We start from the raw sequence: 142,201 nt of genomic DNA on the forward strand, positions 1-142,201 counted from the left end.
CTTAATTTCTACCAACTGTACTTCTCAAGTAACATTGCAAAATGTTCAAAGACTTTGCTGAAAGAGCAACATTCTTTAGAAATCGCCAGGGTTTCTTACACATTTAATTTCTTTTTTTGCATAAGGTTCTGACTAGGTCACATGTTTAACCCCCTGACCCTACTGTGTTATACTGAGGGAAATTTCATTGGCATCTCAAAATTTACTCAGGAGCACTAGGCTATTGAGAAAAAGGTATAGAATTAATAGATATTTTTGTATTACAGGTTTTTCTTTTAATATGTAAGAAAGGAAAGGCCTAAGAAGAAGGTGAGTGAAGTTCAGCAGACAAGGCCAAGTGCTGTAGTCAGTTTGCCTCACCTACCTCAGTAGCAGCATGACAACCCTTTAATGGTTGGTACCAGTGAGTTCAGTAGGGACTGTTTTATGTAGGGTGGAACATTTGATCTTTTTTCCATTTCTAATAACAATTTACTGCTTTATTTAGATCCTGAAGCTTCATGCCATTAGCAGAAGAACAGGCAATAAAACAATTATTAAAATTCAGAGCACAGATGGAAGATGAGAGTTTAAGCTCTCCAAGTTGTCAGTAGGAAAGCTGTAGGAACACTTCTGTGTGAGTGCAGAGGAGGAACTCACTACAGGTAACTCCATTACAGGTAACCTGAGTTTTGCTTTGCCTTCTGTGTACTTCTGTTTTTTAGCAGAATGGGCTTTCTGAACAGTGCTTCATGTGTTAGGTTACAAAGCTATTTTCACTAGTTTCAAGTACTCCTTTCATCTTGGTTGTATGCAGGCTGGCTAGGATGGACCCTACCAAAAGGCATAATGGGAAGTAAGAAAAAAAACACAGCAGGAAAGATTCAACCCAGGATCCAGTTCTGATTAATTTGATTTTGACCTTCCCTTCACTCTTAAGGGTCCTGGCACACATCTGAGATTGAGTGTCTGGCTCTGCAGTAACCAGCAGGCTCTGTGGAGTATCTTTTTTGCAGAACAACAGCCTTAAGTATAGATTTCCTTGCTTTATGGGGAGTTTCAAATCTGGTTTTCTTCAAACAAGAAAATGGTTTATTGTGGAACAGGTAGAATGGCTATGAAAAGTGGAAAGGAAGAAATAATAAAGTGAGTCCAATAAAACTATGTAAAAGCAGTAAAATCAGCCAACTAAAGAAAGGAAACTTCCTGAATTAGGCTATGTGTACTTTAAACACAGCCCACTGTGCCTTGCTATTTCAGGACATATTGTGTATGGTATCCAGCTATTTTAGAGATAAGATCAAATTTGTAATTTAGATCAGAATGTCCCGCCCAAATGTGAACTTGTTCAGCCTTACTGAGTCACAGTGGAAAACTGTGGTGTGAGGATATAACAAACCAACTCAAAATGCTCTCAAATGTGGAAATTCAGTTTTCTAAATGAAACAGGTTCTGTTTGGAGACCCTGCTGGGCCAGCTGCCCACAACACAGCAGCCCCATAAAGGTGCAGGTAAGTGTGTCAGGACTGCCAGGCTGTGCTGCTATGCTTTCTAACACAATGCCTGGCTGATGGTCTCTCTTACCCTTCCCTGTTGTGGTTCTCCATCAGTGACAAGTGCAGCCTCTGCTGGAAGACCCAATGTGTGGCTTAGATGCATCAGGCCAGAGAGGATGTGAAGAGACCTGACCACCAGGTGTCTGGGAAACTGAGTTAACCTTACCTTATTCACAGCAGTGACAGGGTTCCAGGTACTGGCAGAAAGGTGTGGCTGTTTGATGGGTGGCTGTTGGGACACTCTGCGTTTTTTGGCAAGTTTAGAGTTTTGGAATATTTTGGTCAGAGGATAGAAAAGGAAAAAACAACTCAAAAAACACCCCTGTCCTGGATGTACTCTCCAGGTGCCTGCTGGTTCTTCTCTTCCTTGTGGGTGAAATCTGTATGCCTGGGATTTTGACTTCACTCTTTGCTGACCATGTCCACAAGCACAGTGAGAGGCAGGCAGTATCTGTAGTCTGCTGTGGTGACATTGCCAGGGTGGTAGCACAGGAAATGTCAGGATGCACTGTGGCCATGACATTAAACACCTGTCCTTCAGCTTTATTTGAGCAAAATAAGGAGCTTTCTTTACTTGTGCAGTAGCTGCTTACCTTGCCTCTTGGTGAATGTTTGTATTCACCTGGTGGCTTTTACTGTAAAGCCTCACAATGCTTTTCCAGGGAATGCAGGTGCTTATGGCTCAAAACTGGATCACCCAAGCCTCAGGAGGCTGTGACTAAACTGCAGCACCCATCCATGTCAATGTGCCGTTCAGTGACATTGGCAGCTGCAGCTGAAGGCCAGTGCAGGTGGAGGGAGGAAACTGGATACCAGGAAGCTCAGTTGGTTCTGCAGTCAGCTCTGTTCTGTTCTGTGGGGTGTCAGCACCAGTGCACAGGGTAATTCCTGCATTGAATAGGTCTCCACTCTGAGTGATTAAATAGTCCTGCACTTCCTATGCCTGCAGAGTCTAGAGCACTAGATATCACGTAATTGAGCTTTTATTCCACAAACTTGTAAAGTCTAGTCATTTTAGCTTTTCTTTTCAAGAATATAAAAATACCAACCAGGCACAGAGGAACTGTGCCTCTTACCACAGTTGTGAGTGTGCCCAGCTGCCAGCTGTGAGCCCTGGGAGGATGCTCTGAGGATGAGCTGAGTGGAGATAGAGTCAGATACAAGCAACACGTTTTAACTTTGACTGGCACTTTATCTTGTCAGTGCAATTTTTCTCACCACTTTTGCCATTTTTATGAATTAGAAGTAATGTAGAGGAAAAATGGGATATTAACACCCAGTTAACTTTGCTGCTCCTCTGAAACGATTCTGTGCTTAGCAGAGCTTGGAATTTCTGGCTCTTGAGAAAAAAAAAATACTGTTTTTCGACGTAAGACGTTTGGAAATCTTAAACTGGAAACTGCAGTGGAGTCTGGGCTGAACTGCAGCAGGGCGGGGAGAAGGCGCGGGGAGCGCGGCCCGCAGGGGGCAGCAGAGCGGGGCGGCTGCGGCCCCTCGGCCCTGAGCGTATTTCTCCTCCGCGGAAATCAATCCTCTATTGAAATCCCAGACAGAACTGCCAGGTTTCCTTTTGGGAAGTAGTCTGTTCAGAAAGTGACATGCTGCTCGACAAAAATCCTTTTCAGTGTAGAACCATAGTCAAAGTAGCATTCAAGGTGTTAAGGTAAATGAAGTGACTGATGTGAGAAGGAGGATGGTGCTTTCCTATAAAAATGTTGGTGCTGTAAGTACTCAGATACTATTGCATAACTCTGTAAGAAGACAGAAAATTGAATGATTCTGAGTATGAAGAAATTTACCATTAATTTATGAAGCACAGAAAAAGCTCAGAGTATCTCATCTTGACTGTTCAGTGACACTGTAACAAGGTGACAACCTCCAGAATAGAGCAAGGATAACAAAAATTGGTACTTTAAAAAAAAATATACAGCATGATTAGACACACCGGTCTTGATGGTGATAATTTATCAAAACACAGAAGTTCACAGCTGGTAAGAACACCCATTATTCATGAAAATGTGATGGCTGGAGTTATGCCAGACAAAGATCAATCTAACCATACCATCTGTACATGTGCTTGTGTGCCTTTCCTACACTGCAGACATCCAGCCTAGAGATGAGGAAGTTTATGTCACGTTCCCATCAGGGTCAAAACTTCAGCCAAATATGTTTTTCTAGATGCTTCCTTTGTTGTCAGAAAATCACCTTTAAACTGAAATTATTCCAAATGATGATGAAATCCTGCTATGGTTACAACATATTTATGCAGAAAAGGCATCCTATTAAACAGGAAGATTTGCTTGTATGGGTAGGATGCATAAAATGTTCTAGTCATACTCATCTTCCTTTGCAATTTACGCCCACATTGGGCACTGTCTTTGCATAACTCAAGGAGAGGAAAACAATAATCTATTGAGAAATCTACAGAAATGTTCAGCAGGAATACAATTATGTATTCCAATGTCAAATTCTATATGATCTTTTTGTCTGTGCTCTCTTCTCTTGTTACTCCATCAAAATACTATATGTGTGTTTTAACAAAGGAAAACCCCAAAATTCATAGAGATTCTGTAACTCCAGTTATATGAGAAGTGGGAAATGTACCAAAATGTCTTAATAAGACCTTGCTAACCTGTCTGCTGTCAGAATATTTTGATGTACTTTTCATTCCAATCCTTTAGCAAAATACACTGTCATAGGACAGTGGATTAAGGTTTTGAAAGTGTTTGTTTCTCCTCCATATGGTTTACTAAAAACAAGGTAGAAAATGAACAATCATCAGATGTTTTCAATGTGCCCAGTGCATGCTATTAATATATTATAACCTCTGTTCTACAGAAGTAGAAATTGCTGGGAATTTGGCTATGGACTGTACAGGGAGGAGGATTGGATCTTGTGTTACTATATTAATCATTGGGTAAATGTTTCTCTAAAAGGTAGGATTATAGAAATTTCCAGAGGCAGACTGATGGTCTAACATCCTGTTTTCAACAGCTCTAATTCCCAGGGCCCCATAGGAAGGCAGATCCCCTCCTTTCCTTCCCCCCATGTCAGCTGTGTCAGAGACTGCTGTCAGTCTCTCTCAGGTAAATCTGGCTGATAACTCAGGCTGATTTCATGGCAACCAGCTCACCATTCTGCCTGACCTAAAGCTGAGCCTGTAAACCCACCCACAACCATGTGTGTATCAACCTCTTCCTTCAGGGCTTCTTTACTCTGTGACCTGTGGCAGCATTGGATCTCCAGCTTAATTATAACAGGCAATAGGATATTTCCTTTGTACTACTTTAATTCTATTAACCCACATTAATATCCAGAGCATCTCCATTTACTTTTCAGTTGTTATCAGGTAGATGCTAGTAAAAAATGAGAGCACAAGTAGGGCAATTTTCTTGTCATGATTTTTGGCGTCTTTCTGTTCTTGTTCTGTACCAGGGAGAATTGGTGTTTCAGACACATCTGTTCTGAGCACTCATTGCTCTCCATACCCCTCTTGTATCTGTTTTCTCTGCTTACATCCAAACTGTCATGATTGTGACTGTGTATGTGTGAATTTTAAAAAGCTTTGTGAGTTCTTCTTAGAGAAAGCTAATGGGAAAGAATGCCCCTTGCAGAAGCTGCATTTTGAAATAAATACAGCAGCCCTATGATATTTGCTTTCCATGCAAAGCTGCAACAGAGAATTTAAGCACACCTCTTGATATGCCATTTCTGTTTACTCCTGCAAGGTGATTCAATTCTGTCCCAGCAAGAAATATAGGAAAACGTGCCCTATTAGGCCAACTCAAGGAGGCTTAATAGAATTCCATTAGTTAGTCAGTCCAGCCACTCAGGTAGATTTTAAGTCTTTCGGTAAGTCCTCTCAAAGATTTCCTGAGGTGGGAATGGTGCTCTATTATCCTGTAATAAACTCCTCAAAGAAGTAACTTGGTTAGGCCAGAACTGCAGCAAAATGCCTAAGCAAAGGGAGGTTATCACAAAAAGAAGAGCAGCTGATTGTTCAGTGAAATGCAAGTTTCAAGTTAATGCTAACGACAGAAGTTTTATCTCTTTCTGGGCTGCAGCATCCTGAAGGATGACACATGGGAAATCTGGGGAGTGGCCATCCAGATTCACAGATACAGTGTGTGACCAAATATATAAGTGGTGAGGTGTGTAAATCCATTTCCTTTCTAGGACCAATTTAGAGGGAAGTCCCCTAGGTAATATTTAGTCATGCTGGCTCAGCTATTATTAAGTACCTTAACTATTTAGTCCTTCCTACGTTCCCTCCTAATAACTTTAGTCCAGTTAGACCCAACATTATCTTCTGTATTGATTATGACTTTACTTTTTTCTATTATTATGACTTATGCACAGAGGAAATGAGACAGTTCTTGGTAAGAGGATTAGAAAATTTCATCATACTGTAGATACAGAGATGTCTGCTAGAATACTTTTAGAGCTGGAGTGACCCAAGTTTCCTTTTGAAGGTCCCCTGATTTCACGAGTCATATGACCTGCTATTTTATGGTTTAATACCTCCCCTTCCTCCTCTTTTTATATGACTTCTAATAAACTTATTTTTAGTATGTAGAAAGGAAATAAATAATAGAACAAACAGAGGATCTTTCACTTACACTAAACAACTTTTATGGACAGCTTCCTGTCCAGCTGTGTGTGTGAACAGGCAATGGGCTGTGAGAGTCCATTAAGGACTGCTAAATTCCCATGTACATCATTCTGATATGAGAGAACATGGCATCTGTACAGATGTTCTAGACAAATGCCTGGTTTCCATCATCCTCTGCCCTGAAGCAGGGCTGAAGTCAACCACTTGCTATTCTGGTCTTCTATCATAAGATAGAGCTGAAGCAGAATATAGGTTTTGCCCTCTTACTCTTCTGTGTTTCCTTTCCTGTGGAGAAACAAAATGAAATATTTCATCTTCCCCTTTTAAACTAAAAGAAGTCAGTTGTGACTTCTTTTACGCATATAGTGATTTCCTGTCTTAATGCTCCCACTCCCTGAAATATGTCCATTCCTCACACCTGTGGAAGAACTTGCACTCCACAATTTATTTCTGCCTCTAAAATTTCCTTATTTCCTGCCACAATGACAATGCTGGAATCAGAAGAGATCTATCATTTGCTATTATCTCTAGGGAGTGGAACATGATTTTAAATGCAGCTGTCTGGCAATTTAACAGTGGGTGTGCCTGTTTTCTACTCTCCTACCTACCTTAACAGGTTCCATTGCATGACCTGGTCAAGCCACACCCCTGTGTGAACAATGCTGCTGCTCCTGTGCTGCATTATTTTTATATGACATCTCTGCTGAACTGTCCTGCTTGCATGACTGACTAAACCAAACCTGCTGCTGGAGAATGAGTGACAGGCTTCCAGCATTTCATGTGCATCTCGAGCCACATTGCCGTGGGCTGTGACCCACTTGTGAACTGAATGGGAGACCTACATGGAAATGGTGAATTCAGGGGGTGGTACTTTTTCTGCTGAATCAGAACTGCATTGATGCCCTATACACTTCAGCAACATCTGAAGTGATGCTATCTAGATCCCTTAGAATTTGTGACTGAAAAATTAGAGTGCTATCTTTTCATTCAGATACTGACACACATGATAAATTAAACTGTCCTATATTTTTCTCAATCCATTTCATAGTTCTAATTTGATTTTAAATTCCAGGTTTTTTTAAATTTAATAAATCAGAAGTCATGACTATGGAAGTGTACAATTATGCAACTATGATTTATACAAATGCTTAATGAAAAGCCCTCCCAAATAAAGGTAAAAAATACCTTTTAATTGAAAAACCTGCCCTTCTAGGGCTTTCCAGCCTTCTTTAAAATCTTAGTAGTGGTATTTTTTGTTTCTCTATAAAAAACTGCTTTTAACAGTCTGGCTCTACAAATCACATCAACCAGGTGTAATTTTCATTTTTCCCACTGCTCAGGGTACAAACTGTGTGAAATGCACTGACATGGATGCATAAAGGTACACAGCAGAATCCTGGTACTGTTGTCATTACCTGATTGATCGGCTTCAGTGGACTTGCTCTGTGGTCATGCCCAGACACAGCTTTTCTGATTAACCCATTCCCTTTTGTCCCTTCTGTCTGTTCCAGCAGAAATTACTGTCCATGTGGCATTGTATTACTTATTGACCTATCTAGTATTTTTTGCTTTGTTGGTACATAGTTAAAAAGTATTTTGAGAACTCAACAGGAAGATGGACTTTGAGTAGAAAGTAGGACAATTAAAAGTAAAAGACATTAAAAGAAACATTTTCTACAATTGCAGTCTGTTACTCTACATTATCAGTAAAGATGGAAGCAAGGTATTATTGCAGGTAAGTCCAGGAATTTAATTTTTACTCAATTCAACCATAACTGAAATTATTACATAAAATACATACTGAGGGCTTTGCACAAATAAAATGTGTATTCTGCATTTGAAACTCCTTATGAGGGAATTCCTAATTATAGATTTATGTGTGTGAGATCAGCAGGAAGTCTCTGAGTTTTTATATTATAATCTTACATGGCTAATCTTATATTAGCCATATACCAAGCATGAGAGCAAACAGTTATATCAATAGGTCTGAGAAATGATTTGATGCTTGTAGTTAAACCAAGCTGAACATTCAGGTAGCTGTATGTGTTACATCAAAAGGGTAACAGTAGCTGCAAATGCAGCAAAGATGTATTTGCCAGTGAAAGACAAAATACTACTCAAGAGAAAAACTGCACAGTATTATATATTGGTTTGTATATTGCATATAAGAGCACCTGTGGCAACTGACTTTGGGAGCTCAGTTTCTGATATGTGTCAGGCTGTTTTAGCAGGCTAAAATTTTCACATGAACTATAATATCCAAAAAAGAGAGCCTGATAATTACATGGGGCTGAGCTAAATATGTGTTTGAGAATACAATAGTGAGAGCTGGCAGAAAAAAAGAAATCACTTTCAGGAAACATCATTGGTCAAGCCTCCAGTTCTTACTAAGTCTGATTCTGAAATGTTTTACATGCATCTGTCCATTTGATAATCTCTGCTATGATAGGTTTCATGCCTTAGGGATGATGAAGGCAGAATAGATCTTAATCCCCCTGGAAAGTGAAGGCTATTAGAAGTTAATTATAACCTCATTTTTGTAGCAATGCCAACGGGACTTTATAACCTTAATGACCACAGGTGTGAGTTCTTGTACAATTTGTGACTGCAATTATTCCCAAATCTCATAGGATTAATATTCCACTTGATAATGTGTTACAGGAACTTTTCTTTTTCCTCTGGACTATGTCAGCAGTTAGCCTGAAGATGGACAGGATTTTTTTTTTTTTGATTTTAAAAAAAAATCAGCCTTTTAGCATGTCTACATTTAGGCAATTTGTTTTGGTAGGACCAGGCTACCCACTCCTGCTGTTCTAGGAGGGCAGACCTTCCTCCTCCATGTACTGCATGCTCTACGTCCATCTTGTGATCAAGGGCTTTGCATAGAAAAGCCTGTTGATCCTGTGCCATCCCACTTCATTTTTCCTACAGCATAATGATCTTTGGGCCTCCTGGGAAAAAAATATTTCAGTAATGCTGGTGATAGGAAACAGGGTAGTTACAAAAAACCAAAGGTGTCTACACTTTAAATTTCTTGCTGTTTCCATGTAATTATATTAGCTTTTTCACAATAACTATTGCTTCAGATATTCATACTGTAGTGTAATTGTGTAATTAACCTACTGTGCCTTTGGACCATTGTAGTCAGAAAGCACCAGCAGGTTTCAAACTGAAAGCTCAGCATCCTGGTTGGATTATGTTCTGCCACCATATTGTATATTGTCTATGAGCAGTCTGTATGATAATGTATATGTTTTGGGCAGTCTGTCCAGCTGTAAAAATCAGCAGAATGGAGTTATTTCAGTGAAACTAATTCCTAAGGAGTTATTTACTTTTTATTCCTCCATCTTGTTTCTGTAAACTACTGCCATCTCCCAAGCAGAGTATGAAGGGCTCCCAGCAGTGTACAATGACTCTTGCAGGAAAAAAGAGCTGTAAACTGTGGCAAATCTACTTCAGATTATCAGAACCAAGGAGGTAAGGTCATGGGACCTGTTTCAGGAACAAGCTGAAACCAAGCAGAGACTTCTCCCTGAGGTGTCAGGGAGCGAAAGAGGGAGACTGTGGAGAAAGAGGGAGTGACTGTGTTAAACTTCCAAAGGGGGTGAGAGAGACTGGAAAACGTGGAGTAATGAGCTGCAGCCATGAATATGTGCAGAGTGTGCCCAAGGCAAGCAAAGCTGGGCATGGGAGCACCTTTGCAGAGCAGAGGAGACCTGTTGCTTGCTAGAAGCTGTCACCTCTAGTACTGTTGGTGGGGAGTCAATCCTGCCCAAAGGACAAAGGAGTGTCAGAGGTCCTTTGACTGGGGAGCTACCAACAATGCAAACCCACATTCTGGGGACCTTCTGAGTTGTAAGCCTGTCTTCATGTTTCATAGCCCTAATAGCTTGTTATCCATGAACTTACCCAGCTACTTTTTGGGAACATTTAAACTCTTCATGATCAGTGATTCTTCTGACATAATTTTCACACAGAAATGTGGTGCCCAGTTTTCTTCAAATCCACTGTTCTCAAAGGCAGGAAATAATGAATAGCTATTCCCTGTTAACTTCTGCATACAAGTCATGATCTTCTATGCCTCTGTCACCCATTCCCTGCCACTGTCTTTTGTCCAAGCCGAAGATCACAAATTTGCTTCTCCTTTCTTAATCCAAAAATAATTCTAGAGTTCTTTTTTTCAGCTTTGCTGTGTATGTCCCATATTGCTTCAACAGCTTCTCTTGAACTTTCTTTTTGCCACCTGGGGAGTCCCAGATGTTCACTGCATACCAGTGGTTGGCTACATAATTCCTTTAGTGTAGGCAGAGCTTTGGGGATGAAAAAAAGTTGTTCCAAATGTTGCTTTCATGCAGAAGGGTCACACAGGCTACACAAGGCTGCAAATGGTTGCATGGTCAAGTAGCAAGGCAGCAAACAAATTACTCTCATTGCTACACTTGTGATCTTGTTGGCAGGGGAAGGGAAGGTGTTTCTGAGAGTGTCCAAAATAGGGAGACTACTCACCATGCATGTAGGTTATTTTTTCTTGGAGGATACTAATTTGAGGATTAAAATGAAGATGCTCCTTTTCAAACTAATATTGGTAAATCAAATAAACATACATTTCTGCTATTTTCCAAGAAATGGAGAGAGCTGAACTAAAATAGATGCAACTGAGAAAATAATATTTTTATTGTCTGTCTATTATTCATGGACAAGTCTTTTCCTCATCTGCACTTATAAGATTTCCATCAAAATTATCAATATTCTCAAAGTTGATGCAGACCTTGAAAATTTTCCCAGAGATCTGATTATTGTGCCTTACTCTCTTATGTCAGTGATTATTGTGCCATACTTTTATCATATAGGAAGGGAGGTCCTCTTCCCTCGTGTACTGCAAGTTTAGTCTCTGACTGTTCTTAGAAAAGCAGTTGTGTTTGTGCCTTGCAGCAACTGGGCAGCCCCACATACACACCTTGTTCCAGAGGGAAATACAGTCCAGAAGATACAACTTGTAACTAACCAGAGCCATCTCCCAGGTCTGTGAAATCCTTCTCAGCTGCAACCACAGAGGTCACCAGGTGTCTGCATACCAGAATTTAAATAGATTCACCAGAATGACCAGGAACACGTGGTAAGGGATAACCCCACGGGTAGACAACATACTTGTGAAGGAACATGTTCCTGTTAAAGATGACACACCTATTATCCACCTGCAAACCCACAAAAGCAGCATTACAAGCAGGACTTAAGACAGGGGGTGATTCATAGGGAAATGCAATTGTTTGTAGGAACAAGATACTTTGCCACAAAAAGAAATGTGTAACACTCAATCTTGCCTTGAGAGAAATCCAAATACAAGTGGATGTTCTAATTCATCTGCCTTGGGCTATATTACCTTCCCCAGGAGGAGAAGAGAATAGTAATTGGGAAAACAGCAAAAAAGATGCTGAGTACTAAATGCAGACCCTTCATTCATTCCTCTGTGCTGGGCAATGATTTCTTCCTCTCTTGCTCAGATCCTTGTCATGTTGATAGCTCAATATCCTGCCCTGGGGACAGAGAGCTGAGAGGAGGAAGGGAGCAGAGGCATTGTACACAGAGAGGGTGAGACACCCATAGTTCAGTGCAGTTTCTATTTTTCCAATGCAGATTTCTTCTCTTCAGCTCTCTGGTCATTACCATCTTAACAGGTAAGGACATTGCGTAGCCAGAACTCTCTTTTCTGGTGGTCTTAATTTAATTACATGAAGACAGGAGATAAATTATTTTTAAAATGTTGTTTAAGTTATTTGTTCTGTCATTTCTTTCAAACAAAAGCATCTTCTTTGCTTATAACTCCCTTGATTACTGAGGAATGTAGTGCTCCTGACAGATGCCCCAAGGCTGCAGATGAAGACTGTGTGCCTAGGCCATGTAGGGCGGTATAGGTTATGGCGTTCCCTCAGCCCAGATGCGGAAGAACTGAGCATCTGAAATGCTGAAGTCCACACCTGCACTCTGGCTCGGGGCCAGCCGGCTCGGGCAGACCACGCTCACCTTGTCGGACCTTTGGCACTGAGGCGGATGCTGCCATCCACGCACTGAGCTGCACCGGCTTGGTGCCTGTCAACCCCGAGGCTGGCTGGGATCTGCGTGTTTTCTGATGAGCCTGGTACCCATTCCTGGAGCACGGACAACAACTGTCAGCCTGGGTGGCTCACGAATTGCCGTGGGAAGAAGAGGAGGACAGTGTTCAGCTTTCACATAACACTCTTACAGCGCTCAGAGGTGGGTGCCGGAGATCGGGACTGAGTGGCCGCCAATGGCTCCTGCGAGCCCTAACCCCTGTTTTGCGGTGCCAGAGGTGGCTGTGTGACAGATGGACCTTTCTGGGTCTGCCCTCGAAGCTCCTCTCCCCAGGCTGCGCCCCGACACCCAATATTCCCGTGTGCAGAGGGAACGCCACCCTGCCCTGGCGCCTCAGCGTCCCACAGCGACTTTGCCCAGTGTCACGGCACGGGAGGAAATCGGGCACTTGGGCGGCCCGAGAGCCGGCGCGGGGCCGCGAGTTCCGCGGGGCGGAGGGGGAAGCGGAGCCCGCGCAGCCCCGGCCCGCCCCCGCCCGGCCCCTGCGGCCGCCCGCGGCCAAGTGCGCGGGGGCGGAGCGGCGGCGCCGGCCCGAGGAGCCGCAGAGAGCGCTGGCCCGACGGCCCGCGGGGATGCTGCGCTACAGCTCGGGACTCACGGTGACCGCCACCACCCCCCGGAGGCCGCCCGGCGACGGCGGCCGGTCCCGGCGGAAGGTGCGCGGGGCAGCGCGGGGGGGCGGCGGGGAGGTCCCGCGGGCGGGGTCGCGGGGCGAAGCGGAGGTTCGACATCCCCCCTCGTGGAGTTACCTGCGGAGCGCCTTCCTCTTTTTAACACCCCCCCCCCCCCCCTTTTCCTTATTTTCAGTACTTTCGGGTGAAGCTTGGGGTGTGCGAGAGCATCTTTTTGTGCGGTGTTTGTAGGTGTGGGGAAAGGAAGAGTTTTTGGGGAGTCCTGCAAGGCTTTTGTAGTTCTAGATCCTGGCCTGTTCTGTAAATCTGCGAGGAAGGTGTACTTGTGTTGAAGACTTACCCCGCATCATTGCAATGTGCCTGGATATTTACAATGCGAACTCGCCTATCCTATCCTGAGAAAGCTCACTGTAATGATTTAGATGGCAATAGTAATTTAACTGTTTAATCAGTTCCTCAAATGCAGATATGTAATTTGCTGATTTTAAAAAATTTTTCATAAATGCACTAAATAACAATCATCTCTTAATCTGTTGGGCTTCTAAAAAGTTGTTAAAACTCAGGCAGATATGATAGGAATGTGTCTACAGCCACTCAGCTTTAAATAGCCCTTTTCTTGCTTCTGTAACTACACTGCTATCATTGTGAATGTTGATTCCACATGAGAAGAAAGAAATCAAAAAAAGTGATAATCTTATTGTTGCCAAACATCCATATGACCATGATGTTTCTTGAATTATATAGTTATTGTTTTGATGCTTCAAAAATATGAGTTCATAATCTAAAAAATGAGGAATGGTTTTACATGATAGCAAGAAAGTCAGAGTGGTCTTCCTGACAAAAAGATCCCTGGTCTTCATAAAAAAATGAAATTGCTCATACATAAGAAAAATTACAGTGACTTGAAAATCATAGGTATGTTCCCTATATGTCTTCTGTGTTCCAATTGAGTTTCCCTGTTCTAGTATTTCTTAAAAAAGTTACAGTAAGGGAACTTCTGTTCAGGTGATAAGCTTCTTATTTTAATCCCCTTGATAGATTTCTTGGGAATGATGAACTGCATTTGATACATTCTTTTAAGAAAACTGGTGAATTTAATTTGTGACTGCAACCCACTGGGAAGCTGTTGTTCCTTTTTTTAGTGAAGTGTGGCTCCCTTACCATGAGTTGTCAGAAGAGGGGAAAGAGACAATTAGAATAACTGCTGAATAAAAGGAAGATGTGTGTCACATCCCTGTGTGCCTGTGGTCAGGAAAGTGCCCTTTAATTGTGTGTGGAATCTCAGGGTAGAGATTTCATAAATGGAGCAGACTAATTAACAGATAAATGACCAGAGAAAGTACTTTCTTCTTTGCTTTTTAGAACTGAAATTAAACAAGCACTGTTTGTCTGCTTTCACCTTCAAAGGTCTAAAGCCAACAGTCAAAGGGAAGGATTTTTAGCCACTGAGCTGATAAGGTAGTAGGTAGTTATTCTACAAACATGTTATCCCCATTTCTTTTGTCAGTATCAATAGTATTAAATTCTGGTGATATAGAACTCCAGGGCTGGTTTGAAGCTTGCTCAATATTGAACCACATCTTTTTTTTCTGTGGGGATCCTGTAAAATGCTTAGAGACTGGCTGCTAGTAGAATAGCCTGTTTTTTTCTGTTGCTGTACTAGTAATTTTTGTTATTCTAGAACAGCATTGCTCATTAATTTAACAATTAATTTTAATGAAAAAATCTATAATTATTTCAGCCTATAGTTAATTCTGATTAATGCCTTTCTGGATGCTTTGTTTTTTGGAAAGGGGGAAGAAGAGGCTGAAGAACATTACTTAAACTGAATCTGTCATCTGTATTTGTTTTAAGTTGCACCCTAGTGATTTGAGTAGGGTGGTAAACATACATGTGGATTGTGGATCTGGGCCATGGATTCTCAACATTTTAAACTAAACTAGATTGGGTTTTTTTCTTAACTGCCATATTGCAGTAGCTCTCCTCTGTGCTGCCCCACTAGCCTCTTAGAAATTTGGTAAAAAACCATATTTTCACCTATCACTTTTCATTGCATTTAAGGAAGCTTCCAAGGTCTGGTGTTGTGTTGGGGTGAACCTCTCCGGTCCTTGCTTTCCTGTCTGTGTCTTTGTTTCACAAATGATGTCAGATGAGCTTTGGAAATGCCACTCATGGGTTGTTGGTGTCAAAAAGCCAGGAGGGAGCATAAAATGTTGGCATAATTAGGATTATTAATAATGTTGATTTGCCAAAGCTGCAGATGCTGCAAATTAAACAAAAGTCAGACAGTCTTGTAGGACTGTTAGAAAGATACCTTGTTCTTCTTCTACCCAGTATTTATTTTTAAAATTTATGCTCACAAAGTTACAATGTTAATGACATTAAGGTAAGGTGGAAGTCATGTCTGTCCCTGTTTTCTCTCACTTGTTCTTACTGTCAGTAAGCAGATGAAGGAAATTGAATTGCAGCTCTGTCCCTGTTGGAGTAGTTCTCGTTCTCCTCCCCATTTTCTTTCTGCATTGCCCAGTTTGTTTCTGGAAATTACTTTTTCATCCTCAGTTGCACGTTATCCTGCCACTGTTTGGCACTGAGTCGAGGCTCTTCCTGTCAGGATTTCATTTCCATTTTAAGGCATCACTACAGCAGTGTTTGCTGTGGGAGGAGGGCTTGCTGTGATTTCCATGTGAGCCTGCTCATTGATTTGGTAAGGAAACTCACCGACAAATGGCACAGTGTGTTGTTCCTTCAGGAAGCCCTGCAGAGCAAGAACAGTGCATGTGCAGTGTTCAGAACTGCTTCTGGGGGCTGGAGGAAAAAGCAGTGCCTGTTGGGTTTCCTTTCCAGTCTCTGTAGTGTTTCTGAATTTTAGCAGATGGGTCTGTAGTCCTGTCCTTAGGTAGAATGCATCTGATGCCTAGAGGAGCAGGACTGCATGGCTACTTTATACATTTGTGCTGTTTCCCCAGGGATGCTGAGGAAGTCCCATTGTTGTAAACAATGGCAGAGTACAGCCAGTGTAAGTTTGTTCTAGCAAGGAACTGGGTGGTTCTGTGCCACAAGCCTTGCTGGGCACAACTTCAAGGCTGGAATCCTTATGATTGCCAGTTGGGGTGGGGTGGGGTAAGTCATTTGGGGGTAATAGATAAGGCAAGGTGAAAAGGGCAAGAAAAAATAGCTTAAATGATGACAACCTTGTGTTGTACAGTGGTTTTAGTCTCAACAAATGACTGTTGTTAATTTATATTTCCAGTGTAGTTGTGATGACATGACTACTGTCTGTATTGGACTTCTGTGATTTCCTTCATAGCAGTCCTGTGACACCTGTGATGTGAAGGGCAGTCGTATTCACTCACTCTGTACAGGTACAGAGATAATTACTTATTTACAATCACTGTAGTGTGCATCTCTGTTAGCTATAATTAGCCTCATACTGATTAATAGGCAAGTTATTTGCTTCAGAGATTCATACACAGCCTCATTCTCCTAACTTGAGTTGCCAGTCATTATCTACTTCTAGTTATTTCAGGCACTTTTAATGTTTCATCCTAGCAATATGTTAATTCCATTTTGTCCAGTTTTCCTTTGTTCAAAATCACTGTAAGAAAAAGGTGGCCTCATCTATCACCTCCTGCACAGCACAAATTCACTTCTATTTCCTATTTATGGCTCTGGCCTTTGTTTGCCTTCATGGAGGAATGCCAGTCTGTGTTTCCCTTCTTGTTGTAAACAGGAATGTTTTAAGAGGAAAGAGCCTTAATAAGCTAATAGGAGGAAAGGGCATGAAGAAATAGATGAGGAAAGGTGAAGTTAGTTACCTTATGAATCAATGAGTTCTAAAGATGAGGAATTTATTATTATTATTATCTGGATAACTAATCTGTAAGTAGGAAGTACCACCAGCTTCTGTAGTATATGGAGACAGTCTGGTGTTCTTAGAACAAACCTAGCAGCCAATCAGTATCAAAAGCCAATGTACCAAGTTTCATAATTTTAGAATGCATTTCATTGTTTCAGTGTTCTTTAGCAAATATGAAAGCATAAACTGCTTTTAGGTTTTGGGGGCTTTATGTCACTTTGTGGCTTCTTGTCCTAGATTTTCCATCATATAGATAAATGATAAATTAATAGGGAGGAGGCCACTGCACAAAATATTGATTTTACAGATATGTCTACAGAAAAGGTTATATTTCACCTTAATCTTCTTATATACTTTCCCCCCTTTTTATTCTTTATAATACAGACACATCTCACATATTTTGTAAGAACTTTATCTATCTTAGGACACTGTTTCTTACTGCCCTTGCAGACCTGAAAGACCAAACTGAGAGGAAGATGGAAGGCAGTACCTAATATTTCTAAAATACAGCTGAGAACATACCAGTAGTCTAAATGCTATTGATTTGTCCTCTCAACAGATTCAAAGGAATGCCAGAAAAAAATAGTGAAGTTGCAGATAGTTCTTCCAATTGTTTTTTCTTGGGAAGAAGAAAAAATTAAAGCCTGTTTGAAAAGTTGAAAAAGGTCTTTTGTCTGGCAATGGAAAATAGGGATGTGATGTTGTGATGCTGAATAGTGGTCTCTGAGAAAGTTGTATTGTAAAGAGGTTTGAAAATGCAGTCAAGGCAGCTTAAATGATTTGAAAGGTAGTTGGAAGCAATGAATTGTGAAATGGTAACATTTGGGGTGCATGGGAAGGGCTTTGCTGCAGTGCTCTGAATGCAGTGAGCAGAATTTATTGCCATTTTCAAGGCAAAAGGAGGTGCTGTAATGACCAAGATGTAAGCTGTTAGCTGGGACAAGTGCAGTGGGAAGGTGGGTGTGAAAGAGAGACACATTCAGCATGACTTCAGGAGAAACTGGAGAGATCCAGATCAGTGAGATGCTGGGCTGTAGAACAGTGATGTTGGCCCACAGTAATCATGAAAGAGATACTTAAGAGGTTTAGAGGAAGAGCTTTAAGAGCTCTCTTTGTTGCCAGCAGACAGCTGGGATTTTACAGGAAAGTATTGTACAGCTTTGAATTTGGACAGCCAAATTTCTCATTTCATCATTTGCTATGCTCTGCTTAGGACTTAGAGCTTTTCCCACAAAAATGTCTCATGAATAGGACTAAGACTGAAAGTTTTAACAGAGCTTTTTCCACAAAAATGTCTCATGAATAGGACTAAGACTGAAAGTTTTAACCAAGTTTTTTGTATGAAATGTATTGCTTGAAAAACACCATTAAAGCAAAGATGTCTCAGCCCAAAGCAAGGCAAACTGCAGCTGGGTACAGAACAGTACCATGCCTGCTGGCAAGAGAATGGCTGTTCTAAAATCAGATGGGAAACAACACCTCTTAACTTTTTTTCTGAAGTGTTTTGAAGCTTTACAAACAATTTGTATGTACCAGATTTCAAGAATGCTCCTATTTAGTGCAGTTGCAGTAGTGAGGTATCCTTGAATTAAATACTTGGCTATATGCTGAGCAGAAAAGAATTTACTGTAAAATACACTCTGTGTTTCTAAATAATCCCTTTTGATGAATAAAAGTATGCCAAATCAGCAAGCAAAATTCAGAAAGTAGAAAATTATGTTCGTTGTTCTGTTATCTCAGCTCTCAGTGTCATTTATGAGTACCTAAGAACAATTTGTTGATTGAAATGGATTTTTGCTATTTCAGTTATGTAATTATGGGAATGCCCTTGAATTATTTTTTGCCAGCTAAAAACCCCTTTAATGTTTAGTAATAATAATAATGATAATAATAATAAGCTGTGTGGTAGAAAACAGAAAATAGAAAGTTCAAAGCTGAATCTCAGTACCGTTCGTTCTGTAAAGCAAATTGTTAAAATCATTTTTGTAACACATAAATCTTGTTCTTCTTTCAGATGAATGTGTGTAGGCTACGTTTAACAGTGCCACCTGATGAAGTGCCACAGCCTGAACAGGGACCAAAGGAAACCGAGAGAAAGAAAAGTGTAAGTTTTAAAAATCACAGTTAAATTCTCTATAAATAAGAAGTAAACATTGCCCTCCATAGATGTTGATATTTGTTGTTTTAGCAGCCCAAAGCCCAGTCATCTTAGAAGATTTAAGAACATGTGGAAGGCCATCAGGTTGGGTGTAAGCTTTGAGTCTAAACTGTGGAATTAGGGATGGCAAAACTGCATGCAAAATATAACAATGGTAGAGGAACAACAGAGATTGTAGATTATTTGTGACTGAGATACCTTTAAAACTTGATTATTTCATATTTATGTATCAAAGAGCAGGAAACTGCTACTAGGAACATGGTCCTGTTCTTGATCAGGATCCTCTTGATCCTAAAAGAGCACTTTATATTTCATGTGCAAGATTTGAGCATTAATGTAGTTGGTGTGCTGGGGACGGTTGATGTTTGTGTGTGCCAGCTAATTTCAGTAAAGGGTGATGTACAAATAAGAAATTAAAGAATTCAGGATTGTTCTGAAGGAAAGCGATTTTGAAGGTCATGTGCTTAAAAGAGTTCAGAAGGCCATTTGTTTTGCAGAAGTGCACACAGAAAAAAAAATTTACAATCTCCTTTGGTGCAGAACTTGTTCTTTAAGAACTGTTCACTGCAAGAGATGATGTTTAATTAGTCTTAAGGATGAAGACTAAAAAGGGAAGCTGGAGGGCTCCACAACTTCATCACATTTATACTCTGATAAACCAAAATTAAACAATTTGATGAAGTTTGCTAGACTCAATGTCTGACAATAGGAAGTATGACAACAGAAAGACAATAATGGGGTTTAGTAGAAATAATTTCTTACGAGATAATTAAAGGCAAAAATTACTGTGAAAGGCATTCTAAGCAATAAAAATAATTGCAAAGTAAAATTCTCAAGATAAGGATAACTTATCAGTTGTTTTTTGTCCTGGAATCTTTTGCACACTCAGGTTTTCATACACTGGTCTAGCAGAGTAATTGGTTCTTCAGGATCTAGAAATGTTACTTACAGAATAGTTTAAATAGACCTTAATGCAAACTATATTTGGGCTACCATTAAATAGTAATAATTCATTTTGTACAGAGGTGTTTAGGTGTAGCACTTAGAGTAACTTCTCTGTCAGTCTCTTGTCAGCTTTTATGAGATTGCAGCAACCCTCAGACTGGCCTAAGTTTATGGGCCCATTGCCCTAAGAGGAATCTGAGTTTGCTTTTGAGGAGGATAGGTATTTACTCATGCCTTACTCACTTTATGGTTCTGAGTAATGTGATAATGAGAAAGAATTGTTAAGGGTTAGGACTGGACAACTTCTTATGTAGTGACTTTCTTATGTAACCAATGTTTTTCTCTGTGGTACCATGTATTTAATGAGCTGCTATTTTCCCTAAAATACAAGTAAAGGCAAGTGGGTTTTATATCAGAGAATGTTAAGGAGAGGCTATGAAGATAAAAAATACATTATTTGATTCTATGTGCAAAACAGTGATGTTTAAGTGATGGGTTCTTAAAGCTGAGATCAGAAAAAACCATATGCAATGTAAGTATTGTATGTTCTGAGTAGTTTCTAAAGTTTAGTACTTTGACACAATTGAAAGACTTAAAAGTCAGGCTTCAGAGCTAGGTGGGATCTACTCAGCCAATTTCATAGCAATTAAAAAACACAGAGGAATTGTACCAACTACTTGTGTTTTATAATTTCTGTGTGATAAAGAAAAATAGCCATGGTGTATGAAAGCAGCTAGAAAAAATCACTGCTCATGAACTGGTTTTTCCTCATGTCTCTAAAGTCAGACAGCAATGTATTACCTGTAGATTTTTATTGTCTGTGTAATCAATTGCTTTGTGTATTTGAATTAGTTATACAGAAACTTACAGTGCACGAACGCCTCATGATTAGTCATGCTGTGATGCTTTTACTGCACAGTTTAATTAAAAAAACCCTTCTAAAAACAGTAATAATGTATCTGCTGATCACTTGTTTTCAGCTGATGTTTAAGCTATTTTATGTTAATAAAATAGCTTAAAGTACTTTGAGAACAAGTTTTACAAATATTAGATAATCCTTACACAGTCCTGTGAGAACTGTGCCCCTTTTTGGAAATAGAGATAATAGTAATTAGGGAACTGCTCTGTTTTCTACCTTGCACTTTACAATTTAAGGTCAAAAAATCCAGCTTCAGCAAGAATCAAATTTAATATCAGATCCCTTGTTGGAATCTAGTGTTCTGTGCTGACTTTAACTGCTGACTCCTAAGAAAATGGGAACATGAAAAATGCTTTTGGTATTTACAATACATTAATGTGACTTACAGAAATGAACTGCAGGGGTAATCTGTGGGATTGCAGAGTTTTTGCTGGAGTTCTCAGCCAAGTCAGGCGGTCAGAGCCTGGCTGCAGGTGCTCTCCTGTTTGGGCAGGACAAGTCTCTGCCTCTGCTGCTGAGGGAGGAGAGAAAAGACCTTGCAGTGTCGGAGGGAATGCCAGAAAACTATAAATACACCATGGCGTGACATTTGGTTGTAATCTCCTCTTTGAAATCTTTCATTAGAAGGAGGTGATTTTGAGCTGCCCTAATGTGACATGGTGCTGGCTCACTGTGTTTGTTACTTCTCTGCATCTCTCAGGCTCAGTACCATTAAGAGGTGTTTCAGTTCAGAATCAGGAACTGCACAGCAGCCCTTGCTAGTGCTGATCCTCCCAATAACTTGTTTTGCTGCTTGATGTCAGATCAGAAGGAATTCTTTATCAATTCTGTTGGTAGCTCTTGCCTTAGCCTTTTTCATTGGAGTCCAAACTTGGCAGGAAATTTATGCTGTATTTCATTCAATCTGTATCAGTGCAGTAAGTTTCTAGATTAACTTTTTTACTGCTATGCATCCATTGAATAAAAATGAACGTGTAAGAGATTAAAAATGAAATTATGGATCTGGGTGGTTTTGTTGCAAGAAAATTGCTGCAGGCAATACTGTACTAGGGTGGCCTCTCCCTGCCTTTTGTGACAGGCTGGCAGATGGTACAGAGCTAGAAACTGATCTCAGAAACTGAAGGGGGAGAGAGTTTGTGTCAGGTTGAATTTTTTATACTCATATTTAGGATATGAGACCCTGAAAGAAGCATATGAGAACTTAACCCACAGGTAGAGGCTGTTGGTTAGGTTGTTTGAATTTTTAGTACTTTAGGTAGAGAATCACAAACTATTCTGATTCTGTTCCTTTATTCCTGTCCATGACAGACAATGGGTGACAGTAGTGTGAGGCTGTTTACTTCACCATGAAGTACAAAGGAATGTTGTGCTTGGCAGATTGTATGCAAAATCTGCATATCCTGAAGCCTCTCTTGTCTTGCATAATAAAGGGCTACCAGACAATTGTATTGTCCCTCTTTGGGATTGGGCTTGTTTTATCCATCAGTCTCTTTCTTCACTGTCGTGGTTAAATTTGGAAGTGTCGTTGGAAGCTGCAGCTAAGCTTTTGAGGGCAGAGTGTGAAGATTTGTATAGACAGACATTTCTTTTTCATTTGGATACATGGACAAGAGAATGAAAATGAGATAACACTCTGGAAATTTGTGTCACTTTACTATCTGTGGCTTTCAGCCAAGTTTGAGCAGTGTTTAGTCTTAAACTCAGGTTGGTACTTTGGCTGCATATATCCTCAAACACTTTAATTTTCTTGGTTTTTTAAACATCCCAACTAAGAACTGGAACTCTTTTTACTTCCTAAACAAGAATACAGAAGCATGGCAAATTTTCCTTTTCCCGGCCAAAAAACAAAGTAGGCTGTAAAGAAGCCAGAAGGGGAATTTGCTCCTGTACATCATGGTGAGAATCAAGCAGAAACTTTTGTCAGGCCTGGTTCAAGAATATGAGTGCAGGGAGTGTGGGGCTGTGGTGCACATGGAATCTAGGACAGCTATTTTCTCTGCTGCTGCCAGCCCACTCCTGTCAGCAGAGCAGAACTTGTACCTGAAAAAATGTGGTTCATCTGCTACAGGTGATGTTACTGTTTCTCAGCCTCTCCAGCACTGGTCCCTTGATTTTTGACTCGGACTAATTAAGCAACACCTTTGTTAAAAAGAGCACTACATTAAAAATACAGAAAGAATTCTGCTGACTTCTGAGGTTACTGCTGTATTTGTTGTATCTTAGCTTTCCAATGTGTAAACACTGGCATTCTGTGTACAGATTTCAGGGGTTAGATATCACTTTGTATAATGTCTGGCACTTCTCTTTTGAGATGGACACCTAAATTCAGCACCCAAGGAGCTTCAAAGTTGGAAAGTGTTCAGTGATGCTTCTTGCATTCTTCATGAATTTAAGAACACTCATGTCTGTTGTGGCATGTTTTCCCTGTTGTAACACTAGTTTAATGTAGAACATTCCTAAGTGTAACATGATTTTTATGGGCTGTAGAGGAATATGAAAGGACATAAAAACAGAGCTACCTTTTTTCAGAGCACAGTAACTTTTCTTGGTGAGCTCAATGTTATAAATGTGTCATTTTACTGAATAGAAAATATGTAACCTCAGTAACAACATGAATAGTGTTGTTCCTTGTGTAACTAGTGAACAGGTAAAAGATAACTGGATGTTTTAGAAATGCCTGGAATGTGGCTGTTAAGGGAAAGATAAAGCCTTGCTTGACTGATATAATTCTTGTTTACAGTTTTTTTATGGTGTAGGTAAACAGAACATCATGAGTCAGGAAAATTTTAAGGCCACAGGGATACTTAAGACAGACTTGAGTTAAGCAATACATTAGATGTCATTTTTTCTCAAAAAAGATGTGTCTTCTGTGCTTTTGCTTTCAATTTTGGGCCAGGGAGTACAATATATAAGCCTATCTGACTTTCATTTATAAAACTGGTAGATTAGGAAGCAGATCATCCCTCAGTGTTATTTATGTAATGCAAATTAAACCATGGGCCATTGAAAAAACAGCTAAAAACTTAAATTCAGGGTTTAGGTTTGTAATGTCTTCACCTCTTTCATGCTACTTGTGCTGCCTCCTTGGACAGAGACATAAACAGGATGCATGGTAATTATCAAGACTTTTGCAACCTTGGGGTGTAGGCTTCTGTTTTAAATATTTATTAGTTAGGTGCAGACAGTCTGTGTTTCTTTGGTGCATTCTGTGTGAGCACACCAAGTGCAGCTGTCTGTTGCAGACAGGACACATTCCTGCAGGCTGATCATCCTCAGCACATGTCCTTGCTGTCACCTTGGGCTCTCCTAGAACTGACTGTAGGTGCAAAGAAATATTCACAAACTGGTTAAGCTAACTCTGCCTTTTCAGATCATTAGCTCACATTAGAAGGGATTTGGCTGATATTTTGACCTTAAACAGCAATGGTTGATTAATCTAATGAATCCTTCCATCTTAAAGCACTATTCTGGTTAGCTTTACAGTATTTACTTGCTCCTAAATTCTTGCATGTATTTACTTACACTGTTATCTTCACTGAGATGCCTCACTGCAGGTAAGAGTGGAGACCATTGAGGACCTCCTTGGAAAAATATCTGAGTTCTGGGAGTGGGTATGTATGGGACACAGAGGAAAATAATGGGAAGTATGTGACTTTAATACTGTTATGTAGTTCTTGAGCATGTGGAAAATCCAGGATTTGTGAAAGAGGAAGCATGGCAGAGAGGATGTATCAGAGAAAGAAAAGAGAACAAGGCAAAAATGGAAAAACAGTGAAGGGAGAATAATAGACAAAGGTGGATAAAGTAGCTTGAGAGGAGGCAGACTGGCAGAAGTATACCCAGTGCATGCTTACTGCTGCAGCTCTGTGGAGATATTTGAAAACTGAGCTACTTAGCAAGGCCTCGTTTCGAGGCAAAGCTGTGTTGAAAAAGTAGTCAATAAACAAAGCAACCATCTCAGCCCTGACTGTAACCTTTCTCCTAAGAGGAGACTGCATCAGGTGAGCCCTTTTTTGGGCTATTTATACAGAACCCTGAAACTAGCGGTCACTGAGAAGAAATTCAGAGTTACTAAACAGAAAAGGGAGAGTAGAAGATAAGCATGGCTAGAATGGAACAGCAATGAAAAAGGTTAAGGAAACATGAGACCGGTTACTTGTGTAGCTGTTGGCTCACAAATCTTTAAAACAAGCAAGAGCTGAAATTTTAACAGGCACTTGTCTGGGGATTGTGATACAAAGGAAGAATAAGGAGAGGGTAAAAACAATATCCTGTATTTTAAGTAGCTCATAGAACTGGAACAGTCAACATATGATGGAGAGTCCTTTAATCTTCTGAAAGAGAAGTAACAAAGGCATCTTAGGAGGCTTGCGCACATACAGATAACAGGCAAGTTTAGCATTGTTGCAAGAGACATGTAACCAGTCTGTCTTTGTGTGAACCTAATCCTGCATGTACTGTCCATTATAATGGAAATTTAAGTGTCTGTTCATCTCTGAAATACATATGTAAGTGCCATGGGTGATTCTCCAGCTGCAAACCCATTGGTCTGAATTTGTACGTCTTTCCTGGGGAGTGGGGAGGCTGGGAGAGGGGGCATCCTTCAAAGCATTCCTTAGGAATGTGTTCATTATCTAAAAATAAGGAACTTGGTCAGAATTTTTATGCCAGAGCTCTGCAAACAGCACTTTAGACAATTCTGCTAATGTTTCAGAGGCACAAAGAACCTTGGTATTGCTGGCATTCAGCTGTTCACCTCATTAAAAATGGGTGATCATGGGCAAAGGGTATGGATTTATGAATTCTGCTTCTGGTGCCTTGGTAACCTCTAAACAATCAAAGTGATTATTCATTCTGTTATCAGGAAGATGGAAACTTGTGTGTAATCCCTTTTTCCAGATGCAGGGGAGGAGCTGCAATGAACTATGAAAGAAGCTGTACAACCCTGGAAGCAAACAAACACAAAATAATTTTGAGTCATGTCCCCATCTGGTTTCTGTATTTCTCTATTTCTAAGTATGAGATGTAGAACTTTTGTTTGTGCACATCCAAACAGCAAAACAAAACCTCCAATAATACATAATTATGAAACATCTCATTTTGAGGATATGAAGCTTTTCATATAATGTTTTCAAAGTGCAAAATTACATCATGTATAGGTAGGGCTGGTTGCCCAATGTTTTCTTCATTAAGTGGTTTTAAAGCTTTCTTTTCAAATGAAGGCTTACAGCTTTGTTGGTCTATGCCTGAAATGTTCTTTATTGGGTGTCTGCTCTGTGATTGTTCCCCTCCCAGCCCTGCACACACACACACAGAGCTTCAGCAACATGCTTAAACTATTAATGATGTGGTAAAGAAGAGCGTGTAGGATTTACAGTGTTGAGGAAAATCAGTCACTGGCATGTGGGAAGGACACAATAGAAAAATGTCTGTCAATTTTTTAATACAAGTAAGTTTTTCTGTTAATTTCCCCCCTACCTAAAGAAGTATTTATTCTTATATTGCCAGCATAGTTGTGTTGGTTTTGCTCCTAAAAACTGAGAGTGCTGCTGCTTTAGGCTGCAGATGGTGTCCTCTCTTCACTGTCATGGTAAGGACTGGAGGTCTCTAGGAGGCAGCTGCAGATGGATATAAGATGCTGAGCTTTGTTTCTTTAAGCCTCTGTTTGGTGTCAAAGAGGGTATTTAGACAATGCTTAGAATAAAAAAACCAAACCAAACCATATTCTAAAGTCAATGTAATAAATGTCCTCAAGTGGACCTTTATCTGGTATATCCAGCATAAGAAGTAAGTTCAGTAAAACAATCTATGCCTGATTTTTCTCTAGAACTGACCTTTCAAACACAATGTGCAAAGCTTATAAGTAACAGCTGTGTTTCCAAATTCTGCTTTATCTTCAAGAGAAACAGATATTTTCTCTTTTAAAGAGCACTGCCTAAATGTTTTAATTTCAGTTTCTTAGAACTTTCTATGTTTTTTGAGTAAACTTGTGAATTTTTGTTTCCTGCAGCAGGGAGTTTGGGAAATGAGGGATACTTCTTTTGTTGCGAGAGTTTAGAGGGAACTAGCGACCTGACAGTGTTCTGCAAGAATGCAGAAATGTAGCATCTGGTGGTGAATGAAAATAAGCCAGTTTAACCTTTTCTTACATGCCTTTACCTCTCCTTGTACAAGTCAGCCTGTTGTCTCTAGCTGTGCCTACATGACTTCTATTGAAGGCAGTGGTAATTAGACATCTCTGTATTCTTTATCAATTCTAAGTTGGTCATTGCTCTTTCCTAAAACATGAAGGCTGACTCCAAAATGTTTGGGAGTTAGTGTTGGGAGTTATATGTTACTGTGGTTTTATTTTATTTTTTTTTAAATTCTAGTACTGATTTTTTTTTTTTTTTTTAATTTTTAGGAGCTCTACCATGTTCCAAATGGGATGTCTCCAGGGAAGCTCTCTCATGGGATGGTGTATGGTGTTGTGCACCGAACTGACAACAACCATAAGAGAGAAATGGTGGTTTATGGCTGGTCAGCTGATCAGCTGAAAGAGGAGATGAATTACATTAAAGAAGTGAGTTACACTTTGACCTAAAAATTTGTTAAATACCCTTTCCATATATCCATATATTTCCATATCTGTAGAGCTGTGAGAATATAATGGGATGACTGATATCTAGCCCAACATCTCAGTTTGAACTGGGAACCTACTCTGAAACTAGAGGCTGGCCTTGGTAGTATTTGAGTTGGGGAAAAAAGCATGCTCTATACCTGGGAACTGTGCTTGCTGTGGAAGAAGCTATGTAAGGAGACACCGGAAAGGATAAAGTCTCTCTCTTCCTCTGCTTCCCCCAACCCCAAAATCCCCAGCTTGGAAAAGGCTTCTAAATTAGGTGACATAGTAAAGTCACTTGGGTATATTTTGGGGCGGCCTCAAAATAGTCAGCCTAATAAGGATCTTTGTACTACTTTCTCTGTGCCTGCTCATTTATCACAGTTGGCAGAAGATCGCCTGAAAAATAAAAAATGTGTTTCTGATCCTGCTTGAAATTTTTCCCTTCTTGAAACTCAACATCTCTTTGCCCATCAGTCTTTGGCTCTCAGGCTGTGGCAGTAACACCCTAATTACCTCAGGGCAAATCATCTGACCTCTTTCCATCCACCTTCACCGCCCAGGAGGCTGTTGGTCAGAGCTTATTGTGTTACATGCATTCAAGTGCAAACTGAGTTGATAGAGAAGGGAGGAACCCTGAGTCTAGGGAGCAGTGCAAAGCACTGTATCATGTGTGCTCCTTGCCTGCCTGCTCTGTGCCTATCAGCACTTGTTTCTCTCCCTGGGTACACCCAGTTTGCTGGCTCTGGTGTTCACCACTCTCAAGCTGAGGTTAGGGACCAGCAGGGTCTGTCAGTGCTGTGGTGCTGCTGAGGCACACAGGCTGCCTTGGCTGCTGTTTTCCTGCCTAGGTATTTTCTGTGCCCTGCTGGGGTGGTGTCAAGGGACAGGTGAATTGGCACACAGCAGGGCTAGCTCCCCAAACTTGCACTGTCTGTGGTACCTGGGGATTGCTTGGGCTGGGACCATCTCCCTGCCCTTGCCTGTCCTTTGTGGAGGGACACATCACACCAGGTGAACTGCATGTCTTGCTTGTGCATTCAGGGTACTGATGGTTTCAGGAAAAATGGGAAAGACAGGGGAGGAGACATGCTGGCTTTTGCTCTTCTGTCTTCTGGTGTTCAGCTCTGCTACTTTGTGATCTCTGGTCTGCTAGAGTAGTGTTGTCTTTAAAAGCAGAGCCTTAAACAAGAGTCCTCAGCTTGTGCCATGTATTTGCTGACTCAGATAGACCAAAAATGATGGGCCATGTCAGAGCTGCTGACAGCTTCCTCTGCCTGAGTCAAATTTGCATCTTGCAGGAGGGTGTGTGCGTGTGCTTGTGCGTGGGGAGGCACAGGGTGAGTGCTGCTTTCCTGAGGTGCCGGCAGGAGGCAGCTCCCTCCCCTCTTCCCCATCCCAAAGGGATCCCGTGGGTAGGGAGCACTCCCTGCATAGCTCTGGTGGCCAGTGCCCCTCTTTCTGGAAGGCAGGTGGGGATTCTGTGCAGAGCTGCTAAAAACATCTCCTGCTGAAGGTCTGTCCTCACCCTGCTGTGCAGACACAGTAAACTCACTGACCTAAATGATCTGCAATCAGCCTGTGCTTGGTAGAGGTGAGGAAGGGAAAAAAAGAGGTTGAATTATGTAAGCTGTAGGCAAACATGACTGCAGTGGCATGTAAAGCTAAGCTGGAAGCCAACTTGGGGGTTTTTGGAGTGATTATTTTTCCCTAGAAAGGCAAAGAATAATTTGCATCCATAGTTCTTGAAATCAAATTGAGTTGTCCATTCTTCAGTCTAAAAGACTGAAATTAAAAGTGTTTATCTGCAAAGGATACCCAGGGGAAACCAACCACTTTTAAAACTATGGAGGTACACAAAATCCATGCTTTTTTCAGAAATAAAACAATACATTATCAAATTACTTTTAATTCATTTAGTAATCAGGTTAGAATGACTTACGAGTATTTAATTGAAATGAATTTATCTAAATTATTAATTTACAAGTGTTTAAGAATGTACAGAGAGGTTTGGAATTTCTCATTATGACAGTTATTTGTATCATCCCTATGTAGACAAGTCTTAAGTTTTTGTCTTTTTCTTGAGAATAAATTGCTGTTATGCAGTGGTAGATTAACAATGGAAATTATGGAAAGTAACAATGAAGAACAGAGAGAAAAAAATAATGTCCTACTATATGAACAGTATAATCCAAAATTTTAATAAAGGCATTTGATTTTTCTGACACCAGGTGAGAGCAACTCTGGAAAAAGTAAGAAAGAAAATGTATGGTGAATATGATGAAATGAAACGAAAAATACAGCAGCTTACAAATGAACTGAAAGTAAGTACCCATTCATTTGCAGGGAAAGCATATGGGAAAAAACTGTCCCAGTGTATCCAGAAACTTTTCTTTTGCTTTAGCAGAACAGAACTAATCTCCCAAACCACTCCAATTCACTGGTTTATGTGACATCTGTAGTTTTCTTTTGTTATTTATTTTTCCATCCAGGAAGGGAAAACAGGACAGGGATGCTTTTTCATATGAAATTACTAACTAGCTGGAAATTCTTGGAAATAAAAGAATGATTTTGATACCATTTCCAGTGTGTATTGGTAATTAATGGAGATGGATGTAACCGCTTGCAGTGAATCAAATAAAATTGATAATTAGGAGAAACTGATAACTTGGAATTATTTCAACACTTGGCTCTGTTTTACTGACTCTGTTGTTTAAACATTAAGTAAAAGAAGTAGCAATATTCGTTGGTATTAAAGTGCTAAAAATTACTTACCTTTTGGTTTTTAATGGAACATTTCAATGGTCATTCAATGATCTGTCTTTTTTCTGATATGCTGCTTTAGCAATAAAAGCTGTTGCACTCTGTAAATAGCCTTCATATTAAACTGTTGAGTTGTTTGATCCAAAAAATCCCCCTGAAAACTTGCTTTGAATTTATGTTCAGCATTGATTTTCACAGCCCTGATTCAGAGGAAGCTTTGGCAATTAAAAGTATTCTAACTTCAAGGGACTGGGACCTTGACTTGTGCCCTTCTGCCATCCTCATTTGGAGGCTGTTAGTTCCCTGCATGCTGTATTAGGTACAAAAATCAGAACTTGCTGTAAACTGGTACTTTCATTCTGTGCAACTGGTCTCAAAAAATAGGAAAAAAAATCACCCTGACTTGAGAGGAAGAGAGAAAAAACCTCAATTTCTGCAAAGTGTGGTATATAGTCATAATGCTGCCAACAAGACTCACTCTCCCCCCAGCATGCACGTGGTATTGCTGATTCAGGTGCAGCTTTGTTGTCTTTGCTGCTGATCTTTACTGAATAGCAGTGATGATATCCTGCACTTCCAGAACTTCTGTCAGACCAGTAGAAATCCTGCATGAGTCAGAAATTCTTCTTTAATTAAGGGTTTCTGACCAGCTCTGACAGAATATCTAGTTCTCCAGCAAATTAGCAGTTCATGAAGCTTCCTTCTGATATAAATGGCACATTAGGAGACATCCTTCCCTTTTTTTAGTACTCTAGACTGGCTGAAAGGAAGCACAAGTGTTGTTCTTCCTATTAATGTGAGCTTTTTGTTTGGTTGGTTATTTGGGAGCTGATTTTGGTTTTACATGACTGTCTTTTGTGCTATTTCCAAATCCTGTTTAAAATCCTTTCTATACTCTTTGCTTCAGCTTTCAATCACTGTGCTTTTATCTTTCCAATTTCTTGGACAACTTTTTGTTTATAAAGTTTGTTTGAAATTTGCTCTTCCAGTATCCTGTCCTGGGCTTCTTCTCACAAGTTCTTCCCTTGTAACTTTCTTAATCCATCCAAAGCATTTCTGCTTTCATTTGTTTTACACGAGCACACCTTTATGGAAGGTTAACAGTGACTACTTGTCCTCTACTCCCTGTGCTGACCTAATCTGTGTATGGCTTGGTTACTGCACACTTGCTCCCTGTATCAGTCCCTGGTGTTCTTCTCTTTTTATCAAGAAGCAAATCTGGTCCATCTAAGAATGTGAGCTGGCTGGCTTTCATTAGTAACACTTTTCCTCTTTATTATTGGATCATTCACAATTATTTACACTGTTTGAGTTTTAGTCTCTTCTTGAATGATGTAATTTTGTGTCTTTCCCCTCCCCCCTCTCAGTTTTTAAGCATGTGTGTGAGCACCTATCAAAAATGTCTAATTTTCACACAACAAAGCCCTCTGGCTTCCCCTTCCTGCTTTGTACTGTTTCATCCTTATGTCTTCTTGATGTTGCTTCTCTATGTACCTGATTAGTCAGTTCCTTCTTAATTAAGGCTCTTCTACAATTCACAGTTCTAGATTTCCTTATTTCTTGCATTCTTCTGCTTTTCACTCTGAATTTTTACAATCTGCCCACTCTGTGTATGTAATCTGTCTGAATAGAGAGCTGCCTGTTGTCCTCTTGTCCTTTCAAAAAGAACAGCTTCTACAGTGATTGCAGACTAACAATAAACTTAGATACTCATGCCTTATTTCTGTTAGATTATTTGGATTTTAAGTTTTGTTTCTTTGTTTGTAAGAATATACTTTGAGGCCTAAATATTTTAAGCATCCTAGTACTGTGAAAATGACCTTGGTGTCTTTTTCTTCTGTAGCTCTCTTGGGAAGAATAGGTAAACTTGATCATAAACTATATAAAACTTTTTCTTTTTTTCCCTGCTCAGGTGACAAATGCTCATCAGGAGTCCTTAGAGAATCATGTGCGAGTGCAGGCTGCAGCCTTAGATAGCTTTAGCGAAATGAACAGCTCCTTGACATCAGCATCAATAGACTTGCAGGTACATCTTCACAGCTGCTTCCCAGCTCACAGCTGCCTTTGCTAACATGGATTTCAAAGCATACAGAAAACATGGATGACAGATACAGATTCTGACACTAAGCAACACCATAAAGTACTGTCTTGGATATCTAAAGCACCTAATTTAGGAAATAAAGAAAAACTTTCCAGAAGTTCTTGTGTTTAAAAAAATTAAAAATAATGTGCAATAATGAGATACTGATATGCAGCAGACTAATAGCACAAGTCATGTCTCTATGAAGGATCTAAGGTGAAAATGTGATTTGGTCTGTATAATGCAAAATGGTGCAACTCCTGACTTAGTTCTGCCTTCAGTTGGTAACAGAAATGAAGTGGCATGTTTGGGTGCCAGATACTTGTGAGATTTTACATACCTGTGAAATGCAGGGGGAGGGATGAGGTGGGAATTAATTTTAATTTTTAAAGACTTCCAAATTCCCATGTATCTGAGCTGAACAACATAATGTCCCTGCTTTCTTGTATGTAACAAGAATGTTATGTTCTTGTGCATTACTTTCATGTTTTCAGTCTACTGCATTTTGTATGTATGGCATGGCCCTCAGAGAGAAGGGAAGATTATTCATGCTGAAATGTATCCATGTTCCTTTTTTTTTTTTTTAATTGTGTTCCAGGACTCGATTTCACTGAGTATGCTCCTCACAGAAACACCTTCTAGCAAAAACAAAAGCCATAATTTTAAATGTTAAAACTTGCAAAACTGTTCACACTGCATTAATATGTCAGAAAGCTCTTTAAATGTGCTGTTTCACAATATCTTGCCTATATTAATTCATCAAATTGTTTCTGATTTTTAATATGTGCTTTGCCTCTTTCTTCTAGAAAACTCTAGTGGATGTTACATTGGAGAACACAGACATAAGGGAACAAATAAGGAATTTAAAACATACACATGAGCAATCTATGGAAAAGCTGAGAGAGAAGCAAAAGCAACTGGAAACGGCACAAATTGAAAATCAGTTACTGAAGTTAAAGGTGAGGTATATAAACTCCCCTAAAAATACGGCACAGTAAGGGCATTAGGTGGATTTAAAATAAATTCCTTGGTCTTATTTGTAAAGGGTTCTTCATCCTTCATGCCCTTGTCATGCCCTCAAGCTCCCTTGTTCCTGTGAATCAATACTGGTTTAATAACAAAGAATCTCAGCTGGCGACAGGCAGTCTTCTCATAACTTGGGATGTAACATAAGAGACAGAGATGTTGGCAGGAGAAAATTCAAACCATTAAATGGTTATTAGTGTCCATAATTATTAAGTGAAAGAATATTACAACTCTGCACATTGCTACCTGAATTTCTTGGTGTTGAGTTTCTTTAGTATTGCACCATTTTTAATAGGTAGTCTGTTAAGTCTTATGAGCATGTGGTCAGCAGGTAACAGCAAGCATCTTCAAAAGAGAATTAAGCTATTTCTTTCCGAGAAATGCAAGCAAATAAAACACAAACAAGGTTTGATATGACAGAAAGCTTGACCATGTTCTCCCCTCACAGCCAAATGTATTCCTTTAATCTCAAAAAAACCAAGCCCACAAAAACCCCAAAAAAACCAAACAATACCCTCTCCCTGCCGGAAACCTTTGTCTCTCTTAAAATTGCTCAAAGTAGACAAATTGGGATATAATACATCAGAATTCGTCAAATTTTGAAAAATTTCTTTCCATTTTTGATAAAGTTTCTGAAATTAAGGTGACTGTAGCTACATTCATGTTTGGTCTTGTGGGAGAATGTATTTCTTTCTGGCTGTTTTGCTAGTGACTAGCACTCATGCTTAATGACGAATGGATAAACAAGAAAACATAAGTGCATTTCATGTTCTGCTTTCCTCTCACAGTGAAGCTCTACAGGCTGTAGAAGTAGCTGTATTTTGCACCTGCTGTTGTCAGCAGAAAATAAAAAGAGGGAAAAACCAAGTAACAGATGCAAAGATGATGCTATTAAGATTTTAAAACAGAAATTTGGGCTTCACTATAATATTAAGGACATGCCCCAGCAAGTCAGGGAAAGGTATGTCTGCTTCTAAGGGCAAGGAACTGCAGCTCAGGTCTCAGTTCAACTGAATGCATAAGGATTTGTTTATCTTCAAGCATGTCAAGCTCTGCAGAATACATGCCCTGCATTTACAAAGCAAAAGCGTAAATTTTGCCCTCACACTTTCAGGTTTAGTACCAAGTTAGTGAAAAATATACTTCATTACTGTCTTTGACAGTTAAATATAAAATTATGTCTCAAAAGGTGCTATGAGTTCTGGGAATTCATTCCAGGAATGAATGTAAGGGGATGGTGTGGCATCTGGGAGGTTAGTGTTGAAAAGCAGTAACTACTGTGTACCATGATTACAGTCTGGGTGGAGAACACACCTGTGGGGCTTATTAAAGAGGTTTGGTTTATTAATAAATCTGTAATAACTTAGAGTGGAGATGTTGCTTAAGTGTATAATAACAGATGCCCTGATACAGTCACTTTTTAATGCTTGTTTTTACTGTCCTCATTGCTCAAGGTGTAAGGGAGGGAATGATGGCAATAAAGGGCCAGAGATCCTGTTCCAGTTCACTGTATCTTAAGGAATCTGGGGTTTGATGATTGGCTTTCTCTAAATGATACAATTCTCTCAGGCTTCCTGAAATGTGGAAGGTTCATTTAACTCCACACCCTCTCATGAAGTGCAGGTCACTACCAGTGCCCCAGGGTTGGCCTAGGTGAGATGACGGGACAATTGCAGTACAAGCGGAGTCCTTCAGGGCTCATCCCTTTTCAAAGAATGAAACACACTGTTGTTTTTCTACAGGGTACTAAACAAGCTTGTTTCTGCCATGCAAGATGAACCCAGGGGTTTACTAAACCTTTTGGTCCTTGAATTAGAAAAAAAATCCAACCCAAAACCTTAATCATCAGAGCTCTATTTTGTAGTTGTGTTTAGTGTGGTGATCAGCAGGGAGCACTTCATTCCTCCTCTTCCTGTCACTTTTGTAGCACCCACAGCATTTCACATGGCTGATTCACAGCATCTCTAGGAGGAGAGCTAAGTTCTGTACTAGCTGTTTTACTTCACTTTTATTGTGGTTTACACAGTAGATGTACCTGAGCTGTGAAGATCCTATCTGGTGTTTAATTACTGAGGGTGTGGTTAAGTCAGTGTTTTCAGCCAACACAGGAAATCCTGTCTCTGAATGACCATTCTGCCCTCTTCCCCATAGCTCTAGTAAAGTTTCTGGTTCTGTTGTTAAAAATTAACCCTTCCAGACACCTGAGAATTTTAATTTTCAGTTCGATTGCAGGAAAGGTACTGCAATAGAGTATTGCTTTGAGTGTTCATGGTCATTTAGAAAGAGGAGTTGAGTCTAGTCCATGATTCAGTAGAGCAGGGGGAGACAGTATCATTTCAATGGGGAAACAAACCAAGTGACTTGGAGGCTGTTATGGAATGGTTCAGCAGAGAGGCGTGGCCTGATCTTGGATCAGCAATGACTAAATGAGCTAATTTCAGACAACATGGAACTTCATGGAACAGTAACTTCTACAGATTCAAATTATGTGAATTCTGGCACAAGGCTGTAAATGGTCTTGATGCAAATGGAAGCCTACTTTTGCAATGCCAGATTTATAACAAGGGGGAGCTTAACTTCAAACTCTTATTTTCTCATCATGTGAACTCTCTTTCTCCTGCTGCCAGCAATACTGTACTTACTGATGGGGCAACCTTCCTCTCTCATAGGTGGAATCATCACAGGAAGCCAATGCTGAAGTCATGAGAGAGATGACCAGAAAGCTATATAGTCAGTACGAGGAAAAAATGCGAGAAGAGGAACAGAAACACAAGGCTGAGAAAGAAATGCTTCTGGTATGTAGAGCCAGTCTGTAAGAGCAGTGCTTAGCTTGGATGTAATTTCTCAATTGCTTCATACTCCAGAGTTGATGTAAATTCCTCCACTCCTGTCTCTGTGATTAGTCGTGCTATAGTTACTAAGTTTTCCAAACATTTGGGGTTGTAGGACTAAGAAAAATATGTATTCAAACATAGTAATATCAATGATAATCTAGACTTCAAAATCTGAAATGGAGTAAGTAGGCTTTTTAAACTTTTGATTCTCTAAAAAAGGAAGATATAATGTCCAATTTTAACAAGTGACAGTTTAAGAAGGAGAAAGGGAACAACGTCACTGGATGCTACTGGAGCAAGAACTCTCCTGTCTCCCAATTTCCCTCCACCCCAAGTTAAACCTTTCTATGAGCAGTCAGTTGTTGCATTTTTTAAAATTCTGGAGTCAGATAATGATAGAGATTGAAGATAGATGCTCCTTTTTATTCATATTGCTCTACATGTAAGGAAAGTACAAAGCTGAACATGGCCAGCTATGGTGTTTAGAAAGCTGTCTTTTGCAGCAGCATATTTTTCTCATGGTGTTATTAACAGCATCCTCCCATTCCCAAGGGAAGGGAAATCAGCTATCTAAGAAATGGGTAAAAGTTTCTCTTGGATTGTCATAATGATGCTTTACGAATTCCTGTGTATTTCAAAGTACCCCCAATCTTTTGCTGTGTAAAATTCTCTCTCAGGGTCATCACTCTTCCAGATTTCTGAGCAGGTGTAGTGAAAAGCTTTGAGCTCTTTAAGAGATGTTAGCCTGGCCCTAGACCCAAAAAGAAGAAGAAATATTCCTCATTAATATGTTAGATGCTAACATGACTGTAAATGTTCTTGTTTTAGGAGGAAACAAATCGGCTTCTGAAGGCTATTGAAGAGGCAAACAAGAAGATGCAGATTACAGAAACAAGCATACAGGAGAAAGACCAGAGAATTGGTGAGCTGGACCGGCTGATTGAACGCATGGAAGAGGTAGGAGAGCTGACTGCTGCATGACAGGAAATGCACCAAGAGCATGGAGGAAATTCCAGATGTTATTGTTCTGCTGCTCAGCTCCCTGCTCAGTGACATACTGAGCTGTTTGCATCTTAGTATTTATATCAGTAAATGGACCTGGACTGCCATAGAGACCCTGTGATGAGGAGGTGGTTCTCTCTTCCAGGTGGTCCTTACAGGGCAGCATTTATTTAGGAAATGAACCATTATTTTAAAGAGAGAATTTAAAAACCATTCAGTGTGCAAGGTGTCTTAGGCCTAATCAAGTAATAATCATAAATGACCCAGAGTCTCTTAGCAATGTTGCTGTGGTGGGTCCATAGAGTGCACAGAGCTCTGTCTGGGGATGGGTAAGAAGTTGATGAAGAACCTTCAGGGTTAGGATTAAAGGGAGGGCAGGGACAGATGACATCAGAGTGGAGGCTACCCAGCCAGGAAGACTGAAAGGATGAGGCCCTTTACAGACAATGGGAGCAGCCTCTTGTTCACAAGCCCTGGTCCTCATGGGGATTTTCAACCACTCTGACATCATTTGGAGGGACAACACAGCAGAGCATAAACAATCCAGGTTCCTGGAATGTGTTGATGATAATTTCCTTCTCCAACTGATAGAGGAGCCATTGAGGAGAGGTGCTTTTCTAGACCTTGTTCTCACCAACAAGGAGCAGCTGCTGGGGAATGTGAAGCTCAAGGGCTTCCTTGGCTGCAGTGACTATGAAATGGTCTTGGATGTACTTTGGCATTTCTCATTTCATTCAATAGCAGGCATCTTTAAAGATTCGTGCCTCACTATCTCTAATACAGGAGCAGAGAGTGTTTTAGTCAGAGGAGGGAGTAAAATCTTCTGCTCTTCCCAATTAAGTGGTTTTCTTTCACTAATTTCACTTTATTGTAGTACATATTTAATATCAGTATCTACTGAGAAGTAGATTTTTATAAGCCAGTCTTTTTGGCTTGAGTTGTTAGTCTAATGTGCATTGAGTCCCTTTTGTCTAATGCTTGCAAATCCATTAGTAGAATTAATGATTACACTGAGAAATTACTCAACCTAATAATAGCCCCTCTAGTGGCTCCATTAACTTCATCTGGGCTTCAACCTACAGCTTTTAAGTTTTATGCAGTGAATGTAGGATTGCATACAGTTCACAAGTACAGAGGAGTTCCTTCACTTTAGTTCTTTAATCTGTTCTTACCTGGCTCATACTCACCCGGTGAGACTGAATGCCTCTTAAATTGCCCTCAAGGAGGATAAAACACATTTCTCTGTTAACTTGTTTGACTTAGATCTTAAGTCCTCACAGATCTTCATAAGCACTGTGATGGTGGGCACTTAAACAGGAATACTCCGGGGAAGAAAATGCAGCAGTACCTTTTAGCTCAGCCTTGGATTGGGAGATCTTTTTGGAGTGATAATGTGGACAATTTGACTTTATGTAGTTAAAGATTTTGATGACTTATCTTTTTAACGAAAAAAATCAGTTTCAAGTACAGCCATACATCTTCATATAGGAAATTGAAAATTGATCTAGTTTCCATGCATAGCTGGGAAACTGATTTTATTATTATGTATTCTGTCCTCCTTGGCTATAGGAAATGCATGAATTTTGTTTAATCAGTTTCTATTTTAATTTCACAAATGATGTTTTGATTTGCAATGAAATGGGCTTTGTGAAGCCTTTACATTTCGATATATGGAGAACTGAATGATAACTTTTCTTGTTTAGGAACGTCACCAGCTGAAAAAACAACTTGAATTAAATGAACTACAAATATCTGGAGCAAAATCTGAAAACAACTCTGACAGTGAAAGGTGAGAAAACTTGCCTGTGGAACTTCTACTATTGCTAGGAAACATGTGGGTTTTTTTGTTTTTGTAGACATCTGAATTTTGCCTTTTCTAACTTTAAAACTGCAGTGTGGTAGGGGCTAGGGGTTGTTCATCTGAATGTAGGTTTATTGACATGTAAAATATCAAGACAATTATTTTTTGCAAGAATGACCACCTTCATGCATCTTTTCTGAAAAGTTGTTTGCAAATGTGTGGAGTCCATTGTAGGTGGAATAAGCTCTGACATATCTGTAGCTTGCATTTTTCTCAAATATGCATTCCCAAATTCAGAAGTGTATGATCCTGACAATGAATACTTTCAGTATCTAAACTCAAAGGTTTATATGACACTGCTCCAGTGGGTAAAGATGAATTACAACCAGAGACTGAATAACAGTACTTGATTACTACTTATGGTTCTGTGGCACCCAGAAATTAAGTTTTAAGGTTTTGGGCTTCCTGCTGTCCTTTGGGAAGCACAAACATGAAAGAAGGTCCCTGCTGAGAGCTTCTCAGTGCCTTGTATTGATCTGTGACCAGCTTCTCTGGTTTCAGAGTAAGAATGGCTTTTCACAGCAGCCTGTTAAAATAATAATTTCAAGTGAACAGATGTTGCTCACATACAACATAGAATATGGAGATGAAAGATAATTGGTGTTTTCCTTTACCTCTGAATAACACAGACACTTCTTGCTTCAGAGAATCCTTTTCAGTGTAAAGTTATGCTGCAGTAAAAGGGTACAGGCAATGTTCAGGCAGGAATTTGTGCAAGGCAAGCAAGCTCACAGTTGCAATCTATGCCATGCAAGCAATGACTCTGTGTTCAGATGATGCTGATTTATTCTTAAGTTGTCTTTACCTGCCTGTACCCTATCAGACACTCAAGCTCCACCTTAGGAAGGATGTCTGTTCCATTTCTCCATTGCTATCAGTGCTTAAGATCCTGAGTCTTCCAATGAAATAAAAAATGAGCTACAAAATATGTGCTACAATTGCTATTAAAATATAAATTAAAGTTTTATGAGATGTTAATACACACAACTAAAAAACCTGCAGCAATGCTTTGAATTTTTTGAGTCCTTGTCAAAGTGCTGCAGTTACATTTCTGCAGAGTACTTCACTGTTAATAGAGACTCTTTTGGGGGAAACAGGATACAATTCAGTCATTCACTGGAATCACGTCTTACAGTTTGCCATCTGCTGCTTTGTCTTAGAATGGTTTTTCTATTTGCAGCTTTAACAGTTTTTTTTCTGCTGTGCACAGACCAAGATGAAAAAAGCCTTTTTGTTTTTGATTCCCCTCCTCCCATTTTCAAATTCTGTCCAGTCCTGAACCTAGGAGTACAGCAGTTTATTTTGTAAGCAAGAAATTGCTTTCTTTGACAAATTTTAAGAATTGGACATTCAGATAAAACTGGAGACTCCCATGGCCAAAAAGACAAAAATTTATGGAAAAGCTTCACTCCAGTTTCCTTGCATATTCTACAGCTGCTTTTCTGACAAGCTGCCAAACCAGCTTGTGGCAGGAGTTCTGTGGGAGTTCACTTGCTGTATTAAACAGATTTGAAGAAATGCAGAAACTATCTGAAGAGTTGTATGGACACATTTAAACCATTCACAGCATTCCTGCTGACTGCTGAGGAGTTAATACTATTCCAGGTAGCATTCTGCTGCTGTTGGCAGCTCTGACAAATTCTTGACTCCAGGCTCCCCTGCAGTAAGACAGCTTTGAAAGCAGACCTGCTTCCTGGCTTTTGTTTAGCATACATTTCCAAAATATTTGCAGGTAGTAGTAAGTCAGCCTAAATGTGTCTCTCTGAAGCTAAAGATGTAGTTATGTCAAAGCCTTTCACTAAAGGGAAACACACCTTGAGATGAGTTTTGTCTCATTGTTTAATTGTCAGCACTTCAGGCTCTGAGTAATCATGTCAGTATGCAAGACAAAGGTGAGATAACTTGGGTGGAGACAGCCACTTGGACTAAGATCACATTAAAATGTACATTGGACAATTTGACATCTGTCAGCGCAATTTGACTTGCCTGTCCTGATTTATGGTGGACTGTGGGGGTTGTTCTTGTTCTGCTTATACTGCAGAGCTCCCCACTTACAGGCTTGATCCTTGCGTGTTTTGCCAGGTCACAGCATTTGGAGGAGGAAGCAGCCAGCCTGAGAGAGAGGATCAAGCATCTGGATGACATGGTCCACTGCCAGCAGAAGAAAGTCAAGCATATGGTTGAGGAGGTGAGATGTAGTAAAACAACTCAGAGTCTTTGGGGAGCACTAATTCTTTTAGTACATAATCCAAAGAGAACTGTTCTTTGTGTAGTTGCCTTCTGCCACCTTTGTTACAGTGGAAGTTGAGTTAAGCATCTGGAGCCAGTGAAGCAGAAAGAGTAGATGAAAGCAGTTTAATGCAGTGGCTCTGGGTTATATACTGTGATCTTTAGGCTGACACTAGTTCTGTACCTCTCCATGGGTGTTCAGGAAATGCAACACAACTTCCAGCTCAGAGGGTACCTCTGATATGATGCACTCTGGTCATTAATGGTCTCCTTCCTGTACAGAAGTGGAAGGCAAAAGCTGACCTTTAGTGTTTTGTTCTTCTGATTTTGGGAGATTTTGCTTAGGTTATTTTTTTGTTTGTTTAATATGATTCCTCACAGAAATAGGTGAGCAAGCACAGATTTTCACTGCTCGTCTCTTCTTTCCCTGGTCTGGGGACATTGTCTTAGCTGCTGCCATTTCCTGTAAAATTTTAAGTGGAATTTTGCTGGATAAATGCTTTAGGTTACAGGCTACCTGTGTGTCAGGAAACTGTTCTGTGGTCAGAAGGCTGTAATTGCAAACATTTCTGTTTGTCCAAGTGGAAAGAATGACATGGAAAATAGATAAGTTTAAATTGGAGCTTTACAAAACTGACAGCTCTATTAGATGAGCCTCCTACTGCACAGACAATGGGTCTTCATGAGATACCTTTGATTTGTATCTGACATCATACACTCAAGATGTCAAATGTTTAGAAACCACTCAAATCTAAGGCATTCTTTCTGCATTTGTATTTATATGTATTTACATATGCTTTGTTTTATAAGATTCTGATGCAGCCCTTCCGTATGATCAGATGAGTGATGCTAGTGTCTTTTACACAGAGAGATTAAAGTTCTTCTGTTGTATCAGACATATAAAGTCTGGAGGTTTTGGTTTTAATTTAGTTCACCATTATCACTGTTTTTAAGCATCCTAGCTGGTCTAAAACAGAATTTACAGTTTTCATACCATGGTATTTTAATAAAGAAAGTTTCTCCAGTGCAATAATCCAGTCCATCTAATTAATGGATCATGGGAACAATTAGATAATTGATTACGGGAACAGTTATTTAATCTGCTTTGTATTTCTGTACAGAGTTTTTCCTGAAGGATTTGTGATATATGTGGCACCATGAATGAATCTAGTAATACATGAGGATGGTGGCCTAAATTTTGCCCTTTATTACTAAATATATTTTAAACTTCTGGTTGTAACTTGACCTCTAGTGGGCTGCATTGGTATAACAAGTCCTTTCAGCTCTATCTTTTGTTTTGTAATAAAACCACATATAAAGCTTGAGCCAATGATTATAATTTCATTAATATTACATTTAATGGGTAAGTTTAGCTAATTACTTGTATCTCTGCTGGTGCCTTCATATACACAGAAAGCCCTTCTAGACCATCTGGTTGTCCTATTTAATGAGTGTTAGGTGACCAAGTCACTATTAATTGTCAAACATGACTGCTTCTAACTCCTGTCTGCCTGCTTTTCAGATTCAGCTAAACCTCTATCACTCTTGACTGCCACCTAGCCATAGGGGAGATATTTTTGCTCTTTCCTTTAGTCCCTGTGTGTTTTAATTTTTATTTTAATTCAGCTTCCTTCTGCATGAACACCTGTGTAGCTACATCTATATTTTCACTAGTGAGCTAGCGAAAGACTCCTGTACCAGAGGTTTGATCAGGTCAGGTGGTACCAAATACATCAGACATTTAATGTTTGGGGCTTGCTTTCTTAATTTTGTGCTATTTGTTGCTTGTGTTTGTACTGTGTTAGAGAAAATATCTAGAATATAGTTGGCATGCCCTATTTTAAACTAGACTCTTAATTAAAGGCCTAAAAATAGCAGTTTTAATAATATGGAGAACAGTAGCTGTTCACCATGGGGCAAGAGAAAAAACATTGCAGATATGTATGTCCTCAACTATCCAAGCATGTGGTGCTTTTCATGATTTTGTGCTTTTCTTAATATTAGATAAGTATTTTTTGGCTCATTTTAAGCAAACACTTGCTAACTATGCCATAGAAGCTGAAAAGTTGGCAACAAAAATATTGAAAAGGAATGCTATCTGAAGAGTCTGTTCTGAAGTTAGGTTGAAAACTAGTGAGCAGCAGCACTAAAAATATCTGCTAGAGCAAATAGGGAAGATTGCACTACTATTTAAGTCCCGGAAGCCATGTTCATCAGGGTATATTTAAACACACATCCTCCCTACACTAAATTTAACTGATTGCAGAATGTAATGGCAAGGAATATCAGGAAAAGTGTAATGAAAACCTGCCCTGTTACTCATTGCAATATTTTCATGGCTGGTATCTGTAAAGTATCATGCCATCTTGGGTTTTATGATGATATTGATAACTTGCATTTAAATAATTGAGAAAGATTAACCAAATCATTCAAAAGCTGGAAATCTTGCTTTCTGAAACACTTAGTTTTACTGTGGCAGTCAACAGAGTGAGAACAGGCTAACCTGGGAAACTCAGGAGAGAAGTGGAAGGAAAGGAAGTAGTTAAAATTATCAGCAGAAATTGAAGCTGAAACAGGGCTACTGTTTGAGCTGCTAGATGACAAAGCCTAAACTTGCTTGACTACAGGATGAGCTTTGTTTACAATTAATCTTCATATATTGGACACAGATCTGAAGTATAAATAAGGGCTTCACTCTTCCAGTGTAAATCACAACGAGTTTATGCTGTTACCATCTCCAATTCAGAGAAATTGGAGAAATGAACATCACTTCAGAGGGATGCTGAACAAACAAGATATACTGCTTCAAACTCATATGGAGAACTGTCAAAATTGGAGAAGTACTGAGATGAATCTCCTGGCTGGAAAAAATCATGGAGTAGATTGCTCTTAAGCCATTTCTGGGAAAGATGATGGATCCTTTGCAAATCACAGATGCAGGGCATTCTGTAAAAGAACAGCAAGCAGCCAGGAGGAAGTGAAAGAGAAGCTTTAGAATGGAATTTTGTGATGCAGCAGGCAACTTTTAACACCTCTGGTGCTATTTTGATGGCATTTAAAAATATGTTAGGAGCTGGTGGTCAGTCCTAATTTAGGCCTGAAAGGGGATGTGCAGAGAAGCATCAGATGTAGGAGGCCATGGAGGTAGAGTATTAACACCTTCCTCTTCACAGATCTCATCATGTTGGTACTGAATGCAATGGTTATGTGATCTAGGGAATTGAGCCCAGGCAGAGGAGGACACTCACAATTCAGTGTGCTTGTACTCCTTAGCAAAAAAAAAAAATAATTGCTTCTATTTTTTTTCCTCTGAAAGGAAATCCTTCCATCTCAGGCATTAATGGAACCATTTTCAACTTGATCTAGTCAAACAAGTCATAAATTAAATAGAAGCCTAGAAAATAACTTTCAGAAGAAAAATAAATGGGAGAAATAAAATGGAAATTTTCTGGAGATGGTGACCTTCAACACCTCTGTGTGTTAGCTCTCATGCACACACATTTTTCATCCTCATAGAGATTCTTTTCTATGAGAGCAAAAATTGCTGCTCATTAGTGCACCAGCTGAGCAGAAAGTTATCCTGCATAGTCTTAAAGCCTCATGTTCTCATTAGAGAGAGATTGCAGATGATTTATGGCTGACAGATTTATCCCTGTGTTGAACTTGTTTGTTAAACAAATCTATTTGTTCACAGCTTAGTGTAGTATGCTTTAAATGCAGCGCTGGCAGTTAAAAGTGCAGGACTTGCATTTTGCAGGTGTTTAGAAACCCAGCCCTTTTCTCATACTATTTTTACATCACAGGCTTTCAAAAAACAAGTGAGGAGAGACAGATGGCCAGAGTGGGTGACCCAAGGCTCAGATATTTTAGCCCTTGCCTTTGTAGCTGTCCTAAAGTATGGCTGGGTAGAACAAAGGCAATCCAGGTAAAAGACAGTTTGATGAGAGGGAGAATTTGCAGGGAGACTCACAGGTGAAAGGCAAAGGCACATAAACTTCAGGCCCTTCCACTGAGGAGTTTCCCTGCAGAGATGGCACTGGGCAGGCAGACGCAGGCACAGAGGCACCACAGGAGGGCATGGGAAGCTGCTAGCACACTGTTCCCTTCAGGGCTGCAATTGCTCTTGTTCTGTGAGAGGGGTAAAAGCTTCTCTTCTAAGTATCTATCTGATGGGTCAACCAGTTCCTCCTGTCTGTGCCACTGTAGGAAATGAGACTTTCATGTAAGATAAATGAAATACAAACCACAGATTTTAAATTAGCAATATAATTATTTTGTGGCTTGATCTCAATTTCAAACCTGGAGAGATTTAAGAGAGGTTTAGTTTTGAGAATTATGCAATTCAGTTTGAAATGGATTACAATTTCATTGCACAGTAAGCTTATTTTATATGTAATGTTGTTTCATTGTTAAGAAGCAGAGGAGGGAAGGAAATTAGCATTTACATTTTATAAGCAAGGCAAGGGGGTTGATGCAGATATAGGAAGCTGTTCTGAAGGGATCTGAAGAAAGAAGGATATTTGATCTCATGCCAAGAAATTATCTGCAGAACTTAGATTTCACATGAAATTCCCCTAACGACTGAATTGAACTGTCTCTAGGTCATGGCCCATGAGCTGTTCTCCAGCTTTAGTCTCAGATTCCTTGGATAATAAATGGTGACCAGACACCAGGGAGAAGCTGTCTCCTGTCTGTTGGGGAGGATACTTGCATGAAAGGACAAAGTGCTAATGAGCAAATGATATCCCAGATACAGAAGAGACTTTGTATTGCACAAATGGGGTATAAAAAGAAGAAGTTTTTCCAAAAAAGACTTAAACATCTGAAAACATCTGTATCAAGACACACTAACTTCAGCTATATAGTGAAATTTCCCTCTTTTAATATGGAAGAACAGTTTCAAGGTCATGTAAGAGAAGCCACAGAGAAGGAGGAGAAGATGGAATTACCAACAACAACAGATGCCAAACTTTTATTAACCAAGATCTGCATTCCATAGTACCTGCCATAAAAACAAAACAACAACAAAAATGCAGAACAAGAAATGTAGAAAGAGAAACACACCTTGGGATCTTGAAGGAAGAAGATAAAGGACAGAACATGAATAACTTCCCACACCCTCCTCCCCCCCTCCCCAGTACAAGTGTTTGGCATTCCTCAGTGGACTTGAGCAAGCAGTACAATGCTTATCTGTTGGCAGAAGTAGAATCACTGCTGGTGTTTGGTGAGAGGGTTTATATATGCACAACATCAGCACTTTCAGCAGGGAATTGCCAGGCCAAGTCATCAATTAGAAACTTGCCCATTACTAAGGTAATGCTTAACGAGGTGGGTTGATGTGCAGACAATGAGCCAATGTCTGTAACTCATTAGGACATGTCAGCCCCTGCTTCAGCAATACATGGACATCAACCACTGGATAATGTGTTCATGGAGCTCATTCATTTAGGGAGGTCTCTACATTGGTGCATTAACCTAAATCAGTCAGTTACTACTTCTGTAAATGCAATGCGAGGTTTAAAATACAAGAAGTGTAAGTTTAAGTGGATAAGTTGTTCACGTGATTTAAGGAGGATTAAAAGGCAAAGGTGCTCGTTCCAATCACTGCATTATGCCCCCTGAAAAAGTTTCAACTCTTGTCTAGCCTCTCATAAATACCAGTTCAGGTCCAGTGAAATACAGGACTGAGGAAAATCCTGTTCTCCTTGTACAGCAGTTACCTCTGCGAGCTCAGGCTGATGTATGTTGCAATGTCTTGTCTGTCTTGTTTTGTGCATGCTGTGTAGCATCTGTTTGTCCTGTGCAGTCATAGTTCTGACTAATTTGCTCATGTCTCTGTATTTGTGTTACTGATGCCCAGTACATTAATAGTGGATGAATAAGGAAAATAAAGGTGTGCTTGAATAATATGATACTTATATATATTAAAACTATGTGCTGGTAAATATTTTAAACTAATGGATAATACTGTTAAGTGGTAAATGGTGACTGAGTTTACCTAATAGCTGGATCTGTTCCAATGCAGGAGATCACTGTATAGTTTAATGTCTCTAAATCTGTATCTGAGTTACATAGAATAAAATAGTTTCCTATTTCAGGCCTTCTTTATAAAGGCTCTACATTTAATCACAACTTTAGTTTTCTCTTAATATGCTTCTTCCTTCTGCTTTAATAGCTTTGTAACTCTGTTGACTTTTCATTCTAATACCATTAGTCACATATCCAGCATTTCTTTACAGACTCTTCCTTTTAGGTCTTGCAGTTCTCCAACTTTTCTCTTTACTGTTCTTCTTAGGTGTTCTGTCCATGAGATCACTTTAATGCTGTTGACTCTTTCATCTCACTTTCCATCTTAGAGAAGCAAAGTTTAGTATTTACACAGCCCATTCAAGTACCTTGACAATTGTTTGGTATTTGGAGAATCTATAAAGAGCAGAAATGAGAAATAAAGAGATCTTCATCAATGGGATGGACAAGAAGAATTGAATTTTCTGGAAGATGAAGCAAGAAAAAGCAACAATCTGAAGACTGAGGCAGTTTGAGAAATGACTTCAAGTTTCCTGAAGGAGACAAAAGCATAGAGGTAGTGACAGCAGTAGGGCAGAAACAAGGATGAGAGATCTAAAAAAGAAGTCAGTGACCATATTAATCCTGAGTCAGTGGATAAATTCAGGATGATTCACATTCCATGTTGGACCTTGCATGCTGATTCAGTTCACTGGAAATTGCAGTGGTTATGTGAAATGCAAGCTGCACACCCAGCACCACTGGCAGGAACTTCATGGATTGTGCCAGGATGGAGAGAGATTTGGTGCCCCTTCTCTGCCCAGCAGGGAAGTGCCAGGAATTGAGATGGGGTGGCTGAAGGGCTGTGTGCATGTCATGCCCCTGAGTTGCTGGCACACCAGAGAAATTACAAACTGGAGCTTAGGCCTTGTAGCTTTACTCTCCCCAGCTTTGGAATAGTCAGATGTCTCCCAGCTGGAGAAGGGAAGGAGGAACAATGGATACAGTGGGTTGGGGAGGTAAGAGAGAATGCAGTGGTAGGAAGAAGGGTGACTGTGTGGTCCAGAGCTGCTAAAGTCACATTAGTACTGTTGGCAGAACTGTTTTGAAAGGAATGAGCAGTTCATTAATGTAACTGATATTTCTGAGTAGGCTGCCAGTTTTGTTTGAGTGCTTAATGTAGACAGGAAGGTTATAGAAATACAGGTAGAAATGTGGAGCCCTAACAACATCAGGTCAAGAATTAAGGGCAGGGGAAAGTCTGTCTGGTAATTTCTGGAGAAGGTTGGCAGAGAGAGCCTGAAGGATGTACCTGAACAGTGCTTGTAGAAAAGGATGAAGAAATCTGAGAGGGTAGTCGTGCAAAAGACAGGATGGGAGCAAGTTGCTGAGTTCAGTGAGCAGAAACTCTGAGGTCTGCAGACACAGCAAGGATGAGGTGGATTATAGACTAATCCGTGAGTATTGACCAAAGAAAAAGTAGGAACATCTGGATGATAATATCCTGAAGTCAGTCCAGAAATTACTTGGACACAAGAGTCAGTCCATGGAATTTGAGAGTCTTTGGCTTGCACTGATTTTTTTCTGACCATTCTGAGCAGACTGTTCTGGCCACCACTCAGCCCTGGAGTTGAGTTTTGTGTTTGACCTATCTTGCTTCTTCTCTTCTCCTCCTTATCTTGTATTCAACCCAAAGTCAAAATCTATTGCTCTGACACCTGCTAGATGTTCTCTTGCTTTATGCAGCTGCTAGAAACAAAGAAATTCTCATGATGTGAATTTGTGGATTTTTAAAATTTAATATAATAATACATTAATATAATCTCTTAGAGTTATTCCTGTTTTTCCTGGTTCCCTGTGACATACCCTTGTCAAGGATTAATCAAATCAGCTTTTTCATTGCTGGTGTTAATGGCATAAGATGATGTGTACTCAAGTCCTCGTTCAGTAAATAAACTTATTTTTATAGTAAATTACTGTGCTGGGATGTGTCATCTGTGTCAGGACATTTGTTTCAGCCCTTGGCCTGCAGTGGCTGCTGAGACAGCTGTTTGGCCATGTGTCTGGGGATGCAGAATTCCTGCTTTCCTTCTGCAGTGGCCTCACAGGGGCTCTGCTGTGTCCAGGGAGCAGGACTGCAGGACATTTTTCCTGGTGCTGAAACAGCCTCTCATTTTAGCACCTCAAATGCAGCCTCACTGCTGCATTTATTTCTCCTGAAATGTATTTGGGATGTGTGGCTGTGTCTGAGTTCCTAATGTTTAAAGATCCACCCAAAGGTTTTATATAGGTGACACAATTCACAGCCTGATCATTCTGTAACCTGCATGGTCTAACCACACCATTCTGTCTGGCTGCTAGACTGAGACACAGAGCTTGTGATGATATTGTACTATATTCTCTGCAGAAAAAAATAAAAGAAGCAGATTTAAAAAATTTGGTGTAATTCTGGGGCAAGGGCATGGTTTTAATGGGTTCTGGCTGGTACTATTTAAACGTGTTACAGAGAGCCTGGAGGTGCTGTTGTCTATGCTTCAGTCTGCTGCTCCCTAGAGCATCCTCACCAAAATACAAAATGTCTCTTTGGAGTTCAGTTCTGTGTTTGGGAAGGGGAGGAAGCTGTTTGTCAAAGTTTTCCTTTTTGTATTCTCTGTTAGATTTTAAGGTGTCCATGCTCATCTTTGCCTTCAGACTATTCAAATTAAAATAACTCAAAAACATCCATAGGGAGCTGTCTTTCTGTGGCCAATGTGAAAAATAAGCAGAACTTTAATTTTAACTTGCACAAAATCTATTTGTACATGATACTGGTGAACATAATGGTTACTGTCAGTTTATTTCACATCTTAGGATCTTTCTATCATAGAATGAATATAAGTTAAGGTAAATGTATGTGAAACACAAGAGCTGTCTTGCTTTTGGATGACAGATAGTTTGATCACTTCTTTGGAAACAGAAATATTTTGTGTTTGATGTAAAAACCATCCTAGGCAGCTGATGGAGTTGATTATTTTCAATAACAAGCAAGAATGGCTGTGTGCCAGTGTGATCACACAGCTGTGCTTGGCTTTGGGCTTCTTTGTGTGGCACTGATTATTGGTGTTAGTAATATTTCCTTATATGCATAGCAGGAGAATATTAATAGAGAAGAACCACTTGAAAGTCCTAAGAGAACAGTTTATCTTTTCTAAAGTGGAGTTTATTGGCAGGACTGAAGCTACTGAACTGGGGAAGACATAACTGACTTAATTCAGTCATACTATTAAACAAAGTTGTGATTAAATATGAAGATCAAGGTATGTTCTAAAGTTTTCTCAAAATGCTACAAGAAGACATGGGTAGTTTTTCTATGGACTTTAAAAGAGGAAAAAAAAAGGAAAGACCTGATTTTGAGAAAGATGGATGATGACAGGATAATACTCCTGTATTCTGTAACTGTTCAGCTGAAAACACTGTATGGTGTTTATGTTTTAGCTTTTCCAAGTAACAACTTATCATTGTGTCAGTGACATGTGATACCTGAAAGTCATGGAGACTAAATTAAAGTTCACTTGGTGTTACAGCTTTTCATTTTTCAGTTCAATATGTGCATTTGTTTTGCTTTTTTTTTTTCACAGTTCTGTATGTTTTTGTTTAAATATTTTATAATTTCTAGCAGTAAATTTTTGGGAGAGTATTGTTTTCATTATTGTGCCTTGAGTATTTTATACTTCTCCTTTAGCAGGATGGGAATATTTATATTAATCATTGGTTTCCAGATATGCTGAAAAATTTTACACTGGTGAAGAGGATGTTACTGTTTGTTCACAGTTTTGATTTTAATGTACAGAGTTAAAAAGTGACTGGTAAGAATGCATGGAAAATCTGATCAAAGTATTCAGAAATGGTCATTCTTGCAATGACTGCCAGAAAAAAATGAATGTGTTCTGAGTGTTCCTTGATTTCCCTTTAGCTGTTATGCAAAATGAATTCACTTTAGTAAAAGTCCACTACATCTGGTAGCTAATCCAGGGATTAAAGCAGTTTGTGAGTACTTACAGGTATTCATTTGTTTCTGAAAAATAATATTAAATGTTTTCTTCCTGTGATACCGAGATCCTTTTCTTCCTTTTCCCATCCCCATCAGACTAAATGTCTTTGTTTTTCTTCATAGATTGAAATGCTAAGGAAGAAAGTAAAAGAAAAGGAATTATTTATAATACAGCTTTTAGACAAAATCTCTTTCTTAGAATGTGAGGTAAGGCATTACATTTTAAGTTTACATTATTGTGATTATTTTATGAAACCAAATTTAATTTGAACCATTGTCATCCAGTGCTATCTGAATGTACAATCACTGTATGTATTTGCTGTTCTTCAAATGGAAATTAAACATATGACACCAGTCATAGTCAGGAGTGTGTGCAATAAAGTCTCAATATTCACTCTAAGTTTCTTAACTTACAATTTTCTAATGGTTTTATAATGACTTAGACCAGAAGCTTCTGAATAAAACTGTTGGTTTAATTTATATTCTTTCCAGAATTAAGGATTCCTTTATTTTATCAGTACCTACTTTTACACTGTTTCTTTTAGGGAAAGGGCAATGTGCAATTTTATTTCCTTGTTTAATTACCATAAATAAAATAAACTTGTGATGAAAATTACTGTTTCCCAGAATAAAGAATTGCAAGATAAACTGGACTACTTAATGGAAAACCAACAAAAGACCAATATAGAGACCAGAGATACTGGTGTAGAATGTGATCTTCCATACAGGTATTTACTTTTTCTGCTTGTTTGTAAGAAAATTCCTCATAATGTCCCTTATCAGTGTTAGTGAATCATTTTGCTAATGAACTGTTTGGATGTGGAGTTTAAAAGAGCACTTCACTCCTAGGTGCAGTTTACATAAGTGATTTATGGTTCGGGATTTATTTTTTTCTTAAAGATGCAAACATACTGCAAACTTGTGGGGAGTAGTTATTGCCAGTAATGCAATTTCAGTCGAGAATTGAGAGAGGGGACAGTGAGGTGTGGCTGGCTCTGGTGCAGTGGCCGCTGGCAGCGCTGGGGGCACGGGACAGCTCTGCCTAAGGCTGCCCAGCCCTGGCTTGGGGCACACCTCACTCTGTGCCCGAGGTGTGACGGGGAGCACTGGGGAGCAGGGAACACCCACGGGGGGGTGCTGCGGCATTCTGGAGATTCCTGGCTTGGGGTGGAGGATTGCCGGGTAAACAGTGCCGTGACAGCGCCCCGGCTGCACCGGAACGCTGCGGCTGCTCCGTGCTGCCAGGGCTCTGAGCCCGGCTTTGGGAAGCTCAGGTGTGCTGCCAGGGCTCTGAGCCCGGCTTTGGGAAGCTCAGGTGTGCTGCCAGGGCTCTGAGCCTGGCTTTGGAAAGCTCAGGTGTGCTGCCAGGGCTCTGAGCCCGGCTTTGGAAAGCTCAGGTGTAGTGACAGTGGCTCTGCAGCCTGGCTTTGCAAAGTCCAGGTGTGGTGCCAGAGGCTCTGAGCCTGGCTTTGGAAAGCCCGGGTGTAAGTGCCTCCCCTTCTCGCCTGTTTTCTCTGCCCTGAGCCTGCAGCAGGGCACTGAGCTCTGGGAGCAGGGCTCTGCACTTGCACTTCAGTATTCCCCAAAAGGCCCCACAGGGAAGAGCAAAACAGGAAATAAACCAGTAAAATAAAGAGGACCACTTCACGTTACTTTTATTACCAGTAAGTAAACTTGTTGTTTGTAACTGCTCTGCAAATGGAATTGTTTAGTTTGAAGGAATGTAAATTAGCCTATGAAATCAGCAAGCAAACTAAAATTTACTTCATAATTTAAAAATACACTAATTTTGGAGTCCAGCTTAGAGCATATTTTAATGGCATGTGTTTTGGAACCTTGAATACACTGTTTTGTCACTCAGATTGTCAACAGAAACCTATCTTTGTTGCCCTCTCTCAGGCCCCTCCATATGTAAGCACAGCCCCTACTTATCTGATATTTTTCCTCTTTTTGAGATTTATCTCTTTGAAGGAATGCACCTCTGTGCAGTTTAGATTTCATGGAATTACTCTTAATGATTAATTGTGTTCTTAAATGCAATACCACTATCTTTCTTTGTTGCAGGACTCTTAATCCTAATAACTTTATTCCTGGGCATTCCACTGTGAGCACCAGCAAATGCTGGCCTGTAAACATGTCAGTATCTGCCACGATTTTTATCAAATACTCTTTGTGGCATTATAGAAAAGAAATATGGAACATACCAAATGCACTGATAAGTTTAATTTTAGCCTGTCAATATCAACACAAGAGCACAAGTTCACTGCCATGGCATTACAGCTGTGTGATATCTGACCTTTACACTGTAAGCTTTCTCTTTGTCTCCTGAACAGCACAAGCTCTGAGCACAGAGCTCCTGAAAGCCCGAGGCCGGTGAGGACGTACACGCCGTTCAAGAGAGTGCTGGAATTCAGCACAAGGAGCAGCACATCCTGAGAGCCCAGTTCAGCCAGCTTTCCAAATATGAGCAGATCTTTGCGCCTTGCAGCTTGGTTAGATAAGTTTGTATCAGTTTAGAGGAGAGCAGCAGCATGGAGTCTTGTTAAATTTATCCTGAAAGCAGCTCTGAAGTTACTACTGGTGTTAACTGTGAGGGAATAGGGAAGCAGCAGGCTGAGCGAAGCAGCAGTCAGGTAATATTGCTTCTTTAGAAGCTGTCTAGTGCAATGTGTCATTTCAAATGCCTGTAAGGACTTGTATAGCTGTACAGTTGTTGGGTTTTTTTCTCTTTAATTGTGTTGTTATTCTGTTTGAGTAATGAAGCTCTAATGTATTCTGTTGTCAGTACTACTGGAGCAGTACCTGAAGCTGTGCTGGCAGAGGGGATTTGTGTGGAAGCTCCGAATCTGCCCAAACTGAGGGTGGCTCACACCTGTCCCAGAGACCTGGGGCAGCTGAGGGCCCTCTTCCCCTGGGAGCAGCTCTTTTGTACCCAGCACTCTGTCTGGGAGGGAGAGATGAACTGGGCTGTTTAAAACAATTCCCTCAATACATGGCAGATGAATATTGTGTTTGCTGCTCAAAACAGTAAGGGATAGAGCAGATTATAATGGAATTTGCTTTGCTGGACTGAGGCACTGGTTTGCACTTCCTCAGTCATGGGACAGAGTGACCATGGGTGACACATTCAGTAGCAATTGTGTAGGAAAAACCCTGACACTTTATTTATTTACTTTTTCATTCGAGGAAGGAGTTTTAATTAAACAAAAGTTTGCCTACTGCAACCTGCAGCAGTCCTTGCAATTCCAACAGCAATAGCAATCCTGAATCAGGATTTGGAGTTTTGAGTATTATTTTTTTTTGTCCAAACCACTTAAAAATCTTATCTTTGGCTTCAAAGTAGCAGCGGGAGTGACTGTATCTAGTACTGAACTAATTTAAATATATATAGGGTATTATTTACATCTTGTTTTGCTCTTCCACTCTTAGTGAGTTTAAAATGAAGTAGGAATATATTATTTAAATTCTGTTAACATGAATGAAGGACTCTTTTTTTTTCTAATTACAGTACCTGCAGCAGAAAACAAACAACTTAGGTTCTGTATGATCAATATTTCATGCAGTGTCAGTCCTAGGAGGTGCTCACATTGCCACAGAGCTTCACAAAGGGATTGCTTTTATCTCCAGCCTAATGTAATTCAGTCCTGTCTATTCAAATCAAGTACACTTACTAAAGCTGTATTTTAAATAATAATGTTGAACACACAAGAAGATGAATAACAACTCTGATTTCAGGGATAAGCTTTGTACCCATGAAATCTTATCTCCATCTAGTGGCTGATAACAGCAAATATTTGGACAGTACCTGTTTTTGAAGAAAAGGACACTAAAAACTAATCCCAACAGGTATATTAATGTCCATTAGGGATGCAACTTTAGGTCTTACAGAATGTTTTTAGCATTTCTGTGTCCAAACAGTCCCTCTGTAATTAAGGACTTGAATTCTGGACCATGTTTTGTGAGAATTACTTTCGAACTTAAGATGAATGGATGAAGGTGGTAGTTTTAGATAAAACGAAATGCATGTTGCTGTAAAAGACATTAACTGACAAGTTTAAAAAAGTGAAAATTCTTTACCCCTCTGATTTTGGCCAGAAGTCAGGAAACAGAGCCTGATGACTGTGAGGTGCTCAATGAATGGTAGTAGAGGGCAGGGTAAGTATCAAAATACTGTTTTGACACAGACTCAAAGGAAGTTCATTCTACATTTAATATACTCCTGAGAATCTCCTGAAAATGCTGCAAGCTATTTTTGACTCTGAGACTTGCAACATTATGGTAATCTGCTCAACACTTTAGGAGGAATGCAGCAAGGCCTTAAGTTTTTACTGTAAAGGTGTTCTGTGTAAATTTTGTCTTGACTGTTTGATGAAATACAGTATTTTTTTCTAAACCAAATAAGGACTAAAGTCAAAGCTGTATTTTAAGAGCATTTTGACATGCAGTGAGCTGGATGACTATCACTTGATTGGACTACTGGTGCAAATTTGGTAACTGAAGAAGAGGAGAGGAACTGTATTTATATCATTGTGTTACATAAAAATGTAGAGCTTTCCAGTCAAATGAGCAGTAATGTAAACTAGCATAGATAATAACAAACCTGACTGAAAGACTGTAACACTTCTGGATAAATTTTCTCAATTTGAGACTGAGTTAATTAGTACTATCACATTAGAAACTAGTAAAATTTCTGTAAAAAGCAATAAAAGCCATATAGGAAGGTCCCAGAAAGTACACTAAATGTAAGTCAATTGTATGACTACATTTGTACCATGATAAGTATTCTTTTGTGATTTATTCCAGATACTCTGGAAAGTATTTTGGGATACACTTTTCATATATGCTGTACAAATAATGTATTACATGTATGCTTTTAATACATCCGGTATGTAGGACATGAAAAGGATAAATTGCAATAAACACTGTATTTAAACTTGTTGTTCTGTTGTGTCAACAGTCTTTTGGAAAAAAACCTACCTTAAAAGGTTGCAGACTCTTGCTGTTCACAACCTTGTTTGTTCCAAACATGTGGGACTGGAGAGCGGCTCCTGCGGAGCCTCGATGTTCCCGTCGGTGTTTCCTTTGGCACACGGGCTCCTGAGAACAGGAAGGCACTCCCTGGCTAAAGACTCCCAAAGCCAAGTCACAAAAGTAGATGAACTCTTTCATGAAATAAAAAACTATTGACTTACACGGGATAAACAAAAACTGGGCAGCACAGCTCTTGGAAAAAAGCCCAACAGCTTCAGATCATCCAGATAACATCTGAATCCATCTGGGATGATGCTCTCCAGGCTTCAGCAGGATGAGACTGGGATGGTTCTGGCACATCTTTATTTACAGTTTATATCCACTGATAATAGAGATTTATTTTTAAGACTATAACAATAAAGCAGTCTACATGTCAGCTAAAGAAGAGGTTGTGCAAACACGATAATCACAGTGTCACAGGTTTGTAATGCTCACAGGAAGAATGTCAAGTTTTTAACTCAAATACTGCTTTCCTGTTTATGTGTATTCAGCTCAGATTGCCAACAAGCCCTGATAAAATCTTGTTGAGATGGGCAGTGCTTGGTGCTGAACCTACAGCATGGGATTCTGGGAGCTGGATACAGATGCTTTTCAGAGAGCTTTAAATATTTGACATCTGAACATTTCTGCATATGGACAGATGAGAGGTGCATGAAGTCTGTAATTCTGCACAGGAACTCCCTGCTCCACAGAATGGAGATCGACATGCTGAGAGTTTCATTCCATTTACATTTTACTTCATTCTTGTTCAGCCCCTGGGGCTATTTGCATGTATAAAAGAGGAAAAGTGCATGAGAGACCTGAGTTAAGGCCCTTCCAGCCCCGCCTCAAGCACAACATGGAAGGAGCAGAAGAAAAGAAGGACACAGGAGCCATTTACAACTCAAGGTATGTGAATATTTTAAAAATAAAAAGAGACTTGGTGATTTAAAGAGAAAATACATAGAAGTGAACATCTGTGAGGTTACAATATTCTCTAAAGGCATGTGGTATGTAGGCAATGCAATGATCTGATGGTTGCTTCCCAATACATTGATAAGTATAAATACATATAGATTTGCTTTTGAAGTGTTTGGGAGGTTTTTTGAGAAATAATTTTAAGGGAGGAGTTGGTTTTTTTAAGGAAAATAAATTGAATTATTACAAAGCTGCATCATGCTGATAAGAATTTTTTTTTTCTAAATGATATAAAAATTATTCAGTTAAATTCCAAATACTCATACCATTTTTCTTGTTACTTTGGGGGTGATTTACATTGTATATGTACCTTGTTTCCTCTCCTCCTCAAAATTCCTGAGCAGAGAAATGGTAATGGTAGTTCCTGCCCCCCCCCCGGCCCAGAAAAAATCCCTGCAATCTAAAGTTTCTTTTGCTCCTTTTCCTAATGAAAAGAAGTAACATTTTATAAAGTTGAATAATAATACTAAATTACTACATCTATCTTTCCTTCTTCAAGTTTTTACTGAAGTTGATGCTGTTTCAGTAGCAAGGTGTATACATACTGCCCTCTTGTTCACAACCAATGTACTTGTTCCAGCACCTTCCAAATTTCAGCCACTTGTTCATCATTCTGGAACTGTGGGCTACCTGTAAACAGACAATGATATTCCAAAATTTAACACTCCCAAATTGTAAATATGAACAATATTCCTTCCCAGTGAACTTGGACAAATACAGACTCAGTGAACAGGATTCCAAGTGAGGTACAGAATGATCAGGCAGGATTCCCAGAAGTCATGTTATTAACACTTTATTCTCTTCATTTTTTGCTTTACTTTTCTCTGTGTTTATGCAGTTTAGCACATAAATGCTTGTTGCAAATACTGGCATTGCTTTTCTGTACATGTCACAAAGCAGCTGAACATTTTATGAGAGCAGTGGTCTAATGAGTTTATTCCTTCTAGATTCTCATTTCCCTGCTGGCAGGAGCAGTTTCCGTGCCGTGTTCCCCACTCTCTCCTACCCGCAGGACCAAGTGTTCCTTCTTGCGGGAAGCACAAATGTGACAGAGGTGCGTGACTTAAACCTGTGCAACAGGCAGCAAATTCAATGAACTTGTGTCCTGTAACTGGAGGGGGTCGCCCGCTGAGAAAAACTCGGGGATTTCCCTGAATCATGGGCAGAACTCCCCCAGGGGGTTTTCCACGGATGATCCAGGTAGGGCGTAACAGATAAAAGATGTCGAGAAACTTCGATAGAGTACCAGATTGTGTGGTATTGTGTGGACTTTGGAGGGGGAAAAGTTAAAGTCTGCTGTAGTGCTGACTCAAAAATTGCTAAAAGGTGTCAAATTGCTCTCAAACTCAAACCCAAAGGCTTTCAGCGCTGCTCCGCACGTGTCGTGCAGGGCACACACCGCAGCTTTCCCAGCTGTTGATGCGATTCTCGTAGGATTTAAGGCGGGTCCCCGGCGCGGGGCAGAGCGGCCGCGGTGCCGCAGCCCAAGGCTCTCCCTCAGTGCTGTCCCAGGGCCGCGCCGTCCTTCGCCTTCCGAGCAGGTCGGGCCCCGCCGCCGCGCCGTCACTTCCGGCAAGATGGCGGCCCGCGGGGCTGCGCCGGGTGCCCATGGCGGCGGCTCCGGGGCTGCGCGGGCGGGCGCTGCCCGAGCTCCGCGAGATGCTGAGGCGGCAGGAGCGGCTGCTGGCCGACCGGTGAGGGCAGCGGGGGCGCGGGCGCCGAGGAGCGGGCCGGGCTTCGCTCCGATTTCGCCCGTCCCCTTGCAGGCGGCAGAGGACGAGCCGCCCGCTCCCGTTCGGTGCCTGCGGGGCCGGGGAGGGCGCGGGTAGCCCCGGGCTCCAGCGGCTGCGGGTGCGGGCAGCGCTCAGGCTGCACATGGCGTGTGGCTCTGCTGCCCGCGGGCACAGCGATGGACACCTGTCCTGTGAGGGGAGGCTGGGAGGATTGGGATTGTTCCGCCTGGAAAAGGGAAGGCTTTGGGGTAACCCAATCTGCGGCCTTGCAGATCCTGAGGGGAGTGTACAGGAACGATGGGGCAAAACCATTTGCGGGAGTATGTCGTGAGGGACGAGGGAAGGAAGGGGTTCAAATGAAAGAAAGTAGGTTTAGATTAGATACAGAAGGAATAAGTTATGCCCTGTGGATGGGGAGGCACTGGAACAGAAACTGTGGCTGCCCTGTCCCTGCAGGAGTTCAGGGCTGTGTGGGGCTCTGAGCAGCCTGGCCTGCGGGAAGGTGTCCCTGCCTGCGGCACGGGGTGGAACGAGATCATTTCTAAGGTCCCTTCCCACCCAAACCATTTCATGGCTCCTGTGTTTCACTGACAACATGTAGGTAGTGCTGTGCTGCAAGTGCTTTGCATCTTGCTGTGTTTCAGAAGTTTAATATGTAAATAAGCTGATGTTGTAATGTGAAACCTGCTCCATTAGCTATTCTAATAAAACTTCTGTATCTCAGGTTGAAATAGGATTGTTCATAATAATGTTTGTTTGTTTGTTTGTTTTAGGAAGTTCATTGCTAGGCTTCCAGATAAGGGTAAGAAGATCTCTGAATTTGCTGAAAAGCTGCGGCTTGCCATTTCCCAAGAGGAAGAAGTAGCCAGGACAGCTGAGCTGTTATCTGCTGTCAGGTTGGAGTTTCAGACAAAACAGGAGGAGATTAACACAAGCAAACAAAAAGTTGTCCTAACTGAGGACACAGTGAACAGTGCAGATTCCTCAGTCATTAATGAAAACTCTAACATTAAGGACGTTTCTGACACTTCTGCTGAAAGGGAGGAGAAGGAAGAAGAAGATGCCACAAATCAAAGGACTCAGAGGAAAAATAATAAAGCAAAGACTGTTACAAAGAATCAGAATAGTTTTTGTGAAGATGTCTCCAAGTCATCCACAAGCAATCACCTGAACAGTGATCAGCAAGTGTCCCAGAGCAACACTGAGGATGGGACAGAAAGTACAGCTGCTTTGGACAATAGTAAAGAAGCCTTGGTTGATGCCTTTCAAAGAGTTACAATTGCAGATGGGGAAAACAGTGAAAAAATATTGGAAAAACAGCAGGATATGGCAAAACACAAGGGCAATGTATTTGGAAGCCAGCATCCCAAGACACCACATTATATTGAAGTTCTAGAGGCCAGAGCCAAGAATCCAATCATAAAAAAACCCAAATTTAAAACAAACGCGTGAGTACAGATCTTTTCTGCGTGCATAAAATGGGAAATGGTACAGGACAAGCATGATGGCTTTGTTTTCTAGTGCTGATTAAAGAGATTTAAAGTCTCATGACACACAAGGTTCATATGTTGGCTCTGTAGCTTTAAATGCCACAGAATCTCAGTGCTGAGCAGTTGTTTCATTCTACCCATCTGAAACAATTGTCATGAATCTTCAGAGAATTTCATAGCTTAAAGTGCAAAACTACTAAACAATTGTAAATCTTTTGGATCAGTTCTGGAGCATGTAGAACTTTAATAGCTGGAATTGTTTTGCTTTTTCTGCACTTTTAGGAGAATTGCAGTCTATGTTGTCTGTTCTGGTAGCAGTAACAGTTTGTACCTTGTGTGACTCCCACAGCATTGCTACTTCCGTTTGCTAATAAATCAGCAAACCAGTTTGGTTTATTGTCAGGAGTAACTTTTGATACTGTCTCTCTGTGGAGAAATAGTTCTGTTTTCTCTGAGTGCTGTTTACTTTTATTTGTCTGTGTTTTCATAGCACTTCAGATTTATTTTCAACTCTGAGGTGTTAAAAATAAGTTTTGAAACTGGAGTTGTTCAACCTTGTGATGCAACTTTGGATCACAACACAGGTGTTTTGTGTCTTCCAGACTGTCAGGAGAGCAGAGTGGATCATCTCATGGTTCCTCTTCCAGTCGGTCACCCGGGGGTTTGGGCTCTCCAGTTCCTCCAGAAGAGAGGAGACTCAGAGATAAGAAACATTTGGATGATATCACAGCAGCTCGACTGCCACCACTGCACCACTCCCCTGCCAAGCTGTTATCCATAGAGGAATCCATAGCAATTCAGATACAGCAAAAAGAAGCTTATGAGGTATGAATTTACAATCTGGTCTGAAAATTACATAACCAGGATCATTCCCAAAACAGAAAAGATAAAGGGATCTCTTCATAAAGGTGAATTGAAATGGGAAGACTTTGAGGAAAGGCACTTAGGCTTGTATTTGGTTCTTTTCATGATATAATTAAAGAATGTATTATTGCTCTCTGAAAGTGTTAGTCCTACATTAAACAAAATGTATTTGTGTTAATATGCTGACCTTATTGCACTCACCTCTGACTAGAAATTTAAATGTACACCTTCCCTATTAGTGATGACAGAGCTTTTGTCCTTGCATAAATGAAGGCCTAGCAGTATTTTTTATTCTTAAAATATTCAAGTATCTACATTTGCCTTTATTTATTCTGTGTCTGAAGAATCCAGGTTCTGAGGCTCTAAATTCTGTTATTATGGATTTTGACTTTCCAGGTAGTGTCAGGCTAATGTTTAAATTAGACACTATTGTAGAAGTGTTCTGTTAAAACTGACATTACTGTATCACAGGTGGGGGCTGCCACATGGAGAACTTCAACTCTTATTAAAAAGAGTCAAATGTTAATAGCATAGTTATGTATAAGTCTGAAAAGAAACCTGAAATTTCTTTGCTAGTTGCTAAAACTTTTAATTAAGCCCACTTTGGAATTACTGCTATTATTATTGCTATTATTATTATTATTATTTCAAGTTTATATTTTAGTATATTACTTTATTCATGAGAATGACAAATGAACACTTTTTCTAACCTGTGTCCTTTTTTTTCCTGACATAGGAAATGCAAGCCAAGCTTGCAGCACAGAAGCTTGCAGAGAGACTGAATATAAAAATGCTCAGGTTTGAACCAGAGGGGGAGGCCTCAATGCAGTACAGAGAAGTGAGAGATGAAGATTACTTTTCAGAAGACTGAATGCATGGAAGGCTGTCTGTGGATGAGCTGTGTAACTGATCTTTATGCAGTACTTCTTAAAACCCAAACCTGAATATTGAGAATGCTTCATCTTGTCAGCTTTTTCTTAAAAATTTCACATGACAGTTCCATGAAGGGTTCACTGTAGACATCATAAATATACATGTCACAATTATTTATCAGTCTTCTTTGGGGACTGTTTTTTGAGCCCTTGGGGCAGTTAATTCTTGTGGAATGCCCCACAGTTCTCAGCTTTAGCAAAGTAAGCTCTCTAATACAGTTTTGCAGGCTAGGATGGGTCAGCTATAAGAGAAAGTTTCTTCTGTGCAGAAATGTGATAGCAAAGTGCTTTGGCACAAAACATGTCCATAAAAAAAGCTGAGGTGCCTGTGAACTGCTCACAGGTATGAAAGCTCTTGTCTTGTATAAATGTGAGCTATTTCTTTTACCTATTGAATATTACCTTTCATGGTATGGTGACAATACCTGCCCAGAGAGTCACAATAAATACCTGATCTTTAGGCTGTAAGGTAACTTCTTACCACATGAGAACTTGTTTCTCTGCCTGCACCTTAAAATAACACTTGCTGCCCTTACCTTGTGAATAGCTAAGAATTTAAAGTTACTTTGTTACTCAAATTCTGTTTGGGCTTTAGGGACTCTGCTGTTTGGTTTTTAGTTATTATGGCAAAGCACATCAAGAGATCAAGTTCATCTGAAGACTTTACTATTTTTATTAAAGATTTTTATGTTTTTCTGTATTTTTGTACACTGCTTTCATACTTTGGATGTACTATTTGTCATAGTCCAATACTGTAAATTAAGAGATCCACCCTCTGGTTTTCTTGGAGGAAGGGTTGTGTGTATTTTTAAGTTTTGGCTGTTATTTGAGGACAAAAAACCAATCTTCCTTACACGACCATGAATAATAATACGAATTTTGAAAGATAAGGAACACACCTGACAAGTATTTCACAATGGTATTTTCACTGTGGACTAGGATTTTCTGAGCCTGGTTTGAGTTTAGTTCCTTAAAGCAAACCTCAGAGATTCCTTGTATAGCCTGGCAACCTGTTTTCCAAGATGTTGCCACAGCTGTGTGTGCAGGGCTGTCCCTGGATGTTCCTGCAGGAATGATGTCTTTGGAAACCAAGGCTGCTCCAGCTGCAAGTCATTGAAAAAGCTGCATGGGATGAAAATGTGGGAGGAAGGTCTCAGCCACTTCTTAGTGCAGGCAGCACTTCCCCAGCAGGCAGGAACTCTCCCAAGTGCTCCAGAAGCCCTCCTGGGCAGTCCCTGTGGCACAGTCCCTACCTGGCACTGCAGTTGGACAGGTGCAACTGCTGCTAAGCTACTTGTGATGTTTTTTGACTAGATCATCTCCTTCTCTTTCTTGAACCCTTTTCTCTTGCAGCCTTCTGGTTCTCATTGTTCGTGGGCTTCTCATCAGCTGCTCTTCCCTTTTTCTCATTAGGCTCACCTGTTGTCACTAAACCCAATATTCTGCCTCCCTGCACCCATTCCCTTTCCAAATGACAGGCTGCTGTGTGTGTCTGTGTGTGACTCCTGCCACTGCCATCTTACCTTGCTTTCTGGAACTCCATCTAAGTACCAGCTGTGTGCCTCCTATGTGCCTCAGTCCATTGAGAACCTCACAGAGACCTCAATATCTTTGTAGTTTTGCCATGACTGCTCTCCTGAGGCTTTTCTTATTTCCTGATTTGATGTCAGGTGTTTGTCATTTCCAGGGCTTCTCACCTTTCTACCTTCTTTTCATACTTGGGGTTTTTTTCCCCTCCTCTCTTGTCTATGCTCCTTCATCCTCCCAGCTTCTCACCATCACTGGCCTCTGTCAGCACAATTCTTTGGCTTGTTTTCAGCCATTCACATTGATCCCTCAGCATCCCTGTTGATGACCCACTGGATCTCAGTTGTGTCTATTTCTGTTCAGCACGTGGCTCTGACTCACAGGCCAGAGGAGTGGGTGCAGTTCATCTCTCAGATCAATGCTTTCCATGCTGCCTGTCCACCTGCTTGTCCAGCTGCATCTTGTCATCAGCCCTCCCATTACTGCAGTCTCTACTGCTCAAGGACAAGCAGCCTCAGAATTGTATTGGCTTTCCCTCTGCTGTTTCATGAAACATAAAACACCACTTCATGCTGTTTGCATCCTTGCCCTTACCTGTACTGGCTGTGCTCTCACACCTCTGTGAGATGCTGTGTGTGTGTTTTCTCTCTGCCTGCTTTTCTGTGCTGGAGGAATTCACACAAAGCTATGCAGTTAGGGACTTGTTTTCTGGAGTACTCAAATTTACCTCTACCTAGGCTTCTGCTAAGCACACACTTCTGCTAACTAAACCAACTCTTTTATTTTGTGTGTGCTATTAACACATACTTTTGCTCTCTAAACTTTGTAAATCAGAGGCAGTTTTCTTGACCTTTATTTTGATAGCATTCAACAGGTTGGGTTTTTGCCAAAATGATCCCTGAATGGGCAAACTTCCCCTTTAAGAGGAGGTAGGGTGGGGTGGCAATCACTGTGGTAGCAGGTGAAGTTCATTAAGTGCTCATTAAACGATCAGCAGCTGGTCAGGGCAGTTTTGGGGAGTTCTTGTGGAGGAGAGTCTTCTGTGAATACCAAACCAAGCTAAAGGTATGAATTTTAATTTATTATTTTAAAGTTTGCAAAACTTTGAAGCTTTCCTGGGGGTTGTTGCTTCTGAGCAGAGGTGTGCACTTGGAATTAAGATTCTGTGAATGATAAGAAAGCAAAGTCAAGTTTAAAGAGTCCTGTGTTGAGGATGTGCATTCCTGAAGTCTGTGAAAGGTTTGAGCACAAGAGGATCATGAAAGGATTTGCTGGATAATGAAAGGATGAATCATTAAATGGTTTAGTCACATTGAAAAAAATTGTGATTGAGTGTGGTATTGCTGTTGTGTATTTCATTGTTTCCCAGCTCCAGATCATGTCAAAATGTATCTTGAGAGCTGAGGAGCTTGCTCTCTGTTTTGAGAATGGACTGCCATATTGGAATGGGCTGTTAACACAGTAAAAATAAAGAATGGTTAATATATTTTTGAAGTTGTTCATGTGAATAATGTTTTGTTTTGAGCATGTAAAATTTAGAAGAGAATGGGAACTCTTTTGCTTCAGTGCTTTACAAGGAAAACATGGAGATAGAGCTAGGAAACTATTGCTGTATTGGAAAAGAAAGCTGGGGATGCAGATGGATGAGGAAAGACCTTAAGCTGGCCAATCTTGCAGGTCTGAGAGATGGCACAGAGACACAGCTTCAATGTGGCCTGTGGGTCAGAGAGCTGTAGCAGTGAGGCAGGATCTGCACAGCACCAGCTGTAGGCCCTTGGTTTCTGCATTGCTGGGGCACCTGATTCCCAAACTGCTCAGAAGAAAAGCCTTCAAACAGATTTTCTGTGCTGCAGCAGCTTTAACCTTTCCTGAGGGAAAGAACATGTAGACTGGTTTGCCTGCTATAGTGATAACATAATTTAGAGAATTTAGCCACCTAAAAATTTATGCTAGTTATTTAGAAAATAACATTTGAAGAAAAGTCTAAATACTGCTGGACTTTATTTTTGGCAGACTTGAGAATAACTAAGGGTAGAAAAGACACAGTTGCTTTTCCTGTTTTTTAGAGTTCTGTTGAGAGTGGACTACTAAGGGCCATGTGATCACAAAAAGTCAGTGACAGTGAGCTGTGAGCTCCTGTGTGGAGGAAATGGGGCTGGTAAATTGAGAGAACTTGGAAGCTGTGGAATTTCTGAACCTGCCACAGGGACACAGTATCAGGAGTCAGGCAGAACACTACCCAGACACTACTGACTGATGAATCAGAAGGTGAGCGGGAAGCCCCAGCAAGAGCTGATCCCTGAGCAGCCCCGGGCAGCAGTGTGGGGTTTCAGTGTGGATCTGCAGGCACACCACAAGCTGGCAGCCTTCAGCAGCCTCCCTGAGCAGTCCCGGCTGTGCCTATGGCGGCTGCTCTGCTCCTCTGCAGCTCCCCTGCAGCGCCAGCTCCTCCAGGAGCCTGCAGCCTCTGTCATTGCCGTGCTGGGTTTTGCCAGTGGAAATGATCTGTAGCAGGACCCAATTCTGGCACAGTTTGAGTGGTGTCTGGCTCCTTCTCTGCCTTTAGCAAGGTAGTGTTTGCAAGGAGTGTACTTGGGCCAGGGGAATTGCAAATGGCCTTTTATTACAAAGGAAAATGAATGGCTTTAGGAGGACAAGCAGAGTACTGTGTTGGAACAAAGCTGTGTCCTATCCTGTGGACTCTGCTGTAGGAAAAGGCAGCTTTTCTCAGCTTTCCCAGCCCTGCTGCTTTTTCAGAGCAGGATAAGAAAGAAGCATAATTTCTCCAAAGTATTTTGTTAAGGACAAATTTTTCAGGGTGTAGGCGTTGCATGTTGTGGTCTCATTCCAGGGATGTGTTAACTGACCCTTGGTTTCCCTTCGTTTGTGGTTTACAGGTGTTTTTGCAAATTCACTGCTTTTAGGTGGTATGTGTGGAGAGACCATTGAGATTTCCTGGTCTCCTAATGTTTGGGTTTAGGTTGTGAACTCCCACGTTCTGGGAGTGAAAGGGAAGTAGAAAAGACAGCTGTGTGAATACATTTGTTTTGTTGTGGTATTGTTTGTTTTTCAGTCGGCTAATGAATGTGTTTTGTTCTCATTCTCTGCAGTGCTATGTCATTGCTACCACTATGGTGGGCAAATGTTAGCTGACTACAGCCCAAACATTTTCCAATCACACTGACTTTTCATGGGATATGGATGCACAACTGCATTTGACTACTTTGTAAATCCACACTGTAATTATTATTATTATTATGTATGCAAAGCTTTAGAGGCATTTAGTAATCTCTTGTTTAAAGCAGCTGTTCTGATCACTTGGTTATTAAGCTTTCACTGAATTGTCCTTTGATTGGGTGAAGCATGAAAGCTTCACTGTAATACTGAATTGAAGTCAAAGCTGGATTCCTCTAGGAACATATATGTGCAAGAGCTCTGTTGAACTGGGATATTGGCTCTGTGTATTGTTTAATCTCTGTGTGCAAGGCAATTTGTGAATAAGAGTTGTGAACCAGTTACTGGATGTGAGGAGACACAAATGAACCCAGTGAAATGTGTGTGGGAAGCAAATTGATTTTCAACTTGCTAGAATCATTGAACTAAGCATTTCACTTCTAATCACCTAAATATGCGTGAATGTGTCCTGCAGCAGTGAGTTTAAGAGTGGTTTCTTGACAGGAAAATTTGTAGGAATTTGTATTGACACCCTTGCTGCTTTTCTTTCAGGTTTATATTGGAGACTATAATTGTGTCATGCATGAGTTGGCAGATCTCCACTGAAATCTTGAGGGATATAAGTGGAGCCATAATGCTTAATGAACATATTCCTATTTCCTCCCTCTCTCCACACAGCTGGTATTAATGTACTTGCTTATTAGATCAAGACAGTGATATAATGTGGCAAGTGGTTGCAGTCCAAGGTTTGCCGAGACTCTGAAGCTGAGTTCTTTATAGGAGATATTCTTTACACACTTCTAAACAGAAATTTCAGTTGTAAAATTTCTGTGCATTTTTTCTTTTTTTTTTCCTGAAAAAAAAGTTTTCTCAATTGTTACTTGATGACAGTAACACACACATTAAATTTACTCAGAGAGTAGTCAGACAATGGTGGAAGTACTGCAGCTCTGGCTTAAGAGCACAAGATCTCCTGCACCCATTTTTGAACTGAAGCTGTCATCTGCCCTGCCCAACCTGTGCTGCCCTGGGTCCAAATACTGTGACAAACCTTGTCCTGCAAAATCACAACTGAGTCTGGAGGTGCAGTGACACCATCTGTAGGAGATCTTGGTGAGGGAGACACTGCAAGGCTGAATGGTCAGCTGTGAAGGTGGATGCACCTTCCCAAACTGACACTGTAAGGAGAGTAAATTGCACAGTCAATGAGATTTACATTCCCAAGTCAGTTTTCCATTGAAGTAGCCAGGTGCCTGTCTCTTATAGAGCAATGAGAACTAAAATTCCTCACCAAGGGAGGAACCTGGTATTAGTACCTGGGCACTAACTTGAAAACATGAAATGGCATTGGCTCTCTTTCCTTCAGCCTCTTATAGCTCTAATGCCACTTATATTGAATTAATATTGATTTTATTCTGTTTTCTTACAAATCTTTAAAAATTAATCTTCCAGAATTTTCCTACAACGAAATGAACCCTCTGATTTTGGGAACAGATAATAGATATATATAAAAACATAAGCTGTGCTCTCTGGCCATTATTTGTATTTGAATGTATGAAACCTTCAGGGACTGTGTGATAAGCTCTTTCTGTTTAAGTCACTGTTATGAGTGGTCTGTGTTGTCTCCTGGTTACTATAAAAGTCTTGATGTAATTCTGGTTTCCAGAGTTACAGATCCATCCATTCCATTTGTAATTATGTGTGAAATTATTTTGTCATTGGCTTTTTCCCTTCTTCTTCCTTATGGGGGGAAAAAACCAAACCCAAGCCACACAGATTCATAAAGCCTTTCTTATAGGTAATAATATTTTCTTTACTGACCCAGGTTAGTTTATATTGATTAGAATTTCCTGAGCCTTGGTTTCATGTGTCTTACTCAGAACTGCTTTAAGTTGGCATTGGACTGATTATAGGACTGCTTAAATGATAGCTGATGATAAATACTATCCGTGCACAGACACTGGGCATCACCATGTGTCATGTCTGCAGACCAGTTTTTTTGCCTGCATGGCAGATTTTTGTGGCTGTAAGCCAGGAATTTTAATGAAAGAAAACATCAAAGATGCAGAAGAAATGAGAATATTAGTCAAGGAAGATACACAGTGATGCTCTCTGATAACCCCTGGTAATTGACATTAGAACTATGTGGGAGCAACTTAAATAAACATCTGGACACTGAGTTTAGACATTTCCAGTGACAAAATCCAGACAGATCTTCTGGACTTGCAATAATAAATATTTCAGCGCAGTCCACATGAATCAACTTAGAATTCTGTTTTCAATTATTCTAGTTTTATAAATACATCATAGTTAATTATTCAGGGATACAGTTTCTTTTGAAGATTAAGGAATTTGATGGTTGCTTCATTCACATAAAGTTCCATTTTTTATTTGTACCAAACTTACTTCTGTTTGTACAAAAACAATAATGCAAGCTTGCCAGAAGCCATTAAAGTAGAATGCAACTGAACTTTGCCTGGGGTGGAAGGGACTTTTCTGAAATTCCTGGCAGTGCACTGTACTTCATTCCAGCTATGGTAACCACTTAAATTGTGCTGAAAAGAAAATTATAAATAATAATTTTTAAAAGTTATTCTTAATATTTAGAAGATACTTTCTTTATCTTTTTTTTACTTTTGGTAACATGATAGTGCTAAGAATGTGGTATCCCTTACAAATAGTGAAGAGATGTTTATACCTACCAAAGTATTTTAAAAAGGTGGTAATGAAGCTACAAGACTGAATGGAATACTGGTTGCAGCTCAGATCTGATCCTAGTATTACAACTGTGAGGAGTCAATAGCTAGCAAAAATATGCTCAGTTTTTGTATTTTTTCTGTATTCTTTAGAGAAGCCTCTACTGTGGGCTCTAATTGCAAAACCACTGATTTCAGGAGGAGTGAATCATGTCTCTGAGGTTGAAGTTATTTCCACATTATATTAAAATTATTCATGCTTTTAAAATAATAGTAATAATTATTATCATTATTTTGAGATTATATGTACCTTTGTTGCTGGAGCCCTGGACAAAATGAGGAATTCTTCTGAAATGTACTCAGTATTTAGTAATCTTCAATTTCCACTTTCAGTTTAATTAATGCTTCCCCACAGCCCAGCCTGTCAACATCAGCAGGTTTCTGCATTCCCTGCCCTGGCTGTCACTAGCAGGAGCACAAGTGTTAGCTGGCTGCCAGCGTTATTGAGGCACTGGCTGAGTTGTGCCATACCACTGGATTAAGAAAGTTTTAGGGGACTACTGTGTTAGTCTGACCTACAGGTCATCATCCCTTTCAGAGGTGGGAGAGGCAGCCATCAGTGAGTGCAATTCAGAAAGTCTTTCTTGTGCTGGCTGGTAAAGTTGTTCCTGTATCAGGCTGGGCTCATGTGGCAGTTTGGGTTAGAAGGGACCTCAGGAGAGCTCCTGGCTGGGATCCTGCACAAAGCAGTCAGTTCTGAGGCCAGGTGACATTGCTCACAGCTTTAACCCAGACTTCCTTGGAGACCTCCAGGGAAGGAGACCATACAACCTCTCAGGATAACCTGTTCCCAAGTATGGCTGTCCTCCTGTGAGGGCAGGGACAAAGCCTCTCTTGTTTCAGCTTATGCCTGCCTCTTTTGCTGATGTCCTTATTGGTACTGGAGGATGCTGTTCAATCCCCTTGGGTCTCCTCCAAGCTCCACAGGTACACTGCTGGCTCAAGCAGCTTTCTCTTTTCTGAGACTCTCAAGGCCTTTTCAGCTGGGCTGCTGCACAGCTTTTCATTTCTGGGCAAATCCTAGGCAAGCGTGTCAGGAAGTTGTAGGCTGACAAGTGTATTGTATTCAGTTCTGTCACAGCTCTCTCAGGTTGATAAAGTATGTTTTCTGCTTTCATATTTTGAAAACAAAAAAGTAACCTAGACTAAGATCAGGATAGCAATGCTATCCAAAACTTCACTGTTAATTAAAACAAGGCAATTTGTGCTTTGTAACCCATTCTACATACTATAAAAGTGATGGATAAGGAAGCACACCGAAAGCTATAAATCAGCTTTGAGTTTGATAATCTAATAAGAGCATCTCTTTGGTGGTTTCACCTCTTGCTCATTGATCTATAGCTTAGTAATTAATTTTCCTTAGTTTTATCCTTGTATTTATTGCAATACCTAATTCTTTATTGCTAAAACTATGCACCGGAAATTTGTAGTGTTATAGTTCAGAGGGTGCAATTAATTCATTGTTATAGGAAAACAGAGGAGGAAGACAAATTATTTAGAAGTTTATTACTCAGAGGGGTGCACTTGAGCAAAGACAGAGAATAAAGCAGAATGGATAAATTTAAGGGAGAAATGTAGGTTGTGAATGTTAGCAGCTCTAACAGAGGAATTACCTGTTGAATGATCCCCCATGGGACAGTGTTCAGTTCTCATCTGCAGGTGCTCCCAGAGCACTGAGTGCAGGGAACAGCTCTGCATTGAAGAGGTGAATGGATAATTGGGATGTGGGGATGTTTTGTGTGTGCTGCTCATGCCATGACTGCACCATTCCCCTCTGTTACAGGGCAGCCACTGTTTCCAGTTGTATTTGTGGTTAAAACCTGAGGGTGTGCTTTGGATACCTTAATGCTCATGGAATTCAGGGGAAATGGCTCATCAGATCTTGAATCTGAAATACATTGATAGTTCCGATTTCCTCCTGTAGTTTTGTTTTCTTGTCTTCCTGAAAGGATGGGGCAGTATGGGTAAGTGCTTTGCTTATCGGCTCTGCCCCATTCCAACATTACTTTTCCCCAAGGAGGAAAAATGCTGATAAAAAACAGTAATAAAATTTGTTTCAAATCATTTGTAGCAGATGAAAATTCTCTTTATGCATTCTTTTTGTGCTTTGTCTAAAGGCAAAAGAGCTCAAGCTCTATCTTGACCCTTAGTTTGACTCAAACTACCACATAGTAGAGAGGAAATGAAGTTTATAGGTTTGTACTTAATGGCTGTTGAGACCCTTGACATATGTACATTTAAAATGTTAACTCATTTCTCTATTTCAATGTTTTTATTTCCTAAATGATTACTAAGTTTTGTAGAGATCCAAAGATAACAAACTTCTAGGTAGTACATATATTACAGACTGACTTTTGTGCTCATGTGCCACATACTTATATGCAGATAAATTTGAAAAATGAAAAGAAAGCAAGATGTAGAAAAATGTTAAGTAAATACTTCATTAGATGGTGAAGCTCTCACTTTCTTTAAAAATTGCACTTTGTTTAAAACAAACAAACAATCAAAAAACCCCAACCAAACCCCACAACTGGAACCAAAGCAGCAAAGAGCATATATTGTTATTAGGTTATCAGAATCCTCCTGCAGAAAAGAGTACAGGTCAGGTATATTAGACAGATGTTAAGAAGAGCTCTGTTCTCTATCTTGCAAGCAGTTCTCATGGTTATCAATTGTGTTTGGCTTTTAGAATAAAGGTAATTGGCAAAGTGCCATGTCATATTTCATCCATTATGCCTGTCTTATGAAGTATCACACACTTCTTCCTAGAGTAGGTGCTCCCCCTCCTCTCCAGAGATCAGACTCTGCTTTTACTTGTGGAATGGCTCTGTGGGAGAGTCACCTGATCTGCACTCTTCCTATCTTTTAAAAAAAGGGAGATGAGAGATAAAGTTTCATAGGTCTGGAGAGAGCAGCAGTTTGTATTTCAGCCTGTGTCACATCTGTCTGGCTTGTGTATGTGGTCCATAACTCTCTGCCACAGCTTTGGAGGGAAGTGCTCCAGAGGACTTGGTGTGCTCTTTTTTGTGCTTTGTGTGTAAGAAAGGATAGCTCAAAAATATTTGGAGGCTCTAAGATTCTGTGATGTAGAGATTAGGATGAAAACCCAGTACACCTTTTCCAGATGTGTAAGGAAGGGCAGTATGACACTCATTGTTAAACCTAGCTCATACTTAACTTAGGTTCCCCGCTAAATTGATGTCTAAGTAAATAGCTTCACTGGTGGAGTAGAGGAGACATGAGAGTCAGGTTACACTTTATCACAGAACTTGATATGAAATCCATACTTTGTTCCCTGGACAGTGCAGTGAGATGGATATCTGTGGTAGTAATGTAAGAGCATGTTTGTGGGAGTGCTATATGTCACAGGGCTGCCCTGGATCAAACAGCATTTCAATACATTGTACATGGGCTTTGATCAAGGACCACAGGGCCGTGTCTAGCCCATGGAGCATGAGGAGACCCACTTACAGCCTGCCACTGCAGCAGGAAATGTTTTCCCAGGTTATGGTTTTACTGTTATTAAAGGTGGGAATATATAGTACAGGATCACCCAACTAGTACTGACTAGTTAAACCAGGCTACTATGTGGATACACACTCCTGTTTTCTATTTAGCTGGAGCAGTCCCAGAGTGATGGCTATGCTGCCTTTATGGTTCTTTGCCAGCTGTGTAAGGACAATACTGGGTCTGGCACACAGTCTGCCAGGAGGAATGTGTTTTTCAGAACAGCTGGAACAACTGAGACTCGGGTGATCAATCTGAATCAGTGTTGCTATTTGTTTCACCTGCTTTGTGGTTGGACTAGGTGCTTAAACCCAGGTCATGTCTGACTGAGTCGTGTCCTCAGGAAAATTCCAATTTGTGCTTCTGTCTGAAGAGTTGATGTCTCCTCTGGGATCACCCTGTTCCCCCCTGCAGAGCTGTGCCATACAAGGCATTTAGTGGCTTTTGTTGTTGTGCCAATGTTTCAAGGCTGCCACAGTAATTTTAAAATCTAAGGTACAGGGAAACCAATTTTTTTTTCCTCTCAACAAAAATGGCCTTGTTTGGGATTTGTTTTAGGGTTTGAAAATTGTAGCTAGTGTTTTGTGAAATAAATGCACTCCTGGTAATGCCACGAGGCACCAGGCAGCACCCCAGAACCCTGCCCAGCTTGACAGGGCGATGGAAGCAATGGAATCTCATTAGCACAAGCTCTGCCTGGGTTAATGAAGCCCTGCTAATGAACAGTGTTGTGCTGGGTAGAGTAACCTCATGTCAGTAGACTAACCATGATAAAGTTTGGATATTAAGAGGGTTTGAAAATATCTTTTGATATTTTTATTGATAGCACAGGTATATGCAACTTTGCCTGATCCTATTTCTGTTCCCATTGCTTGAGGAATATAGCTGGTCTGTTTGTAGCTGCTGACTAACTTACGCCTTAACTCCAACTCTAACACAATTTTTTGTAGATTTATGATGTTCAGCCAAGCTGATATAATCATGTAATAAATATCCAGTTTTTCTCTAATAATTTAATTAAATATCAGACCTCCTTACAGAGCTTCAGAAGAGGGGAAACCCACGAAGTGAGAGTTACACTTTGCAGGTCACTCCCCAGCCCGGACTGGGCTGAGGGGAGCGGCCCGGCTCGGGGACCGTGTTTGTGAGGGGCGGCACAGTCACAGTGACAGCGGCTCCGGCCGGGATGGGACGGCGTGGCCTCCCCCGGGCTGCGAGGAGCTCGCTGAGAGCTGAGGAGAAACTTAAAATGGGCCATAGCCTGGAGGTATTGTGCTCTCCCTGGCTGACAGCCTGGGCTGGAGCGCAGCCAGGGCGTGCGGAATGGGGCCCTGGGGCTGTGCAGATAGAGCAGAATCCATAACCCCGCGCAGCGCCCCTTGCCGCCCCAGCGGCCGCGCGGAGCCGGCAGCGCCCTCCGCGGCGCGGCCTCCTGAGGGCACCGGGCAGCCGCGTCTGCTTTCTATTATTAAAAGAGGGAAATGGAAAAAAAAAACCTCACAAAAAAACAACACTCCGCAATGTAAACATTCTTACAATTGCTGCGGAAACTGGATATAACAGGTTATTTAAAGGGGGAAAAAATTAAGCCTTCTGTACGTGCCAAGTTTGCCTTCACATCTGTTAATTGTAAGGGGGTGATTTTAAAAGAGAAATCGTGTTTTAGAGCCTGGTTCGGCAAAGGCTGTGAATGAGTGCTCTCGAAAAGAAGATTAGATGTGCCCGTGTGCCATGAAGGCCTCACACATGCCGGTGGCCATGGGCAGAGCCCGTGTTTCCCTGGGCTGTGCCGCGGAGCAGCGCCGGCCGGGCCGCCATGGCCCGCCTGGGGCTCCACAGCCCCGCGCTGAGGGCGCCCGGGGCCGCCAGAGCATCCGTGCTGTGTTGTCAGCGCTGTGTTGCGATTATCCTGTCAGCAATGCACGGTAAGAAGAAATAAGCTCCGTTTAAAAAAATTTAAAGGACAGAAAATGCCAGTGTTGTTGCTACTGTTACGTTTTGGGAGTGTATTGTCTTACTGTAACATCATTACCTTACTCTTACATCATCCACAACGTGACGTTTCTAAGTTCAGTGCAGTAATTTAAACATGAAATAGCAAATCTTTTACCTCACAAAATCTTCAGCTGAGTTTAGCATGGAGACATGTTTAAACTTAAAATAAAGACAAGGCTGTTTTGGCTCTGCATGTTCATATGAGTGCCTATCTCTGGCGGCCTAACTTAGAGAGACATCATCCACTTCTTACTGAAATTCTGATTTCAGTAGGAAAACCTAAAACAGAATCATTAGTTTAAACTGCTGTGCTCTGGCTTCTTGGCTGTTACTTGAAAATGTCATCCTATTAGAAACACATTGTTGTCACTGCCCATTATTTTATTATGAACTTCAAAATACTCAGTAGTGTTTGGGGGCTGTTTGTTTGTTTTTCTTTAACACTATCACCTGAAACAATCATAGGTGAAAATCTTGGCTTCAGCTGTCTAAGGTGAGTTTCTATGCCTGAAATCTGGAACATCAGCCCTAAAGGTAAAATATTTTCTTAATTCTGTCAGTTATAAAGAATCCAATGCTTTCTGTGTTTACAAATAGATAAATCAGCCAATTCCCATGATTTTCTGTTTGGAAATTTGCTGGATTTTTACTGTTTAGAATTTTAATACTGAAAATAAATTCAACAGAGGAAGAAAGCATTTTCTGTGCCTGATCAAATGAACTCTTAACATAATTTGGTTTTCTAAGTGGCCTTTTAATTTTAAAGAACAAGCTATTCTTATAGAAAGATTCCTTTCATTAGGTTCTTTAGATGCTTTTCTAAAAGGAATCTTTTTATAAACTTTATTTCTCAGTAGAATAATAATTAAAATGTGAATAAGTGAATATTCAGTAACTGGAAAGCCTTGCAAACACACATGACAAAATGGTTTAAATAACATCCTATAAAAAGTAGTCTTTACTGTATTATTGAACTGTTGAAGCTCAAGCTTTAAGATACAAGGCCATTGTCAAATTATGACACAATCCTCCTTTCTAACAGCTTTAAAGGTACATATTGTATAGGTTTACATACACAAGTAAGTTTAAATACATTTATGACACTTGGAAGCATTTGAACAAGATGCATTAATTTAATCTTTCAGTGAGGTTTTGTACATATTGCCTTGCAGAGTACTAGGGGAGCATGAGTATTTGCAAAGATATCTGTGACATCTGTTCTTAATATTCTAACATCTTTCTTCCATGTATATTTGATAGACAACATATTTTTGGCAGTCTTTGTTATTAGAATTGCCAAAATGTTGATATTGAGTGCCTTGGTTTTCGATGAGTGCAAGCCAGAATGAGCCTTTTCAGAGATTCATCTTTGGAACCAAGTTTTTTCTAGAAAGTCATGTGTTTCAACATTCTTTTTAGGTAATCAGAAATAGATTTATAATAGAATAAGGAAATTATTTCTGTTCAGGAACAGTTGTTCAAATATGTCTGCTCCCCCATCTTTATTTCTGATCTGTGTATTTTTAAACATAACAGTGTGTTAGAACTCCATCCAAGTACCAGGCCATGGGATTTTGCTTCACTAGATCCCTAACCCTCCTAAATGCCCATTGAAGTGAATTGATATGAGTGTATAAATGGCATTTCATTCGGGGTTTTCTGAGACTCAGGTGTAACAGTGTTGAGCACTGTGCTGTGCAGTTTTTAGGGTACAGAGTGAAAGGCACAGCCATGAGTTAAGTACCAGGGCTTCTTACAAAATATTTGAGAAGTTCCCTCTGAAAGATCTGTGTAAAGTCCAGAAAGCAAAAGGAGAATCAGTAAGGAAATACCTCTGGGTACTCTGGATTAGCAATCTGAAAAGAAATAAGGTTCCTGAGTATTTCTTTTCAGAAGCTAAGTGACTGTCATTTCTCTGAAATCACACCATCGAATGATGAGGTGTCTGTAGAATTCAGCTGGCATTAAATCCTTTTGTTGCAGAGCCTGTGCCCTTTAAGTCTGTTTGTTGAATGTCTTGGAAAGGTTCCTTAGCCAGGGGCCCACAAACTGCCCTGTACTGGTGCAGGCTGACATCCTCAGGGAAGCTGTTACCCACTCTAGCAAAGCTCAGGGAGAGGGAGAACATGGCTTCAAACCTACCTGACGTGTTCAAGAGAAAGATCAGGTTCCAGCTGCTCTTCAGAGCATTACCTTGGTGGAGAAGCAGCATGAGCCACCTTTTCCAACCTAGGAAGGCAGACCAGGCTGCAGCTGCTTGTTCTGGGAGGCCAGTGAGCAACAGGATCCATGCATTCTGCATCAGACACTGCTGATGACTGCATGGATCCTGCTGCTAGGTGCTGAACTGCACACTGCTCCCATGTGGCATGTCAGAATGTGTGCAGAAGCCAAGGTTTAGGTATGAAGACAAATTCAAGGTGATAACTGAGGCATAGATCCTTTGGTGAGAGAGCATCTGGAGAGGGTTTCCAACCCTGTGCTGCAGTTTTTAACCTATGTGTGATTTTCAGAGCACAACCTAAGTGGGAGCTAAATGTATGTCAGCTTTATTGATTGGACCTACTCACCTAAAAAAGTTGGAGTTTAGTACTGAGTGACCAAAAATTAGTGATGGAGATATTTTATACAACAGATACATGAGCCAAAGGTCTCATGTTTATATCTGTTTCAGAATCTGCAGACACTGAGATCCTGGCCCTGTCAAGGTCACAGGGGCATTTCATAACAACTTAGATCAAATCTTGTAATGTGATATTTAATTTTGACTGTGAAGGTTTCTCTTGTAGAAATAAAATTAATTACGCTGCTTTATCGTGTTGCCCTATGTTGCAAATATTTATTTGCCAAATTAGTTTTTATTTATAATCCTGTAAGTTCAGTGTAACATCAGTGATGAGAAAATTGCCCCAGAAGTGGAGAAACACATGCCCTCAATCATTATCACCCTGACTCACTCCAACTTTATTAGAATTTCATGTTGCTTCTTACCCCACAACCCTCAAACTGAGGTAGACATACCTTTCCTGTTATAGAAGGAAATCCCTAGACATGAGACCTGTAGTAGTGGTTGTTGTTCTGTGGCTCTGTGGATGGATAGCTGTGAATTCTTTGTTCAGCATGGAGAAAGAATACACTTTATAATGCACAAGATACCATTGAATTGCCTGAATAGTGTCACTGCCATATATCACTGTGACAACAGATACATGTATCAGAATGTATTTCTGACTTGGATTTTTGAGTACAGTTCTCATAATGGTGATATTTTTTTTTCCTGCCATAGTTTAGCTAAATGATTCATTTCCTATAGGAAAAAAAAAATTACTATATTTTCAGTATTACTTTTGGAGCACTATTTCTTAGATCTGGTGTGTTGTGCTATGTGGGTTTTGGCTTCAGCTGCCCCAGTCTGAGGGCTTTAGGTGCAGTCAGTGTGAGCTGGAAGTGCATCCTCATCCATCAGATGTGTGTGTCAGTCTGAACCTTCAGACTGGCAGCTCCAACAACGAGTCTGCAGCGTTTGTGCAGGGATCCAGCCCTCTCCTGAAGGCCCCTTTCATTTCCTCCCTGCCGTTTCCCTTAGTGTATCTGTTGATTCACTGATCTTAAATGAAGCAAGTGAGTATCGATACAATATATTAAGAAATATGCAAGAAGGAATGAAATGCATCTGAAAACTAGAAGAGCAAACAACAAATAAGGGCCAAGGGAGGCTCATCCCTTTGCAGAGATGTGCAATTCGGCTTTCTCTCAGTAGATGTCAGCAGCACTACAAGTTTCCCCAGCTCACCGCTTTGGGAGCCCTTCTGTTTACAATTTTTATTAGTTCACGATTTCAGATTCAAAGGAATATCCCATCTAAACCAGTGGAAACTATTGCCCTCTGAAATGGGTTTAGAGACTTCTGCTCACCATCTTAGAATAATATTGTATTCTCAGTAATGCATTTTTTTCATAGAGAACTTAGAAGGGGCTTATTGCTACATTTTTAGAATTTTCTGAACATTTACCTCACATTTGCCCTCCAGGCAAATGTGAAGAAATATAAGATGTCTAATATTTTGCTTCTTTCTGTGAAGTAAATCAAAACCGTGGGAATGTTTTCATATAATTTGATTTACTCCTGTCTCCTACAATACATCTTCAACTCTGTTCAATTAACTCTCTGCCTGCTATAAGAAAAGGGTGCAACCATATTCTGACTGAAAGCAATGGCAAGTGTTCTGTTGGATCTGCTGGGAGCTGTCAGCCCCAGAGGAGTTCAGAACCACAAGGGAAGGATGTGGAAGGAAGTTTTTGTGTGTAGAATTTTTGTGTGTATGGCAGGGAGAGAAAAGGGTTGTTTATTTCAGTGTGTAAGGAGCATGCATTTTGCTGCATATTATAAAATAAACAGAAATATTTCAAAATCGCCATGTACGAGAAATAAGGACAAGAAGATAAGCAATCCAGTGTTTATTTGGTTAGAAATGAAGAAGTTTCACTATATTCTGTTTCTCTCAGGAGGGGGTCTTTTCCTTCATCTGATCTCCAGCAGGAATCTTTAAGGTTTTTTGTGGTATACTGGGGACTTGTCAAGTGTGGCAGAGTTGCGCTTTTGGAAATTCAGATCATCCCCTGAGACAGGATCAGCCCAGAAAGCAGCATTGGCCCCTTTCCCACGTGTCTGTCACCATCTTATTTGCAAGAGCACCAAAATGAGCAGCACTAAGAATTAGAGGCCAGTTCAGCCACAAGCAGTGCTGGGGACATTTTGTGTGGCATTTGCTTGTCTCTAGGAAAATAGGCTGTGACTGTTTTATCTTGACTGCAGGGTGTGCCTACACATGCCGTAGCCAGCTAGAACTGGCCAGCTCCACAGCCAAACTTCTCTAACCAGGGATGCTTATTTCCACACACCCCTGCAGCCCACCCCCCACTCCAAATCTGGAGAGGAATCAGGTGGAGTGATTTTAACTTAGTGAAGGGAGATAGAGCTGTGCTCCCCAACCTGTGTTATTGTCAACAACACTTGCAATTATCACACTCTTAGCAACTTTGTAATTTGTTTTCCATGCCATCTTCAGACCCTTTTCATTTCCTGTGTCACATGCAACTTTACTGGGTGTTGCCTTCAATCTGTGGGTTGGGGGCCACTTTGTCATCCTATTCCCCTTCTATTTGTTCCCCACTCTCTGTCCTTTCCCATGATCTGTTCCTTTTGGGGTTCTTTAGTGACCTCTCCCACCTCACAATCCTCTATTCCTGGCCTTATCAAGTGGACTTTGATCGTTTTCTGCCTTTCAGTTGATCCATTCTGTATCAAACCTTTCCTTAACTGCACTTTTTTCATGACCCCACTGGAGTGGGCTGGGAGATGCTCTGTGGCAGCCCAACAGTGCCAGAGGAATAATTACTAGTTCTAGGGATGGATCCAAAACACAGGGGAGCCAGTGGAGTTTGGGCCCCCCAGATGGGCCCATTGATGCCTGGATCTCAGCCTGGGTGGGTGAAGTACACACTTTGCCAAACTGAGCATGGGGTACTTGGCTCCAGGGTGATGAGGCAGCAGCAATGCACAGCAAATTTTCCCTCAAGGCATCTGTTAGCAGCAGTTTGGGAACTGAACCAAATGACCCCAGTGTAATGCTGTTCTGCTCTCCCCATTGTTCTGGGGCTCTTTCTTACTTGCATAGCCAGCAGGAGGAAGCTGGTGGCTTTGGCTCTCTCTCTGACTCCTTTGGCTCTCCTTGCTGAATGGATCTGTTTCTGCCTCCGTTGTTCAGCTGTTGAGCAAGTCTGTTTCTTAGGTTTTGGCTTGCTCTGCAGGGCATGAAGTAGGGAATGCTGAATCTGCTGCTGCTGCTTTGCAGAACATTAGATTTGGAGGGGCAGTCTTGCCATTTCACCTCAGACTGGAACTGGAAGAAAACAGAATAATTGTGTCTAGTGTTTACATGAAGGTTGTGCAAAAATGTCTCCCTAACCCTTGCTGGGGTTACTGTGTTGTTAATTATGTTGTGAATTTGCATCTGAGAATATCAGAGGGTTGTGAGCTAAACACACACCTGTGCAAAGTTAGGCAAGAGGTGTCTCTATGTTACAGGGATTGAAATTAAGGTGCAAAAATAATATGAGTTAGCTCAGAGTTTACACAAAGGCTCAAGCAATTTGGCAGCAGAGTGACAGGAAATCTCCCCATCTTTCAGAGTTGTGCATAATGACAGAGCCAGAAGTACTAAATAAAGTGTAGTGCTGAACACTGGGTTAGTTTTCATTGTCTTCATTTAGGTCTCCTAGGAAACTTCTAAGAAATGAAGTTTTGCAAGTTTTTTGCAAGAAGATTGGGCACACAGCGATACTGCTGGGTATTTTGGGATTGTAAATAATTGGTGTTTAAGTCACAGAGTAAAAATGAATGATCCTAACTTCATGCATGCTGCAGTATGAAAGAAGAGATGCTGACTTAGTTTAACATTATGCTTGTGACAACTTTTTTGTGATTGCTGCACTGATGGACTGGTTTAGATGAAAAGGGAGGTGGTGGCAGGGCTGAGTTTTCATTTAAATATGACTTGACTGGAAGAGCTAGCATAGCTTTTTATTAATACTAAAAATGCTGAACATAACATCAAAGCAAGGTTTAACTATTACACAGTTGCATACCTAATATGAAAAATAATACATTTCTGTGTATGCACAATTTCCTGACACTGATTTTGTGGCCTTATGTGCATCAACAATAATGGACCAATCCAGCCAAAATTTTCTTCCACAGCTGCTGGTCTTAGGAAGTTCCCTGGGCCTCCTGTGCTCTGCAGCTGTGGAGGCTATTCCCTGCTCTGAATAAAAGAATCTCCCCTCTCCTGTGACTGCAAATGCTGAATGAGACATCCTGTAACACCCTGTTCAGAGGGGCAGAGCTGACAGCCAAAGGCCATCCTTGGCATTTTAGTCCTTGTAGATTATGGCAGATGATGCATAACCATGAGCAGGGAACCCCTTAGTCCTAAAACAGGGAAAGAGATTTTGGGGCATAAAAATTCACTGCCCAAAGGTCTCAAGGCTGGTTCAGCTCCAGAAAAAGTAAGGAGGAGGGATTTTACGTAGCGGTTTGAGGAAAAAGTCATCTGTCATATAAGAATATTGCAACATAGGTGGTGTAAGGGGCCCATTTCTGCACATACCATTAGAGTAAAACCCAAGAACTGCTATGTGGAATGTTTCCTACAGAGCCATGTAAAGCTTGCCTGCTTTCATTCAGCTGTGAAAATGTCGGCTGCAATCTTCACATGAATTCCTTAATTTGCACCTTTGAAAACTTACAGTTTTGCAAGTGAAGCCTGATGGTTTCAAGTGCGTTTCAATTTGAGCTTTTAACATTCTTGTTTGAACCTGAAACTCAAAGTGAAATGTAGGAGTTGCAAAAGAATGCATAGAATACAGACAAATTGCAGGAAAAATTCACAAGAACCTGAGCAAACCAACTTGCAAAATTTCCCATAGCTCAGGCTCTCTTTGTTTATGAAAATTATCTTGGTCTTTTCTTTGTCACGTGTCTGTGGAGGCTTTGAAGGTGGAGAGGTTGTGATGGTGGGAGCTGTCAGGAGCAGCACTGTCAAAGAATTGCAGGGCCAGCTACTGTCCCCAAGGGGACCACAATTCATCCAAATCCAAGTTTGTCTTCAGATTCCACCCATCTATTAGGCAAGAATAGTTTAAGCTCTGTGGGTAACATGTAACTGAAGCTAAAGAGACAGGGTTTGAAGCCTGTTTTGAAGGAGGGAAGTTTTGGTAACTGATCTGCAATAAAGGGGCATTTAAAAAGAGCTAGGTGGTGGAAAACCAGATGAATGAGGAAGTTTTTCTAATTTCCATTCCTGCAGCACTTTTGGTTGGAAAACAGAAAATAACCATGCTTTGTTATTGCATGAAATAAATAAAACAAACCCAGAATGCTGTGGTAGTTTCTCAATCTCTAAAGCATACAAAGCTGAAACCACCACATGCAAAAACCATCACAAGAAGAGTGAGTGCAAGCTGAAAGGTTGGTGATACTTGCTCTCTGCAATGCAGTTCTCACCAGTGAGAACTCAGCTGACCTCTAGGGAATTGATAGGAAGTCCTGGCTCTGCTTGAGTCAATGGGAATTTTGCTGTGCACTTCAGGGAACTTCTCAGAGTAGTCCTTGTTGTGCAATGTATTGTTCCTGACTCTTAAAACCTTGCAAAATCTCACAGTTGGGCAAATAGGCATTTTTTAGTGCTCTGCATCTTCTGCCTAGCAAGCATGGGACATTAAAGGCCAGCCATGTTCAGTAAATCTGGCTGGGCTCCTGGTAGTGACATCCTCCCTTACCCATGGAAATGAAATAAATACAATGTCCAAGTGCTATGGCTGGCAGTGGTCTTGTGCTGCTCATTCTTTTATTTGTATGTTCTGTCACCTTCCTTTGCCTGTGCTGTCACCTGGGCTGCTTTTGGGGCACACAGGCTTTGGCAGGACATGGAGGGAGGACTCCTGTCTTGTTTGCTTGTTGGGCATTAAGGTCCACATCCTCACTCCCATGGGGGGCCTCAAGGGGTGGTTGTGATAATTGATATTCAATTCTATTAATCAGATAATTTAAAGTCTGTTAAGTAAAGTGGTATCTCTGATTGTAACATTAGTAACAGGGAAATGCTGTGCTCAGCAAGCAAATAAGGATTAGTTTTTGGGCCCTGTTCCTGGCTATCCTTAGATGTGTATTATCATCCCTACAGAAGATACAAGCATTTTTCTCTCTTAATAATACCTTTTTGTCAGCTTTGACTGTGTAGGCTGCCAATATTGTTACAAAAGTTTTTATTCTGTTCACTCCATTTGTTGAGTTTTTCCTGCTAAGTCAGCCAAAATTTATTTTCACTGTATATGGAAGGTCTGGCTGTTGTCAGTAGGTTGTTTATGGGGGAAGGTAAAATTTCATTTATTGACCACTTAAAAGCTGTGCTTTCATAACTGAAATGGCCGAGGTTCCTTGTATCTCCTTCCCTTGTGTCTCTATCTCTGCAAGACTTAGCTACAAGGATGAGACCTACAGTCCTTTGGAGGACTAAAAAACTAGAAGAGGAACATACTTTGTCTATTTCATTTAAGGAATCTGCCTAAGTAAATGGACAGATGAAATGACAAAAAGCTGGCAGTAAAATGGCATGGAGCCTGATGTAGGTATTTCTTGTAAAGCATGAAGTTGGTAGGGGCCCTAAAACAGGTCCTTGGTCCTTGTGTTCTTTTGTAGCCTAAGCTGGAAATAGGTGGGGACTTAGGGCTAAATCCACAGCATTAGTACCTTCCAGTAATCTGTTCTTGTGGTGGGAAAAACCTTGCTGAGGAAAAAACAACACTTAATTTAACAAGAGTTGGAAAATCACTTCAGCAAAACACAGCGTTCTTAAGGAAATGTGCCAGGGTGAATTGACCTTATAAGGTCCATGTAAGGAAATATAATGGTATTATTTCCTAATATTTTGAACTTTAGTTTTTTCTATAGAAGCTCTAAAAAGTTTTTATATCTGTAGAGGAAGCAGCTGGGATCTTGGATGTAGGGACAGTTTGCTACACCAGTCAATAGATACTCAAATTAAGGTGCCACATCAAGAAACTTTCACTTCAGAAAAAAACAAACAAAATAAAATGTGAGATTTGTTTCTGTGATGCCTCACCTGGAAAAACTCTCTGATGATTGTATTGTGTTCATAAGTATGACACAAAATCAGCAGAGTGTCACTAGTGGTGTAGGTTTTAGAACATTAATTTAAGACTGAAAAGTAAGCAGGAAGAGAATTGATTGCCAGGGGTGTAGGATTTGCTCTGCCAGTGTTGTAACCAGCCTGTGAGTCCTCTGTCTGAAGCCTGCAAAGTGGGCAGATAATATAGCTACCCACAGACTATGGGTTAAATACCAGCTGTGGTTGGTGCTTTTTTTTTCCTCCCCAAGTATAGCTGAATAAGGAAAATTATATTTACGCTTGTTTTAGTTGGGAATGTGACACATCAGAAAATTGCCAGATTATTTTCCCAGCCTTGCTTTCTGCAGAAGCTCAAATAACTTTAGTTGCCTCATAAATCCACAGTGATTACAATGTATTTATTTTTTATTATCTCTGCAGACACAAAATGACCTCAGCAGAGAAGAAGCCAAAACAATTCCTTGATTTTGGGAGAAAAAATCATTCAGCCCCCATCTCTGTTCCACCCACAGGCTCCTTCTAAGGGCTGTGACTTTGTCTTATGCTTCAGCAGGAAACATATTTTTGGCTGAGACTGAGCTCTCTGGAGCGTGTGGATCTTACAGGTATATTGTCAAGTGGAGTTTGTATTGAGCACAAGGTGCTTCACTTGAGTGTTCCCTGTCAAATTACATTTGTGATTGCCAATATATGACTAGTTAGTTGTGTTTTTGTTATCACACAATTTCAAATAATAGAAAAGTTAAAGGGATAAAATACTTTTTGAGCTGTGTAAGGGGAATGTGGGACCATGTTCACTTCAGTAGCATCTGTCATTTCTTTCTAGAAAGATTTCAATCAAACAAATTTTCTGGAGTTTGAAAGTACCAAACAATCTCTGCGTGATACACTGTGCTCCACTCCATTGGCAGAAAAGCTGTGACTGGATATAATGTGCTTTCAAGGCTTAAGAACAAGTGTTCAAGACAAAATATAATTATAGATTGAGATTAAAAAAAGTGACATGTGAGATGTGCTTGCTGAAGTTAGATCACAGCCTAGTAAAGTGATATTTAAAACAATAATGTATCTAGAAAAAGAATTTCTGTTCTAGATATTTTGCAGCAAAACATTTGGTCAGGATCAACAGGGGACTCCCAGTGTTAGCTGTGGGAGATGGGGATTTTCACAGACACTGTGGGTAGGAGGTGCCTCTGAGAGGGGAAAGTGAGTGCTCTTGAGAGGGGATTTACTGGGCAGGCAGGTTGCAAAGCTCTGTGAGGATCAGTCAGGTGCTGGATATAATTTATACTTTTATTAGTGACTTTGGCATTAAAAGATGATGTTGAGGAAATTTATTGATGATATCCAGTTGGTACCTATTGGTAATGCAGAATGGGCAGGAATTACTTCCAGGAAGAAATGAATGACCTCAAAGTTTGGACTAATAGGAACAGGCTGAAAGTTAATGGAATGCAGTGCAAGATCATGCACTTTGGGACCACTGACAAACACTAATATAAAATGGAGCTCATGGTTTGGAAGCAGTTGAAGAAGGGACATAGCTGAGTATTGGGGTTTCACTGGGTAGCTGGTAGCCAGCAATATGTATGGGTATCCTTTGTACTCAGGCACAAAGGGGAAATGGGATTTGAGGTTGAGATCTGCCAGCTGAAATCAGTATTTTTGCCTGACAAGGCGTGATGAAGCTGTATCTGAAAATCATGTGTAACTCCAATTTTCCTTGTTGAAAAGAAGGGAAATCAAATTCAACAAGTCCACAGAAGAGTTACTGGTATCATGGGAATGATAAGCTTTTCTGTAAGAAGAAACTAAATTGGCAATGGTTTATTTGGCCTAGCAAAATGAAATTTGAGCTGTGATTTATATCCATGGGAGAAAATATCAGAAAAGCAATGCTATTTAAAAGACAACAATTAAAGACAAACAAATTGATATGAGTTTTCTTGAGGAAATATGAGCTTCAGTTTAGGTTTCTAACTAACAGGAGAGCCGGATTCTGGAACAAACAGTGACATGGGATAACAACTGTCAGGTGTTACTGTGGAGCAACATCCGTTCATTAGAGGAGTAGTTCACTCTCCTGTGGCTGAAGCCAATGGTATGGCCCAAAAGTCTTATGGAGAAGCTTCATAATTTTTTGCTTTATCCTAAGTTATTCTTCTTTGATTAGTGCTTGAATGGCAGTTTTGCAAAGAGTGTGTAGAAGTTGCATCAGATTTTATTTTTGATTGTGATTAAATTGGTGATGCCTTAACATATTTTCACTGTAGTAGGTCGAATCTTCATGTGGGGAAAACTACCCTTTCTGGAAAGCCACAAAATTTACCAATCCTTATAGTTTTGCAAGTGAAGGCATTAAAGCTGCATTAAAAGTCATCTGTCATTATCCTGCAGAAAGATTGGCAAATCAGTGTGCAGAGCTAGAAGCTGCTTTACATGCCATCATGTATTTCAAATTTCATGGACATAATTTATCTTTCTAGAACACTCATTTTCGCACCAATTAATAGTCTAAATGACATAATTATTCCACTTAATGCATCTAGATGGACCAGAGGTTTTTACTTTCCAATAAAGAAAATATTTCACATTCCCAGTTCAACTTGTGTTTATAACTTGCTTAAAAATACTTCTGTTAAAGAGACTTCTCTGCTTTCATCTGTGAGAACCCAAGGAGAGAAGATATCATGAAACCAGAATAATTTTCTGTGCATGAAAAAAACTCTCAACTTATTCACAGACAAGATCTTCTTGATAAACTTGTCAACATATTCATGGTCTAATCAGAATGACATAGTATTCAAAGATGAATCTTTCATAAGTATTTCCCATTCATAACAATAGAATGCAGCAGTGTATGAAAATAAATGCACTGCATGGAAATTCATGTAGATGTCAATCAGTGTTTTATGTTCTCTGATCAAGTTATACCTTTGAAATGTTCTAAAAGCTGCTGTAATACTTCTGTTTCAGAAGAAAAACAATTGTACCCCTGGAAGGATTAAGCCCATGACAGTTCTCTCCTTAACTCTTTTTTCTCTTGATGTGTGTGTCACCATAGGTTTGTATATGTAAGGTTCTTAAAGCCCAGGAATGCCCAAACTTCTCCTTTTATAGCCAGATGTTTCATTTTGGAAACATCTTTTTCAATGAAAGTAAAGTAGATTCAAACTTTGAAAAGTGGATTGCCATAAAATAGATATCTGAGTAGTTGCAACTGAAATTTAAGTTCTGACTGAAACAAGAGGTTACACCAAAGGGGCTTTGAAATGATTATTTGTGTGCTAATTGGGTAAAATTCTTTTTCATGCACTAACATTTGTGCAGCTGTGTTTGTAATATATCCTGAAAAGTTCAAGATGCTGTACTTTAGATGCTATGCTCCTTGTGGTTTTAGGAGAACCTCTCTTGAAAGAAGGGCTTTTTTTTTTACAGGGAACTTGCTAGGCTCATTACTCACTGGGAGGAAGGATGGTGATGGTTTTCTCAATGTTTATGACTGAAAAAAAAATAATATTGTAGAACCTTCAATCTCAAAGTTTGCATCTTGCTTTGACACAGTAATGCATTTCCACATGAAGCACTTATTTTCTACAGCTTCTGCAGCTGGGACAATTCTTGAATTGTGAAAAACTCTCTGCACACGAACCAATGCACTCTAGTCTAGATAAATGAGTAACACCATTGATCAGATCTTCCAAAGGAAATGCATAAACACTGGGATTTTTAAAATTTATGTGCTTCTATTGTATCTGTAATGCAGGTTGATGCATTCTGACTACCACCTTAATCTGACTGCACATTGCACGAATAATCTGACCTTTGTGCAGCTGTCTTGAAGTTTTTGGCATACAGGTCATATAAAATTTCCTCAGTGAATAGTTACATCAAATGACTGTTTATTAAGGTCATCTAAGTTAGGAGAAATGCTCTCACAGGAGCTCTGTGGCTCCAGCCCTTGCCACTGGAGACACCCTATAGTGAGTGCACAGGAGCCAAGACATTTGCTGTGGTGTGTTCTCCTTGCACTGCCCCACACCTGCAGTTGTTACATTTGTGTGCAGCCTACCAGTAATTGTTGGCTATTATCCACTTACAGACCTGTTGTCCATGAGTTTGTATAATCCCTTTCTGAACCTACACTCTGACCTTACCATCTCCTGTGGTGGCAAGATCAGGAATTGCATTGCCCACCAAGTACTTTATCTGTTTTGTATTATGAGTTCATTCAGTGCCTCCTAATGGCCTGAAAATAGCAGGGATTTTGTGAATAAAATTTCTACATTCATTTTTCACAGTTCTTCCATAATTTTGGGAATCCTGATTGTATTCCTCCTTGATCTTCTGTCCAGATTGATAAATCCTAGATTTTTTGGTCTCTGCTTGTAAGTCAACTGCTGCAAACTATTAGCTGCTCTCTCTCTACATCCTCTATTTCTGCTATTTATTTGTCAAGGTGCCAAGACCAGACCTGCATAATTTCTCATGTTGAGTTAAAATCTGATATTGCTGATTTCCCTAAAGCTGTATTTCATCCTCTTTTGGGCTTAGTAGCATCATTTCTTCGGTGCCTAAAGGTAATGGTAAAATCACTGAATTTCAGTTCTCTAGGAAAATGGACAGTGCAGTAGGAGGATTAAAAGTAAGTAGCATAGGTGCTGACAAAATAAAACCACAGAGCTAAATATATAGTTGCCTAGGCTTCTCAGAACTAATCAAGTTTGAGTGGATATGGAACTAAATTATCTGAACCTGACCAAATAGGTGAGTGGAATCTATCCGTGTGAAGATAGATGGAGGATTTGCTAAAACTGGTTATAACTTTAAAACTTATTTTTAAATTAACACAAGTTGATTGTATCTTAATGAGAAAGCTGCAGCCATCTATATGAAACATGCAAATAACTGGATTATTTGTCATGGCTTGATAAAGCAATTACAGCCTAGCTTATAAAATGACTTTTCTAGTGCAGTAATCCCGTGACATGGAAAGGTGATAAAGAATGTAGCAATTTTGAATGTGACCTCATCCTTACCTGTGGCTTCTGTGTTGGTGGTTTAGAACAAAGCAGGCCATGGCTGTGTTAGGGCTGATGCATCCTAGTGGTTTCACCCATGTGGAGTAGTCAACCCTTCCTTTAATTGACTTCCTGTGCAATTAAAAAAATGAAAACAATCCCAGCTCCTCCTCGTGACTGGTACTGAAGGTTGCAATTACAAATTTCCTGGTTGAAAATTTCCTTCTGAGCTAAGAAGCTGACTCTGCTCTTAACTCCAATAAAACTATTTTAATCCAAAAGCTCTAAATCTGATCCATAGCATTCTGAATTACCTGACTAAGCTCAAAAGACACCCTTACTGAGTCCTTACTTTTTGGGGTGATGTGGCTTTTTTTCCCCCCGTCTTGTTTTTGGTCTTGTCAAATATTGTAGCTAAACCGGTCATTCTTTTCTAGGTTTCAGTTTCTCTCTCTCTCTCTCTCTCTCTCTCTCTCTCATCTGGCCCAAACTGCCAATGTCTAGAGATTAAACAGTTTGTATTTTTCCACTTTTCCTCAATTTCTCATATGTACTTCTTTCCTTACCTTTTCTCTGGACATAGGTGGTTCTCTCTTGTTTCGGAATGGTCTAACAAAACAATATAAGGAAACAGATTTCTCTTCAGCTTGGCAACTGCTGGTATTCTTCTCATGCATAAGAACAGCTGGGTGAAAAATTAGGTACAAATCAAAGGGAACCCACAGTCTGTGATGCATCCTGAGTTAGCTGCCTTTGTCACTCCTCAGGCTCTGCAATAAGAGGAACTTCATGGTGCAGCTACAGGTGGAGAAGTGAAGGCCAAGTGAAGTCAGGCAGTTGGTGGTGTGTAGGAGCCCTGCAGAAGTGGTTACCATGGAGTGACAGACGTGTGAGAGGTGCATGTCACTGCAGGTGCCATGGTGGTCTGTGAGGATTGCAGGTACCTTCCCATGACTGATGTTGTAGTGCACCTCTGGCTGCCAAACTGATTGCAGCAGTGTAAACAGTGCCCTCCCTGGGCAAGTGCTGAGGGATGTGCCCATGGCTGACACAGGGACATCATCCTGGAAGGGAGGAAGCAGAGGCACTGAGGGTAGTGGAAATGCAAAGTGTTGCAGTGGAAGGGAGAGGCAAACCTAGCTGTGATTTTTGGTTTTGCTTAAGGAAAAAATTATCTTGGGCATAGTGGCAGAATGGAAAAGGCTGCCTGTAGTTGTGACTTGTTTCCTTTCATTATTTTAAAGACAGAGCAGTGTTTGCTCTGCAGCTGTGCCTTGCACTGATGACTTATGCGGGCAGCTTCTCTGCCCTGTCTCCTTCAGGTTTCAGGTGTCACCTCCTCTGCTGACATTTGCTTCATTCCTTCCTTCTCCCATGACTTGTTTGTCTTCAAAGCCACAGGTAAACTGATTATATTTCTCTAGCCAAGCCTAAAAAATGGAAAACAAATAATATTCTGCCTCTTTAGAGAAAAATTAAAGTGAAATAAGGAAGTTGATAACAAATGCAGAACAAAAATGTAGGTTTTCCTTTTTCCATATTTTCCTTTTCATACTTTAGTATGTAGGAACAACTCATTTCTCATTTTCACCACTAATAAATGCTGATAGCACTTTGAAGTCGAGACCATATATCCCATGGTTCCCCAGGGCATTTCCCAGGAGTACAGAGAAAGAGCTCTGAGATTTTGTGAAGGCTGTGTCCCAAGGAAGGTGCTGTGCAGAGGTAGGGCTCTTCAGTCCTGCCTCTTTGTTCTGCAATAAATGTAAGATAATGCCCTTTACTGAGTTGATAAGATTGAGGTGAACTGAGCTAAAACTTAAAAAAAAAAATCTTTGCTTTTCACCTTTTTTTTTCTTTCCACGTCTCTTACACCATAGCAATGTATGTGTTTCACTGTAAGCTATTGTTAGTCTTTACTGCACCCCTGTTTTACGGGTGAGGCTGGAGGGACAACTGATATTTCTGATTCCATGTTCTGTGTACTGAAATACAGAATATAGGGCTGCCCATATATCTACTGGTGGAAAACCTTGATGCTGTGATTGTAGGCAAGTGCATACAGACACATTTCTGCAATGCTTTGTTCTGGGGTAAGAGTAGTGCTGGAATTCCAGCAGTGCAGCAGCTGGAATTAAGTTCTCTCTGATTTACTCATGTGGGCTGTGTGATCTGATCAGAGCTATAATCTGCATAAGGACATAGATTATTAATGGTAATATACTTATCTAGTTCTCTTTCTGTTACTGCCAAAACACTATTTATATCAGTAACTCTCACTCACAAGTTATATGAGGAAACGTTTCCTTTTCTTAGTTGTAAACTTAGCTAAATGAAACTGGACTCTAAACATGTGTATATAACTCTTGACCTTGCATTCTGAAGAGTGAAGCAGGTCCTTTTTTTTCTTCAAAAGATCTTCACTTGATTAAGAAGTTTTCATTGCTTAAGTTCTGCTAGTCACATCACATATAGCAAAAATAAACACACCAGCTGACGAATGAAGGACAAGTTACAAGGCTGGGGGGTGGGGGTGTCACCTACATCTGCACAGGAAAATTAAGATTTATTCTTGCATTGGTTTTGTGTGTAGGATGTTTCTTGCAGCCAAGCGGAACTTTTGCATTTAAACATAGAAGTTGTGTATATGCATAATTTTAAGCACAAGGATAATCCATTCTTTACATAATTTTAAGATTTGTAAGAGTTAATTTATAAGACCTTCCTGAGTCAAAACTATAATCCCATACATTTTTAAAATCCTGCAACACTTCAGACAATGATCCAGGCACAGGATCTTTGCATTGGCCTCCTAATGTATCAGGAGCAGCATTTGAAAATGTTATTTTGCTTAACAGATTTGAAAATTAATTCAATGAAAAGTAGCTGTGAATTGTTTTCTACAGATGTCTAGCATTTCAAATTAGGGTAAGCCTCATTATTGTTTTTCTTACACCTGAGAAGGAGGAAACATGTAGAAGTGCTTGCAACAGTATTAGAACTAAGGAAATTTAGGAAAGTCTTCTTAGTTCAGAGCCATAACTAGAGGTCCAGACTGCTTTGAAATTCTGGCTAAATATGCTTTCATATTTTTCATAATTCTCACTCCTCAATCAAATTAGATACAAGAATTAGAGCCTCAGTTGTATATGTCTTGAAGCTTGTGTATGTCTTGTCTTGAGTTTGTGATGGCTAAAAGTGAGCCTGCAGTTCCCAGAAGTCATCTGTTCCTTACTGTGTGTTCCTTGTGTCAGGTGTTCTGTTTCTATGGGCCTATAAAAGAGAAATAGTTAGACTATTCAACAGTTTGATTAGTGGAAGGTTAAGCTAGGAGGGTGTAATTTATTTAGTACTGCCTCTTTTCAGTCAGTATTTTTATATTTTTGGTGATTATCTGGAAGAATTACTGTTTCTTCATTTATCACAAATTTAAATATTTAGAGGGAAATAACAGACTAACAGTGAAGCTAAAAATGTAATTTTCTTAACAACATGGCTAATTTAACAAAAACAGTTTATTAATGGAAACAAAAAATACACAAATATTTGTTGGACTTACATGTATTTGAATCATTCAGTTCAAAGGATTTGAAAGCCAGCCTTGCATTCTTGTACTGAGACACAGTCATGACAGAAAATGACTGCACTTCATTTAGGTATTTCTTCAAGTTACCCAAAGGCATAGTATTTGCAACCCCTATTTAAATACCTGATGAAATTAATTTAATTGTAAGGAAGCTATTTCATATTGTTATAGCACTGTATGTCTTCACATTTGACAAGTACCAGCATTTAACCTTTTAATTGAAGATTACTTTGGGGGCTCTGCCAGAAACTGCACACACTGACCCCCATCCCTGGCTCATGTAACACAATAGGCACAAAGTCAGAGGTCCCTGATGGGCACACTGGGGCTCTGTGGGTGGGAAATTCTGTGCCCTTCCAGAATTAACTTCCTTCCGCTCCAAAGGCTGCTTTTACAGTTTAAGGATTGTTGCAGTATTTTTCTATGGAGATACTCACAGAAGATAAACAGATATTCCCCCTTGAAAAAGGACTTTTAATGGATATTCTTTAAGGTGGGAGCAGTGCTTCAAGGGGATGAAGAGTCTATTATTTTATAATGTCTTGATTTTTGAATATGTGGATTTTTATATAAGGCTGTTGCAAGAACTGAGTCAGGGAGGAGAAATATTCCTTTACACCTTCCAAAATAATTGGAGTTGGAAGCTGCAAGAAGACATGGAATAAGTGAAAATATCCAATAGTGCTGGTGCACAGCGCAGGTCATGCAGCCCCAGTGGTTCCTAGGAGAGCATGAGTACAGTTCCAGACCATGCCACAAGGACTGTGAGATTCTTATTTCAAGGCTTCTCACTCACTGTGACTGTTTTGGGAGCTCTTTCAAGCACAGGTCAATTTATGAGACCACAGGCATGAGTGCTGAAAAGCCTTTGTGTGAGAATATGAGCCATGGTTTGGTCCTACCAGAATGCTTCCAAACTGATCCCATATAAATTCACTTGAAGAAGTCTGCAGTCTCTCTTTTCCAAAAGGGAGACTCAAGAGAAATGGGGAATTGTTCTACAACGTTTAGTAGTGGAGCTGCAGCTTTAGGTGACTTGAGTTGGTAACTTGTCTTTTCCTGGCTAGGTTTACAGTCCCATAGATGTTGGGTCATTATATATAAAGGTTGGAATTTTAGTTTCTAAATACAGTCAAATCCAGCATAGTATTTAACTGGAAATATAAAACTTTAAAAAAAAATCTTTTCAAGTAAGGAAGATACTGGTCTGTTAATAAACTGAGCATGTGTAAGTACTCTGAGGATGGGAACTAATGAGTGATGTTTTGTAAAAGTAGGGGTTAAACTGTGATTATAGGAATGAGAAGGACACAAAACCTGATTCAGTGACTGCAGTACAGAAATACACATGACAAGCTAAAGGAACGCAAAGCCTCTGGAAGTAACCAGTACTTATTTAGTTAAAGTTATTGTTACTATTACTTGCAGAGACCTGTTCAGTACATGTCATGCAGATAAATTTTCTGAAAGGATCTACTTATGTGATGATTTTTTCATACAAGTAACTTTTGTTGATGCTACATCCCCAATGAGATTTTTCATGTGAGGAAGCAGAATTAGGCCACAAGCTAAGGCCAATCAGCTTCTCTTATTAAATTTTTGTGTGTTGGTTGGTCTTGTGGCCAAAATGAAAATGCAGTGCTTCCCACCACCCTAGCTTTACTGCAAATTTTGGTTTTGTGAAAGGTCAGCACATGAATGTGTCTTGTAACATTACACATTGCCTTTACTCAAAAATTCACATGCACAGGAAAACTGACAAAACAGTTTATTTTGGAAAATGAGTAAATCCAAGTGATGGATACCATGTGTCAAAATAATCCTTAGTGCACGTGCTTGCATTTTCACATGGACATTTTTGAAAATTATACTGTGGAAACTAGAGAATCAGTCTGCCAGGGAGCAGGTTTAAGCCACTTTTCAGTACTGACTGCAAGATGCAGTCTCTTTTAGTAAACATAGAGGCCAAAGCTCTTCCATCTTTACTTTAGCCCTTTGCTGCTGGTCTCCAGGGATACCAGACAAGGTGTAATGCACTGGTTAGGGCAATTAGGTAGAGGAGGATTAACACTGAAATTTCAGAACTAAAGATGTGAGAATACCTGAATAGTCTTTAGGATTCACTTCATATCCCTAGGACTCTTTAAAAACTTGGTCCTTAGTTGAAGCTGGTTCAATTTTAGAATTAGTGGAGAGAGATGAGCATCTTCAGAAGGAATTTGTTTGATGTTCATCCATTCCAAAAGGGAAGAGGTGATGAAGGATGTTATATATAGCACTGCTTAAAGAAGGGAATAGTCTTTTATCTGCTTACTTTAAAAACTCAGGTAAATCTCATGTGAAGCAATTAACTTTTACTGTGGTCAGATGTGAATGGAGGATGATTTTGGGGATGTTGAGACTGTGCTGCTGTGTTTGATTAAATTTCATGGATGCTTTAAGGACAGACTTGCATTTATACTTTTTCCCCCCCACCCCATAGCTCAAATGCAAAAGTGCCTGTAAGCTCTTTGCTGAACCTGTCCAGGGTGGGCACATAGCAAATCTTCAGCTGGAAGTTGCTGCAGAGTTCTTGAGTTCCAGGACATTGAAGTAACCAGTAAGGTCCTTTCCTGGGAATATAGAGGACATGGGCTTGTTTGGATTACTTTAGGTGTTTTGGTTATAGTTAGTGGAACACTTCTGCAGATGCATTTTCAAGTGCTTTGAAGTAGTAGCAGCTTGCTTGGCCTGCATAATATTCTGTGTGTGAGAATGTATATGGAAGAGAGGTTAAGATCTCTTTGGTAAAAAGGCCTGAGTCTGCTTTTATGTTGGTTCTGGTTAGTATTTGCTCAGTGAGCTGGGAATGGAAAGTTCACTTCATGTTAGTGTCATACTGACAACCAGCATCACTTTTGTGGAGACTTAAAGTTGCTCAAACATTTAAAAAGTTGGTAGAGTTGAGTTTTCAGTCCTCTTCCTAAAGTCGAAACGCACTTACTACTGTCAGTCTACTCTGTTGCCATGAGAACAAGGCATTGCCTGCCATTTTTTCTCTTCTATATGTTTTAAAAATATGCTGGGACTGTAAAATAAATTACTATTTTGCAGTTTAGCTTTAAGCAAAAGGAATATTTCAATGGTGACAGTTCTGGAAATGCTTTAACTTTTAAATGCTGACACCAAATAATAAGTAAAACCTTGTGATTAATGTTTCCAGAAGGGACTATTAACATTATCCTACATCTGTTCATGATATAATCTCTAAATGAAAAACACTCACTATATGGGGGGAAAAAAAAAACAACCCAAGAAAACCAACACAACAAAAACCTAAAGAAGTATATGTTTATGTAGCATTTCAGTGCAGACTTAACTCTAATGTGTGGACATACTTGTAAGACTTAACCAACTAATTTTTCATCTGATCATTATTTATTCAAAACTCTATGGTACTCCTGAGGTAGCTTAAATTTCATTGACAATGTGTCATTTCATTTGCTGAAAAATACGGTCATTTTAAATTATATTACATGAAAGAACTTTTTTACTACTTACAGTAAAATTAGCAATTATACTTGATGAAAATACATAATAATAGATGAGGAATAAAGTTCTGGGAAGCATCATTCCATAATTAGCTCTTGCTGGTTTAAATAATTGAGATTGTATAGAAAGGTTGTTTTTTTGACTAGGCTGACTTTGCAGTAGTCCATCTATCTTTTAGCAAACGTTTAAAAGTACTGAAGCAGAATTTGTAGAACATACATCAGTAACTCATTCAGAAAATAATTACCTGTATTGGTTGGGCATAATTTGCCCATTTAAGGCAAAACCCTTAACTAGGTCACCAAGACAGTTGTATTAATTTCAATCTATATGCCTCAATTCAAATTTATTTACTTAATGAGTTGAAGTTTATAGAAATTATGTGCTCTAAGAAAATCTATGCTGAAAAGTTACCCTTTTTATGCTGAGTGCTGGTACTGTTAGTATTATATGACAGTTTGTGCCATGCCAAATATTTTCTGAAATGTATAAATTGGCTTTTCTGGTAACTTTTTTTAGATACCTGTTGAGTAGTCATTTTGTCTCTGTTGAGTACTAGGTGCCATGAACAGCTAACTCTCAGTTTTCCAGTTTCCTTGCTTTAGCTGGCATGAGAAATCAGTGATAACCTAACAATTACAGGCAGTATCTACACAGGCTGCTTTATGATGCATTTTTTAATTGATGCTCTTTCCTGCTACAGTTCTGAAGTTCCAGCAAGCAGCTCTGTTGGGTTTGGGTACTGAAGTGAGGTGCAATGTGTGGGCCATGGGATGCAGGGTGCACCTTGCTCAGTGCCTTATGCAGATTTAACACCCCATGTGGCAGAACTCACATACTGACACAGGTGGTGTGCATGCCGTTCCTGAAAGAAATGAATGTACCTCCCAAATGAACACTAGGAAGGGAGCAGCAGGTTGATTAGCAGTCTCTAAAGCCTGATTCAAGTGTTTGAAGTTAATGCCTTTTTGCTCTGCTTTGGTGACGATTCTTCAGGCTAATCTCTGCTAGAAACAAAGTTTCCTTTAAAATAAATTGAGTTGAAGGTTGTTCCATAATTTATTTTGGAACACCACTGTTCTAATCTCTATAGATAGATCAAGATGTATTCCAAGTTATTTTTAACAAGCAAAATCCAGACAATTCTGGACACAAGACTGTCCAAGATACTTAACCTGCCTGAAATGACTTTCATTACATTAGCTGTATTTTAATTATGCAATCTAAACTTTGAATCAGTAAATAATATGTTTAACCAACTGCTTTTAAGACATGCAAGATTTTAGAATTTATATCTCTTTATACATAGAAACACATAACTTGCATATATACAGTATGCATGCAGTTCAATTAGAACTGATCAGATTACTTGTCTTTCAAGGCAAGTGTATGTAATACACTTAATCTATGTCAAAAAGGAAAGTTAAAACACCTTTGGGATTTGCTCATAATTTTCACATCATTTCAATCCTCAGTTACTGGATTAGAAAAAAACGAGGATATTGCCATTCAGGGAAATATATTTCTTTATATATATGCATGAAACTGTATAGAAGAAAAGCTTCAGATTATTTCACTCTGCTTACAAAGTAGCCCTTCACATACATCACTTGAGCTTTGTGGGAGTGAATGAGCATATATTGTATGTGATCACTGGGGATCACATTCAAGGTGTTTGGTTGGCCAACATCCCTAGACCTGTTTTCCATATGGTCTGACCCCACCATTTGCCATTCAGCGTGGCTTAGGTTCTCACCTTTTAAGATGTAGCTCTGGATGTTTGCACTGTTTTCTTTGCTTCATTCACCTGTTCTGTTTAGAAAAAACATAAAGATCTTGGACAAGTTAATACAGACTTTTCTATATTTTTCTATAATGATGAAAATGAGCCAGAGTGAGAGAGAATTTTAGCAAAATAAATCTTTATGACTGCCTCTCCTGGCAGAAAGGTGTAATCTGTCATTTTGTGTTCAGCCCTTTAGCATATTTGTTTCTACACATTTCTTTGTATTACAGGCCTGTCTACTGTGTCAGATTTTAATGTGTCATATTTTGCAGTTCCATTTCCTTGTATGGAATTGTATCACACCTTTTGTATGCTAGCACAAGTGATTGGGCATAACTGACTCCTTTCCCTTGCCTAATTATTCTGTTTCAACTTTTTTTTCTGTGAGCTCTGATAATGTGTGTATGACATTTACCTTACAGAAGTGGCCCTTTTCATTGCTCTTGGTATTGTCATGTTTGAGAAACCAATTTGGCACCTAAGTACAGACAAAACATTGTTCAACACGTGCAAGGCAAACAACTGCCAAACTTGAGACGTGAATGTTTGTGTGAGCCTCGCTAGGCAGCAGTACTGGAGCAGCTGTGTGTGCTGGGCTTCTTTAGACCCACGATTGCTGAATGAACTTGGAAACAGGGAAGGGGGAAGGGAGAATCCAGTGAGTATATACAGCAAGTTTTTTGGCTTGGTGGTTATAAAAGGGATTCTAACAATGTTCTCTCAACCTGCTGAGGGCCTCATAAGTTCATTATCAACAGAATTTATTTTGACATCCTTCATGGAAAAGAGGAACATCCCTGATGCATAACGGAAATTGTGGTTATCATGTTTTCCTACAAAATATTTCTACAGCCAAAGTGGAAAGAATATTATTGAGGTATTTTTAGACTTAATGCTACAAATATTGCTAAAACTTCAGAGGGACTTAAAACGTAATGGTTACTGATGAAATTCAGATTTTCCCTTTTCCCCAATCAGCTTAAGCAAAAGTATTTTGATATTTTTAAAAAACAATCATTCATAGCTCTTTCTGCCAATCTGGAGAAAATGAAGACTTTAATGTCATAAAAAGGGGGTTTTAAAAATAGAGAGTATCTAGAACAGCATTAGTAAAAGCCAGATATAGAGAACAGAACACATTTCAAGCAAGCTCTGAGCAAATATTCTGAAGCTGAAAAAGTCTGCCTTCCAGTCTTGGTGGGGTCTTTTTCTCTCATGTCTTATGCTTAAACCCTCTGCATTCCCTGAGTACTGGTACAGGTGTAGGTTTTCACTGATATAAATGGGAACATAATTTGGCTTTTCACTCCAGTCTAAATTTGTGGAAACCCTGAACTGTGCTGTTATCAGTGTTTATGAGAATTGCTTGAGGTTGACTTAAGAGTAATAAAAGTAAGTAGAGTTTGATCCAAAGTTTGGTAACTGGTTTGTACTTGTGTGGTGTGGATGAAAGGCCAATAAGGGTTAAGAGTATAGAAGTCCCAAATTCTCTTTCATTTTACCTCAGATAAATCTGAGCCCAGGCCTCCAGAGGTGAAAGGCTAGCACATTAACTAGGACCTTAAATGTATGCTTCACCACACAAACCTGCAGTATCTTTTGAAATCTATGCAGGTTTCTCCTGCCTGCTGTGCGTAATTTCAGAATACGCTGCCACCATTAAAGAAAAAAAACAAGTTTGCTCTTTCATCTGTGCACCCCACGGCACCGATTGGGGGAATCAGTCCCCAGGCTCCCCTAAAATTTGTGATCTTTGGCTTCTGCTGTAAATTGATTCCTTGCTGTGCCTCCTGACATGTGAACTGGGTAAAATCCATTCTGAAGTCCTTTAAAAGCTGGCATTAACCCTGTGGCATCCTCTTAAGTGCTGATGTTTTCTCATTATATTATTTACTGGGAAGAACTTGCCTTTAAAACTCTAGCAGCATTTCAAGCTAACTTGTTAAAATCTCAGTATGAAATGCTATAGTGTGCTTTGAATTTCTCCTGAGACCCAATGTTGGGAAAAGTGAGTTCAATTAGTCATGAGTGAGATGAGTGCCTCACTACTGTGCAAATTGCTTTGGGACCATTTGGCCCATGTCTACTCATGATCCTCCCCCACCATAAATGCAGATGTGTAAAGTAGTCAATATTTTGTTTAAGCTTATCTTGGACTGATTATCCGAAACCCTCAAATTTTTTTTTTTTTTTGCTTCAGTGTCATCTAATAAAAAGACTATTAAGTATTTCAGATTTTTCCCTCTGTTCTTTTATAGGGAAAGTAATAATGTCTTTCATACACATATGTGTCTCTCTTTACATCTATGCTATATGACTTGGTTCACTGCCCATTGAAAAGAAGTGGCCTTTGGGATTAAAACATAGTAATGTTTTATTCAAGAGTTTGGGACAGGAAGTCAAAGTGAATAAGTATTTGAAAACTTCAGGGATTTTTAAGTAGCCAGAACTTAATTCCAAAGAGAACACAGCATTGGACAAAACAGCAAAAACAATGTAAATTCTTTAATGATAGAAATGAGCTGCAACCCCGGTGTTAGATCTTAAGACAACAGTATTGGTGGTGGAGTACCCATGCACTATAAAATCATAATAAAAGGGATTTATTTGAACTGATGGTCTTGAATGCTGGCAGATGGTGCTTGTTTTTGTGCAAAGGACTAATGGTGAAAATGGCCTCTCTGTTCTTGAAGCACTCACTCTGGTTCTTTAAATGAAGACCTGAACCTCCCTTCAAGAAAGCCATGCTCAAACCAACCGGGCCCTCACCAGAGGAAGATTTTGAGAACTTGCTTAAGTTACATGTTTTCTTCTCTCATCTCCACGCTGATGTTTATGTGGATGTCTGGCATACAGTTTAGTTGGTAGCAAATGATAAAGCAAAATAATGTTTGTTGTTGTATACTAAAAGGGAGGTGAAACTATATTTCACTTTTCCTTTGAGTAAAAGGCTGGTAATACAGGACTTGTCAAGAGCCTTTCCTGTGTTTGATAGCTTTATCACAGCCCCAGCTCGAAAGGTTAAATGTTTTGGATTACACAGAATGTACATTATATGGAGGGCTTACTATAAATCAACAAGGCAGGTATGTTAAACACAGAAAAATATCTACAGCTGTTCTCTTACTCATCCTGCTTGTTATTTAATGCCGTCTCTACCCAAAGGAATATTTTTAGTTGTACTGTCAACAGTTTCAAAACAAAGAAGCAACTACAACTGGCAAATGAGGAACCCAGCTGGTGCTGTGTTTAGGCTCCCAATGAATATACTCTAATCCTGACACCTGCAAGCTATTTAATCAGGATTTACAATTGAACATGAAGGATGAGAGGTCCAGAGGGCTGTGTTCTTGGTGTTTTGATTGCAAATGATGGAGAAAAACTTTGTTATCGGATGTTGTAGTTATTTGAAGTTTGGTGCCCTCTAACCCATGGGGGACCAAGAATCATTTATCACTTCACAGCAAAAGCCAAAAAAAAAGCCACTATGGCTTACACACCAGCATTCTGCTTTAGCTTTTCCTGTATTCCAGTGTAAACATGCCTTGGGTTTACGAACAATGAGAAACAATTTCCAGCAGGCACATGGAAAGGAGGTTATAGAGGAAAGTATGCATTATCCAATCCATGTCAAACTGAAAAGATCACTTTATTTTCCTTAGCACCCATAATGTACATAATGATGAAATGTATCATAAAAATGAGCAGAAAGACTGTGAAGGAAATTGAATAAAACAAGTTTTGGGTTTATTTTTTTCAAGAACAGACACTTTTCCACAGTGGGATTTTGAATCTCAGACTGGCATTGTCAAGGGTGAATGCCTACTTATAGATCTTCATTACTCCTTCTAAAACCCTCTCTTTGCCTGAAAACATGACATAACATAAAGAAATTTAAAATTTCACTATACCATCTTGTAACAAGTTCAGATATGCCGTTATGTGGCTGTGCCTGTTTATTTTATTTGTTTACTGAAGGTTTCTAAGTACTTGTAGCTGAGTGCACGACAAACATCATTCTGGCAGTAGCATTAGTGTGTGTACATGGGGTGTGTATGTGGGGGGCAGTTTGCTTTTCTCTTTCTGTGTTGTACTGTCAACAGCACAGTTCTGAACAAGCAGGGTGTGGTGTAATTGACACCCTACAAAAAGTGGTTAATCAGCTGTCTGAAGCTGTTAGGTAACAATGCTGTTGCCTTTGGGTCTGATCAGATGATGTAATGCCTCTAAGTTATTTTTTGTTGATTGAGGCCATTGTGTAACTAAATATCCCACAGAGAGTTTGTATGGTTACAGTCACAGAATAAGTCAGAATTTATTTCTAACTTGCTTATGTGGTTTTATTTTGTTCTTAATTTAAAAGGGAGGAAAAAGTATTTGTTACTTTTCAAGGGAAATAACTAATGAAGACAGAAAAAAAAAAGGGTGGGGGGCGTCAAAGCAGTCATGATGGATTCTTTAATCAGCTGGAAGCAGACTGGAGCAGTGAGCTTTCCTCCAGAGCATCCTTTATTCTGGACTGCTGCAGGTAGTGCTGGCCAGGATGATCCAATAAAGGTTCTTGTGCTTATGAGCCCTCTCCAGCAGACCTCTCCTGCACTGCCCAGCAGGTAGTATTTTGGGCTTTAGAGTTTTACTTCACAGCATTGACTATACAGGGGAACTTAATCCAGGGTCTTTTTAAACTCCTAGTTATAGTTGCAGAAACAAATACTTTGGCACAATGACGGCACTGCCCCTTTCTAGACCAGCTGCTGTCATCCCTTGGCGTGTGGGTGGATGATATCACTTGTAGGGTACCAATGATACAGTATCTTCAGTGCTTGAACTGTTGCACTGAAAACTGCTCCCTGAATTCTTCCTCAGCTTTATTTATGTGTTTAGGCTTTGCAGTTTCTTTACTCCCACATTTCTTTGAACAAGAGGATGTTTCATCTACAAGTAGTCTTCCTTCTCTCTCACCATATTCCCTCTAGTCCAGAAATCAGATGTTGGTGGCATCAACCAAATATTTATTGTGGTGAGCCCTCTGATTACAAGAAGTGCATCTTTCCTGAGGATCTACCAGCTTTGTGGACTTGCATTTCATCTCTTAAGGAATTCCCATCTGTTGCCAGACTCATGCCAGCTCAGTTCTCTCTGGAGAGTCTCCATTACAATCCCTCTGGTGCCCTTTGGTGCCCACTACAACTGGACCTTGTCTGTGCCATTGACTCTCTTCATTACGTACGTTGCATGCAGCCATTGTGCTTTTCTGCTGTTTCCACTATTTAATTGCTACCCCCATCTCTGTCAGATAAATACAATACTGTCAAGCAACTTCTCCAAATAACTTTTTCATGGGGAGTTCTGCATGCCATTGTTTCTATGGATAAAGGAAACAATGCTCAGTTCTGTCTAGGGAACCATAATATGAAGATACAATAAAGTCACACGTTGTCTTCGGGTTGCAGCTTTGCAGGGTGAGCAGGTTACTGCCCAGGGACTCTCTTCTGTTTCTTTTCCCACTCTAGAGATCTGCCACAATAATTGTGTGCTCTGTAGGCTGTCTGAGAAAACAATTATGCATATTTTGTTAAAGAGTTTAATCTAACCTAGTCATTTAATTGGGCTAGATGAGGAAGCAAGTAGTGGTGTGGTGATCTTGGATAAGCTGTGAAGCAGCTGGTACCAATAACCTCTTCACTTGAATCAGCTGCAGCTAGAACAAGACTGCTGACTTCTGTATCTCTTGGCACTGGAGTAATAGCACTCCTGTTGACTTTTTGCAACCTTGAACTCTCATCCTGTTCATCATGTCTGTGAGATCAGATACAAAATGTCTTTCAAGGCCGTTTGAGTAAAGAATAGCATTCTTATTCCTAAAACTGCATTTCTACCGTTGCTTTGCCTTGCTGAGAGCAGCAAGGAATATTGTTGCCTACAGTTCTGCTTCCTTAAGGGGTTACATGAGGAATTCATGCTACGAAGTTGCCACACAAGTTGGTGAAGACATGTGAAAAAAAAAATGAATGGAGAAGTGAGAAGAATGGTCAATGACATAGAAATCATGGGAAAATACCAGAACTGCAGCACATCTAGCAGACAAGGAACCTGAATGACACACACCTTACTAAGAAGTTAAAACTTAATATTTTTTCAAATATTTGCTTTTGACACTACTTTTTTGTCAAATAGAAAATTTCTTCAGCCATCTTTTCTGTAGCTAAAAGGGGTGTTTAGTTCCACTAGCACTCTGAGGAAAAATATCAGTGTGACAGTCAGATAACTGCATCAATAGATTCACCTTCATGCTTGAAATCTTGTCTGTGCTTCCCAGCTGTATCATTCCATCTGATAAAGGGTATCACTTCATTCCAGGAGTGTTGCCTTTTCCACCACACTTAACAGAAACATTTGAAATAATATCTGCTTTGATGGTGTTGTAAGATATTTCTGGCTGCAGTATTCCAGCAGATAGTACCTCAGAAAAGTACTTTGGGAGTAATTTGGCTTAGTTCTTGGACATACATATCAGAGAAACTGCTTACAAAGGCAGGCATTTACAAATTATCCTGTTTCCCAGGGGTCTGCTGTTAGGCTGCTGGAAGGTTTGATGCAATGATCATTGCCTCTGGGCTCGGGTTTGGAGATGCAAGGATGTTGAGCTGTTGCTTTCTCAAGAGCTAGTAAGGAGGGGAAGTCTTTGCTCTTTGACTTCGTTATGTGCTACAGTAGCAGATAAAATGAGAATATCTGTTAAAGACTCAGCAAAACACAGAGTTTATCAGTTGTGTTCTCCATTGTAATAACTTAGCTCTTTGGTATGTAGATAGACCTTTGCTTTTCGAATAATACTTTGGAAAATAGAAATTGTGGTGGGGAAATGTGTTTCACACCACAGCCCACCTAAAGTCATAACATCTGTTTTAATGTGGAGTTTCAGATTTAGTATTATGGACCGACACATCAGTTCATATTCCTAGTTGCTCAAATATATTGACAAGTAAATTGACAAGTAAGGAATAAGCCTCATTGTGTTAACTGAGGGTTGTTAGTTTTGCCTGTTTCAGCATATGAAAATGAACTTGGCTTTCTCTTTTGAACTTTGTCTTTAGAAGTTTGGAGTGGGGAAGAACAGTGTTTATTCAAGAAAGCTGTGAATCTATGTACCGCGGCCAGATTATCACTTTGCAACATTGACAGGTAGTTAACAAAACAAATGGCTTAGACAGCAAGGCATGAGCTGGCTTCTGCAGTTTCTTCTTCACAACCAGACCTGTCTAATGATAGGATCTGTTAGTGTTGTGAAAGAGGTGCCTTTGTCCTTCAGATTTTTTTTCAAACACGGATGGTGCTTGAGCTATCAAGTGTTCAGTTGGGTGACTAATAAAAGAGTTGAGGTCTTTAACTCGCAAGTATTCCCTTCTGACAAGTGTCTCTCTGCACAGAAAGTGTTCTGTTTTGTATATATCTGAGGAATATTTTGAAAGATAAGGGACAAATTACTGATGAGAAAAATACACCTAAGGAAGCTGTTTTCTTGTGGCACATAAAAAATTGTAATGCAGAGTTATTCCTAGATAGAAAACCTTATGACAGATCAAGTAGTGCTGCTGGGACAACTCAAATGCTTGAAGTGTTACGAAGAGCACTTTTATGAAGGGGTTGTAATGTTTAATTAGTACTCAATATACAATTTCTTTTGGCAATGACATAGCAATGCTCATGATCATTAGTTGTATAGAGCCACAATTGCCTTTATCTACTTCATAATTCTAACAGGAAGTGAGATATCAGTATAAGTTACTTTGGGAATAAGAATTTCTCAAGCAATATTAAGATTGCATGTGGGTACCACGTAGTTTCATGTTTCAGGAGGTGAATTGCATAAGCTCTTGCTTTCACAAAGTCCTTGTTTTCACCTGTCTCTAATTGCATGCTAATGAAATAAAATAAAGGCAGGCAGAACTTCGATTTATACTAGTTAGGTACATGGTTATGATGCAGTCAACAGACAGATTCACATTCATCACATGGGTAGGTATTTGCATAGCCAATATAAAGTACAAGTGTTTTGGCTAGAGAGTTTCCATTCTCAGATAACTGGATATTTAAGGTAGAGCTGTTAGGACAGATGTGTGCGTATACACCTCTCTTGCTCTCTTTTTCTGTGAATTCCATGTGGATATTTCCTCTTCATTAGAACAATACCAGCAAGAAAAAGCATTTTCTACATTTTCTTCTCCCTGCTTTTCTCTTCCAAAGTGAGAAGAGAAAGGAAAGAGGAGTAAAAAACCCAAATGTCAGAATAATTCTTAATACAAATTTTAAATTGATTATTAAAAAGAAATTAACTCTTTTCTTTGACATAAGAATAATTTTGAAAATTTTGAAATTGATTTGAAGAATTTTTTATGGTTTTTTTCAATCCATTTTTAACTGGTCTTTATATATGTCCTTCAAAACCTTTTCAAGCTCCATGGGACTAGAATGAATGTCAAGTTATTTTATGTTCTCCTACCATTCCACATCAGATGGGATAACTCACAATCAGCCTTTCAGAAATTATTATGGGTTTCTGTACTTCACATCTTGAGTGATTATTTCAAAGTATCTTGCATAGTCCTACATTTTAGAAAATGTATAATGCACATTTCCTAAGAATCTGATTTGGTTTTGTGATTTTGGTTGAAAACTTGACCTGAAGATAGGATTTGATAAAAACCTACTGGAGTTTTATTGATGTTCATTCTCAGTATATTGGAAATGCCTGAAGTTAATCCATATGTTCCACTTACAAACCACATAAATTACAAAGGAAAACAACATTTTGATTTGAAGGCCTTTTCCCTCTTGTAATACTTTTGATTAAGTGTGATTGTGGTTTAGCAGATCTCGGTCAGATCCAAAGACAACACAGTTTCCACAAGTACTGATAGCTGTAAAACCTGCTTGTAGCACAAATATTCTGATACAGCCTCATTAATAGCATTGAGGTATTTTTGGGGACAGAATGACCTGGATTGGATCATACCGAGAATGCAAAAGAAAAACAAAAATTTCATAAAAAGCACTTAGTATATATGGATAGAATTCATGCAGGTGCAGGTATCCAGGCAAAATTGAAATAGAGGGTAGGTAAACACTGCTGTTTTGCCTGTAGCAGGTTGGATTGCAGATGCCAGCTGCAGTTTTCATGGGTTTGTTTTTTTGTTAAAATGGTAATGATAATAGATTTCTTCTGCTACATCATGGAGCTAGTATTTTGATGGACATATGAGGAAGAATCTCTACTAGATTGCATTTCTATACTGCAAAAATACTTATGAATATGAAATGGCAAAGAGAAAAAATTGTACATGAGTATTTTTGAATGGTTAACATAGATAAAATGGATATGAGGAAACCAGAAGAAGACCAAGTACATTTGCTTTTAACTTTTAGTAATGCTGTGTTGGATGACATTTTCCTTGTTTGTTCCTGTGCTGCTTGACTACATTCAGGACTGTCAACATGGAGTCAATTTAAAAAAAATTTAGTTATGACATCGGATGTAAAAAGCTGAAGAAGAATGTGAGCTAGGGCTCACATTGGTATAGGCCCAAAATGCCCGGGCCTATACCTTTTAAGTAACTGTATACTGTTACTTTAAGTAACTTCTCAATACAACTTGTCCTGTTTAGATATAATGCCTTGCAAATTCGTAGTCTCTGATTCCTGGGATTCAATAGATTTCTTTACATTTGGGGGATTTTTTAAAACATTTTTCAAGGATTATTTATTACCTGAGCTATTAGGACATGGGAAAAAACCCAGGGTAAATAAGCTATTTGTTAATCATCTCAATAGCATGGGAATTTAAACAAATGTTACGTATGCTTGCAAGCAAATGGTCAGTGTCTGAACCATGTGTTTCACTAGTGAACTTCTGCGTCTCTGGCGCTGCTCTTTCATGTGCCTGCCGAGGACATGACTATGCCAGCATTTCTTCTAAAGATGTTAACTTAAAAGCAGCATGATGCTGAAGAGAAGTTGTCAATGCTGCAATTGAAAGTACTCCTCATTATTCTAAAGCCATTTAAAAAGTAACTTATTTCATGAGAAGAAATGGAAGTGTTAGGCTGTATCGATCGGCATCCCGTATTTCATGGCATCATTCCCACAGAACCTGAGTTTCACCAAAAGTGCTGTTCAGCTGCACCATGGCTTTAAAGAGAATTCTTTGTGTTTCTGGCTTTGCATCATGTTCATGTTCATGAAATGAACACCAATTGTGAATTGGAGGAGGCAACTAAGATTGGCTTTGTTGCGTTACTTACAATGCAATTAGAAGGTGCAGTGCCGTATCTCAGAGTGTCAGGGAAGGGCTGGAGAGCTGGCTTCTGAAACACTTTGCTCCCAGCTGAGAGCAATAGTAGCTGCAGTGCCAGCAGGAGAGCTTTTACAGTGCAGTGAGCAGCAGCAGTTTCTGTAATTCATTCTTTGGTATATCTTCTCCTGTCAATGCAATCTTCCCCCAAGAAGATACAATCTGTCCTAGCCAATAGCATGAACTGAAGCTTTCTGAAAATTCCAGCCCAGTCTGAGAAAGTTTGTGCAATGCTCTGAGCCCCAGCTAGCACAAGCTGCTGGCTGTCTTCTCATGGTTTCCCTGCTGATGTGCCAGACTGGTTTGATGTGAGCTTCTCTTGGCAAGTCCCACACTGCTGTTGTGAGGCAGACATGGCACGGCTGGGACAGGATGGAGAGGAATCCAGAGGGATCTTGAAGTCCAGCAGGGGCTTTGTGAACACTTGCATGCGCTTTGACCTCACACACAGCTAATGAATGACTCTGCAAAACTGTTTCAAAGATTTATGTGAATAACAGAGTCTTTCCACAGATAAAAATAATTTTATCAGGTTTTGTGTTAAAAATGCTTGAAAAATATTTTAAGTGCTTGATGCCAAAGAACAGTTACCAGAACTGTAACTGTGGTAAAGACTGGAAAGCAGGGTTGTGTCTATCACCAAAATGAGAAATGAAAACTAGAACATGCTATTCATGACTGATAGTTTGAATAATTCTGAGTCCTGATTTTCCCATTTCTTTCTGAAGAGCCTTTAGAATAGGGTAGGAGTAAAATTTATGCATTTCTCTAAAAAGGGCTCTTGAAAACCTACACACATACTAAAGAATGACAAGTCAAACCTCATTTCTCCTTGTAGGTTTAGCATATTTTTTGGTGGATAGTCTAGGTGGAATATTACTAGTATCAAATTCCTACTGTGTTGTATAGAACTTCTCCAAGAAGCTCCTTTTTTCTGATGTTTATCCCACGTCAAGTAAACAGCATACCTGGAGGGCAGTGCTGGGATGACATGTGCTTGGCTTGCTGGCTACACCAAACACAGCTGTTGCTGTTTGCTGACAACTTGGCCCCACACCTCTGTGCAGCATGTAGGCTGGAGGTGATGAGAAACTGCTGAGATCCCTGCTGAGGAACAGAAGAAAGAAGCATCTTCTCCTTCACAGCTTTTATCTAAAAACAAGTTAATCAGTATGCTAAACACTGATAGCAAAATACACTCACTCGGACTGATGTTCTGAGGAGGTCTGGAAAGGCACCATTTGTCCACAGCAAAGCTTTGTTAAGGGAAAAATTATCTGTGGAAGGAACAAGAAACTGAAAATATATTTGTGTCTTTGCTTGAGGGTTAGGAGACAGAAAATAGTGATGACTGCAGAAAAGAACATCCCCACTGACACTTACAAATATCTCTTCCACAGTTCAGTAAAATAAGCAGACAAGAATGGCTAGAGAAATTGTTCTTCATTTTTGCATGGAAATGGTTATAGGAATTATCCTGGTTTGGAACTCAGTAGAATGAATCCTGTAGTTTTACTATTTTTTTTTTCATAATACTTCTAGCTCTGAGTGGCTTAATACACTTAGAAGTTTGTGCAGTAGCTCTCATTCGGGGTAAAAGTGTTACTCTGAACTTTGCAGGGACTGTGTTTGCCACAATTTACAGTGTTGTGCCTAAAAGGAGAAAGTGGTAGAGCAGCCAGCTATTTTGCCAGCATGGATAATTTTCATTATTAGAGACCAATTATGTCTTTCTCTGTCATACTGTGTTATATTCATAACAAAAAATTAATGCACATTTTTACACTAATCTCTGTAACTAATAATAGTTTTTAAAGTTGTCTACTTAGGCTGCACATGTAATAGTTTTGAGGTATGATTGATTCTTATTTTACTCTCACTTTCATTCCTGATAACCAGTCCATTTCTTTTAATTCTTGTTGATTTCATATGAACAGGTTTTGAAAAACTGTGACTGAGAGGCAAAAAGTATTATGGATACTATTGATTAACATGTGTATTTAGGGTTGGGTTTAATTTTTCTGTATTGCCTTGCACTTGGCCACATTGAATTTCTCCTGTGTTTTTTTCCTTATTCAGTGTCATGTCACAAATAGTTTTTATAGTTTTTCACAGTTATTTTTCATTTTGCTTAGGTGGAATTCTGCACATTTTTTTCTCTTCTCTGCATCATTTGGGAACAGGTTGAATGCTACTAGTCATAGCTGTCTGGGACCAACTTCTGATGCAACTTGTTGTACAAAATGACCATTTAATATGTACTTTTTGCTTTCTCCCTTTTAAAAGAAAAGGTCCTTTGTCTTTTTACATGTCAGCCAAGAGTCCCTTGCTCAGTATAAAGAAGAGCTTCCTAATCTGTAGCTGTTGAGATTTATCTCCTTCCTCTTTAAAGCTGACCAACAATACAACTTTAATCCTTGGTGAGATGTCTCTCCATCATGTGTCCTCTTCTGAAGAGAATCTATGCAAGGGTGATTTCCAGGACAGGTAAACAAGGGCAGAATGGAAATATTTAAATGTGAAGCAATTTGTCTGATGCTATTGGAAGATGGTCTCTGGGGTTTCCTTTTCCTGTGGGATCCAGTGTGTTCAGTTGAGTTCCATATACTTCAAGCCAGCCTAAATGCATTAATGGTGGGAGTAGCTGTTGAGGAGACTCTGCTTTTAATTTAATACTTGTTCATTGGTTTGACACTGCTTATTTATACTTGAGTTACATCTATGCCCATCTGTATTGTTTATATTTGTATCATTAAATGAGGGTGTTTGAATGGGACTTATTAGAGAAAGAGAAGTGAAGTGACTGTCAGAACTTCATACTTGGGACAAGAAACTGCCATTGCTTTTCTTCTGCTCCTGAGATAACCCTTGTGATTATGAATTGGTTAGAAAATGACTTAATTTGCACGACAAAGCTCTCCAACCATCCTTTTTCATGTGGCAGCTTTATAGGGCTGCTTTTCACATAGAAACTTCAATTGTGACCTGATGGGTTTTTTTAAGGTGGGAAGCTGATTTAAGTTATTTGTCTTGCTAGCTCTGCATTTCCCTGCTGCCTCCTCAGTCAGTCCTGCATGCATTTGTTATGGGTCTGTTAAACAAAAGTTGAAGTTACTGTCTCATGTAGGTGCTCATCATTGTTCCTCAGGAGAAAGAGCTTCTTTCTGCACCTTAGTGAGACTGGTTCCTTTTATAGCAAAGCTTCCACACAGCAGAAGCACTGAAGAGATTATGAAATCTGAGAAAAAAAATACTTTGCATGGGTTCCTGTTCTACAAATCAATTCCAAACTTAATTGAGAGATATTTAGCACAGGCCCAGCATTGCACTACCATGGATTTGGAAAACATGGACATGAACCCAGGTTTCATTTCAATATTAAGGCCTTTGGTCTGCTGCTGCTTCTGTGCATTCCTTTATGATCCTCTAAGAAAATAAAAATTACGAACACAAGTCTCTTTAAACCTGAAATATTTTTAAACCGCCCTGCTGAAAAAAGCAGAATCCTTATTAGAAATTTCAGTCATTGGGATATAAAATGGAAGTCAGTGGATACCAAAATACCCTTCATGTAATGATGCATCAGTGGTTTTGTGGGTTCATGTTCCATCTGTAGGCTACTGCACTGCCCAAAAAATAATTTGCTTTGCACTTGACTGCAGCAGTGTGACAGGAGTCTCTGTTTTCACTTGCATGTTTGTGTTTCAAGTACAGATGGAATATGAAGCAGTCAAGGTTTGCAGTATGTTTATGTCATAGTGTCAGCATAGAAGAGGAATGTTCCTCCCCAGCTTTTCTATCACAAAAACTCTGCATTTGGTTTGCCTGCTGCATGTTTTAAAATCTTGGGAGTTCCCACCTCTGGGGTGCACAGCTCACCCTTCATTTTCAACTCCCTGAGACACTCACCATGTTACTAGATTTTCTTGAGCAGGCATTCACACACTCGCAGATCTGGACCAGCTGCTAACTGGGAGAGTCTCCACATCAACTGATCCTGCTCCAGCAGCAGCAGCTGCTCAGGAGTAATGGAATAAAAGAAGACACAGTGTAAAAGCACACACTCACTGACTACTTCACAGAAAAGGAAGGCTTTAAGAAGGGGAAGACTTTAACCAGTAGTATCAGGGAAGTATCAGGGAGCATTATTAAATGGTTGAGTAGTCTCCCCAGCCAGCTGATGAAGCATCTGTTTGATCTGTCTGGATTGCCTGAACAATTAGAAAGTTTGCTACTGGAGGCAAGCATGCAATGACATGCTGATAGATGCCATGACCAAATAGATCTTCTTCTTTTTTTTTTTTTTTCTGGACCACCAGCTTTTAAAAGGAGCAGTGTCTGTAAATATTTGAATAGAAGTTGGGCTTTTCCTCATCATCAGGAGCAGGTCTTTGTTTGATACCTTCCTTTATTGAATAAGATTATTGCATGCTGAAAAATAGTTGAGAATTCACTGAAGATCTTAAAGTATATTATTTGGCTGGACACTTTAAAGAAGTTCTGTGATAAAATTACTATAGAATGCTTATCAGAGGCTAGAGGAATGCAGCTGAGTGGGTTTAGTTTGCCCTATTACTATGGATATGCCATCTGCATGACATAGAACCACTTTACTGGTGAATACTTGCTCTTAGCAAGAAAAGAGTACAGAGAAACCCTGATTATGAGACCACCACAATCTAATCTGTCTCCTTTCCCTAAGTTTGTGGTTAAAATCTGTTGGCATATGGCCCAAAATATATTGCCTCTCTTACAGCAGAGCAAAAGTATGCAGAAGTATTTCCTCTAACAATCAAAGCTTCAGTGCAAAAGTAGTGACCCAAATTAACTGTTTGGAAGAAAAAGGTTAAAGGTGTTTTAAAGAAGCATTCCTGACCAAACTGAAATAAATCAGCAAACTTCACCCACACATCCTCCAAACCTGCAATCAGCAATAATTTCATAGAAATAAAACAAATGCATTGCCACATTCCTTCATGTCTATTACACTTCTGTCTTCATTGCAGGAATTACTCAGAAATGAAAAGTTGGAAGGAAACTTGGCTGTTGGTAGTAGTTTTATCACTTGTATTACAGCAAACGTACTCTCTACAGAAATTTCTGGGATGCACTGTTTCTGGTTCTACTAAGCATGCTGAAATTCTTCATGTAAAAACTCTAAAACATTTTCTGTACATACCTAATGAATAAGTTGTTTGGATAAGTGTATTACAGCTTCAGTTATGCCTAAAAAAATTTAGCCTCCACTCTAGAAAGGAGTTTGTTGAATGGAAGCACCTTAACATGCATGAAAACTGTGTTATTTAAGGTTAAGGTGCTCTCTGGAGTTGGGGTTTACCTTTCAAATAGATTTGTATATGGCCTATTTTGATGAAAAGATGAGTATTTAGCTACAAAACAAACAAGAAATGAAAAAAAAAAACCCACCACCACATTTAGTTGTTAGTGTTGTAAGATAGCAGATGGGTAGTAAGTGGAATAAAATTTTAATTATAGCAGAATTAGATATGCCAATTCTCACTTCTATTTACTTCAAGTTTATAGGAAAAGGATGAAGTCAGCAACTTCTAATTAAAATAAAAAAGCAAACAGTACTTTTTCTGCACAATTATTAGCTAGGAAAGGAAAGGGACTATTTGAGACCTGTCCAAAAGTAGGATTGTGAAGCAGAAGTCAGTTGGACCATACAAGGGTTTGTGTTTTAATACAAGATGTATGTGGAATGGGAGATCATTTGTGTAGTGTTTTCTGTGAGATTTTGTTGTACTTTAACTTCTTTTGCAAGGGGGGATTTCTGGCTCTGAGGAACTGCCTTGGAAGATCTCTAGCCTGTAGCAAGGACTTGTCAGTTTTGACAGCGGACAGTTGGTAGCTGGTGGAGCATGTGGTAAACACCAGGGAGAAATTAGAAGCTAAGACTTTGTAACAGGAAAGGTGACATTTATTAGGAAGATATCAAGTTGTGTACAATCAGTTCTGTCATAATAAAAGCATTATTATGTAGGAAATGTTGTAGGAAATACTGAAATCCAGAAATAGAGCTTGGAAGGCATTGTTGAAGAGTGTGTTGTGCTCTGAGAACTGGAGAACATGGGAAAGAGCCTTCTCCCATGCAGGATTCTTCAATAAACATTTTTTTCTCCCTAACATTGTGATATGAAATGGGAAATGCTTTAAAGTAAACTATTTAATGTAATGCACCAATGTTTTTATTGTCAAAGCAAATAAAAACATTAATTTGGGAGGGACATTGTAACATACTCCTCTCTCTCATAAAAAGCAGAAACTTCATTATACTGGTTGAAAACACGGGCAGTGGCAATGTAAATACACTAGAAATGCAACATTTCAGCTTCACACCTTGGAGGCAGTTTGACACTTTGGCTTCTTTGTGTTCTATGCCGCTGCTACCTTCCTGTAAATCCTTTCTCTGAGCAGCCAATTGTTAACGTTGTCTTTTGGCTCCTAATGCAGAAATAATGGCTGGGCTTGACCCATAGGGCAATGTAGTGATTCCTGATAGAAGCAGAACCAAAGGACAGTGTTACTTGGTGCTGATTCTGCAGTATTTGTGTTGTGCCCAGCCAGGTGCTGTGTTCTGTGAGGCCCTGGACTGGTGGTGCTCAGCAAAGTGAAGCCCCATTGCGTGTCTGCCCAAGAGATTACAGCTCCATGTTCTGGTAGTTGGGAGAGGGTAGAAGTGGGAAGCAGATTCTGTCCTCTTTTCCCCAGTTCTCCTCATCCTGTGCATCCCTCTTTTTTTGAAGGCTTAGGGTGAGATAGGGTGCTGCTCACATGAGGACAATTGACTGCAGAAAATGATAGTCTGCAAATCATGCCCTACAGAGTATGAGAAGGGAAGATGAGCAGGCCGACATCTTGGGAGCACTACCAGGAAAAGGCCTCAAGGGAAGGTTCAGTCTGTCAGTAAGGCAAGATTGGCTGGGACAAACATTTCTGACAGAACAGAAATCCTGCTCTGTTTTTCATACCCACTAACATTTCTCTACATTGGTTATTAGCATTGATATTCATGTTAACACCATGATCCTTCCTTTTATGAAAATCATAGCTGCCTCAAATGGTGCAAGCTTCAAATGGCATAATGGAGTCTATAAAAAACATTCATTTCCTTAAACTGAAACCCCATGTATATGGTAGTAAAGAAAGTATTTGATTATTAATGATTTTACTTCTTCAGTATCTGGGTTCTCCTGAGAGAAACTTAACTCTCAATTACATTTCAATTTGATATAAATAACTTGTGAGGAAAAGTTATTATTTCAAAATTTGCTATAAGGAGTCATCAGAACTGATGCTAATTCTTTTTTGGTCAAACATATACTATAGCCCTGGTATAAATTGCTTAAATATATACTGACAAGTCTTGCTTAGTGTGTCAGCCATACTTAGAATATTGAGCAATGTGGTAATGTGGTGCTATTTGACACTGTGACCTTTACTCACCAATAAATGCACATGGCACAATGGGTATCAGCTTTTACATGCCACAGTTAAGACTATTTAAATTGTTTCCCTAGGTTCTTCTATATATAAAACCTTAACAGTAAATTAAATGTGGTTTCCCTCTCATTCCCTCATCTCCCAGCCACATATAATGCAGAACACAGAGTTTTAAAACTCCAGCTGTTTCTATTCTGAAAAATGCACATCAGTCAGAAGACAGCAGGGATTTGGCATTTCCCTTTTAATATATTAATATACCTTTTATAGGAAGGAACAGCAGCTGTAACTGAAAAAAGCCCATGTGAAATATAAATGATAAGGAGAGGGATAGGTGGCAACACTAAAGAGACAGAGGTGGAACAATTGGAATTGGAAGCACATGCATCCAAACAACATACCTTTAGGTATTCTCCAGTTTCACCAGGCTTTTTCTTAGAGTCTTCCCTACATTTCCCCAAGATTTCATCTCTTTTGTTGGCATGAAGCTGACTAAGCATTAAAAACCATCCCTATTCCCCCCAAAATAGAAGCAAATTCACAAGAGGTGCAGTGACACAAAGGCACCATTCTCGATAGAAGCACCTGAAGCTTTGGCTGCAAAATGTAAATATAACCAAAATAATTCTGGAATGCAATTGTGAAATGCGGTGATACTCAAGCTCATAAAATTCCTGCAAGACTCATCTCCTTTAGATAATTTTTATCTATCTGGATAAAAAGAACAGAGTCAGTGTGGATGTGTTCTGGTTTTAGTGCTTATTTTAGATAGGCAATGTCAATGCAGTAAGAAGGATGAAAAATGTTGTAATAAATTAATTAATGCTATAAATATCTTGCATTGCAACAGAGATCACATCTAGCCATGATGGAAACACAAGTCCAGTAAAAGACTGTTTCATATGTATGGTGTGATTATAACATGTAAAATAAGTCTGACTTCTAGCATTCTTGAACCAAACTGTCTCTTGTTTTGCATTGTAAGAATTGTTCCAAGTCAAACTAAGCCCCTGTTGAAACCATTTATATCTTTATTAAGCTATTAAAAACTTCTATCCCAAGATTTTCGCATAATTCTGCCTTCTTTGGCTACCTTGTAGGTGAGAACACCAAAGCATGACCAGAGTTTTTAACTGCAGTTTTTCACATGGAGAGAACCTAGGTAGTTGTGCTACTCGAAATGGTTTTTCTGGGCCAGAATTTCAGGAACTTTTCAAGAATTGTAATCAGCTGTAGTTAACCGAATCATTTGAAATTCAGCCACCCTTGATTTTTATGATGCATCAGTGGTGTTTATGTTCTTGCAAAGCAGTGCATTGCTGTTGCTGGTTCAATCATGTCACAAATCTGCTGCTGTTACACAGACCTAAGTCACTTCTCGAGTGTCCATTTTCTTTTGTGGCTTTATCATACCCACACTATATTGACTAAACTTACCTACAAAGATACATGCAGAATGTGTCCTTTTTCAGGGAGTGGTTCTTTTGGTAGGGTGAATTTCTTGATGTTTAGAACAGATAAGAATCATTTGCTCTTCTCTCTTCCATGATAATAGTTTTCTACCCACAGGTCTCAAAAGAGATCTCAAAGCAGAGAAATTTTTACCTTTTCCTAGTTGTTTGTTCCTTCTTGGATTGTCTCACTTTTCTGAGACTCCAAACTCTTTTTTAATCTGACCTTTCTCTTAACTTGAAAGTAGGACAGATAAAAAAGCACCTAAGCCTTTACAGCTGTCAGTTTTGTCCCATAATGAGATTTAAACTTCCCTTCCAAACTTACACATTGGCATAGACCTTCCTCTTGTGAGCTGACTTCTGCTGATCATAGGGAGAAGTTGAAATCAGAGGAATAGTTAATGACCAATGCCTTTGGACTATGATATTTATTCTTCTCAATAAGTTGAGGTATTATAGACATACATAAGAACATTAAAGGTGCTTTGTGCTCATGGTAGATGTGAGTTCTGAAAAATGTAAAAATGGTGGGGTGGTCTTTCAAACTTCAAAATATAACAACTTTTTCTCCTTGTCCCCTGGGTAAGATGTAATGTCAGGATGTATCCTCTTTACAGAATTACTTTGTCCAAACTGCTGAGGGAGTTATTTCTATTGAAGTTTATAATCAGCCTATTTTGTGCAACAGACTGTTTCAAATACATGCAATATTCATCATTAGACCTTCTATGTGGTGTTGCTGTGCAGTAGTTCCACAATAACTGTGCTTCTGCACCAGATGGTTCCATTCATCTCTGAATGGGATGAATCTTAATGTATGGCCCAAGTCTGAGAGTCTTAACACAGTCAACTTTTGACCAGTGATTGCTCTTCGTATTGGCTAATGTAAAGCTAACTTAGATATGGCCACAGTGCACTGCAGCCACTGTAGGGTATCTTGCAGCCATCAAGCTATTAGATCCTATCAATGTCAAAACAATTACAGACCATTCTGGAAGGACACTTGCTATCCTGTGGTTGTTCCCTAAAGTACTTGTTTGGAGGTTGCTTAAGGAGGTATTGTGCTGTCTCACTGTTTTCAGCGTACCATCATAAAGCTTCTCATTCATACAGGGAATTATTATCACAATTTGGGTATGTTATATTTTTATCTCTTTGATCCAGGCATATCACAGCCATGTTATTTTCTTTATATAGCAGCATTCTTACACTATGTATGTCTGCTGCTATCGGGGTAACCACCTTGTATAAGATAAGGAAGGACTGTTACTAAATAAAGAAGAAGGTACAAGAAATGGGACCAACAATAGAGCTGGTATAGAAATTGTTGCCATAGCAATCTCTTCAGATGAGCTAGAGAATGTTTAATTGCCCAGCCCATCATGGTATGGTTTATAACTTGATTACTCAACTCACAGAGGGGAAGTAGTCATGGGGCATGCCTTAGAAATCTTATTCTCATCTGGGCTCCAAATGTGAATGGCCAGATTCAGCTTGATATGATTAGGAATAGCAGAGATGGTTTTGTCTAGACTGCAAACTCCCTGGGATAGCAACCAGACTCTGTATTATTTGTCTATAAACCACCTATTTTGGGTGGTGTCCCTGAGCATGGAGCATAAATAATGACATAGAGATAATGAAAACTAACCTAACATAAATCTGTGCATTGGTGACTGAGCAATTGCAGTTTATTGAGAGTGTTTTGCAGGCCAAGGACACTGTACTGGCAAACTGTCCTAACTTACAGTGTGGTGGTTTCTTCCCTCTGTTTCTGCCATCCATAGATGCACTCAGTGCTGCTGCCTCTTTCCTGTCCTTCAGGACGCCTATTTATCTCAGATTTCATTTTCACTGCCTTTTTGTATCCAGAGGACTCTGTCTCTGGTGTCTAGATCATAATAGCACAACCTGTTGAATATACTCCAGTGCTGCCTTCTACACTTGGCAAGCACACCATAACAAAGCCTCCACAATAATGTCTCATTCCATCCCTTCTACACCCTCTCCAGCAGCTTCCCTTGCTTATATATCTCCAGAGAATGTGGCCATTGCAATCCTATCCAGGTGACATTATGTTCTCAGTTTCCAAGGGCATTTTGTCTCTTCACAGACAGTGGACTCTCTTTCAATGTACAGACTTTTGGGGCACAGATTATCCTTGTTTAGACGGGTACAGATTGGTTTGACACCTAGCACAGAGAGGGCCTAAATGGTGCATGTATTTTGGGAGCAGGTGTTATATAATGACAGAGAAGTGCAAATAGCATTCAGCCTTTATGTAAAATTTCAGAAAGTCTGTTCTACATGACAGTGAAGACTTGTTAGATTTATTTAGATGCAGTCTGAAAAGTTAATTGGAATGAGTCTGGTTGGCTGAGCTTGCTGACAAAGTCGAATCAGTCTTCCCATATCTACCACAATAGAACAGTAAAGAAGAATTCTGGAGTGCCAGGTGAATAATATGTAGCCAAAACATGGCAGTAGTGATTATTTTTGTGGTGGTATGAGGCAGAAACAATCTCTGCAACTGATGCACATTATGAACATCCCACAAGGTGTGAAGTACTACACCCTCCAGGGTTTCTTTATCTGAACTTGCTCCATTGCTGACCACTTTGGATTTTTGTTGTTTCTGTTTAAAAAGAAATCCCTGCTTGCTCTGCTCGTGAGATTTTCTAAAATCTCAACAAACAAGATGCGCCACTAAAATGGGAAATATTTTTTATGTTTTTAATTCACTTTTTACATTGCATTTCTATCTTCTGGACTCTTCTTTTGTTACGTCAGTGAGTGCAAAATTCACTGTAGCACTGGGAGCAAGTCCCACCTGTGCTAAGAGCACATCTGCTCCATACCAGTTTACTGCTTTCACCACCTGCATTCATGTTAAAGAAGAACATCTGGATACTATTACAATTATAGAAGGTGCAGGTTTTATTCTTGGTGCAGGATTGCACTCTGATTTCACAACCTTCTTCGAATAGTGAAACCCATGTAAATACATCCTGTCCCATTTATAATCAACATACAATTAACATCAATAAAACATAATGAATCTTTATACTAACTATATCTCCATCATCATCAAACATAATTGAGGTAGTATTAATGATGCTAAAGAGTAAAGGCTGTGAATTCAGCCCTCATTATCTGGGAAAGAATTGTGCTCCTTACATCCGTTCCTCTTTTCAAGTAGCAAATTGGTTGTAGATTTCTTTATCTCACATAAAGAGAAGAGATGGAAAGCTGGTTCTTGCTGACTTGAGATCTGTCACACAGACAGGAGCAGACACTATTTATAATCCTTCAGAATTGTTTATAGAATATATTCCTACTCTTCCCACCCAGCAAACTGTAGGAAAATGCCACTGTCCTTGGTTTGAATATGAGAGTGAGTGTTTGCATGTGCAGTGTGGTATAAACCCCTTCCCCAGCCGTGGCCAGATAAGGAAACAGACATCAAGATGAATAACTGAAAGGGGACATAGAATGGAGAAGGGAAAATGCAAAAGTGATTTAACAAATTCCAACTGGGAAAGAATATGAAGCTGTACCTGATGCATGTGCTTCCTGCATCTTTATGGCAGTATTTTAGAAATGTGAGAGACTGTTACTTTGCTTGAATAGACAAGGAAGCATAAATGTAACCACAATGTGTAATCCTTGAGGCATTTTAGGTCGTTTACAAATGTGTTCACACCATTTTATCAGTCAGGCATTGCTAAACAGGTGTGACCATTTCCTCCTGACACGTTTTCCCTGTTTCCTCCTTGTATGAGGAAACTCAGACTTTTTACTTCTGGGTATGGTTATTTTAACACATAGAGGAGACACAAGCAGTTTGTACACTTGCTGAGTAATGGATTACTAAACTCAGCATATTATGTGTAGGCAGAAGCTAGGTTTTATATTACTTCTTGAAAGACTATATTTCCAAAGTAGTTTATCACAGCAGATGATCAATTCAGCAATATTCTGTCTGTGATGTTGTATCACTGCAGAGAGAGAACGTTTTTTGAAATAGCATTTTCTGGATATAAGGATCAAACCTTGAGCTTTCAGAGATGTTTGTACTCAGCTGGAGAAATACATTATAGTTTGGCGCAGATCTTTTTATCATCCATAGTTTTCAACGAAGGATTTTGTTGTATGGAAGATAATGGCAGTGCATATATTCTGCTTTCAAATATGTTCACCCCTCTGAACTGTTTCAGCTGTCCTCCTCCTTGCAAGGTTTTATGTACATTATCCAGACAGCTGTCTTCCCTTCCATTCTGCATGTAATGGCAATGCTTTTTGCTAAGGTATGTACCTTTATATAGGCTAGGCCTCTGTCTTTTCCACTGTTTTCTCAGATATCTTAACTTTAGGTATTGCAAAACATGGTTTGTGTTGTATTTGTATGGAATGAGAAGAAGAAATTCTCTATTTGAAAGACTTTATTTTTCAATTACATCAAAAAAGTCTACATCATTTATATATAATAAAATATGCTATCCTTGCCTATGAGCTGTATCCTACATTGTCATTGTTTTCATCCTTATCTGATTCAAACGTAAATCTGTTCAAAACCTTCACTAAATATCTTTTGGCTAATTTCTTAAGCTAAATATCTTGCAAAAGCAGGGCAACTTCCTTAACATGACTCCATATCATCTGCCTCTCTTCTCTGCTCAGATCTTTTGATTATTTCCCCTGCCTTGAAATTTGGCCTTCTGCTGAACACTATATAATTCCTCCTCACCACATCAATCATGCCTCTAAAGCACCAAACATGTATGTCAGGCTTTGGATTTGCTTTAGCCATAATCCTCTTTGTGGTTGGTTTTGTCTCTTCACCTTTCCTAAAGCAGTTTCTTTCTTTATGGCATTCAACGCTTTCCCCCCTCCAGGTTCTAGCTTACACAGAGCGGTGCTGTGTCCACATTCTTTTATGTGCAAGAGACCATAACCAAACCATCCAAGTCCTCAAACAACTCAAATGGTTCCCCACTCAACTCACAGGCTGCTTCAAACAAAGCATTGCTTGATTTTAAAATTGCGTGGGTTCATCTTTGTCTCCTTCCATCTCTTCAACTAATAGAGGCTCGTTACCTGCTCTTACACTCTTCCATATTTGCCTTTTCCTTACTTCAGTTCTCTGGATCATGGATTTCCACCCATCTTAAAAGTCTTTCAGTGCTGATGCAAATAAAGTGATATTTATTTGCACCATTTTTTCCCCCATCCTCGCCTCAGACTTTCTCTAGTGGTTTTACATTTCTGAAGCCTCAGTATTTTTACAGTAACACCTATTGTTGTGAAGCACCATCTGGGATACAACTCTAATGAAAAAGGAGATACAAAATAACTTGGGTTTGGAGATATGCTGGTGAGAAACATTTGCTTAACCATATGGAAATCGCATTTCTTTAGAGTGCAGACCTAAAGCTGAAACAGTAGGGATGTCAAGGCAACTCCCAAGAAAATTCTTAAGAACTCACACAATATCTCTTACAGAGTCTGTCACTTTCCTTTTTAAATGAAGAAGTTCATTATCAAGTTAATGAGAAATGACACTTTAAGCATGCTCTTTTGTAGCTCTACTATGTTCCCATTTAAGGCCTTAGTAAACTGTCTAACTTTGAGAAGTGTTTTGTTAGTGTTGTTGTTTTTGATAAGTCCACTTTATGAATCCAGGGCAATCATACTTAAATAATTGCTATTCCTTGTGAATTAGATGGATTATGTAAATGGTGTGCATAAATGTTTCTGTGTTGGATCAAGATTTGTGAAATCCTAATTGGAGAAAGTTTGAACTGAGTCAGTTTGCTTCAGCAGATTTTTGGGGTAGGAAGGGATGTGAGTTTTGTTTGTAAATAGAATTTAACTTCATGCACTGGAGGTAGAATTATGCAATTGAACTTTTAAAAACGGCTTCTGGCACAAAGATATTGCAGCACTGTAAAAAGAGAAAGGACATTTCACACCCAGAAGTTATCCATATGGCCACTGACCACATGCTTGGTAGAGATGTGAACAATATGTCATTGGTATTTACAATTCCAGGTAGTTTTCTTGTATGCCATAAAAAGTAAATACTTAAGCAACAGTCTTTGCTGTGTAGATCTTTAATGGGTGTGGGAAATTCTCTTTATTTAGCAAGGAATGCCCATCATTTGCTGTCTTGGGAGATGTGTTGGCAACAGATGGGATCTCAAGAGCATTGTTTCGCTGTTATTCTGATTGTTAAAATGCAGTTCATTTCATTCCTTTCTATTTTTTTTTTCTTTCTTTCCTGCAGGGGTGAGAGGGACTGTGAAAAATAGAGGGGGAAAGTAAAGAAAGCAAGAGAGTAAAAGAGAAAAGAAAATGAAATTTGAAAGAAACAATGGCATGAGAATCCCAAGAGAAGTGTTGAAAGCATGGGTGAATTGAGAACACGAATTTTGGGCGGAGAATCCTGGCAGATATTTAGCACATACACAGTACAGTAATGGCAAAAAAGGAAGAAATAAGAAAACCTTAATTGCTCTGAGTTCTGTGGTGCTTTCTCCCCCATTTTCTTCTCCTTTGACTAATGTGCTAGGGTAAAGTAGACATGGGATTGTGGAAAACATACTGTGCGACCATGTATATGGGACTACATGGCACTGCCAGAAAATGGCAGCTGACTTGGTTTCCCTGCAAGTGCGCAGATACGGCACCATGTGCAGCTTAGCAGAAGAAATTTTGGGTTAAAAAAATTTTCTTTCATTCTTCTTTGGGAATTTTATTTAGGCATGTCCTGGGAGGATGCTTGGAGATTCTATTGTTGTTCAGAATATGGCATGCTGCCCACATCTGTGTGAGGTTTTTCAGCAGAACCTTAACACTTCCAAACAGATGTTTCAAAAAAACCCCCAACTTTTCTGAAATACAATATGCACAGGTCTGACTGTATTTTTGTTACAAAAGTCAAACAAACTGATATGTTGAACGAGGAAGATAATGTTTTGAACCTAACACAAGAGGTAATCAAGAACATTAATTTAAAATGTCAACCTCTTTTCCTTGTTTTTGCCCATAAACCTTGTAAGGAGAGCACTTACCCTCTCTTCTCCACAGGAAAAAAATCAGGCATAATTTTGCATCAGATAGCATGAAAAGAGATTGTACCTGAGCTAATGTGAAGGTGGCCTCAGTATTTGAAAACTGTGTCAGTTGCACAGAAAATTACGGCTGTGATTTCTCAATATGGGAAGTGATTTGAGGATACTCCCAAATGCATTCTATCCTTCACAGTTGAATTGATTTTCTGTTTTTTAGACTCCAGATTACCATTCAAGACATGCTGATAGCTTCCCTTTTTTTGCCCTGCCAAACCCATTGTCTAACATGAATGTCTGACAACTGGGGTATTTGAATATGAACATTACCAGAAGTCTGGTGATGTTTCCCTGTCCAGAGAAGTGACTTCTATTCCAGGTGACCAATTACAATGAAAAATGTGAAAAACCATTATGCTGAGCAAACATCCAGTCTCTCTCCTTGCCCCAAGAAGTGATGCAGTCTATGTCAGTCATTCCAAATAAGTGCTCAGCTATTCTTAAAGGGATCTAGTGATGAAGACACTACAGCTTTTCTGGTACTCTAATCCAGTATAATATTTAACATTAGAAATGCTTTCCCTAATACTTAACCTGCCACAGTTTAAATGTATGGAGGTCAGACTCTTCCAGTCCCTTTTGTACAGCCTTTTAGAGGCTGTTACTGTTCCAAACCTGTGCACCCCCTGTCACTTTCTAGAGTATTTTCATGAAGTTGCATACCTCCAGCTCATTGAATCTTTGAGCAAACATGATATCAGAATCCCTGGCCAGCCTCATTATTTTAACTTCATCATCTTCAACTTGCAACTGTACTCTGTCTTCCTGCTTGTCCTTCTGTTTCTGTCCTCTTGTGTTTACATTTTGTTGCAACAGCATGACATGGCTGACTCCTATTCAGTTTATGAGGCACAAGAAACTGTAGATAATTTTCTGTAAGTTTTTACTTGTCTGGTGTGGCCACATCTGCTTAACTATATCGTATTTTGAACACCATATGAGGTAGTAGTTCCAGTTTGATGTTTTCAGCATTTTTTCAAAAGCTTAGAAAGTAATGATGAAGTATTTTTATGGTCAGACATATTTTGATTAATATCTGAGCCCCTTTCTGACTTTTCCCCTTTATCTTTTGTGTCCTGAGACCACCAGTGCTTAATGATCACAAATGAAGTTAAAGTATTTGAAACAGCATCTCCTTATTAAGTACATTCAATTTGATCATTGTCTTTAAGGGATGTTATGCTAACATGCCTGAGGACTACTGAGAATAAAGGACCACCTCTAAGTGCTTTAAATAGGCCACAGTGTTTAATCTACTCTGTGTTGTCCTAATTGTTTTCTTACCTGATTGCTGCTGAGTATTCTTGGTTTTGGATCTTTGTACACTGGACCCAAACAGTTTTGAAATAAATCCTCAAGAGAATGCTGTTCTGAGAGAGGCACACTTGATGGAAGTACCTCCCCTCACTTGTTTCTCTCAGGATTTTGGAAAACTCTTCTCATTCCCCATGTCGGAGTTTTGTAATTTATAGTTTCATTTCTAATTGGCCATCTTAAACCATTCAACAACTTTTGATGAACATGCTACTTTGGTTTCCACTTTGGAGACAGGAGTCAGATCTACGCTGCAGTTACTGCCAGTCACTGCTAACCAGTTCACAGGATTGCAGGGGAAATCATGAGGACCAGGACTAATGTGTTCTCTGCCATAGCCATGGGTCTTCTGCTTGGAGCTTGTGGTGCTTGGAAGATGCTGTGACTGGCACTGGCCAGCTCAGGTCACTGATCAGCTCAGGGATTCTTCTCTCTGATCCTGAGAGGAAGAAGTGTTTTTAGTAGGGATAGGCATGCCTGCAGATATTAGCTTGCTTACTCTTCTCCATTACTCAGAAGAGAATTTTTCTTTGATAGTAGTGACCCATGCTGAAAGTGTTCTCCACACTTGTGAGTTTAGTGCACAGGCATCTCTCAGACATGGTACCTCTGTGTCCTGTTGACCCAGTGTGAACAAACTTTATGGTTCATTATCATTTGAGTGTCTTGCAACATTAGCAGCCACTCTGCATCCATCCTGAAGTCTTGGGAGTAGCTGCTGTTACAGGACTAGTCCTGGGTTTATTCTACATTGTTTTAAACCCTGAAATTCTGAAAAACATGGATGGTGGTAAGTGGCAGGCAAGTACATCTTTCAAGAGGCCCATCCTGGTATGTCTGCAATTGACATTTAGGGACATCTCTGCGCTGTCTTACATCTATTAGCAAATGTAAAGTTGTAGCAAAATGTTTCTGAAGGTGTTGAAACCCTGGTTTTGGGCACTGTGAAGTGCTGCCTCTATTTGTCGCAATGTGTTGTGGAGATGTGGTTTCCTTTTACCAGCTGCTAGCTTTAATATTTGGATTTCAGCTGGAGCTGAAATGCAGAGGGGAATGTTTTAGCAAACTCTTTGCAGTAGTATTTGGAGTGTGAACTTGAAGCAGAGATGACCACAGAGTCCAAGGAGCTCTTAAGTTCTGCTGCTGATTGAGGTCCCTGTTCTGTAGCAGCATGACAATTCTGGCAGCTCTTGAAACTGTGAAAGCTTAACTAAAGCCAGCACTGAAACTGAAGGGAAGAAGGAAGAGCTGGACAAGACAAAGGGACAAGACAAAGATATTTTATATTAGCTGAACATATCCTCATCTCCTCACCATGCACACGATCTGTCAATGGTAGTGAGTACCATGAATGTTTATCATGGTGAGACATTATGGTGGGCATGTGAAGGACCAGCTGAGCAAACAGCAAACACAAAATAACTTTTATCTCCACATACAGAGGAGGCTTCCATCACTAAGGACAAAGAGCCTGTGAAGTTCTTACATTTCTAAACGATAATCCTAATAGTATACATAATATTCCCAATTTCTTCCTATTCAGCTCCTTGCAACTCTAAAAGATAGGATAGGGCTTTCAGACTGACCTGCTGTGACTCAGTTTGAGTCATTTCACTTCTCATTATCTCTGTTTTTCCTCAACTTGCTCATCTTACCCAGTAAGTTTTAGGTTTTTAAAACAGGAACTTTCTCTTCCTGTGCATATTTATCTTGTGTCTAACTCAACGCCCTTGATCTTGGTTGAGGCCTCTTGGTGATACCAGAATACAAATAACAATAGCGGGCGCAGCAGAAACAATAACAAAGCAGGTTGGTTAACCTTTGATGCTCCTTTCCTGAGGCATCTCTAGGTATTAGAATAGAGTTGCTTATTTGTTTATTTATTTTTCTCTCTGTGGTGACTTTGAGTTGGCATATTGTCATATTCCAGTGACAAGTCACCACACTCCATGCACTGGCTAGCTTTTTCAGTCACTGGTCATTTTTTATTCCATGTAATTGCCTTTTGTTTGCAGTTGTTATTTTAAAGGTGACCCCTGACCCTGCTCAGGGAAAGAAATAATGAGTAGATTGCTGTCTGAGACTTTCTGAGTATTACTACTCAGAGCAAGTGAATATTAGCAAGGGCTGGTACTGCTGCTCATCTGCACCTGCACGAAACAAAAACTTGAAGGCTAGGGTGTGGTGGTGGTGGGTGTATTTTTTTTCCTGCACTTCCCCCCCACCCTTCTCCAGCTGGTCCCTCATCTTGCTTCTCTCTTGTATTTCAGTTTCTCCTGTACTCATTTCTGTTGTGTGGAATTTGAGGTTTCTCAATACGTTCCCTGCCCCCAGCCTGCGTGCTCCCCACGGACCCAGCTTCCTCTCGCACATTCCACACTGGATCATACCACTGTGGAGGCAAAGTGGGCTCAGGGAAGAGTCCATCTGAAACCTCTCTGTCCCAGGCCCACTCCGTCATCATCCTCATTATCTTCACCATGCTGAGAGCACTTTCACCAGTGAAAATGCAAAGATAACGGTTCTCATGGCACTGAGAATTACAAATTCCTGAAATATTTCCAACATCAACCAGCAGAAAAGCAGGGTGATAGAAAACAAATGGTGACAGGAAGGCATCAGGGAAATAGGGAAGAGAAATTTAGGGCTGTATAGGCTAAGGCAAAAAAAAAAAAAAAAAACAAAAAAAGAGAGAGAGAGAGACAATAAAGCCAGGGGACAAGGGAGGAAAAAAAGCAGAAAGAGATGAAAAGCTGAGAAAATGTGAGGGCAAATCAAAGAATGAACAAATGAACCAGGCAGGCTGTAAAATGAAAGAGAATGAAATTAAGTGCATGGAACAAATATTCGGATAGTGATCAAGGATAGAGAGCAGATGCTGAATATGAGTGAGAGCCAAAACACAACAGGGATTAAAAAAATCTCTCAGAAGATTTGGGTAAATTCTTGTTAAGTTTGTATTTGGTTTGATTTGAGCAACCCATCCCTCATTTTAATTTCAGTTTGTCTGCTAGGAATCTGGTATATCCACAGCAGATTATTTTCAAGGGCCGTTGCTGGTGTTTTGCTTTGTACTGGTTTTTTAACCAGTATTAATTGGGCCTGTCATCTGGGTAGGTCCAGGATGTAAGTGCTGTGACCTCTGTGGGAGAAGGTTTCTTCTATCACTTAATGTGTTTATGTTTGAAATACACGCTCAAACCCATGGCCATCCAAACCTGCCTGCATCCCAGAGCACTCTGTTCCTGGGAGGGCTCGTGCTGCTCAGTGTGGTACTGGCACTCCCTGTATCCACCCTGGAGAGGGGAAGCCCACAGGAAGGAGGATCAGTGTGCTGATGTGTCACTTCTGCATCAGGAATAGTTGTCATGTAGCAGTTCAGAGCAGAACAATGAGCTGCAAAAAGAATCAGGCAGAAAGGAATTCAGCCAAATACAAACAGTTCTCCCTCATAAAATATTGAAGACAGGTACCATATAAAGCTTCATTTATGAGCTGCTCCCAGTTACAAACCATCTCTAAACTGGCAGCAGCACCTTTACCATACTGCTTTTAATAGAAGATGTCTTCCTTTGGTACTGTACTTTTCCATACAAGCTTGAGGGGAAAGTAATTTAGTTTAATAGCAACCACCCTCATTTTGAAGCAGGCCTTGATTTAAAGCCGGAAGTAATTAAATGTAATGAAGCCCTAGGCTTCGGCACCAGGATCAGAGCTGTGTTATTCACAGCATACATACACATCCTTGTTGCTAATGTGTCACTACTCTGGTTTTTTCAATCACTGTGGTCTGGGTTTTTAATTCCTGCTCAGCAGGCCCTGGTACAGTATCTGTGAAGGTTAACAGCTTTACAGTAATGGTCTGAAAACAAAAGGAAGGCTTATCTCAGGTCTGGGGAGATTTCTTCTTCTCTTTATGAGATTTCTGCTTATGATCTAAATATGGCTTTTTGTCCTCGATTTCTTTTATTGCTTTATGCAGCAGTGGTTTGTCAATTCTCTCTAAACAAAAGCCTTTGAGGCAATTATTCCCACATTTCCCTTTTGACAGCAAAATTTGAAGTAAAGTTTGCCTTTTAAAGGCACTTGTATACTGCTATTTTTTCTCCTTTCCCTCCTCAGTAATTTAATCAGATTTCTCTGGATGTTCCCTGGATGTTCTTTAGGTGTCCCTTGCTCAGCTTGGTATCTGTATGGCTCCTTCTGTTTGGCTTGTTAGCACTTTGGGACAGGGAGTTTGGAAGCTTCCTGAAGTCATTGGGAATTGTGCCATTGGCTTGAACAGGGACAGACTTTTAAACCTGGTGTTAACTCAGTGGTAACAGAAACCAAACTGACCTCTCAGTGTCTCTTTCAAGTTACCAAGATCCAAATATCAGATGTAATGTGTGACAGAATCCCAAAAAGAGGGTCGTCAAAACAATCGAATCATACAGGAATGCTGTGGGATCCACCCGCCAGTGTAAATAACTCTGTGACCTCAGTTTCATTATTCTTCCCTTCTGATGTCAATAACTTCCCACCATAAAAGTGCACCATGAAATGGAAGATATTTGAGAAGTCTACCTACCAGCATGGCTCTCATATTCAGAAGTTAAAGAAAAATATATCCTTCAGTAATATGCATGTATGCATGTATCTGCATTAATATGCAGAGAGACTCCATACTGGTTTTTAAACCTGTTGTTTTTAATATGTTATAATAATTATTAAAAGCTGGATCATTTAAAGGTTTTTAATACAGAGATTCAGGAGAGCAACCTCAGCTATCTCCCTCTTCTTTCACCCAATGCATTGTGAATACTTAGTCCTGGGAAAGGATTTTTTTTTCCATACTCTAATCATTAATAAGGCTGAAATATACCAGTGCCACAAACGCTAATCTCATTGGTCCTCTAAATATACTGTGTTGATTAATTTACCCTTACCAGATCTTAACAGATCTAATTGTTTCTTCCACTTTATGCAGAGATGCCTTTCCAATTCAGTAGATCTTGAAAGATCATTCGAAGGAATAACATCAAAGCATACCTTGCATAGCAGTGGAGACCCTTGTCTTTGAGACAGACTTTGCATCTCCTAAGAAGTGTCAGCTCTGCCCTCCACAAGAACACAGGTAATCTCTTATCTGTAAGACCTCCTGTAAACAACATGTCACCCCAACAGGCCCTTTCTGCCCTCACCATATACAGGAAGGCCCAGGCCACAGCAATGATCCCTGGGCAGATCTGACTGCTGGAGCCCTGTTCTCAGCAAGGCACAGCAGGCAGCTCCATGTTCACTGCCCACCTGGCAGTGTCTGTGGCTGGAAGCCCCTCCATCTCTGTGATTTCACAGTAGACCCATGCTGTGACTTTGTGAACAGTGTGAATGGGAGTTACACAGCAACAAGTAACAGTCTCTCAGCTGCAGGGTTTAGGAACCTGCCTGAGGTATCAGGGAAAACTCTGGACTCTGGCCCACCTTAGGAGCCCAGCCCCAGCCTGAAGTGCAGCCTGCACACCAGAGGCATATGCCTTCACAGCTTTTAAGTTTGGGGGTAGTGTTGGGCTTTTAACACAGTGTGCAAGCTTTCACTGCTTTTATTAATTACTTCTTCTCAAGTTTCCACATTTTATTTTATTATGTTAAAATTCCTGTAAGACGGTATGTTTTTTAAGCCCTTGTGGATTTTTACATATTTAAACCCCTGTGGATTACATACAATACAGTGGAGAAACATTCATCAAGGTACAGGTCCAGTAGTGTATTCCTGAAATCTGCCATGAGATCCACATGTTTTCATGAAGTATATGGGTAAACATAACAGCATATTTAGGCATATCTTGTCTCACCTGATAAAAACCCCCAGTTTTAAGTAAAAAATGGTGTTTATTCGAAAGTGATGCAATTTTCATGAAACTGCTTTATGCTTTCCATGAGATTAAGATGCAATATGCGCTAAGTTTCACAGCAATATTTGTGATATTATGAACTAGTTGTTATACTCATGACATTATTAGCTGCAATTTATTAAACAAAACACTAACAAACTGCAGTTACAATTTAGTCAGATGAAATTGACCTTACCATATATAAAACCACTTCTTAAAAATGCATGTAGTGTCATATTTCACAGTTACCATGACCAACTCTTTTACTCCTCCAAACTGGAAGGCAGACGTGCAATCCAAACTAAGTAAGGGAAGATAAAACCTGTTCTCAAAGTAGCAACACAAAACACCTAAAAATACTGTTCCATATGAGCATATTTTCTCAGTTTGGAAAAAAATTGTCTTCCTCTCTCCTCATAACAGATGCAGAGGTCTCTGCACTTGTCACTTGCTGCACAGCTTTCCACCGGCTGCTATAAACTGGGGGAGGTAGTTTTGGCTGCTTTAGCTCAAAAAAGCAATGGATTTCGTTGAAGTCTCTCTCACAGGGGCACCATTCAGCTGCTTGGGCAGAGCTGCTGTGCAGGCTGTGAGAGGAGGGCAGAGCTCCACCAGGAGTTTGTGCTGCCACGCCAGGTGAGGGCACAGGGATGGGTAAGGGCTGAGGTGTGACTGACGGTGAGGGTGTGAGTGCTGAGCCTACAGTGCCAGCCTGCCACATACCCCTGAGGGCTGGGGACAGGGGCAGGGTCCCAGCGTTGGGGCTGGGAACACCTCCCAGCCAGCTTGGCTTTGCTGTGCTTCTCTTCATGTGCTGTGTCCAGATGTGGCCCAGGTGAACCTGTCCTGTGTCCTGCCTGTGCTGGAGCAGCATCCCTGCCTGGAATGCCCTGGGGCATGGGGCTCACACCGGAGGTCTGACAGTGCTGGGGAACATAGAGAGGGGTCAGCACAGCATTTGCAGTCTGGCCCAACCAGTCTGAAACAGCCACTTTGCAGCTCTCCAGGCCCATTAGCTGGCCTGGAGAACATGTGGCCTTGGGGATGGTGCTGTGACAGAGATTCTGCCAGGCTGGTGCAGGTGGCTGACATTTGTCTGGCAGCCCCCAAAACCTGGGAGGGGTGTGTGGGTTGGCTACAGAGAGGGAGCTTAAACGGAAATCTGCCTTTAGGTCAGTTTGTCTTCTTCCAATATAAGTGTGTGGGCTGCAACCAGAGTGGTTTTATAGCAGGTGAGAACAGCATGTGTTTGATACCACATTTAAGAGTACAAGAAAAGGAGGGTGTGTATAGAGTAACTGGAGAGCAGGACACGAGGGTTGTGTTTGCCTCAGCTGGGGAATTCTTGATTTGGAAGTGCCATGGCTGCAGCAGCATCCCAGGGTGGGCGGGCTGAGCAGGTGCCTGACACCTGAGTGCTCACAGGGGCTCTAGGAGGCACACGGTGACAGCAGTGGTGATTGTTCCAGCATGTCCAAAAAACCCAGTAGAACATGTGTTCTCTGACTGCATACATTTTCTGAAAGCACAAGAAATCTTCTTATACCTGGGTCTGCTTTAGCTTTTTAAAGGAATGTACTGAGTGGTTAAATGCCTTAATGGCAACTATGTGCAACCTGACAGCTGATGTTTTCATGATGATACAAAGCTGTTGGACCTATTAAAAAGTCCAATAATCTAATCCCCTAAATAAGTTATATTAAAATAATGTAAGTACATAATGCAAACATTGTAGTTGTTTTCCCCCTTTACAGCAATCTTACAGCTGTTGCTTTGCTGGGATTAATTTGTCTCTGAGGGGTTTCAACACTATCCTCCCCAGTGCATTGTGAGAGCCTGTAATGTCATGTAACCGGTGCCATATTATTTTTGTCGAAATCTCTGGGAGTGATGTAAGAGGAAAAAGGAAACTAGCTAACTCCCATCCATTTGACCAAAGGTTAAATTAGTCTTGGCCTTCTCCCAGCCGGACCTGAAGCTTCTCAGTCAAACATTTGTTCTGCCCTGCTCAGAAAAATGTGATGTCTTTTCTTGTCTTTTCTCCCTCCCATGTTTGTTTTGTTTTGCTTTGTTTTTCTTTACCAATGTCACTTGTTATCTTTAGTGTTATGCACATATTTGTTGAGGAACACATCACTGGGACAACAGATGTTACCTACTGGAAGGTCAGACCTTTGGTTCATGATTCTTTTAGATGCTATGGAATGCTATGGGCACGAAGACTACATTTTAGGTAGGTCATACTATCCTGTGCAAGAAAACTTTTATTTATTGTGTGCAGTAGATGCACAACTTCAGTTCAATCCAGTGCAAACTGGCCCAAGCATGGCCCTTTGTAAGACTCCAGAAGCTGTTTATCTGCTTGAAGGAAGCTAGAAAATCTCACAGCAGCAGTATTAGATAGGTGCTATGAGAGTGTCCCTGCAGACTGTTCCCCCCATGCACAGTCTGAGAACCTCCTGGCAGTACAGAGTAACAAGCATCTGTTGTGTGTGTTTTCATGTCCATTCCCATGTGCAGTGGTAGGTTCTGGTTTAGATTTTTTTGCTTCTTAGATATATGCTTGCACATTTAAGGCAAAAGTTGGTAAGTTTTTTGAGGTTCTGTAGCTTGTTAGTTAAGAATATTGATTGAATTGCAAAGGGCTGATATTGAAGTGTTCTATTCTATGTTATGGGGCTAGTAATGTCTGAAAAGATTGAAAAATTATTGGTCTGGCTTTTAAGAAGTCTGATGGCTAATCACCATTCTTTGGTGTTGAGAATGGGTTGGGCTGCCACAAGAAGAGATTTCTAACCAGAGTCAGCTGAATTAAGACTGTCATGAGAAGAAAAAGTTGTCTGGTGCACTGAACAATGAAAGACATTCTGAATGGGAATAAAGCAGGGGAATGAGCAGGACAACAGGTGTACTTGGGTATTAGGCCTTGGTGAGAGATCAGAGTTGTTCAATATTTTGCAAAAGTCCAAGCATTTCTTAATGCATCTGAATTTATGTCTTCTTTTATTTGTTTTTCTGCTTGTGTCTAGTTATACATTTGAAAAACTGCTAGAAGTCCAAATGCCAGTAGGGGCCAATTCAGAGATATATATTTTGGCTGCTTAAAGAATAAAATTGTAATAAAAATGCTATTTATATTCATCAGAATAACAAATGTAGATTTTAAGTGATCAAACAATAGTCATTGAAGAAGCATGATTAATAACTAAAAAAGTGCTGTTGTACTAATCCCATCAATTACTTTGTTACACTAAATAATATATTCTCATGTTATTTCCACAGTGCTCTAAACAGCAAACAGTATGAAGATTTAGTCCATTTAGATTGTGTTGTTTTTCTTTTAGTTAAAAACATTTTCTGAATGATAGATTTGTATGAAATCTATACCAGCAACTGTTATAGAAGCATTAAGAATATAATTGAGGCTTGTGCATTTGGAATTTATACCCAGCTTAGATGTTTCCATCTCATTTGAGCTTCTGAATAAAGTCACAGGAATTTTTAATAGTCCTGGGCCCTTTCAGGTTATTTTGGAGCATCTTTCAATCTTTGCAACTGAAGCTGCAATTAATTAGTGTTATGTATTGCTGTTTGTCAGTTCATGTACACTGTATATGAGCAAGGATAGTTCAAAGGTTAATTTTCTTTTCCCTTAGCTCTGCTGAGTGGACTGTGGCCACCCCATGGGAAGTAAGGGTTCAAAAGTGACCTTGCAAGTTATTCTCCTTGGGAAGAAACAAGTTGAGAGTCTGGTTGGGGAGTGCTCTCCACCCTTGGGAAGAGCACAGCTTGCATTGCATCACATGTTTGCACTGGCTTGAGCATATTATTGTAGTTGTGAAGGCATCTGAATTCTTTGTAGTACTTGGTACCTTCTAGGAGGGTATTGCACTGTAAAAAGAAAATACCAGGAGCTTAGAGCAAGGAGCTACTGTGACTATATGCTGTTTGTTCAGTATTAGACAGCAAAAAAGAGTATAGAGACTAACAATAAAAGAGTAGAGGAAAATAATGTACAGGCCTGCATAAATAACACTGGGTAAATGCTTAGGTGCATAAGGAGCCAAAATAATGAAGTGGCAAGGGTTTAAGAAAAAGTGTATGAGCATGAATTATCTGATCAGCTTACCAAACCATTAACATTTAGGATGGTGATTGTCTAGAACTTAGAATGCTTCTACTTCTACTAGTTTCTGTTTGTGTGTTTTTTCTCTGTATGTGTTTTTCTAAAAGTATAGGGTTTTTTTACTTAAAATCATGCACTTTTAATTTTTTTTTTTTAATTTTACATTCTCAAGGCATTAATGTACGTGTATTACAGTGGAATTTTTATTGGCACCTTGGTGTTTTCAGTTCTCAGGATTTAACAACAGTTAATAAGAGGCTCTAATCAGGATTCCCTGAGGGTGACCCAGAACATTGCTTACGTGGTTATGTGGCTTTGCCATCAGCCATCAATAGCTGGGAGTTTGAAACACACAGCATTGAATACGATTTGAATTAATCTGGGTAAGATTAAAATGAGGTTCCCAAATTAGGAACCTGGACAAGATGAATCTTGCTGTGAATTTATATGTCTGTGCTGAGGTGCTGACACCTGCTCTGTGTGTCTGATCTCCACTGCTGTCTTAAAGGATCCAGTGAACAGGGTCACCTCAGGGTAGAGCTCTCCCCTGAAAGCCACTACCTGTGCTGGCTGGAACTCAGGTGGGAATCTCAGGTAGGGTTCCATCTCTAGACTCAGCTTTTCAAAGATTTTTAGCCAGGCTGCAATTAATTGGTGTTAAGCACAACCAGTCCTGACTAATCCCTGATTGCCTCCTTGAGTTAGTGCCTCACAGATACCCAAATACCTGGGTTTTTATAGGTGCTGCACACAGTCAGTTCCCAGTGAACTCATCAGGGGTGAGCAGTGCTTAGGTCCTCTGCAAACTCCTCTGTTGTGGGGAGCAATTGTAGGAATGGGGAGAGAAAGAGAATGCAGGGGATTGAATTGTGTGCATCTGAACAAAAAACCTGCAGCCCGAACATGTGTGTGTGTGAAAATAAACAAACAAATAAATAAATCACAGGTGCATACAAGATGGAGATGGCCTCTTGTCTGTGGAGAAACAGCAGACCAGAGCTGCAGGAGACTGATACAAGTGCTGAAAAGCTCATGTGTCTATGGCTGAACTGTGGTGAAAGCTGATGGTACTATTTATTAGCTGAGAGATCCTCTCTGAGTCTAAATATGTAGAAGTGAGTGGCTGGTGTGGCTGTGTGTCACAAGGAAAATCAGACCCCACTACATAAAGCCTCGAAAGATCATTAGTTCCAAAGAATTTCAAGGGCTTTCTTCAGTTCAGTTTGTCAGAAGTGTAAATTCTACTTTTACAGATCTTTAGACAAACTGAATTCCTCTGCAAGAGTCTCATCATCTGTGTGTGTGCATTTGCATGTATTCATTTTGCCTTTGCAATAATTTAAGTAACAGGCCAGTACCAAGCAGGTCACTGTTGTAGGAGCCAGGAGATCCATGCCTAGTCCTAGCCTTTGCAGCAGATTGTCCTCTCTAATCTTGGCATGAGTTACTCCATTTTTTTCTCAATCACCTTCTTGTCTGTAAAATTATAATAATAATAATAATGTTCTTCATAGATTTTAATTTTACTTTCAAAACTTTCAGGACCTATACCAAATCTAGGATGTTTGTAGAGGACAGTGAGGCTGTGGTTTTGATCAAGTGCATATAAATAGTCAGGTGATTAATTAACAGCTTTTCCTTTTTTTGTGCCATGAAGGAGGATTGACAAAGATGTTGCAAACAAAAGCAAATATTGTTGTCCCTGCAGGCCATTGCAGCTGAAATAACTTGATTTTATTAGAATTTAGTTTCAAAATGGATGCTTACCTTGTAACTGGAACTCCCACAGTTCTTGTAACTTTGGTTTGTAGATCATCCAAAGCCTATTCATGTTGTAAATGTATTCCATAGGAAGTGATGATATCTGCAGTCTCATGAAGAGAGGAGAAGTTTCTTTCCAGGTCTGAACTTCTTGAATATCCCTGACATAAAGAAGCAGCTGAAGCAAATGCATGGATTTGGATTTTATATGGATTCTGGAAATTCTGAATATTGTGTGAGGTTTATGTAACTAGATGTCTTATATGCAGAGAAACCTTGTTATTTAAATTTCTAAATTTAAATTTTTATTTACATTTTTTATTTAAATATCTTTAATAATACCACTTAAATGGCAGTTGTAGAGGAGGAGCTGTGTAGGAGATGTGATCAAGTGCATGACTGGGAGTGGGGCATGAGGCTGTACAAGGTGTGCTAAGGACTGTGGGGAAAAGAGGAAGTGAAAACCCATTTAAGCCAACCAGTCCTCATTCCCATCTGTAAATTTTGTCCTGGTTTATCAATTTTTCTCTCTGCTCAGCAGCATCTACAGTTGCTCAGTCTCAGATGCCTTTGGTTGCTGTGGTTTGCAACTCAAGCTAAAGTAATCAAGCATGTCTTCCAGAGTTCTAATAACATTCCAAGCAGGGAAAGATTTAAAAACCTAGCAAGTTTACTTTTATTTTAATGGTTATAAAACATGTTTAAATAATGAGTTCTGAACATACACTATGTTGCTGCTGCTTAGTTGCCCAGTAAAAGTAGATTGCAAAATCATTTGCTGATAACTATATTATTAATTATTTGCTTGATAACTGTAATTGAGGAAAAGGTATGTTGGAATGGAGAGGATGGTTAAGATGGGCTTGTGCAGATGTGACTGATGACTTAGCAAACACTGGCTGCAGTGCCTGAGCCAGAAGACTCAGAGATGTTTGCTGCCTTGATTCTGCAGCCTGAATCACCCAGGAACACAATCTAACGAGAAGATACTGCCTGGCCTTCCCAGTGTTTCACTGCACACCTGGAAAACACCAGCAGAGACTACATGCACATTCAGGGCTGAGCCTCAGCCCAAACCTTTAGAGAGGCACCACTTACTCCAAGAGGAATTACGAAGGGAGAAAGAAGTCCAATAGGAAGACTAATAAGGAAGAAAAGTTGCTTGTTCTGAAACTTTGTGTGAAGCAAAGGTAAATTGGAAGAAGCCCATCAGTTTGATGGGCAGAATCTGCTGGTGCCTCAACTCAGTTCTCTGTGCAACATGGTTCTTGCTGCTGAACACAACTTCCACAACTAATGCATGAAATTTACCTTTGTTCTTCTGTGCTTTGTCAGCAAAACAGCTGCGAACAGCATTTCCAGTGGCTTTGTTTTGGTGACTGTATAACTACCCCAAAGAGACAAATAGTAAAACTGAAGAAAGTGTGGGATTTTTTCTACTCAATTTTTCATTCTCAAATTGTTCATTCTATCAGTAAAATTCTAAAAGCATCATGAAATCTCTTGGCCACCCCATAATCCTAGAGCTTTTAGAAACTTTCAACAAAATACCCTCACCCTGAGAGATTCTGCAGTCTGTAGTATGAATTTTTCCTGAAAAGGAATGGGGCCCCACTCTTTTCATGTTTGAAACTGCATGTTAGAAGGTTAGCTGGTAATTAGTCTTCCCAGAGAGGACATTGCAAAAACAAATCATCAAGTCATTTGTTGCTGTTCTACCTAAGAACACAGTTAAAAGAGCCTCTTTGCCAAACCCCTGAGAAAGAGCTGGGGATATCTATGTGTTTTTACAATAGAAAGCAACCAGCAGTCCTGTCTTTCAGCAGACCATTGCACCATATATATATAATGCATATGCAGTCCACCACAGGGAAGAAAACAGGCTTGGAATTTTCATAGGAAACAGCTACAAGGTGATTTTGAAAACTGAGAAACAGTTACTCCTGTGATTTTGTCTTAGTTGTTTTTATGTCTCTATAATGGAACATGAAATTAACTTCAAACATTTGTCTCAGAGACTTGACTATGAAGTTACTACAGATAGAGGAGATATTGTATCTTTCTGTATCTTTTTGAAAGGCATTGGGCAGCTGGAGCCTACTATCATTTTCCCACTAGAGTGATCTGAAATATTTCATCCGAAAGGTTCACAAAAGGGAATCTAATGGGACTTGTGGAGTGTCAGATGTTCCCTAAGGAAACTCCTGTAAGAGTCTATTTTACCAGTGGTATTTCCTGGTCATTTTCCCCCAGAAATGTGTTTGTCCTTGGGAGGCAAATGTTGCAAGGGAAAGATTGCTGGAGAGGCTGGGCTGCAGCAAAGACAGAGTAGGAATTGCTCTGGGTTTTGCTGCAGTCTCATTATGGGAGTAGGTGGTTCTGTGTGTATTGGTCTGTTCAGAGACCTGGCCAATTTAGCAGTTCCCAGGAGCAGTGTAGCAATGGCTCCTGTGGCTTAAGGTGTGCAGTATGCACTGTGGAGAAACATGGGAGAGATTTTCAAGGAAGGATCTTGCTCCAGTTTAGTTTCATGCCAGGATAGAAGGGATGCGGTTCTCTCAGCAGCCTCCTCCCTCACACCAGATGTGGCAGCCCTGGGGCAATGCAGCATCCTGGGGTGGGAGCTTTCCTGGTCCTGCTCAGGAGCTCCAGGCTACTCAGGAACAGCAGACTTGTAACTCTGTCAAAGACCATTTCTTTGGCAACAGTATATTTTTGTCCTTGATTTCACAGGCCAGCTTGTCTTCAAAACAGAGTATGTATGCATGTGATGCTGAAGGAATAAGGCTGGTGAGTACTTGGTGACTTTTCTGGACTCCTTAGAATACTTGATTTGAATAGAGTCTGGCTACTTAGTCCCCATAGCTGTACAGCCTGGGATAGGCATCTGGCCAGCCAGCTCTGAGCAAGAACCACAATGTTCTCTGGTGAATGAAAAGCTGTGAGTTCTAACCCACTAGTGTCAGATGCCACTAGGCATCCCCTAGTGGGGAGTGCTTTAGCGAAAATCCCTTATCTGCAGTTTCTTGGTGGGAGCAAAGAGTGCCTTTCCATTCAGCTTCCTTCCCAGAAATCTGAGTGTTTGTGATGTTCAAAATCAAAACTAAAAGAAGGCCTCGCTTGGCGGGGCCTGACTGTGCTTTGAGATTAGATGTCAAGTGTCAAAGACTGTGGGAGAGGTTTTGGACAAACAGCAAGCAGAAAACAGCAGAAACCTCTCAGGAGATCTTGCTTTATGTCCCATCTTGTGATATGATGACAGTATGGAGAGAAAAGAGCAGTGGACCATGAGCTGGAGCCCTTTTGCAAGAGCAAGCAGTAGAAACACGTATTCTTTTTGTTTGGTAGCAGGAGCGAGGTGCACACAAACATCTTTCTAATTATGCTGCTCTAGGAAATGAAACTCTGCCAGACATACATAGAGCAGGGAAAACCCCCAGAATTGAGTTAATATGAGCACCAACCTCACCATGTGGAACCATAAGGGAGAAGGAGAGGGGCTAAGCAAGGTCACAAAAATGATCAAATTCTGTGAGAGCACATATACACAAGAGTATGAAGACTTTGACAAAAGCTAGTGGTGGATCATTGAGAGGCCAAGGCAGTTAAGTTCCTGCTTTGTTACATAGATAAATTGCCAAAGGAAACATTATCCAAACAGTTCTACTTCAAAGGCAGAACGACAAGCTTTGGGGAACTTGCGGTACTTTCAATCTGGCCAATAACCAAGTGTAAAGTGTAAAATATACATGTTTAGGAAGTAGGACACATGCCGTTCAAGACAGGCCTTTCCCATGCTCTCAGACCAGTGCAGCTTCATTTGATGTGCAAATGCATGATGTGTGATCTGTCCTGGCAATGTGCTGCCTGCCAGCAGCACAAACATTTCACAAGCACCCTTTTGGGTTACTCCAGCCTGCTGTGTGCT

The 142,201-nt window shown here is 40.0% G+C and overlaps 1 protein-coding gene across 4 annotated transcripts; it reads left to right on the top strand.

Annotated features, from left to right (window-relative positions):
• Positions 1–11,745: 11,745 nt before the first annotated feature.
• Positions 11,746–64,318, top strand: MYZAP (myocardial zonula adherens protein). 4 transcript variants are annotated; one of them, XM_054272583.1, is made up of 15 exons: positions 12,810–12,914; positions 18,761–18,850; positions 27,172–27,330; positions 29,601–29,693; positions 32,045–32,158; positions 33,019–33,171; positions 35,908–36,033; positions 36,901–37,029; positions 38,778–38,863; positions 41,018–41,123; positions 51,324–51,407; positions 51,828–51,928; positions 59,695–60,369; positions 61,014–61,236; positions 62,012–64,318. In XM_054272583.1, exons 1-15 carry the CDS (start codon positions 12,831–12,833, stop codon positions 62,144–62,146), a joined length of 2,358 nt encoding a protein of 785 aa, XP_054128558.1. In that variant the 5' UTR covers positions 12,810–12,830; the 3' UTR covers positions 62,147–64,318. The 4 variants fall into 4 exon arrangements, with proteins under 4 accessions (XP_054128555.1, XP_054128556.1, XP_054128557.1 ...); XM_054272580.1 differs by lacking the exons at positions 12,810–12,914; positions 59,695–60,369; positions 61,014–61,236; positions 62,012–64,318 and adding exons at positions 11,746–11,822; positions 53,534–56,446; XM_054272581.1 differs by lacking the exons at positions 12,810–12,914; positions 59,695–60,369; positions 61,014–61,236; positions 62,012–64,318 and adding exons at positions 12,327–12,399; positions 53,534–56,446.
• Positions 64,319–142,201: the final 77,883 nt, after the last annotated feature.

This window comes from Melozone crissalis, unplaced genomic scaffold (genome assembly GCF_028551555.1).
Source record: "Melozone crissalis strain CALT ecotype California unplaced genomic scaffold, PUWL_Pcris_2 ptg000014l_1, whole genome shotgun sequence".
Classification (NCBI taxonomy): Eukaryota; Metazoa; Chordata; class Aves; order Passeriformes; family Passerellidae; genus Melozone; species Melozone crissalis.

Bases quoted from the DNA above. Each gene is read 5' to 3' on its own strand.
- MYZAP (XM_054272583.1), top strand. From the start codon at position 12,831: ATGCTGCGCTACAGCTCGGGACTCACGGTGACCGCCACCACCCCCCGG. The intron at 32,159-33,018 runs GTACATCTTCAC...TCTTTCTTCTAG, and splicing joins CAGCATCAATAGACTTGCAG to AAAACTCTAGTGGATGTTAC. The intron at 61,237-62,011 runs GTATGAATTTAC...TTCCTGACATAG, and splicing joins AGCAAAAAGAAGCTTATGAG to GAAATGCAAGCCAAGCTTGC.